The sequence below is a fragment of the Phyllobates terribilis genome, unplaced genomic scaffold (genome assembly GCF_046119375.1).
Source record: "Phyllobates terribilis strain yellow unplaced genomic scaffold, ASM4611937v1 Scaffold_8__6_contigs__length_399053987, whole genome shotgun sequence".
Lineage (NCBI taxonomy): Eukaryota > Metazoa > Chordata > Amphibia > Anura > Dendrobatidae > Phyllobates > Phyllobates terribilis.
In genome coordinates this window covers 89,613,395-89,757,573 of record NW_027362768.1, presented here as the reverse complement: position 1 = coordinate 89,757,573, position 144,179 = coordinate 89,613,395, and the positions used below count along the sequence as shown (strand labels likewise).

Genomic DNA, 144,179 nt, shown 5'->3' with positions numbered 1-144,179 from the left:
CCATCACATGACAACTCAGACCACTGATTGACTGCAGAGTCAGCTAACCGATGGATGGAAAGACATAACTTCTAGCAGAGCTGGAATAGCATTGGTTCACATGGATATGTAAGATTTCATTATTTTTTTTAACGATTGCTTCCCCCCGCTAGATTTGAAAGAGGGGAGCAATACCCTTACATCTCCAACTAATCCTATGATAATGTTATGCTAAGGCTATGTGCCCACGATGCAGAAATGCTCCAGATTTTTTCTGCATCTCCCTGGCAGGAAAAACGCATGCGGATTTTACATGCGTTTTTCCTGCCAGGTAGAAGCGGATGTGAAGCGTTCTTCAAATGCATTTCCACATGCGGGTTGTCAAGCGCTTTCCAAGCGATTTTAGCATCACTTGGAAAGTGGTTGACAACTTGGTCACACAATATAAATCCATGCAACCGGCATGGATTTATATAGTGTGACCAAGTATTGATGCTACAAATGCAGCATCAATACTAAAAAAAAGAATAAAATGTTGAAAAATAAAAATAAAACATTATACTCACCTTCTGATGGCCCCCGGTCTTCTCCGGTGTCTTCGATGGCTCGCGGTGGTGTAAAAGGACCTTCGATGATGTCATTTAGTCATGTGACAGGTCACGCGACCGCTGACGTCAATGAGGCACGGCCAGTACAATTTAAATGTCTCTTTGAGCAACAGGCTCCAGTAACAACAGTACAATCTCCTTTGCAGCACAGTATTACACAGTCTATCCAGTAGCATAGTACAGCACAATTTTAATGCATAGACAACCACAAGCTTTTCCTTCACAAGGACTCAATAGTACACAGCATTCTTTATCCTGCATGGAGAAGGAGGGGGGGAGAGTTTGATGAGGGAGATGATCCCCATGACAGCATTCCTTCCAGTCCTTATCTTTCTGCCCAATAATACTCCACACTGTTAGCTCAGGGAGTCTATCTGACCTGTGTTTAGCTTCCCTCCTGACCTGAATTCTGTTCCCTTGCCTTCTGTGAGATACAGATCATACACCACCTTTCTCTTCGGCTCTAGCCAGACTGTAAACAACTTTCCCACAATCCCCCTGGGGCTCTGCTAAAACACTCCCTGTCTCCTGTGACTGTGTTAACCCCTCTAGTTGCTGGATGCTTCTGGAGCACAACACTTCCTGTCTCATGTGCTTGTGTTACTTCTAATAGTTGCTGGATGCTTTTGAAGCAATAGCACTACTTCTGCATGTCACATTAGTAACAATGAAAGGAAGACTCCGGGTAATACTGATATACTGTGTTATGCCAACTGCTGATTTACAGAACATCTATCATGTAGAAGTCATGTAGCGACCTTCAGTCCTGCACCAGTCATAACACAGTATTACAGATTCTATAAGGTTACGTTCCCCCGATGAGCTTTTGGGGAGTTTTTTACATTGCCTATTTTTTGAAAGAATGCAAATAACCTATTTTACCTAATGGGTGCAGAAATGATCCAGAAAATCTGCAATGTCAAAAACTCACCATAAGCTCATTGTGGGAACATAGCCTTAGTGTATATTTAAGGAATGGCATTCCATTGTAAAACTGGGGCTTCTCAATTTTTTTCTAATGGTGCCACAACAGTAGTCTAGTCCCATGCTAAAATTGTAAATATTGCTCAATTTATATTTAGTTTGTCTCCTAAAATCAATGTTACATTCAAATATTACAGGCAAACAAATAAAAACAGTCAATATGTAGCTAAACAGAAGATTGTAAGTGACAATGTAATTGATGAATTTTCCACCCTCAAAATTTTTTTTCTCCCTCAAAAAACAGCTTAGGATGTTTTTAATTTTTTTTTAATCGGTGGCTTGAAAAGCTTTAGAACCAGGGCACCAGAGCCATTGGAGATTAATAAGGCAAGCATGACTTTTTTTTTGTTAATAACATTGTAAGCTGTTTACAACATTTTTATCCTAAGGCTGGACATGGACAATCTATTTAGGATTTGAATCAATGAGGAAGAACATTTTTCACGAATAACTCAACTTTAATACTAAGCTTGTAATTGTTGAAAATATTAGAAAACGGAATCCAGTTATTGGTGTCTCCAATCCTAAAGTAACTTTAGGACAGGTATAGTAAATACGTAGTCTCGTTTTAAAGAAAAGGGACCATAAAGGTCAATTACAGTTTAATCCATGCTAAAATATTACAAATGTTTCTTAAAATGAAAAAAGGCCTTAATAAAAAAAAATATTGATATATAAAAAAAAAATCCAAAATATTCATATAAACTCCCACTCAAAGCAGTTTGCTTTCTGCTACTACTATTATTAATAATTCCCAATGATATCTCAGGCTTTTAGTAACTTAACTCCTGCTTTGCTCTGTCAACAACCTCAGAACAGGCTGTTTTCATGATGATTTAGCTTTCTTGAGAGCAGCAAACTCCCAAACAGCAAGAGGCTGCAATACGAGCTGGCTCCAGCCATGGTGTCACTCCACAGTTCAGACACGGGAGTCTGGAAGATTCCTGTCATTTTATCTATGCCCCTTTTTTTTGTCACGCCTCCACACCATCCCTCATCCATCCTCAGTGTATAAAGGAGATGTTGAGGTGAGATTCCCAATACACAACAGCTTGAAATAGTTTAACTTAGTTTAGAGCAGCAGGTCTTCATTGGGATATTTTTCTCCGAGTCTGAACTTCTTTTCTTTTGGAAACTTACTTTTACCATTTCTGAGCACCTCTGCAGGACACAGTGCTGCACAATGGGGCGTCTTATCCTTCCTATTTTGATATCACTTCTGTTTAGTGTGGCCCAAGGAAGTCCCCAACTTCGAAGAGCGAATGATCGTCAAGGACAATGCACCTACACGTTCACGGTCCCTAGCCCAAGGGAAGGCACCTGTACAGAACCTGGAGAAGCAATGACTGCAATTAGGGAACTGCAACGTGAAAATGCAGCTGTCAAACAAGATACTGATGCTTTGAAAATTAGGCTGAACTTATTGGAGAAGGTGGTGAACCGGTTATTGGGAGGTAAAGGAACTGGACTGTCTTCTTCACCCCAATCTTTTACAGATGCTCAAGTAGAAGTACAAAGGCTGACGCTGGAAAAGGATGAATGGGAAAGTCAGAGGGGCAGTCTGGAGATGGCTTATTCAGACCTCCTGAAGGAGAAGTCTTCTTTGGAAGAAGAAAAACAGAGGCTGACCGAGAGGCTGGAAAAGGTGCAGCAGAGACAGTGTCCTCAAGTAGCTGAGACATCTAGGAATAGAGATCAGCCAATATCTCCGAGACAAGGTGAGTCTTAAGAGTCATGCAGAAATTGCTATAAGGCCACGGCTCCACTATCAGTATTTGGTTAGTATTCGGTCAGTATTTTTTCTCAGGATTGGGAGCTAAAACCAGGTGAGGAACAATCAGAGAAAAGGTATAATAGAAACAAGTCACCAATTCTGCATTTATCACCCACTCCTGGTTTTGGCTCCCACTCCAGAGAAAAAATACTGACCGAATACTGACCAAATATTGATAGTAGGGCCGTGGCCTTAGATTAAGTTCACACAAGCATATTTCCGGTATGAGTGCTGTTCGTAAAAAATAACTGACAGCACTCGGACTAATGTTATTCAATTGGGCTGTTCAGATGACTGATTTTTTTAATGGACCAAATGTCCATGTGAAAATAAAAAAAGATCACAGCATGCACTCGTCTCTTCCATTTTTTGGATAAGACTCACTTACTCAATGGGTGCCCCAAAAAAGTCTATCCCACATGAATCAACCCTATAGTACCCAAGTTTTACAGATACATTGCAATTCTTTAACATAGGAAACTGTATTTGGTCTTGGAAATTTTAATTATTGCTGATGTATAAAAATGAGATGAAAAATATCTGCTTTATCTGGATGTAAAATGAACAATTATTTACATGCTTGTGTGAACTTAGGCTTAGAGCAGGTGCACATGACTGTTTTCCTCTCCATCTGAGAAAAAACATCCTATTATGCTGATCAAACTCTTGTCAGAGTTTGATAAGTGGGATAAGTTTTTTCACAGAGATGGAGAGAAAAAAAAAAGTTTTTCCACCTTCTCCATTCTCCAAATCGGACCACGCTTGGACGTCATCTGATTGTCGTCTAATGTTTTCCAAGACTTTTCATAGACTTGCATTGCCGACACAAGGATCAAAATTGGACATGTCACCAATTTATTCCTTGGACCACTCTGTCTGAACAAAAAATCAGAGATGTGCATGGCCCCATAGAATAACATGGGTATGAGTGCTGTCTGTGAAAAACACGGATAGAACTCGTCCGATATAAACAATCATGTGCACCAAACCTAATCATGATTTGGGATATGATTTAAGACTTAATAATACTGCACACACATAAGTGCTGGGATCAAACAAATAACACATAATCCGTAATACCACAAGTGGGCACTATAAAATGCAATTATCTTATTAGCATTCAGTATTTCATCTGCCAAATCAGTAGACATCTGGATCATATTTAGCTACTGACATATGCAATGCTCTCAGTTGGATGAAGAGGAGATGACATCTTCCTTCTTTATTGTACGCTCTATTCTTAGTAAAATCAGATTTTCCTACTATCTTCCACATTCCGATCAATTCTAATATGATTTATTAACTGACATGAACGATTTTCTGACTACAACAGGTATAGGTTTCTCCCCTGGGAACAGCACCACTTCTATCCATAGGCTGTGTCTCGTATTGCAGCTCAGTCCAATTCAAGTGAAAGGGAGCGAACTTGTTACCATTCAATGCCTACATACAATAGGGGAGCGGATTTTCAGAAAGTCAATTTTTTAATCCAGTGAAACATTGCTTAAAGGGATTTTCTCAAGTTTGAACCTTATCTTCGATCCAAAGTAAAGTGGATAACTTTCCAATCTCTGAGGGTTTGAATGCCATGATCCCCACCGATCCTGAGAGATGGGGCTCAGAAGAGGTCGACCATGTGCATTGCCTCTCCATTAATTCTAATAGGAGCCCTGAATATCACCCGAGCGCCACACTCGGCAATCTCATGGCACTCCCACTAAGAATGAATGGAGCTGTAGTGCACATAAATGACCTCTGCTCCTTTCAGCCGCTGCTCTTCCGAGACCCATTTCTCATGGTCGATGTAGACCACGGCCAGCGATCAGAAATGTATCCCTTTCCCTTATCCTTTGGATAGGGGATAGCTTTTAAACTTAAGAACATCCCTTTATACTGGCAATGCTTACCACTTAGGCTGAGTTCAAACTGCCATATTAAAAATTGGGCCTGTCACGACCACAAAAGTCAGTCTTGCTTGGCTTTGTGTCCAGCTCCATGTGCTTGTCTTCGTTGTGGATGATACATAGTAGTGCAGAGAACTTGAAGTTCACCAGGCTTTTAGTCTCAGCCATACCATCCTGTTTGTTCATATTACCCCATTCATTACCCTTTCAGGTTACGGGGAAAAGATCATGACCTGCTCTTCAATCTTATTCAAGTGACAACATATTCATTTGGTTGCAAGGACTGGTAACATGAAACAGGACGAGCCTAAAGAGAAAATCAGATCTAGTGTCAGCAAAGAATTTATAGTCTCTGGTGATAGCTGGCCAAGTCCGCAACCGAGCAGAGCGTCAGCGGCTCATTCAAAACCCTAGTTATAAAAATTTCAGGGGATTAGGACGGCCATCTGACTGCTGCCCAATATATCTTGTTTATGCCAAACATCTTACCAAGAATGTAACAGCTTTTTTTCTAATATAACATCTTCCATTTCTGTTTGTGTTTCTTTGTTATGTAATATATTGTCTAGAATATGAGTTACTGAAAGATGACCTTAAAGTTTAACTATATTGAAGTAGTTGCATAACAAGTCCATAATCATCATTAGGGCTCATTCAGACATCCTTTTTATTTATAAATACCGCCCAAAGACAAGATAGGTGCATATAGTCTCTAAAAGTTCATAAATTTTATTGAAAATTACAGGGAAAATATATATCTTTGTACCGTGTTAGCCAGTAGATAGAAAAATATTAAGATTTGAGAGTCCTCAGTGGTTGATACCATCTTTTCAGTTAGCCATTAAAAGGTAACAAATTGCAAGCTTTCGAGACTCCTTAGGCTTCTTCATCAGGCTAGTATAACACAAAATCTGAAGAATCACATATTTATACACAATAGGACACAGAAATAATGCAATAGTTGAGACAAGTGACGTGAAGCAGAACTTTGAGTATGGGAGAGGGATAAAGAGTTGTCTCATCTATTGCATTATTTCTGTGTCCTATTGTGTATAAATATGTGATTCTTCAGATTTTGTGTTATACTAGCCTGATGAAGAAGCCTGAGGAGTCTCGAAAGCTTGCAATTTGTTACCATCTTTTCACTTAGCCATTAAAAGGTATCAACCACTGAGGATTCTCAAATGTAAATATTTTTTATTGAAAATTAATAATTAAAAAACATACATATTCAACAGAGAAACGCAATGGAGATCCACATAATACATCAACATAATTATGTATTACAGTGCTACATAGCTTTAAGAAAGATGTATACCTCACCCAAGTGTCTGCACTTTCACTGACTATCTTACAGTATATGTATCTGCATGGTGCAAAAAAAGTGTTTCCTTATTTGAGCTGATGGTACTAATTACTTTAAATGATAGACAATAAAAAATAAATAATTTACATATTTGTGTAGGCTAAAGTGGTGTGTGATCCTGGTGCCCCAATTCATGTTTCACCCTTTGCTTCAACAGGGGGCATTTTGTTATGTAATATATTGTCTAGATGATGAGTTACTGAAGCATAACCTTAAAGTTTAACCATATTGAAGCAGTCTATAATCATCATTAGGGCTCATTCAGACATCCTTTTTTATGTAGGAGAAAAACAGTCCACTTTTCATTTGTGATTTTGTTCAGAGTTTTATCAGATTTTCAATAGAGTGTTATTAGAGTTCCATCCGGGTTTAGTCTGAGTTTTATCAGTTTTTCCCGGATCAGAAAAAAAAAAGTTTCTCTACTTTCTGCTATCTAGCAGTGCGTGATAAATGGACAGCACAGGGATGGGATCCGGTTGCTGTCCGATTTCTATGCTGACCCATAGACTTGCCTTGCCAATTTTCAGCCAACAGTCGGATCTATATCAGACGTGTGTCCTCGATTTTGTGCTGAACACTTGGTCCACACAAAAAAATCGGACATGTGAATGGCCCCATTGGCTGTACTAGGTACAAGTTCTGTCTGTGAAAAATACGGATAGAACTCATGCGTGAAAAAATGGGTGTCTCAATGAGCTCTTAGGGTCTATGTGCATGGTTCTTTGAAGTTCTAAAAGAGAATATCTCCCATTCTTGTATGGCATAAAATGCAGCATGCCAAAATCGTGTCTTTATGACCTATAGGAGTAATCTCACCAAACACGTTCTGTTCATTTCTCTGGTGGCCTTTATCCTATACATGGATGACCACATTTGTCCTCTCAAGCAAGTATGTCCAAAGTCCTCTTTCAAGTTCAAATGATGATAGAGAATGGGATCCCAGAAGATGGAGCGATTGGGTGCATACACACCAACTAGACGGATGTCCTACAAGGGCATCACATCCTGAAGAGTCCTTGTAATAGATCTGTTGCCAGCAAACACACATTGCCACGATAAAGATGCGAAGCATAAATACCAACTAGACATCCGGATAGAAAAAAAGTCTCATATTAATCTAATCAGAAGATTGGGCTTATATAGAGGAGTGGGCTAGATTGTGTGAAGGTGAAGTGTGTGCAATCAGCCAATCTAAGTGGGGTTCCCACAATGGAGAGCCCACTTTTTTGCATATTTGACATGACTCTTACCCTAGTATACCAATAATACTATGACATTACCAATGCCCAGAGTGTATAATAGTATCTACAGCAACCAACAGCTAGGAAGCCACATGTAGGGAATATGGGGGAGGGGCGCAAAAAGTTTCAGGAAAAACTGCCTTAGAATTACTTGCGGACTGTCTCTGTTCTGCTACTTATACAACTCACTAAATAAACCGTTTTATTGTGTTATTCAGTCATTGTGCTAATTCTTTGTAATTGTTTAATTTTTCAGCACCATATGTCACTGATGGTCATGGAGGAGCTGCCAGGACATCCTCAGCACAAGGCAAAGGAGGACCCTCTGAATGTAAGAAAATCAAGATGTTGATTGCCATCAATAAGGCATAGTGGACACCGTGTCTGCACTAGACTGAATGGAAAAATGCAGTGAGTGGTGGTGCGGCAGCGGTCACCATGTTGTGTGCAGCCGGACACTGCCTGAGTCACACATAGTGACTGTAAAACTCCCTGGCTCCCTGCTGCCATTGCCTCTAAGACACTCCGATGATTGACCAATCACGACAAAGCAGAAAGAGAGAGCAAGCATCAGCCAATCAGAGCCCAGTACATGAGAGCCAATCAGAAGAGCTGTTAGTGTAGCGCTGGCTGCTGAGTGGATGAGCATGGAAACTGAAAACAGAATCTTCTTCATAGAGAGCCATGAGGCTTCAGAGCCAGGAGGGCAGGGGCAGAGCTACTCTCATCCCCCATAGATGGGGAGAGTCGATGTGGGGTGAATAATGTCACCTTCTAATGAGCAATTTATGTAAGAAACCTGACTTATTTGTAACTTCATCACCAATGGAGAAAACAGAGAGGTGAGAAGGTTGCAGTCTGTATATAAAGAGGGGCTTAGAATCCTTCTGTCTATATATAAAGAGGAGGTGAGAAGCCTGCTGTCTGTATATAAGGAGGGAGTGACAAGCCTGCTGTCTGTATATAAGGAGGGGATTAGAAGCCTGCTGTCTGTATATAAGGAGTGAGTGAGAAGCCTGCTGTCTGTATATAAGGAGGGGATTAGAAGCCTGCTGTCTGTATATAAGGAGTGAGTGAGAAGCCTGCTGTCTGTATATAAGGAGGGAGTGAGAAGCCTGCTGTCTGTATATAAGGAGGGAGTGAGAAGCCTGCTGTCTGTATATAAGGAGGGGATTATAAGCCTGCTGTCTGTATATATGGAGGGGATTATAAACCTGCTGTCTGTATATAAGGAGGGGATTATAAGCCTGCTGTCTGTATATAAGGAGGGGATTATAAGCCTGCTGTCTGTATATAAGGAGGGGATTATAAGCCTGCTGTCTGTATAAGGAGGTGGTGAGAAGCCTGCTGTCTGTATATAAGGAGGGAGTGAGAAGCCTGGTGTCTGTATATAAGGAGGGAGTGAGAAGCCTGGTGTCTGTATATAAGGAGGTGAGAAGCCTGCTGTCTGTATATAAGGAGGTGGTGAGAAGCCTGCTGTCTGTATATAAGGAGTGAGTGAGAAGCCTGCTGTCTGTATATAAGGAGTGAGTGAGAAGCCTGCTGTCTGTATATAAGGAGGGAGTGAGAAGCCTGCTGTCTGTATATAAGGAGGGAGTGAGAAGCCTGCTGTCTGTATATATGGAGGTGGTGAGAAGCCTGCTGTCTGTATATAAGGAGGGGATTATAAGCCTGCTGTCTGTATATATGGAGGTGGTGAGAAGCCTGCTGTCTGTATAAGGAGGTGGTGAGAAGCCTGCTGTCTGTATATAGGGAGGGAGTGAGAAGCCTGGTGCCTGTATATAAGGAGATGAGAAGCCTGCTGTCTGTATATAAGGAGGTGGTGAGAAGCCTGCTGTCTGTATATAAGGAGTGAGTGAGAAGCCTGCTGTCTGTATATAAGGAGGGAGTGAGAAGCCTGCTGTCTGTATATAAGGAGGGAGTGAGAAGCCTGCTGTCTGTATATAAGGAGGTGGTGAGAAGCCTGCTGTCTGTATATAAGGAGGGGATGAGAAGCCTGCTGTCTGTATATAAGGAGGGAGTGAGAAGCCTGCTGTCTGTATATAAGGAGGGAGTGAGAAGCCTGCTGTCTGTATATAAGGAGGCGGTGAGAAGCCTGCTGTCTGTATATAAGGAGGAGGTGAGAAGCCTGCTGTCTGTATATAAGGAGGGAGTGAGAAGCCTGCTGTCTGTATATAAGGAGGTGGTGAGAAGCCTGCTGTCTGTATATAAGGAGGGGATGAGAAGCCTGCTGTCTGTATATAAGGAGGGAGTGAGAAGCCTGCTGTCTGTATATAAGGAGGGAGTGAGAAGCCTGCTGTCTGTATATAAGGAGGCGGTGAGAAGCCTGCTGTCTGTATATAAGGAGGAGGTGAGAAGCCTGCTGTCTGTATATAAGGAGGCGGTGAGAAGCCTGGTGTCTGTATATAAGGAGGCGGTGAGAAGCCTGCTGTCTGTATATAAGGAGGGAGTGAGAAGCCTGCTGTCTGTATATAAGGAGGCGGTGAGAAGCCTGCTGTCTGTATATAAGGAGGAGGTGAGAAGCCTGCTGTCTGTATATAAGGAGGGAGTGAGAAGCCTGCTGTCTGTATATAAGGAGGTGGTGAGAAGCCTGCTGTCTGTATATAAGGAGGGGATGAGAAGCCTGCTGTCTGTATATAAGGAGGGAGTGAGAAGCCTGCTGTCTGTATATAAGGAGGGAGTGAGAAGCCTGCTGTCTGTATATAAGGAGGTGGTGAGAAGCCTGCTGTCTGTATATAAGGAGGGGATGAGAAGCCTGCTGTCTGTATATAAGGAGGGAGTGAGAAGCCTGCTGTCTGTATATAAGGAGGGAGTGAGAAGCCTGCTGTCTGTATATAAGGAGGTGGTGAGAAGCCTGCTGTCTGTATATAAGGAGGCGGTGAGAAGCCTGCTGTCTGTATATAAGGAGGCGGTGAGAAGCCTGGTGTCTGTATATAAGGAGGCGGTGAGAAGCATGCTGTCTGTATATAAGGAGGCGGTGAGAAGCCTGCTGTCTGTATATAAGGAGGCGGTGAGAAGCCTGCTGTCTGTATATAAGGAGGTGGTGAGAAACCTGCTGTCTGTATATAAGGAGGTGGTGAGAAACCTGCTGTCTGTATATAAGGAGGTGGTGAGAAGCCTACTGTCTGTATATAAGGAGGTGGTGAGAAGCCTGCTGTCTGTATATAAGGAGGTGGTGAGAAGCCTGCTGTCTGTATATAAGGAGGTGGTGAGAAGCCTGCTGTCTGTATATAAGGAGGTGATGAGAAGCCTGCTGTCTGTATATAAGGAGGTGGTGAGAAGCCTGCTGTCTGTATATAAGGAGGTGGTGAGAAGCCTGCTGTCTGTATATAAGGAGGTGGTGAGAAGCCTGCTGTCTGTATATAAGGAGGTGGTGAGAAGCCTGCTGTCTGTATATAAGGAGGTGGTGAGAAGCCTGCTGTCTGTATATAAGGAGGGGGTGAGAAGCCTGCTGTCTGTATATAAGGAGGTGGTGAGAAGCCTGCTGTCTGTATATAAGGAGGTGGTGAGAAGCCTGCTGTCTGTATATAAGGAGGTGGTGAGAAGCCTGCTGTCTGTATATAAGGAGGGAGTGAGAAGCCTGCTGTCTGTATATAAGGAGGTGGTGAGAAACCTGCTGTCTGTATATAAGGAGGGAGTGAGAAGCCTGCTGTCTGTATATAAGGAGGGGATTATAAGCCTGCTGTCTGTATAAGGAGGTGGTGAGAAGCCTGCTGTCTGTATATAAGGAGGGAGTGAGAAGCCTGCTGTCTGTATATAAGGAGGGGATTAGACGCCTGTTTGTGAAAATTTAGCACAAGGACAGTTTCACACAAGATGGAATAGTTGTACATCTTATGGCTGGAACTCCTAGCCCCGTCACAGGCCTAAAATTCAAAAAAAAGTCAATGTGATAACTAAATTTTCTAAAGTAAACCTAAACTAGTCTCATTAGATGTATTATACAGTTTTTACATAAAATGTTCCATTTTAAATGTATTTTTACAGTCTTCTAATGGTATGTTTTTAATATTTTAGTGTCTCCCTGGGGAGCAGATGGGGTGGGGTACCAAGAATTGAAATCAGAGCTTACAGCACTTCCTGCGTCTCGAATGTTTCCAGAAAGTCATTCAACGGGTCAAGGCTCAGAGACCATGGGGACACCTGGTACAAATATTTTTTTCCTCATTTAATATTTGTGAGACATGCTTGGACACCTAATTGCACCACCCTAATATTGCATTACACCAACCATACATGAAATGTTCCATTAGCATTTTCCAAGAAGACCATTAAAATGTTGGCCTTCGCTAATTAATGCTACTGCACGCATGAGGAATTCGGTTTAATTTCTGTTGGCAGACGCTATGAAGTAGTTATGTTTATTATGTCTAGGCAACAGGTCAGTCTGGCAGTCATCATAATGAAGGACGGCTCATCAAAGTTATTTCTCTGCAAATCTCATAACTAAAAGCCGATTTACAATTCAGAACTAATAAAAAATAAGAGATTTTTTTGTAATTACAAGATTTGAAATTAACAAAAAAAAGTTGATTTCCAAGATATGTTCTCTTTATTGCATCATTTAAAATATTCCAACCGTGATAAATATGGCATGGCGCCGTTTGTCTTTCAGCTTGAAAAAGGCCAAAAGTTAAAATAACTCAACAGCAGATTGGAAAATTAATAAACATATATCTCTCTTCCAGGGTGTGGTGAACTTACATGGGTCGGAGAACCTACTACTTATCGAAAGGCAGATAACATCGCTGGTAAATATGGAGTTTGGATGAAAGACCCAGAACCAGTATCCCCATTTACATTGGACACCATTTGGAGAATCAATACTGTCGGAGCAGATATACGCCAAGTTTTTGAGTATGAGAATCTTGACCAATTAGTAAAAGGTTATCCTACCAAAGTATATGTTGTGCCTCGTTCCATGGAGAGCAACGGGGCTGTGGTATACAAGGGTTCTCTATACTATATACGCAAAAAATCTAAAATAGTAGTAAAATATGACTTCAGGACAGAAACGGTTGCAATCCAGAAGGAACTTGTTGACGCTGGATATCATGGTAAATACCCTTATTCTTGGGGAGGCTATACAGATATTGATCTGGCGGTTGATGAGATGGGTTTGTGGGCAATCTATAGCACAGAGAACGCTAAAGGGTCTATAGTTATATCTCAGTTAGACCCCAAAACCTTGGAAGTGAAGCAGAGCTGGAACACTACAATTCGAAAGCAGTCAATGGCTAATGCATTCATGGTGTGCGGCACTCTGTACACCATCGCAAGCTATTCCTCTCCAACCACCACAGTCAGTTTTGCTTTCGATACTCACACAGGTGTCCAGAAGCAATTGAGCATCCCATTTCAGAATCAGTACGGCTACGCTAGCATGGTAGATTACAACCCAACTGAGAAAAAAATTTATGGCTGGGACAATTTTACCATGGTGGCCTATGATGTCAGGCTTTCCAAAATGTGAGGAGAGATGGAAGTGGAGGATTACACATGAAATGGGCAGGGTGGGAAGACTGCCAGTTGGCATGGGGTACATTAGGAGGGAGGGGTAAGCTTTGCAGACGTAGAAAGAACTAAGAGGAACTACCTCTCATGCACTGTCTCCCATTTATCTGTGCTTTAGCCACTGGAAAATGTTCTTTCTTGCAGTTAAGTACCATTTACTCACATAAGATAATGGGAAACAAATAATGCTTTGCATGGTTAGTGGCCTTATGAGATACTGGCAGAATGCGGAATCTAGAGAGAATGTTTGCATTCCTAATTTGAAATTCTTTTCCCATGGGTTAGTCATGTTAGCGCTGTAATTCATGTATACGCATAGAGTACTGGAGCAGCAGACTACCAGGACCGGTTACAAATATGTACTTACAGGTTGAGATGGAAAATGCTGTCCACTCCGAATAATCAGGGTATACGTATACGGTTTTTTGCAATTGCACTTACGATTAATTGGATGTCAAGACAGTCTCAGGTTCTCTTATTAACAAAATACTTGGGCTGGGTTTCCACACTGTGACACGTGGCTGCATGGTTTAGGAAGTAACAGCCTCACTTACTCTGAACATGGTTTCAGCTGCATTTAGTAATATGAAAATCCATCCTAAGTGGTCGAAGTCTCTCTTACACATCCGGTTTTTGGTACATGTGCCATTTTATTTTTGTGGATTGATCACAGACATTACAATGAATGTGCCTTTTCACATTTTTATTATTTTTTGCTTGCCGAAAACTCCCCACCTCCCAAAAAAACGAAGAGGCCCTTTGATCCGTGTTGTGGCTTAAACTTTCATGTACAAATCAATTGCCCAGTGATGAAAATAAAATCAAATAGCTCACAAATGTCATCCCTGGGCTGTCCCTATTATACTGTTTTTTGACTAGGAAAGGCTAAAAAAAAGTTTTCTTTATTCGAGAAGAGAAAATCGGATGGTGAAAATGAACTTGGAACAAAAATGAAGTTGGTGCAGTGAAAAAACAAAACACAGCACACCGGCTGTTCTTCCCATGTGAGGAAACAAATCCTGATGTGTGAAACTTTTCTTAAAGAGAATCTGTCCTTAGGATTACCCATGTTAAACTAAAGGTATGGTCATAATGGCGCTGTCATACTGATTTAATAGATACCTTCAGTGAACAAATCTGCAGCCCGGTATTTGTTAAATCACCATTAGAAGTTTCGGTTTCCTAATCTTTTCGTGCATTGAGACGGGACTGTGGGTAGGGTCTTCGGCTATGCCACAGCCTCTCCGCTGCCTCTGGTGTATTTATCTTCTACCTCATTTAAATTTCATGCTGGCACCGTCCTAGCTGTTGGAGGCACTTGCGCAGATCAATATGGTGGTGGCTTCAGGAAAATGGAGCTGGTGGCGGCGCATGCACAGATTGACTTTCCTGCGGTCTTCATTAAAATGGGTCGGTAGCGGCGTATGCGCAGAATGAGATCTCCGCTCGTTATTAGGCAGAGATCTAAATCTGCGCATGCACTGCCACCAGCACCATTTTCCTGAAGTCCGCCACGAAATTCATCTGTGCAAGCGCCACCCACTTGTAGGACGGCTCCAGCACCAAATTTAAACGAGGAAGATGATAAACACACCAAAGTTAGTGGAAGGGCTGTGGAAGAGTCAAAGACCCTACCCACAGTCATGACCTGATGCATGAAGAGATAAGGACAGAAACTTACAATGATGATTTAACAAAAACTGTAGATTTCTACACTGAAGGTATCTATTAAATCATTGTAACAGCGCCATTATGCCCATACCTTTAGTTTAAAATGGATAATCCTGATGACAGGTTCTTTTTTTTTTTTTAAATAGGAACCTGTCACCAGTTTTACACCTTCTAAACTATGCCATCACCTTTTACATTATATAAATGGGATTACTACAACCCCTTAGTTCCCTCATAGGTGCTCTTATATACCTTCAAAAGGTGTTTTATTCATGTCCCACTCTGTACGCAAATTGCGTGGTCCAGTCCGATGGGAGGTCTCCAGTTTGTGCTCAGTGGCACCCCAGGCTTTTCAAATGCTGCCTCTTTGATCATTATGGAAGTGGATGACATCTTGTACATCTTCCATACTGTGCCCGAAGTCTGTCACCTGCACAGGCGCTCCTCACTCTGCCCTATCGAACAGCCAAAAGTTTTGAGAATGACACCAAAATTATATTTTCACATGATCTGCTGGCCTCTGGTTTTTATTAGTGTTTGTCTGATGTTTATATCACATACAAAGATATAATTGCAATCATATTATGAGTACCAATAGGTTATATTGACAGTTAGAATGAGTTAATGCAGCAAGTCAATATTTGCAGTGTTGCCCCTTCTTCTTCAAGACCTCCTGTAATTCTTCCTGGCATGCTCTCAATCAACTTTTGGACCAAATCCTGACTGATAGCAGTCCATTCTTGCATAATCAATGCTTGCATTTTGCCAGAATTTGTTGGTTTTTGTTTGTCCACCCGTCTCTTGATGATTGACCACAAGTTCTCAATGGGATTAAGATCTGGGGAGTTTCCAGGCCATGGACCCAAAATCTCTATGTTTTGTTCCATGAGCCATTTAGTTATCACCTTTGCTTTATGGCAAGGTGCTCCATCATGCTGGAAAAGGCATTGCTGGGCGCCAAACTGCTCTTGGACGGTTGGGAGAAGTTGCTCTTGGAGGACATTCTGGTACCATTCTTTATTCATGGCTGTGTTTTTAGGCAAGACTGTAAGTGAGCCGATTCCCTTGGCTGAGAAGCAACCCCATACATGAATGGTTTCAGGATGCTTTACAGTTGGCATGAGACAAGACTGGTGGTAGCGCTCACCTCTTCTTCTCCGAATAAGCTGTTTTCCAGATGTCCCAAACAATCGAAAAGGGGATTCATCAGAGAAAATGACTGCCCCAGTCCTCAGCAGTCCACTCCCTGTACCTTTTGCAGAATATCAGTCGGTCCCTGATGTTTTTTCTGGAGAGAAGTGGCTTCTTTGCTGCCCTCCTTGAAACCAGCCCTTGCTCAAAGAGTCTCCGCCTCACAGTGCGTGCAGAAGCACTCACACCAGCCTGCTGCCATTCCTGAGCAAGCTCGGCACTGCTGGTAGTCCGATCCCGCAGCTGAAACAGTTTTAAGATACGGTCCTGGCGCTTGCTGGTCTTTCTTGGGCGCCCTGGAGCCTTTTTGACAAGAATGGAAGCTCTCTCCTTGAAGTTCTTGATGATGCGATAGATTGTTGACTGAGGTGCAATCTTTGTAGCTGCGATACTCTTCCCTGTTAGGCCATTTTTGTGCAGTGCAATGATGGCTGCACGTGTTTCTTTAGAGATAACCATGGTTAACTGAAGAGAAACAATGATACCAAGAACCAGCCTCCTTTTAAAGTGTCCAGTGATGTCATTCTTACTTAATCATGACTGATTGATCCATTAACACAGGTGTGGGTGTTGATGAGGACAGGGCTGGCGATCAATCACTAAAACGATGTTAGCTGCTCCTTTTAAGGCAGGACTGCAATGATGTTGAAATGTGTTTTGGGGGTTAAAGTTCATTTTCTGGGCAAATATTGACTTTGCAAGTACAGTAATTGCTGTTAAGCTGATCACTCTTTGACATTCAGGAGTATATGCAAATTGCCATTACAAAAAATGAAGCAGTAAACTTTGGAAAAATTACTATTTGTCTCATTCTCAATACTTTTGGCCATGACTGTAGGTGCAAGACATTGACGTAGGAGATGTCATCCACTTCCATCAAGGTGCAAGAGTTGGTGTTTGAGGGAACTGATGCCGGCGCTGGACTGAACCATGCATACATCTTCGGCAGTATGCAAGGGCACTTATTAGGGTATAAAGGGGTTGTTAGACCCCAATCTTCCTGCTTTAAAAGATGAGGGGCATTATTTATATGGTATAATACTGGTGACCGATTTCACTTTAAAAGGAGATGTAGAAGGTTTGAAAAACAATGGTTGTTGCACACTTTTTGAAAGATCTTAAAAACAAACAAAAAAAAAAACAAAACTTTTTTTTTAAGGGGTTGTCCAGCATTAGAAAAGCAGCACTATCAGTTTTCCCCATTGTGTTCAGTAGATCAATCATTGCTAATTTTGGAAGCAGTAGTGCAGTGTATATTGATAAAAGCAACCGTCTGATGGTCTCTCTGAATTTTATAGCCATTTCAGTCAGTGGCTCCAAGTAGATTCATTATTTTATAATCAGACCACTTCTGTTTTGATGCGCCAGCTAAAATCTATTTCAAGCAATGTTTCCCACCATTGCAACTAGTTACCGGATGGCGAAGTACATAAAGAGGAAAAAGCAATTCTGCATTTTTTCACTAGTGTTTTTAGCCCTGCAAAATTTAACACTGCAGGACATCTGTATAATAGAGGATTTAGAATACACATCGGGAAGCACATGCCAATACACACACGTATATATATATATATACAAAGTGCACTTTCAATGTACGACTCTCAGAATGTAAACTGTATATTGTTCTAACATGTCCCTAAGACAAGCTAGCGAATATCTATAGGACATGATCTTACATTACACTTAGGCCTGGATTTAATCGATTTCACTGTATGACTTAAATCCATTTTTCTTGTTTTTATCATACAGGGAAAAGCCGTAATCTTACATTCCAATGTAATGTTATACGATGCAGATATTTTCCTTACACTTGTTTTTGATAAATATATAAGAATATTGTTCTATTGTCAAAATGTACAAAAAAAAATGCAATTGTCACTCTTAATCTTTGTATGTTATAAAAGTAATAAAATATTTTCTACAGTTTACCTTGAAAATTGGTGTTTGTTGTAGTGGCGTTCTAGTTTAGCTATCCATTACTTATATAGCACCAAGATGTTACGAAGCATGGTACTGAGATTGAGATCCATTGGGGGGTGGGAGTGGAGGAGACAGGTAGCGGCGTGTGGATGATGACAATTTACTTGATTTTTAGTAATTTATAAAATGCCAAATTACCTTAAATAAAAAAAAGGGGTTAATCTTCAGTAACTCCACCCCCCCTACACACCCTCTTGTCAATTCACATGCAGGTAATTGGGGCTAATAGTTTTGCAGTTGGGTTTCATTAAAAACGTTGCACAGTTTGTCTATTGCTGACTACAGGAGGAGTTAACCAAGAATCATCAGGGAGCTAGTTCTGCTAAGGAATTTGTAACTCTAAGGACTCGCACACACCACCATATTTACCGTCTGAGTGCAATCCAATAAAACATCGGATTGCACTTGGAACTATGCTATTTTATAAGGCCGTGCACATGTCAGATTTTTTTTCCTTGGACCAAGAACAAAAAAAAAAATTTAAATGCACATGACCAAGTTTGAACTGATATTCAGATAGCACTTGGCCACGCAAGTCAGAGTGGGTAGAAACCATCGGATTGCACTCGGATGACATGAGTGCAGTCTGATGATTTCTGCGGACTCTGAATGGAGATTACCCCCCACATTCTTTTCATCATCCGAGAAAATCAGATCACACTATGATCATACTCTGATCAGCGTTTGACCCCTTTAACCCCGAGGATGGTTTGCATGTTAATGACCAGGCCAATTTTTACAATTCTGACCACTGTCACTTTGAGGTAATAACTTTGAAACGCTTCAACAGATCCCACCGATTCTGAGATTCTCTTTTTTCGGGACATTGTACTTCTTGATAGTGGTACAATTTCCTCAATATGACTTCTGTTTATTTGTGAAAAAAAAAAACAGAAATTTGGTGAAAATTTTGCAATTTTCAAACTTAGAATTTTCATGCCCTTAAACCAGAGAGATATGTCACACAAAATAGTTAATAAGTAACATTTCCCACATGTCTACTTTACATCAGCACAATTTTGGAACCAAATTTTTTTTTTTGTTAGGAAGTTAAGGGTTAAAAGTTGATCAGCGATTTCTCACTTTTACAACAAAATTTACAAGACCATTTTTATTTTTAGGGACCACATCACATTTGAAGTCACTTTGAGGGGCCTTTATGACAGAAAATATACAAGTGACACCATTCTAAAAACTGCACCCCTCAAGATACTCAAAACCACATTCAAGAAGTTTATTAACCCTTCAGTTGCTTCACAGGAGTTTTTGGAACGTGGAAGAAAAAAAAAAAAAAAAAAAATGAACATTAACTTTTTTTCACAAATGTTACTTTAGACCCCAATTTATTTTTGCAAGGGTAACAGGAAAAAATGGACCCCAAAATTTGTTGTGCAATTTCTCCTGAGAGTGCCAATATGTGGGGGCAAACCACTGTTTGGGTGCACGGCAGGGCTCGGAAGGGAAGGAGCGCCATTCGACTTTTTGAAAGTAAAATTTGCTTGAATAATTAGCAGACGCCATATTGCGTTTGGAGAGCCCCTGATGTGCCTAAACTGTGGAATCCTCCCACAAGTGACACCATTTTGGAAACTAGACCCCTTAGGGAACTTATCTAGATGTGTGGTGAGCACCCTGAACCCCCAGGTGCTTCACAGAAGTTTATAATATGGAGCCGTGAAAAAAACAAAAAAAAAAAAAAACTTTCCACAAAAAAGATGTTTTAGCCCCAAATTAATTATTTTCACAAAAGGTAAGAGGAGAAAATGGACCCCAAAAACTGTTGTGCAGTTTCTCCTGAGTACGCAGATACCCCACATGTGGGGAAAATAGAGTGTTTGGGCTCACGGCAGAGTTCAGAAGGGAAGGAGCACTGACTTTTTGAGCGCAAAATTGGCTGAAATTGAGAGCAGACGCCATGTCACATTTGGAGAGCCCCTGATGTGTCTAAATAGTGGAAACCCCCCCACAAGTGACCCCATTTGGAAACTAGACCCCTCAAGGATTTTATCAAGGGGTATAGTGAACATTTTGAATCCAGAGGTACGACAAATTGCTAATGTTAGGTCATCATATTGAATAAGTTGTCATTAGTCTTGAGCACAAATGCTCGCTACTTGAGTTTGCATCGGGTACTTGGGTATGCACCATGTATCGCGGGTACTCGAGTGACATGCTATAATCCCTGCCTCGCATGTTTCACAGTTGTTAGACACCCAAAAAAAACATGCAGGGATCGCTCGTGCATGGCAGGCAATCCTTGCCAGGTTTTTTGGCCGTGAGGCATATGGGACGGAGACTCGAGCACCCGCGCTTAATCGCCATTTCCCCCTGACCCTTTTCTTTACTTTTGAAAAAAAATCCCAACCCTAATGCTAGCACAACCCCAACCCTAGAGTTTTTCACGCCATTTCTAGTGCGGTATAAGTGCTTAGACTTTATTCTTGGGGTCAATGTGATTACAGCAATGCCTGAATCTAATCAGGTTTTTATGATTGACAGCTGTCACACACTAAGACGCTTTTTTTTTTTTTTTCTTTTGCAAAGACTAGTTTTTGCATCTCCATATTTTGAGAGCTATAATTTTTCCATATTTCGACAATCATGTGACTGCTTGTTTTTTGCGGGACGGAGTTGACGTTTTTATTGGTACCATTTTCAGACACTACACTTTTGATCGCTTTCTATTCCGATTTTTGGGAGGCAGAATAAACAAAAACCAACAACTCAGGAATTGTGGTTTTGTTTTTTTATGCCATTCCGCATAAGGTAAAATTAATGAGGCAGCTTTATTCTTCGGGTCAGTACGTTTACAGGGATATCACATTTATATAGTTTATGTTTTGGCACTTTTACAATAAACTATTTTATAGAAAAAATATTTTTTTTGTATTGCTTTATTCTGAGAGCTATAACTTGTCTTTTTAGAGGGCATTTTTTTCCCCCCATATTTTCCCCAAAAAATTTTCCCCCAGTTTGACACTCTTTTACACTTTGCCCCACTATGGGACTTTCACTTTTTGCAGGCTGATTGCCTGTATAGCATAGTGATGAAGCAGCTCCCTATGCTGTATAGCCTGTCAGCGCTGCACAGGGAGAAGTTACTTTGATCGCGCACTGCACATGACCAAAGTAACTTCCTGCTGTCTGGTGACCTGGATGTAGTCATGAGAACATCAGGTCACCATGACAACCACCGGGACCCAGCAGAGACAGCGCGGGACGCCAGAGAGGAGGCAAGTAATGGCGCTTACCTCCCCTTGCTCCCGGAAATGCTGCGATTGACTTAGAGGGTAGCATTTTTGGGGTTAATGTGCTGGGAGCGGTGCGGGACCACTCCTAGCACATTGTCACAGCTGACACCCGGCGGCAATCACGCCTGCACAGCCTGTGTGCGGGCGCATCGTTACGTATCTGGCCCAAAAGGCCCAGATCCGTATTAATACGCCCCATGTCAGAAAGGGGTTAATCAGTGTGATTTGCATAATCGGTCCAATTCTTTCAGAGGAGAGAATCTACAGCCGTCTGCACCTGCCCTTAGGCCAAGTTCCCACACAGATTTGTTGTAATTTTTTTTTTTTTTTCCTCTTTATACGCTGTATATTTTCACTGCTGAAAAAAAATGCAGCAAAGTGGATGGAATTTATATAAAGCTCATGCCCACTATTATTTTAATGCCGTACAAATGGACCTTCAGTAAATTTTTTAAAAATATGCAATATTTTAATTTCCCTTGCAGTAATGTTTATTTGTGGATTTTCCCCATAGACTAAGAAAATCCGCAAATAAAAAAAATAAAATTTCTGCATTTGTTTTATTAAAAATGTTTCATCATTTAGATTTTACAGGATTTGTTTCCCTGCACATTTACAGTAACTCTAATATGGGCTGTGGCTGAGATGAGTTCGGAAAAGATCCAATAGCTATCAACTCCCCAGTCAGATTAGAGGCTAGAGTTCACTAACAGATTGTCAGTTAGCTCATTCTGTGACCAGTAATACAGTGCAATGCAGATGTTATAGAAACCAAGTGTTGGAAAGTTTGTAATTGTCCACTTTTGTTGTTGGGTTCTATTATAAATAATTAAGCATGGCTTCTCTCCGTAAAAAAAAAAAAAAAAAAATTTTGCAGCCAACTTTTTTTTGTGTTGAAAATAATTGTATAGGCATTTATACTGATGGTTATGCAAATAAGCCTTCAAGTTAATAGGTCATGTGACTTCAGAAACCTTGTGCCTGTTCATTGGGTCATTAAAAACAACAACATTTTGTATTAAACATTTATTAAGTGAGAATTGCTAACAAAAACAGATTAAAAAAAAACAAACAAAAAAAGAAAAAACAAAAACAAACATCTTGGACAACAGTCATTCATGCAGCAGGATAGGTTCTTGTATTTTCCATGGTGGTCACGTCAGCAGGAGATGGGGGAGGAGGAGGAGGGAGGAACGTAATTGGAGATGGAAGACTAGGAGATAAAGTAACTTCCAAGCGACTGACATACAATGGCTTGATACGATCCAACCAGCAGGGCCGATTCTCAAAGTCTCCATTTTTGCCACTGTATGTCATAATCCTTAAAAAAAATAAAAATAAATAAATTTAGGACTAAATGTTGCAACCATATTGAATACAAGCTCTCTATAATATGAGTTTAGAGTGGAAACTAATTAAAAACAGGACAATTCATCTTCTAGTTCTCTCCATATTTAATTGAAAACCCTTCAATGGTTCAGAAGAGCACTTTCACTTGCTTGGTCATCTTGCCACAAGAGAAGTTGCTGTGACGGTTTCAGATGCAGAAAGAAACCTTCCACCTAAAGATTACGCAACTAAAACATTAAGGTATTCAGTGACACAATCTGATTGTACAACTGACATAGCCATCCCCAAAATTGATAGGTAGCAGCAGAATTTACGCCTTTTTTTTTATCCCATAGAACCTTGCAAATGAAACCCCCTTTTCACATCTAGTGAGTTCCAAAGTCACACTACTACACTAAAAGTATCCTCTACCATTTCAGTGATCTTTCATGAATATATAGTATTCCCTAACTTTTTTTTTAGGTTAGAAATGCTCCAGATTTTTCCTGAGCATTTCTGCATCTCCCTGGCAGAAAAAAGCCCTAGTTACTTACCGGTAACGGGATTTTTCGGAGCCCATGACAGCACCACGTGAGAGAGGATCCGCCCATCAAGGACAGGAAACCTACAGGTTAAAAAAGGGCGGCCCTCTCTTCCCACCTCAGTTTAGTTAACAGAGCATGAGAGTACCGCCAAGGTTAGTTATAACAAAACATAAATCACATTAAGTACATTACTTTTCATCAATTTCCTGCAAGGGTGCACAAAAAGAAATCAACTCTACGGGAGTGCACAACACCAGTGAAGGGAGGGAATATAAAGGTGCTGTCATGGGCTCCGAAAAATCCCATTACCGGTAAGTAACTAAGGCTTTATTCGGTCTTCCATGACAGCACCACGTGAGAGAATTACAGAGACGAAGGAAATTAGGGAGGGACCACAGCTTGAAGCACCCTTCTCCCGAAAGTGAGATCTGCAGAGCCACCCAGATCCAATCTATAGTGCCTATAGAAAGTAGAGGGAGAAGACCAAGTGGCAGCCTTACAGATTTCCTCAATGGAAAGCCCTATCTTCTCCGCCCAGGAGGTTGATACCGCTCTGGTAGAATGCGCCCTCAATCCCTCCGGTATCTCTTTATCCCCTGAGGAGTATGCGAGGGAAATGGCCTCCCTGATCCATCTAGCGATTGTAGCCTTTGAGGCCTTACAACCCTTTCTAGCCCCCTGATAGCATATAAATAGGGACTTATCCTTTCTAAAGCCATGTGATACCTCTAAGTACTTTAGTACGCACCTCCTAACGTCTAAAGTGTGAAGCCTCTCCTCCTTTTGATTTTTGGGAGGGAAGCAAAAAGTCGGGAGAACTATCTCCTGGGTTCTATGGAATCGAGTGGCCACTTTAGGAAGAAAGGCTGGATCAGGTTTTAATATAATCCTATCGTCCAGAATTTGCGTAAATGGAGGGCATATTGAAAGGGCCTGTAGGTCACTGACTCTCCTGGCTGAAGTTAGGGCTACTAACAGGACTGTCTTTAGGAAAACAACTTGGGGGGGGGGGGGGGGGGGGGGGGGAGACCAAATCTAGTGGCTCAAAAGGAGGACTGGTCAAGGCATCCAAGACAAAATTCAAATCCCAGGGAGACATCTTTACTTTGGTAATGGGTCTACACCTAAAGGAAGCTTTTATAAAACGGGCTATCCTATAGTTATCTGCAATATTGGGAGAAAATAAAGCTCCCAATGCAGACACCTGTACTTTCAAAGTACTGGTAGTGAGACCCAATTCTAAGCCCCGCTGCAGAAATTCCAGAATTTTCCCAATAGGGGGCCCCTCCTCCACCTTAACTTCTGCAAAGGACAGAAACTTCCTCCAGGTCTTGGCATAAATACGGGTGGTAACAGGTTTTCTGCTAGCCAGGAGAGTATTCACTACATTTGCGGGGAATCCTTTGTTGGTCAATAACACCCTCTCAAATTCCACGCCGTCAAATGTAGACTCGGGGCTGGAGGATGGGAAAGTGGCCCCTGAGTGAGGAGGTCCGGAATCTCCGGAAGAACCCAGGGATCTGATATGGACTTCTTCCGGAGACAAGGGAACCACGGTCTTTTGGGCCAAAAGGGGCATATGAGTATCACTCTGCCCCGGTCTGCCCTGATCTTTCTTATCACTGCTGGGAGCAGGATTATGGGAGGGAAGGCATATGCCAGAGGAAATCTCCAGGGAACCATGAAGGCATCCACTGCCAGGGGTCCTTCTCTGGGGTCTAAGGAACAAAAATTTTCCACTTTCCGATTGGCCCTTGTTGCGAATAAGTCCACAGTCGGAAGGCCCCACGTTTCTACGATTCTGGAGAATATTTGCGTATTTAGGGACCACTCTCCCTCTTTTACAAAAGTACGGCTGAGGAAATCCGCTGTGATATTTTCCTTCCCTTTTAGATGAGTAGCCGAAAGAGAGGGACAATGATCTTCGGCTTTCAGCAAAAGTGTGTTCGCTACCCTCATCAAGTTTCTTGAGCGGGTTCCCCCTTGGTGGTTTATGTAAGCTACAGTGACTTGATTGTCCGAGTATATGGACATGCTGGCCCTGTAAATATATAAGGAACTCGTTGAACGCATGCTGCACTGCCAGAAGCTCCTTAACATTTGATGACAACTGTCGCTCACTGCTTGACCAGGTTCCCTGCACTAATTTCCCTTCAAAGTGAGCTCCCTAACCTGTAGCACTTGCATCAGTGGACAAGATTGCAGTTGGACTACATTCCCAGGGAACCCCTTTAGCAAGATTGTCTTGTCGTAACCACCAACGAAGGGACCGTATGGCACGAGGACCTAGCGTAAACTCACGGTCTAGATGCCCCTCTAAAGCTGCGTTATTGTACAACACATCCCACTGAAAAGCTCTTGAATGTAATTGTGACCAACGAACCACGGGAAAAGTGGAGGTGAAGGTTCCCAATAGTGACATGGCCTTACGGAGTGACATAGAAGGTTTACGTATACACTGTGCTACCAGTCCCCGGTTTCTATCAATTTTCTCTTCTGGAAGATAACATAGCTGTTTCCTAGAATCTAATATGACCCCTAGATATTGTTGTACCTTGAGTGGAGATAGTCTAGACTTTTCTAAATTTAGAAACCACCCCAAGCTCTTTAAGACCGACATGGCCTCCCGCAGGTGGGTCTCGCACTAAACAAACGAGTTCCCCACTATCAGGAGATCATCCAGGTAAGGGATAATTAGAATGTCCCTTTCTCTTACATGGGCCATAACTTCCACCATTACTTTAGTAAAAACTCGCGGGGCTATAGCTAAACCAAAGGGGAGTGCAGTGTATTGAAAGTGTTTAACCGCCCTGTCAATTTCAATGGCCAGCCTCAAGTATTTCTGATAGTCACTATGAATTGGGATATGGTAATACGCATCTTTGAGATCGAGCACTACCATATAGCAGTGGGGAAAAAGTAACTTTATTACGGATTTTAAAGACTCCATTTTAAAGGTATGCATTTTAAAGGAAATTATTCAGGGATTTCAGATTTATGATTGTCCTGAAACTTCCATCCGGTTTCAGAACCAAGAAGAGCGGGTAGTAGAAACAGAGACCCTTTTCCACCTCCGGAACCTCAATCAGGACGTGCTTTCTTATTAGGGCTTGTATTTCCCAAACGAGGGCAGCCTGGTGTTCTGGGGAAGAACTGGAGGGAACAATCATGAATCTTTTGTGAGGCAATGCTTTAAATTGAAATTTAAGACCATACTTAAAATCCAATTACTATGAGAAATCTGTTCCCAAGCTGGGACAAAAAAAAAAAAAAAAAAAAAAAAAAGACAATCTCCCTCCCACCTGGGCTGATTGTGTATCCCCTGGCTTCTGCTCAATTTTTGGAGACGGACCAAAGAGTAGACCTCTACCTTTTCGACCCCTTTCGTCAGACTTGTCTTGCTCCCTGAAATATCTTTTCCGGAAAAATTTCCTCTTCCGGAACGATCTCTTAAAGGAGGGTAGAGGTACTGATGGAAACCCCTTCTTAGGGTCCCCAGCTTTCTCCAATAAGTCATCCATGGTCTGACCAAAGAGGTATTCTCCTTTGCACGGGATTGTGCACAGTCTTGATTTAGTCTGTAAATCCCCTGGCCAGCATTTAATCCACAAGGCTCGCCGAGCCGCATTTGACAGTGCTGCTGATTTTGCTGCCAACCTTACTGAGTCCACAGATGCATCAGCAAGAAAAGCTGCCACCCCCTGAACCAGTGGAAGGGAAGAAATAATGTCTTTCCTAGAAGTCCCATTCTTCAACTGACTGTCTAGCTGTTCAAGCCAAACCATCAGGGCTCTGGACGTACAGGTGGCTGCTACTGTTGGCCTCAGTGCGCCCGCAGCTGTCTCCCATGCCCCTTTCAAGAAAGTATCAGCCCGTCTGTCTAGGGGGTCTCTCAATTCACCCATATCATCGAACGGGAGGGAAGTTCTTCTCGCTGCTTTGGCAACAGCAACATCCAGTTTGGGTGCTTTTAACCAGGAGGAACACATAGCATCCTCAAATGGATATCTCCTTTTAAAGGATGGAGGAACACTACCCTTCTTGTCAGGCTGTCTCCACTCCTTATCAATGAGGTCTTTCACCTTTGAATTTACCGGAAAGCACCTTCTTTTCTTTAGTCCCAGACCACCAAACATAACATCCTCAGCTGACTTCTCTGCCCTCGTGTCCACTATCCCCATTGTAGATCGGACAGCTTTTACTAGGGCATCGACCTCCTTCAGGGGAAAGCACTGTCTATCTGGCTCACTGTTAGAGGAAGAGAAGGCGGAGGAGGAAGCGACCGATAGTTCAGAGTCTGAACCCGGCTGGGTTTCTTGAGGAATATGCCCAGACTCTGAACCCTGCAAGGCTTTGCCCATTTCTTCCCTTATTAAAGGCCTAGGGAAAAATCTGGGGTTTCCTCTGACATCATCTTGCTAATACAAAGCTGGCATAACGTCTTGGTATATGAATCAGGGAGTGGACAGCTACATAAGGCACATTCTCTGTGTTTGGATTTTGAGGAACATTTCTTGCTCTAAAAGAAAGTTATAGATAGAAAGAAGGAGGAAACATTAGTAGAACTTTCACGAAGATTCCACTCACCCCACAGAGCCTTCGGTACCGTAGAAGCAGAAGAATCCAACATGCATGGCGAGGAATTACGCCGCACCGGACCGTCCTTCCTGCTCTTAGTGGCAGCTCTTCTAGCTGAACGACCAGACCCTAGCCGGGAATGACGCTGCGCCACTAGTTGTGAGGGCTCCCCAGAGGGCTGCTCCTGCAGCAGATGTTGTTGCCTAGGTGACAGTTCTTGTGAATCTTCCATAACTTACAGTGTAAGAATGGGCTGGGAAGCACCTCTGTATGTTACCAGACCCTTTATATACCGGCCATACCGGTATCATGTGTGGGTGTGTGTGTCTCTTTTTTTTTTTTTCCCCAGGAGGGCGTTACCTGCTCCTTGGTCTTCCTCCCCAGGTGGCCAGGTGGGTTCATCGCCCCAGGTGGGCTCCTCGCCGCCAGGTCCTTTAATCACCCGGCGTTCAGCTGCTCGCGCGCAAAATTCAAATCCCAGGGCTCCGGCCCCTTCCGGTGACGTCACGGGCACTTCCTGCCCGGCGCACCGGAAGTCACGTCACTAGGTCGCGCCTGTCACGTGCCCCGCCGGCGCGACCTGGATCTCCTGCGATTTGTAGCGGGGGGAGGAAGCCCGCTAGCGGCTCCATACCTGGCGGACATCTACCTCCCCGTGAGGCGATGTCGCGCCCGCCGCAACGCTCACGGAGGCGCCCCACTGAGCCCTACCGTGGCGTCTCCAGAGGACCAGGACAGACCAGCTCCAACCACCTGCTGTGGCCCTCTCTGGGACAGGAGTCCAACTTCTGCAGGTAAACCTGCGAGGTCTCCCATCATGGACAGGAAACCTAAACTGAGGCGGGAAGAGAGGGCCGCCCTTTTTAACCTGTAGGTTTCCGGTCCTTGATGGGCAGATCCTCTCTCACGTGGTGCTGTCATGGGAGACCGAATAAAAACGCATGTGGATTGTACATGCGTTTTTCCTGCCAGGGACATGTGGATGTGAAGCGTTTTGCACATGCGATTTCACATGCGGGTTGTCAAGCGCTCTCCAAGCGATTTTAGCATCACTTGGAAAGTGCTGACAACTTGGTCACACTATATAAATCCATGCGACCGCCAGGACGCATCACTAAGGAGACCGGGGGCCATCAGAAGGAGAGTATAATGTATTTTTTTATTTATTTTTTTTTTTTACAGGTTCTATGGTACCTGGGTCCGGAGGAGAGTCTCCTCTTCTCCAGACCTGGGTACCATCCGCACATTGAATCGCTTAATAGCTGCATGTGCACATGTAGTCATGCGGATATTAAGCAATTCAATGGCAGCGAAAACGCCACGATTATGCAAAATAATTGGTAGTGCTGCGGATTTTTCCTCAATGATAATCCGCAGCGGAAATTTCCACAGCATGTGCACAGCACATGCGGATTATCATTGGAGACCTTCTACCAAGCGTTTAAGCGTTTCTGCAGTGGAATTGCTGCTGCAGAAACGCTTAAAAAATGCATAGTGGGCACACAGCCTTATGGGTAGGGTACTGTTGTCTACCAATAATTCTGCAGAATTGCTTAAAATTGTACAGTATATTGCAAGTCCGAGTAGGGATGTGCAAGTATAACTCCTATTTATCAGGTTAAGCCTTTATTCTGGTGCTACATGGTGATTTTGACCAGGACATAGGATGCACGACCTGGGGGGGTCGTGCATCTCATTACTGCCAAGCCAACGGCAGTCTGCCTACATTCTGCAGGGAGATGGCAGCTGCCAGCCCCAGGGTCCACATCAAGAATTTCTAAACATGTGATGTGGGCACTACTGGAAGATGGACATTATAAAGGATGTAGTCTTGCTGGAAGGTTTAATTAAAGATCTAAGCCTTGAATGATAAACCATTGATCAGAGATTAGAATTTCCACATCTGCAGTTACCTCTGGCACATTGTAGAGCGTCGGCCCAGCATAGTCATGACAGTGTCTCTATAGGATAGGGCATTTCTAGTATTGCCCGTTATATCCTGCACCCTCTCCTGCAGTGCAGCCACACTTCTGAAAATGCCGAGGTCCTGAGCCATAGCATGGAAGGCAGTGTAATCTAGATCAGAAAAGAAAAAAGTGATACAACATTTTTTCTAAACATAATTTTAGATTCTATGAGAAAAGAATAAATAAAAAACAGATCCATAGATCACTGAAGAGTTCTTCTATAGTATGGGATTTCAGCAAATTATCTCTTTTCTTTTCATGTTGTATTCAGTATAAATCTGATTTTTGCCACCTCCAAAACTTCTCGGATGACTGTTGTAGTCTGCTGCATTAGGGAGGATGGGGTGAGGAGGAATATGAGGGTGGTGTCTGATGTTATGGATTGGTTTACAACTAAACAAAGAAAACCCAAGTTGCTGGTGGTGAAATATAGCAGGAGTAAGATGGACTGTTCACCTGCTACTATTGCTGGTCAGGTAGTGGAGCAAGTCGAGAGTTATAAATATTTGAGGATCCACTTGGACAGCAAACTGGAGTGGAGTTGCCATATGGAGAAGATTTACAAGAAGGGGGATGAGCAAACTGTACTTCCTACGGAAACTAAGGTCGTTCAGTGTTTGCAGCAAAATGTTAGAAGTGTTCTACCAGTCCACAGTGACAAGTGCCATCTTTCTTGCAATCATATGCTAGGGAGGTAGTGTGTGGATGACTGATGCTAATAAGCTTATCAAGAAGGCAAGCTCCACTGTTAGCCGTCACCTTGCCACTTTTAAAGGAGTTAGTGGAGGAAAGAATTCAGAAGTGTTTGGCGATAATGAACAATAACGCACACCCGTTATATGAGCTGTTCGTGAGGCAGCACCATCAGTAACAGTCTGAGCCTACTAAGGTGCAAGAAGGAAAGATTCAGGAAATCATTTGTTCCGACTGCTACGGGAATGTACAACTATCTAAGTGTGAAATTCTCCAAGTGACTGGTGTATTATCGCCGTTCTAATTGTATAGCGTACTGACCGATCATGAATAGGAATGTATGAGATTATACCTGAAAAATTCTACTGTTACGTTGTAATTCATGTCTATGTTCTGCTGCTGTGATACTGTAATCTCCCCCAGTATCAATAAAGTGTATCGTATCTTATACCCAGTTATGAAAGAAGGATGTAAAGGACATACCTATTTCTCCATTGCTGGCAGGGTCATGTCTCAGGAATGCACCTGTAGGGACAATAATGAATATTAGCCTCAGCAAAAGAACCAATTACACCCAGTGAGTTCCTACTATGCACTGCACATACTCTACAGAACCAGCCCAGGCAGCACATTCTCCATACAAAGGATAGGAAACAAGCCTAGTTCTCATAGGCAACATCAGTCCAAGTCAGCTTCTGAGAAATCAGTGTGTACAGAAGCATGCTATTGACCGATGACTGGTAATCCCCATCTGTCAAAAGATTTATGCATTTTCAGGAGAACCAACAGGAATAAAGCAGTCTATTCTTGCCCTGCACATCTGCTGCCTAGGCATTTCTTCCTAGTTATCGACAAGCATGAACCCTTGGCAGAAGTCAACCTCAAATGGCCAATTGTACCTTTACCCATAGATTTGCCATAGTTTATTCCACTTGACCGCTCCTTTTATAGCAACCAACTTTTGTCTAATGTGTAAGGCCAGCTTTCCAAAATAAGCCTCAACTTTATCATTTCATAAGAAATATTTTGTCCCACAAATTGAAGGGAGACCAGAGAGATCCATAAGAGTCACATAAATGAGGCATATGCCATGTGAATTTTGTTTCTTTTACCAAAACACAAGGGAAGTTCTTCAGTGCAGCTTGAAAAACAATGCTGTATTTATAAATTTAGTCTAACAAAGAAAGCAGTCTATCAGCACAAAATGACTTTTCAAACCAAGCACAGACTCTCGAATCTCTCGATGCACTCTTGGCACCTACTTTTTATGCCTTTCCATCTACACCCACCTTTGGGTTCTGTAAAGCCAAGTCAGTGAATCAAGAAAGGAGGCCAGATAAAGATAGAAAACAGGTAACAAGTAGGTGGAGAGGTGCACTGCACTATTAGGCAATGCCAAAAAGCGCACCATCTCCCTGTGTTTAATGTGACCAGTCATTTTATGCTGGGACTCCTTTAAAAGGGAATGTCAGCAAAGAATGACTGTTCAAACTAAGTACTGCCGCTCGGTGCTTCACGAAGGGGTCAATCATTTATATACACCTTCCACCATCTCCACCCCCTTTTTGACAGCTCTGACTTCATAGAGCAAGGAAAGGGTGGAGATATATGGAAATCAAGCAGGTGGGAAGGTGAAGTTAAAAGTTTGGCCCCACCGTGCCAGGGCAGGAGAGGAAACAAAAGAGTATACAGACAAGACAGTACGGGATCTCAGCTTATTATTTGGAGGTAAAACATTCCACTGCCTGTTCAAAACAGATAATCAGCTGAAATCCCAGGCTGCCCTGTCTGTATACTCTTGTTTCCTCCCCAATGTTTTTAAAAGAGCACGCACTGCAAACGCAAGTTCAATAGAGTAGCACATGAGAAACATTCACTAGCTTATCATATTGTGACCCGCACTGCAATCAGGTATAACATTACACACAAAGCAGATACTCACTTTTCAATTTCTCTAGTTTGACATCCAGGTTTGAAATGTCTCGAAACGGTCCATCTTCTAGATACTCCTGGTTTGGAAAAGAAACGACTCAGTTTCATGTCATCTTATCAAGTCAAATCCTATAATTTGTTATAAGTGTATTGTTTAATTTATGACATGGTGCCCACAGGGTGGGCACCCATTGGTATGTAGAGTGGCAACTGAGAAGCCATTACGTGAATAGTGTCACCATTCCCAGGTTAGTTGATACTTCAGGACAAGGAAGCGTCAGTCAGGGAACATTCACTAGGTGCCTTACGCTTGACCTGGGACAAATATTTTGCCACAATAGTAATAAAGAAAAACTCAGGCAACAAGTGCCCTATTGCCTGCAAATACAGAACACCTTTCCCTGTGCACAGTTCTGGTGGGGGGATATCGACACATTAATTATGAATGAATTAGGCTATTACTATAGCAGTTTGCACTGTCACAACCATTGTAACTGCATATAACGACTAATGACAGCATAATAGTATACACAAATATTGCAAAATAAATAAAGGTTACTAGTATGCCTTATAACCTGACAATACTTTACTGTCTAGACATTGAAGGTAGTGTCAATATCGGCTCAGATCGTATCAGGACTGCCCATGAATAGTGAGGAGGCCAGTGACTGATCCATTTTGGATAGGCCACATGTTAAGACTAATGAATGTGTCCACCTAGTCGAGGCATGAAAAATCTACACATCAGACACCATGTTTAACACAACTGCAAGCAGTTTCTGGACAAGTGAACATTAGCAGAAATAGCCAATCCTCATTGACCCCATGTTAATAGCTCACCCCTCTTCCTTAGGCCTCCTTCACACGTCCTGGCGATTCCTGTACAGGAAAAACCAGTACTAGTGAGATCCGTGGTCCATGTCCCATCTGTATGTACCCAGAAGAGGGCCCCTGTGCAAGAACAGTATGTGAACACTTTGCAGTCCAATAGCTGATGATAAATGTACAATTCCACCTGCTTTAGAGGTATAAGTGGTCCCCTTCCTCTCAGGCCCCTGTGCAGCTGCACAGGGTGAGCCAATGACATGTTCGCCCCCACGTGTGACAGAGAAAAGCAGTACAGTTCGCGTTGACCCCAGGTGCCGGCTGCGGAAGACAGCTCTCATCATTGAGGCCTGGTCGCACTGAGATTAGGATACAATGATGGGAGTTGTATTCAGCACTCCTTGTGGAGTGCATTATGCTATACTAGCAGCCCGAGTTCTGAAACAAATAAGTTTCGGAAGCTAGAAAAGTGTGCTCTACATAATAAAAACCAACTCAAATTACCCATGTCTGTTTACACGATAAACAAAGTTGTCATAATTAATAAATAGCATTATGGAAAACAAAAATAAAATGTAGAATATTACAAAGACGTTCGCCAATTCAAAAAGTGAATTGCCCACAGCAGATCGCATGGAAATCTCTGTATGCTGCTCCTCTGGCTTACTGAAATAGACATATGCATGGTTCCCCCCCCCCCACACTCTTCCCCAATCCTGGTATGCATGGTCCACGCCCACACACACACACATTCTTCCCAAATCCTGTTATGCATGGTTCCCCCCCTCCTCCACACTCTTCCCAAATCCTGGTATGCATGGTCCACGCCCCCCCCTCCACACACTTCCCCAATCCTGGTATGCATGGTCCACGCCCCCCCCCCCTCCACACTCTTCCCCAATCCTGGTATGCATGGTCCACGCCCCCCCCTCCACACTCTTCCCCAATCCTGGTATGCATGGTCCACGCCCCCCCCTCCACACTCTTCCCCAATCCTGGTATGCATGGTTTCCCACCCCCCTCCACACTCTTCCCCAATCCTGGTATGCATGGTCCACGCCCACACACACACACACACACACACACACACACACACACACACACACACACACACACACACACACACACACACACACACATTCTTCCCAAATCCTGTTATGCATGGTTCCCCCCCTCCTCCACACTCTTCCCAAATCCTGGTATGCATGGTCCACGCCCCCCCTCCTCCACACTCTTCCCCAATCCTGGTATGCATGGTCCACGCCCCCCCCCTCCACACTCTTCCCCAATCCTGGTATGCATGGTCCACGCCCCCCCCCCCTCCACACTCTTCCCCAATCCTGGTATGCATGGTCCACGCCCCCCCCCCCCTCCACACTCTTCCCCAATCCTGGTATGCATGGTCCACGCCCCCCCCCTCCACACTCTTCCCCAATCCTGGTATGCATGGTCCACGCCCCCCCCCTCCACACTCTTCCCCAATCCTGGTATGCATGGTTTCCCACCCCCCTCCACACTTCCCCAATCCTGGTATGCATGGTTTCCCACCCACACACACACTTCCCCAATCCTGGTATGCATGGTTTCCCACCCACACACACACTTCCCCAATCCTGGTATGCATGGTTTCCCACCCCCCTCCACACTTCCCCAATCCTGGTATGCATGGTTTCCCACCCACACACACACACTTCCCCAATCCTGGTATGCATGGTTTCCCACCCCCCTCCACACTTCCCCAATCCTGGTATGCATGGTTTCCCACCCACACACACACTTCCCCAATCCTGGTATGCATGGTCCACGCCCCCCCTCCACACACACACACACTCTTCCCCAATCCTGGTATGCATGGTCCACGCCCCCCCTCCACACACACTCTTCCCCAATCCTGGTATGCAGGGTCCACGCCCCCACACACACACTCTTCCCCAATCCTGGTATGCATGGTCCACGCCCCCCCCCCACACACACACACACACACACACTTCCCCAATCCTGGTATGCAGGGTCCACGCACACACACACACACACTCTTCCCCAATCCTGGTATGCATGGTCCACGCCCCCCCCCACACACACACACACACACTTCCCCAATCCTGGTATGCAGGGTCCACGCGCACACACACTCTTCCCCAATCCTGGTATGCATGGTCCACGCCCCCCCTCCACACACACACACACTCTTCCCCAATCCTGGTATGCATTTTCCACGCCCCCACACACACACACACTCTTCCCCAATCCTGGTATGCATTTTCCACGCCCCCACACACACACACACTCTTCCCCAATCCTGGTATGCATTTTCCACGCCCCCACACACACACACACTCTTCCCCAATCCTGGTATGCATTTTCCACGCCCCCACACACACACACACACTCTTCCCCAATCCTGGTATGCATTTTCCACGCCCCCACACACACACACACTTCCCCAATCCTGGTATGCATGGTCCACGCCCCCACACACACACACACACTTCCCCAATCCTGGTATGCAGGGTCCACGCACACACACACACACACACACACACACACACACACACACACACACACACTTCCCCAATCCTGGTATGCAGGGTCCACGCACACACACACTCTTCCCCAATCCTGGTATGCATGGTCCACGCCCCCACACACACTCTTCCCCAATCCTGGTATGCATGGTCCACGCCCCCCCTCCACACACACACACACACACACACACTCTTCCCCAATCCTGGTATGCATGGTCCACGCTCCCCCCTCCTCCACACTCTTCCCCAACCCTGGTATGCAGGGTCCACGCCCCCCCCTCCACACACACTCTTCCCCAATCCTGGTATGCAGGGTCCACGCTCCCCCCTCCACACACACACACACACACTCTTCCCCAATCCTGGTATGCATGGTCCACGCCCCCCCTCCACACACACACACACACACACACACTCTTCCCCAATCCTGGTATGCATGGTCCACGCTCCCCCCTCCTCCACACTCTTCCCCAACCCTGGTATGCAGGGTCCACGCCCCCCCCTCCACACACACTCTTCCCCAATCCTGGTATGCAGGGTCCACGCTCCCCCCTCCACACACACACACACACACACACACACACACTCTTCCCCAACCCTGGTATGCATGGTCCACGCTCCCCCCTCCACACACACACACACACACACACACACTCTCTTCCCCAACCCTGGTATGCAGGGTCCACGCCCCCCCTCCTCCACACTCTTCCCCAACCCTGGTATGCAGGGTCCATGCCCCCCCTCCTCCACACTCTTCCCAACCCTGGTATGCAGGGTCCACGCCCCCCCTCCTCCACAACCCTGGTATGCAGGGTCCACGCTCCCCCTCCTCCACACTCTTCCCCAACCCTGGTATGCAGGGTTTCCAACACACACACACACTGTATGCATGGTTCCCCCCCTCCCCATCACTGCACACATTAAAAATAAATTAACACGTACTCACCTTCCTTCGTCACCTCTGCTCCAGCGCTGCATCCTGTCTGCCAGCAGCTCATGTCAGCATCTGAGCAGCGCATGACATCACTGCCATGCTCCCTCAGACGCTGAGGTGAGCTGCAGGGATATTCACTTTTCCACGCCGGGACTATATACGAGTGGAGAGGAGTGAATGTGCATTTTCTTTAATAGCGGGCACTGTCAATCAAAGCTGCAGCTCAGCACTCCTCAAGCTATTAAAGAAAAAGCATATTCACTCTTCACTCCCATGGGCATGGAGAAGAGTGAATATTCGTTTACCTTTAGCAGCAGGCACACGTGGTAGCTGAAGCAGCGGCTACTGCGTGTGCATCGCTCCTCCACTGCAAGCCCCCCACCCCACCACCGGAATGTATATACCCGAGTATAAGCCGAGGGGGCTTTTTCATCACAAGAAATGTGCTGAAAAAGTCGACTTATACGGTACAATGTCAGCTGATGCTTTTCTCTGACTCACATCAACATTAAGCTCTATATGTAGCAAGATGGAGGGTTATGGGGGTGGGCACATTATACTATATGGAAGGTTATATGGAGCCATTATAATATGTGGGGGGGATATTATGCTGTTTGGAGGCCAAGTGCGCGCCATTATACTGCATGGAGAGCTGTATGGGGGATCATACTGTGTTGGAGTCACCATACTTTGCCTTGGGAGTTGGTGGGGTACAGTAGGGTCATTATACTGTGCATGTGGAGGAATTCACCATGGGGGTATGATACTGTATTTGGGGGGCACTTGTTTGCATAATACTTTATGGGGGCAATGAGAGGAATCTGGGTCTTCAGCAGGAGGAAAATTACTATGTAAAGGCTTGAAATTTGTGAGATCTGCTTTTCTTTGACCCCGACTATTATCTATTTGGGAAGCCCAATTAGAACTTCTGCTATTGTGCCCCATGATTTCTATGTACCCTGCTCAGCTCCCATTCACTTCAGTAGGAACCGAGCTGCAGGACAACAGAACAGCCGCTGCACGCGGTACAGAGCCAGGCTGCTTCAGTTCTGTTCACCAAGTCCGGCCACAGAAGGAGTCACAAACAGCTGACCCGTGTGGGTGCCAGGCGTCTTGCTAGTGTAGTGCCACAGTTTGCCTAAAGGCATGACATCTCTTCCATTATGTGCCCCAATAGGGTAAAAGTAGAAGTGGTAAAGTGGAGAAACCCATCTGAAACAAAGTTACAAACATAATATCTAAAATGAGTCTTAGTTTCAGAAATGGTTGTACTATGCAGAGGCCCAGCGATGAAAGGCTGGCATGCAGCCTTGGTGTTGGGAGTAAAAGTTGCACCGCTGACAAGAGCAGCAAGTTATTAATAATGCTGTAATAATAATGGGGGGGGGGGGGGGTATTATATTTTTGACAATAGTGGAAATCAAGTCTGCCACCCCGCAGTAGTGCCAGGGAAATGAATGCTACTGGGCTGCCAAATTAGAAATCTAGATATCTTCGGCAGCAATGCAAGTAGTGTACGGCTTTACCCGCAACTTTTATTTTTGTAAACAGCCAAATTGCACAATGTTTCTCTGTGCATCAATAATGACAGTGCAGCCATAGACTAGCATGCACTGAACGCGGCTCCAACGATTTAGTTTTGGTTTGATAGGAAAGCACAGTTGTATGTTCACACCAGGCATTTTTTCAGCATTTTTTTTTCTGCAGCAAAACCTGATCTCTTGGCAGTAAAATTTCTGCCTCCAAAAAAAAATCAAGTTTTGCAGTGTTTTTTTCACTGTCCATTTGTCTCTTTATGCATACAAATAAAGTTCAGTGACAAAAAAAAAAAAACACATACATTTTTACCTATTCAACTTCATCAGGCTTTGGCACAAAATAAAAAAAAAACAAAAACAAATAACTGCGCTTTTTTCTGCGCTTGTCACTGCCCATTACTTTCAATGGGACAGACTTTGCTGGTACTGTAAAACAGCTGAAAATTTGCATTAAAAAAAAAATTACAGATATTGGCATTAAGAATCACCAAGTGTCACATTAGCTTCTCCATTTTCTAAAGTTTATTAAGTGACTCAATTACAGAAGCACAGAGTGTAATACAGCCGTGCCATGTGATACTGACCTTGTTTGTATGATCGATATGAAATAGTAGTTTAGCTCGTCTTTGTATCTGTTCCCCTAAAGAAAATACAAAAGTAAACAACTGTAAAATACCAAGTAGCAGAATTAGAACCTGGTTAGGAAACGGAAAATATTCCAAAACGTAAAGATCATTTATCCAATCAGGACAAGCTCCGTGCACTCAACTCCGCCAAGTATATGAGGGGACCTTAAAGCGGAATTAAATCACATTACCAATTCCTACAAGAAAGGCGGTATCCAGGCACAAACCTATCAAAATACAACATTAGGCCTCATTCAGACATCAGTGTTACATGTACGTGTTCTATCCGTTTTTTTTTTTTTTTTCACGGATACAACATGTCCTCACTATAATCTATGGTGGCATCTATGCAAATGTCCGTTTTTCTCAGGCATCACAGATGAAAAGGGCCAATATAAGCCTATGGGTCTGTGAAAAACACGGATAGCATCAGTGTACAGTCCGTATTTAACATTGTAAAGTATAGGGGAAGATTTGTAATTTATTATGAGGACACTAGTACCATTCTCATGTACGTGTTTAAGCACTGACGTGTGAATGAAGCCTTATACAAATTTCTTCATAAGCTCTGTGGCGTAAACGATACGAGAACAACATCTTGGGATCAGATCAGACTTACAATCACGTAGTTTTTGTATACAAAACTAGAAATTCATCCAGGACATGGACGATCAAATTTCAGTTATACGTCTCCTTCATGTGCACCCACCAACTTATGGCAAAAAAAGACATGTACTTAAAAGATATAAATAAAAATCCACCATGTAGACATTAATGTTTCTCATCTGTGAGAAACCTAGAAATGATGTGTCCCTTTACAGACTATGGGCTGTTCACATATTCGTGTTATTTTTGTGTGCAGACAGCTTTTGATCTGCAGTACGAATCATACTCACCCATTCAAAATCAATGGGTCAATTATTGATTTAATTTATAAAACAAACAAACAAGTCAGGGCATTGACCATTGATTACTGTTTAGTGGGTAGGAAAATCATGGATTTTTTTTTTTTTTTTTTTTTTTTGGCATAAAAAAAAAGAACAAAACTGTATGCTGATACCAAAAGTGGACACGTGAACAATAGTCTTCACAATGATGGAAGAAAAAAAAAATAAAATAAGAAAAATAATAATATGACATCTGAATGAGGTCTTAGGATGAAATCAATTTTTGAATACATTGAGCCAAAATCAGGGGAAATAAAGGCGACTGGAAAACAAAGGAAGTCTAAAAGAAGGATTTATACTTCATCTTGCTGGATCCACATCTGACTTTGGCTTAAAAAACAAAAGAAGCGCGTGCGAGTTTCCAGCCTAAATCTGCAAAGACGATACTGCGCATCTTAATGGCTTATGGAAAAAGCTCCTTTTAACTTCACTCCCTGATTGAAAGTCAAGACTAATCCACACGCCGCACTCAGAACACTACATACTAATAGCAGAATTATGTCACAAGTGATAACACCAAACCCTGGAATCTGTAGAAACACTTGGTGAAAAGCTTCCATTGTAGAAGTGCTGAACACCTCTCACCCAAATTCATTGTGATCCCTCTGTTCTGTGAGCTACGACCCCACCGGTATTTAAGTAATGAGTTACACCTACTAAAGGAGGAAGTAATTAAGACCACGTTCACACGTTCAGTATTTGGTCGGTATTTTACATCAGTATTTGTAAGCCAAAACCAGGAGTGGGTGAGAAATACAGAAGTGGTGACGTGTTTCTATTATACTTTTCCTCTGATTGTTCCCCTCCTGATTATATCTCACAAATAATGGGGTGAAAAACTCACCAAATAGTCATTATGTGCACATGGCTTTAGCTTTCACTAACTAGCTGGGCGACACATGGGTTTAGACAATTCCAAAATGAGCGGTATATTCACACTTTATGGTCAAATCAACGTTTTATAAGGCCACATTGAGTATTTGGTCAGTATTTTAACTCTGTATTGGTAAGGAATTAATTAAGGCCACGTTCACACGTTCAGTATATGGTCAGTATTTTACCTCAGTATTTGTAAGGAATTAATTAAGGCCACGTTCACACGTTCAGTATATGGTCAGTATTTTACCTCAGTATTTGTATGGAATTAATTAAGGCCACGTTCACATGTTCAGTATTTGGTCAGTATTTTACCTCAGTATTTGTAAGCCAAAACCAGGAGTGGGTGATAAATACAGAAGTGGTGATGTGTTTCTATTATACTTTTCCTCTGATTGTTCCTCTACTGGTTTTGGCTTCCGAATACTGAGGTAAAAAACTGACCAAATACTGAGGGTGTGAATGTGGCCTTAGGCAAATGTTAGCCATTATTATTATCTGTTGTTAAAAAAAGGCAAATATAATGGGCCCAATTCATTATTCTATTGGCACCTGTTTTTTGCGCCTTCTGTTTGCGACAAATTAATCTCTAAATTTGTGCCTTTTTTGAAGTCTATTTCATTTATATTTTCGCCTCTTTTATTTTTGGTGGAGTTTAGGGTTTCCAGATATTTTTACCTGATTCATCAATTGCGACTTTTTGAAAAGTCGACAAATCTGTCACAAATGTCATAAAGACCATTTTTTTGTACTTTGTGCAAAATTCATGAACAGTGCGTGCCATTTTGAAGAATAGATGTCTCCTGTAGCGATTTCAGTAAGGCCACGTTCACACATTCAGTATTAGGTCAGTATTTTACCTCAGTATTTGTAAGCCAAAACCAGGAGTGGGTGATAAATACAGAAGCTGTGACGTGTTTCTATTATACTTTTCCTCGGATTGTTCCACTCCTGATTTTGACTTACAAATACTGATGTAAAAAACTGACCAAATACTGAATGTGTGAACGTGGCCTAAGAGAGTAACACTCTTGAGTCTCTTAAAGGGAACCTGTCACGTGAAAAACACTATTAACCTGCAGACATGGGATTAATCTGCTGGTTAACCGTGCTTTGAACATTCCCAGCGCCTGCACTTAGAGCCCCACTGCTGGGAGGAAATGAACTTTATTCCTCATGGCAGCGTTCGGGTTTCACTCATGGAGGTTGCGCCAGTTGCAGGTTCAGTCACCATGCTGCGTATAGAGCGCGGCGGCTGTAACCGCACTCCCCGGCACTGACTGACAGCAGCTCAGCATTAGGGCCGACTGTCAGTCAGTGCCGGGGGTGCGGTTACAGCCGCAGCTCTCTATACGCAGAGCGGTGCCTGAACCCGTGCCGGCCCCATCCCCCTGATTGAAACCCGAACCATTCCGGGAAGAATAAAGTTAATTTACTCCTGGCAGCGGGGCTCTAAGTGCCGGCGCAGGGCAAGTTGAAAACGCTATTAACCTGCAGATTAACCCCACATCAGCAGGTTAATGGTGTTTTTTCACGTGGCATGTTCCTTTTAAACAGGTCACTAGAACAGAGATAGGTCCACATGCGGCCATCCAGCTCACACCTATTATTAGTTTTTATTTGATACATTTATTCTATTGCTGATCAGCTATTCACTTATGTATTGTGCTGCAATATATTTGTTAGGAATCTGTCAGCAGGTTGATGCTATCTAATCTGAGCGCAGCATAATGTAGGGGCAGAGTCCCTGATTCCAGCGATACATCACTTAGTTTGTTGGGTTCAGCAGTTGTGATACAATCAGAGTTTTAGATGTAGCAGAGCTCAGAGAGCTAACCCACTCCATACCGCAGCTTTCTGTGTACATTGTTTAGTGACAGTTAGCTGCTTATCGATGCTGGGAGCGTGGTCAGACCAGGATGCACGAGAGCTGTTGTCCTGGCGGTAATATTCTCCTGGTGATAAAACACTTATTGTATGGAAACAACAGCACACAGCCTAATAAGTGACACAGCGCTGAAATCGGTGTCTCAGCTGCTATCTCATGCTGCCCTCAGATTACATAACAAAAAACCTGCTGACAGATTATTTTTTAAATAAAATCAGTGTTTTATCAGCAGTAAAATAGGAGTCTCATGCCTCTTGGTCCAACCCCACCACCACCACCACTGATTAGCAGCTTTCGGTCAATGCACAGCGTACACAGACAGCAGCCAATCAGGGGTGTGGGCAGGGTTATACACAGCTTAGCATTCAGAGCTCTGCTAGATCTGCAGCAGAGAAAACAGTGATTATATTGCTCCTGCTGCACTCAGTAAACTAAGTGACGTGTCGCTGGAATCAGGGTCTCTGCCCCTACATCATGCTGCTCTTAGATTACATAGTAAACACCTGCTGACAGATTCCCTTTATAGTATATACTTATTTCTATTGTGTCCATCCATATTTGCAGATCTTCTAATAATTATGCTCATTTCTATATACGCTGTTCACACAGAGAACCTTCTATATAGTGCGATGATGCAAGCGGAGATCATTTGATGGGTAGATGTATTGTATTTTTCACACTCTTTTATTGGGAAGTTTTGCTCTGTGCCTTCCTAATGGAAACTATTAGTATAATACTTGCATTACTCATCTCTAGTCTTAATTTTAATCTTGATTCAATGTGCAGCTCACACTTAGGCTTCGTGCCCACAAAGGGCCCAGATTCAGCTTTTGGGATTTTTTGAGGTTACTTTTTTTTCCCCCTTTTCTGTTATTCACATGTGGTTCATGAATTTGGCGCAAAATAAAAATTACAGTTTATTTTTGTCCTTAACCAGTTTCTTCGACTTCTTAGCACTTAAAGTCACAAATCCTTTAATCCCTTTACGCCATGGTCAATTTCTGTTTTTTTCATTTTTGTTTTTTCCTTCCCTTCTTCCAAGAGTCCATAACTTTTTTCATTTTTCTCTCCACATAGCTGTATGAGAGCTTGTTTTTTTGCGGGATGAATTGTACTTCTGAATAAAACCATCCTTGTTATCATGTGATGCTCTGGAAAGGAGGACAAAGAAATCTGAGTACACAGATACTAAACATGTATAGATTTTTTTTGTATTTAAGTGTTGAAAAAAAATCTGCAATTTGTAAAAAAAAATAATAAAAAAAAAAAAAAAAAAAAAAATGTTGCTTGTGCCACCATTTCCCAAGACCCATAACGTTTCAATTTTTCAGAATCTGGGGCTGGGTGAGGGCTTATTTTTTGCGCCCTGAACTGCCGTTTTTACTGATATCATTTTGGGGTATATATAATGTTTTGATCGCCTGTTATTGCATTTTATTGCAATGTTGGAGCAGCAAAAAAAGTAATTCTGATTTTTCTTCACATTACACCGTTTACTGATTGGATAAATTTATTTTATATTTTCAGAGGTTGGACTTTTACGAATGCAGCGATACCAAATATGTGTATTTTTTAATTGCGTTATTTTTAATGGGGCAAGAGGCGAGTGATTTGAACTTTTATATTTTTTTCATACTTTTAAAAAGATTTTTTTCACATTTTACCGTATTTGTTAGTCCCCTTAGGGGACTTGAAGCTGTGATTATCCGATCGTTTGTACAATACATGGCAGTGCATCAGTGATTGACAGCAGCATTTAACAGGTTAACAGCCACGGACGGAGCCCCATCCAGGGTAGAGGCAGAAGATCAGATGATGGCTGAATAATTCAGACATCATCTCCTGGGAAAAATACGGGCTTGATTGTATGACATATATTGCGAATGGGTTAAAAAGTTGCAAAAGTGCGCTGTACAGGAAACTCCTCGGGAACCCGTACTCCAGACAGGGAAGGGAGTGAGATGCGAAAAAAAAGGGGGTGGCATTTGGTAAAACATCTGGATAAGCAAGTTGTCAAGGAAAAATAGACAAAATAGACAACTTAAAAAGTGGCATAAAATGTACAGAGAATAAGGAGCAAATACTGAAGTCATAAAAGAGGAGCAAATTACTCCAGAAAACTGAAGAACACCAATAATGAATGGGGGCCTACGTTTTTTTTTTTTGAGGTGTCAAAAATGACGTGTTTTCTAGTGTTAACCACTTCATGAAACAATGTTTTTCAGTTCCTGAAGCATTTTTTTTCCATGCACTCTGTGTGGACACTGATGAATTAGGAGCCGATTCCATCAGCAGCCACTTCAAAGAAGAACTTTTTTTTATCCTCAAGGTATTTTTCAAAATCTAAAGCTAAAAAAAACACTCCAAAGACTGAAGATCCAAACAGCAAAGTGGTTTCGTAAATGAAGTAAAAAGGAAAAGCCTTTCATGAGTTTTTTTTAAGCAGACCAGCTCCAAAATACTCCTCAAAAACCTGTGTGCATATGCCCTTAGCATCTAAGCAATTAGACAATCAGTGAACCTTTGCTGAATATACTTACTGTATTTGACAATAATCTTTATCCTATTGGAGCTATTTGCGCTGTTTCGTTTTGTAAGAATAATATGACAATTTATTTTTGTGTTTACATGAAGCGTGAGTCAATACCACTTTTATACCACTAGATGGTACTGTTGCATTGCATTTTGCCCTTTACATTCACTCCTGTCTCTCCAGGCTTCTGTGCAGCATTAGCCCCATGCTGATTATCAGAGCTTGTTTATTGGTACTTCCAGCTCCTGTGCACACAGGCTGTATACTATCTATTAGATGAACACTGTGTTCCCTGAGGAGGCCACTGCTGTTGGCGTAACATTTGGGTGGTGTGCACCATCCACTCCTCACCTAGAGATCCCCATGGCCTGTTGGAATTATATTGATTTCGTTCAGTGGCTTGCGGTCATGACTTTGCCTTGGGTACACGTGTACTCTCATTCTAGCGATCTTATTGGGTATTCATCTTTAGGCAGGTTCCAGGCATTTTAATATTGAAAAGGGTTGTTTTCTACTTGAACAGCATCTTAAATGAACTGTGAACCTCCCCTCTTCTTTGATTGATAGTTCTGGCTTCATAGAGACATAGAAGGGCAGCGATAGAGGGAGAACAAGCAGGTGGGAAGATGTATTTAATTGTTTGGCCCCCTCCATATTGCACCGAGCACCTGTGCTTGGTTTGTACAGTCATTCTGTGCTGATAAGAGTCTCTTTAAAGAGACTCTGTTACCAGATTTTACTACCCCATTTATGAGCAGCATGATGTAGAGACAGAGACCCTGATTCCAGCCATGTATCACTTACTAGGCTGCTTGCTGCAGATCTACCAGTTTTCTGAATGCTGAGCGCTGCATAACTCCATCTACATTGCTGATTTGCAGCTTTATGTGTACACTGCATAAGCGGAAAGCTTATAGTGGTCGGGGCAAGATTAGACTACCTGTCTCTAGTAGTGCTGAGCATTCCGATACTGAAATATCTGGTATCGACCGATATTCGCGGTATCGGAGTTCCGATACTGAGTTCCGATACTTTTAGAATATCGAATACCGGAATCGGAAGTTCCCATAATGCAATGAGCCAGTTTGATTTTGTTCAGCCAGTGAGGATCCTAAGAAGTGTGGGCACATCCTGTTAGGCATGTTAACTAATGGCATGGCTGTGATTGGCTGCTGAAATGATGTCATGATGCACTATAAAAGCCGCCGCCGCCATTTTGAGCTCACTCTGCTGTGAATTCAGTTAGGGATAGGACGCTGCTGTTCTGAGGGACAGTTTTAGCTACCTATTTGCTTTATTGTGCTTTACCCAGGCTACTTTATAAAGCTTTCTTTTGCCTTGCAGCGCTAGTGCACAGTTCTCTGCATCTGTACTGTTCACGGCTGTCTGCAAGGTCTGGTGTGTGAGTGCAGCTCATGCTGTAGTGTGTTCTGCAGCCACGTCCGGTTGTAGTGCACTCAGTGTGTGTCACTGCCTCATACATTGTGCTTTTTTGCATTAGTGCTGCTCATTTTTCCTGATTTCTCCTATTAGTGTGGTGGTTCCAAACACACTATATAGGAGTAGTTAGAGGAGCCTTTATGCAGCCTTGTGCCCTGCAGCCCCAGCCAGATTAGTATTAGCCTATTTTTTGTAGCCTCATCTATTGCATTGTAGGTTACCTTCCTGCATTGTAATAGCTACAAAAAGTCTGTGATACTATCGGTTTTACATCTTTGGGCACATCCAGTGTCTTTTTGTGAAAAAAAAAAAATAAATAAAGTTCACCAAACACTCCACTTTACAGTTGTGTAGGCCACATTAGCTCATATTAAAGTCTAGTCCACACTTTATAAAATTAGTGTTTCTTATACCTGTTAGAAGCTGTTCAGGAATAAGCACACTAAGCCCTTAGTACTTTTTTGCCTATCTTTATCAGTCTACCAAGATGAAGAAGTCAGGGAGTAAGGCATGTGGTCGTGGGCGTGGAGTTTCTGCAGGGAGAGGACGTGGGGATTTTGTGCCTGCAGGGAGAAGACATGGGGATTCTGTGCTTGCTGCGGGCACCAGTGACTCAGCATCCCCCAGTTTTACCAGGGAACAGTCCTTTATGCGCAGCTTTGTAGGAGCTCGCCATACCCCACTGTTGCGGGAGGACCAAATTAAAGCCGTTGTCGGATGGATGGCAGCTAACGCATCGACTTCAATTAGTTTCAGATCCTCTCAGGTCCTGAGTACTGAAGAGCACCCATCTGTCTCTTCACCACCTGCCAAATTTCCCAGGCAGTCAGAGAGCCCTGGACAAGAGCCATCTCTACTTCTGTTCTCTGAATCTCTTGGCTTGGAAAGAGGGGGCCAGCCAAGCAGAATCCTAGAATTTGAAGAAGAGGTAGTATGCAGTGATGCGCAACTGCTTTGTCTCTCTGAATCTGAAGAGGCTTGTGGGCCAGTGCCTATGGTCAACACACCTCAGTACGCATCTGATGAGGAGACTCGGGTGCCACTTTCTGGTGCGTACTGTGCTCTCGAGACTACCCAGGAGAAGCAGTTGTTTGAAGAGGGTAGTGTAGATGATGAGGTCCTTGACCCATCATGGCGTGAGGTACAGAAAGGTAGTGGGAGCAGCTCTGAGGAAGAGATTCCCTGAACGGCCGAAAAAGGAGGGAGAGGGAGGGGGCAGACTTGGTTGCCTGTAGCCTCCACTTCGGCACCCATTAGGAGCATGCCTCTTCCAAAACGCAAAACGGGCGCTCCCAAGACTTGCAGTGCCTGGTCCTTTTTTGACACAGTTGTAGATGACATTTGCTTTGTCAAATGCAAGCTGTGTAATTAGAAAGTGAAAAGAGGGAAAAGTGTCAGCAACCTCAATACCACAAATATGTGGAAACATGTGCGGACCAAGCACGTGGTGGAGTTACAAAGACACACTGAAGACCTAGGCCAACCTACAGCGCCACCTACCACCTCTTCAGCTCGTGTTGTAGCCTCTTCCTCCAGCTCACACACAACTGGTTCGGCTTCCTCACAGGATCGCCATGGAAGAACCTCTGGCACTGTTGTACAGAGACACAGTGTCATTCCACCCATAGCACCACGTTCCCTGTCATCCTCACACTCCCAGGCCTGTCTACAGCCATCGTTAGCACAGACATGGGAGAAAAGGCGCCCATACTCGGCAAACCACTCCCGAGCACAGGCTCTGAATGCTGGCATTGCAAAACTACTGGCCCTTGAAATGCTATCATTCAGGCTGGTGGAGACTGACACTTTCTGTAACTTGATGGCATTGGCAGTCCCACAATACAACGTGCCCAGCCGCTTTTATTTCAGCAGGCAAGTCGTCCCTGCCCTGCAACAGCATGTGGAGGGAAAAATTAAACATGCGCTACAAAACGCCATCAGTAGCAAGGTCCACCTGACCACCGATGCGTGGACCAGTAAGCATGGACAGGGACGATACCTTTCCCTCACTGCCCATTGGGTAAATGTTGTGGAGCCGGGTACAGATCTTGAGAGTGGCGCTGTACATGTTCTGCCAACTCCAAGGATTGAAGGAATCCAGTCTGTACACATTGACTCCTCTTTATACTCCAGTTCCTCTGAATCAGCGCTGCAGGAGCCGTCACGGTCTACCTCCACATCGACCCGTGAACGGTTGGTTACCTGTTACGATCGATATGAGCACAGCCGTGGCCAAACGTCAACAGGCCGTATTAAATTAATTTATTTGGGGAATCGAAGCCACACAGCGCAGGAGCTCTGGAATGCCATCAAGCAGCAGAGCGATGTGTGGTTTGTGCCAGCGAATCTCCAGCCAGGCATGGTAGTGTGTGACAATGGCCGAAATCTGGTGGCAGCTCTGGGCCTAGGCAACCTCACTCACATCCCATGTCTGGCACATGTGCTCAACTTGGTCGTGCAGAGTTTTTTGAGGGACTATCCAGATCTTGATGCACTGCTGCACAAGGTCCGCATAGAGTGCGCTCACTTGCGGCGTTCCAGCATCGCAAGATCGCGCATTGCAGCTCTGCAGCGCCGATTACGTCTTCCGGAACATCACATCATATGTGACCTACCCACCAGGTGGAATTCAACGTTACATATGTTGGAGAGGTTGTGTGAGCAGCAGTAATGGAGTACCAGCTGCAGCAGGCGCAAACAAGTCGCACTGCGCGCCGTTCACACTTCACCACCACTGAGTGGGCCTCTATGAAGGACATCATTTTGCGTGCCTTTGATTATTCCACGCGGATGGCGAGTGCAGATGATGCACTAGTCAGCATGACTATCCCCCTTATCTGCCTGCTTGAAAAAACACTGCAAGCACTAAGGGAGGAGGTTTTGGAAGAGGTGGAGGATGAGGAGTCACAAATGCCATCTGCTTCTGTACAGTCTGCGCAATGTGGTTCCTCACAAAGGCCTAGGCAGGGGACACTTTGTGAGGAGGATGAGGAGGAGTCAATGGAGGAGGAAGACATCTGTCCAGAGAAGGGAGGTACACAATGCTCTAGTAGTCAGTATCTAGAGCGAGGGTGGGGTGATGCAGAGCAGGCAGAGATCACGCCTCAAGCAGGGGACAGCGTTTCTTGGCCAGTTGGCAGTCTGCAGCACATGGTTGATTTCATGCTGCAGTGCCTGAGAAACGACCGCCGCATCGTCCACATTCTCAACATGGCTGATTATTGGGTGTCCACCCTCCTAGATCCTCCCTACCGGGACAACTTACAAAGCCTCATAACACCGTTGAACTGGGAGCGTAAAATGCGGGAGTACCAAGACACATTGGTGCATTCCATCATGTTCTCCATTCCACCCGAGAGCAGTGCTGCTAGTGCTTTACAAAGCAGCTCAGTGCGTCGAGGCAGTGGAGGAAGCTCTGCACATTGAGGGAGCAGAAGCAGCGCCTCAGCACAAGGCAAGACCAGTATGGCCCAAATGTGGCAAAGTTTTGTGTCCCCGCCACAAATGTCTACACCATCACAGACGGCTCCAGTCAGCAGGAGGCAACGTTTCCGTCAGATGGTGACAAACTACATGTCTTGCCCTGTCAGTGTACTCCCAGACGGCTCTTCCCCCTTCAAGTTTTGGGTCTCTAAGCTGGATACATGGCCAGATCTTAGCCAGTATGCATTGGAGGTGCTGGCTTGCCCTGCTGCTAGTGTATTATCAGAACGCGTCTTTAGTGCCGCAGGTGGTGTACTAACAGACCGTCGCATCCGACTATCCTCCGATAACGTTGACCGGCTTACTTTTTTGAAAATGAACAAGGCCTGGATCTCGCATGAATTTGCCAGTCCTCTTCCACATTAAATAATTGGTTGGCAACAGTATCCATGTCTCCTGTTGTGTTCATGTTTCTACCACCTGAACTGTAATCCCTGGGCTCCAACACCGCCAGTTGCTGCTCAGAAGTGCCGTCTGCATAGTCAACACTTGCTCCAGTGTTATTGGGGTTCAGTAACATCAGCTGATCCCCTGCTGTGTGCCCGGCAATTTCTCCTGCTCTGTCCACATTCACACTACTACTGATTTTATACGTGCTCCAATTAGGCCTCTGGCTCCTCTCTGTTTTCACTATTTACCCTGGGCTCCAACACCGCCAGTTGCTGCTCAGAAGTGCCGTCTGCACAGTCAACAATTGCTCCAGTGTAATTGGGGTTCAGTAACGTCAGCTGTTCCCCTGCTGTGTGTCTGGCGATTTATCCTGCTCTGTCCACATTCACACTACTACTGATTTTAAACGTGCTCCAATTAGGCCTCTGGCTCCTCTCTGTTTTCACTATTTACCCTGGGCTCCAACACTGCCAGTTGCGGCTCAGAAGTGCCGTCTGCACAGTCAGCACTTGGTTCAGTAACGTCAGCTGTTCCCCTGCTGTGTGTCCGGCAATTTCTCCTGCTCTGTCCACATTCACACTACTATTGATTTTAAACTTGCTCCAAACTCTGTTTTTAGTATTTACCCTGGGTTCCAGCACCGCCAGCTGTTTCCCAGCAGTGTCTTTGGCATGGGTACTCCCTCCTGCCCAGCCTGGTTCCAGCACACCAGCTGTTTCCGGGTAGTGTCAACGTCACTTTGCCTCCAATGCGTTGTCCTGTCGTGTTGCGGTCGGGTTAGCCGACTCTATGGTGCCTCCTATGTGGGCTGCGGGATCTGGCAATGAAGGCTGGTTCCATAGTGCCAATAGGACAAGCACCCCCTGTAGGACTGTGGGTTTCGGTAACTCCGGCCGGCTCGCGGCCTTGCAACTTTTTTTTTCATGTGTACCTTCTGCTACCCATCCGGGTTCCAGTACCGTCAGCTGGTTCTCGGCAGTGCCTTTGGTGCCTCCTTCTCAGTATCAGAGTTCCACCAACGTCTGCTGGTCCTTGGTAGTGCTTTCTAGAACAGGTACCTCCTGCTTAGTAACCGGGTTCCAGTACCATCAGCTGGTCCTCGGTAGTTCCATTGGCTCTTGTACCTTCTGCTACCCATCCGGGTTCCAGCACCGCCAGCTGTTTCCCGGCAATGTCTTTGGCATGGGTACTCCCTCCTGCCCAGCCTGGTTCCAGCACGCCAGCTGTTTCCGGGTAGTGTCAACGTCACTTTGCCTCCAATACGTTGTCCCGTCGTGTTAGCCGACTCTATGGTGCCTGCAGTTTAGGTGACTCCTATGTGGGCTGCGGGATCTGGCAATGAAGGCTGGTTCCATAGTGCCAATAGGACAAGCACCCCCTGTAGGACTGTGGGTTTCGGTAACACCGGCCGGCTCGCGGCCTTGCAACTTTTTTTTCATGTGTACCTTCTGCTACCCATCCGGGTTCCAGTACCGTCAGCTGGTTCTCGGCAGTTCCTCAGCCTTATTGTACCTTCTGCTACATTTCCAAGTTCAAGCTTTTTGAAATGGTTTTTGGTAATCACTCTGGATCTCCCTGACGACGACCCTGAAGACGAGGACCCCGAAGACGACAACCCTGAAGACGACCCCGAAGACGACTACCCCGAAGACGACCCTGAAGACCACCCCGAAGAAGACGACGACCCTGAAGACCACCCCAAAGAAGACCAAGAAGATGACCCTGAAGATGACCAAGACAACCACCAAGATACAGAAGAACAAGAGACAGAAGACGATGAAGCAGAAGAACAAGAAGCTGCAGAACAAAAAGCAGAAGAACATTAAGCATAAGACTAAAAATCAGAGCAAAAGATATTATCTAAATTATAAGCAGAAGAAGACTAAGCAGTGTATGGGGGTGAGTCCGTTCCTCCTCGTGGTGCCCCTGGAAAAAACCTGCTACTGCAGGCCAAACTGAACGCGGACAAATCCTGTTGTAAATCTTTTTTGACGGGCAGAACGGAAGGTGTAATCTTCAAACTTTTATAGATAACAACTACAGGAATGCCTGTCACAAATAAGAATATGATGAAGAAGAAGATGAAGAAGTAGAATATGAAAAAGAATAATAGTTGAATAAGAAGAATATGAAGAATGTAAAAAAAAAAGAATAATAGGAAGAAGGTGAAGAAGAAGATGAATAAGGTGAAGAAGAAGTTGATGAAAAAGATGCTGCTGCTGAGGATGGAGAAAGTGTGGGAGAAGTAAAAAAGAAGGTGAAGAGCATGGAAGTAGTGAAACATAAATATCTGACAAAATATAAAAAAGCTTAACATAGTCAATATCTTTGTAACTCCAAACGTCTTAAAAAATATATGAATTCCTGCTATTCCATTTGATTGGGCTAAACCTCTATGCCTTTGTCTCCTCCACCTCCCCCAATACATTCTACATTATTCTTAGTTGTTTTCCTTCATGTAGAATTAACCTACAAGAAAGAAAGGGTTTATTTTCATTCCAATATTTGTGTCCCATTGACTTGCATTGGTTTCCAGTATCGGAATCGGCGATATCCGATACTTTTTCGGTATCGGTCCGATCCAATCCGATCTGATATTTCCCGATATCGGAAGGTATCGCTCAACACTAGTCTCTAGTGATAATCTGTTAATAAAAGAGGGATTTTATTAATACTGCACCAAGCAGTTAAATAAGTGACAAATCACTCGAATCAGGGTCTCTACATTTACATCATGCAGCTCTCCGATTAGGTAGCCGATCATGTACAATTTAAAAAAAACAAAAAACTTATTTTGTGCCAGTGGTCAGATCTGCTGGCACTCGTGACACAGTTATGCCACATTAGCACACAGCAGCCCATCAGCGTTCATATGAAAATGTCAAGTAGGTGCGGGCAGAACCAGCGTTGCCATCATTGGATTACTGCCTCTGCGGGAGGTTAGCATAAGGGTTATTTTCTTATTATTTTACACAGGGGAACTACAGCATTTAAGAAGGAGCTGCCCAAGTAGTCACCAACACATTTTTTGGAGTGTGTGCGACTGGGCGTGTGTACTCACTTAGTATCATCATCTGTGATTCTATACTGTCAAAGCAGTGATATTTTGGTACTCTTTGCTGTATGTTGTAAGGAGTTCAAAAGTTTATGCAGGACCTGGATGCCTTTTTTTTTTAAAAGTACACTGCTCAAAAAAATAAAGACAACACTCAAATAACACATCCTAGATCTGAATGAATGAAATATTCTCATTGAATACTTTGTTCTGTACAAAGTTGAATGTGCTGACAACAAAATCACACAAAAATCATCAATGGAAATCAAATTTATTAACCAATGGAGGCCTGGATTTGGAGTCACCCCCAAAATTAAAGTGGAAAAACACACTACAGACTGATCCAACTTTGATGTAATGTCCTTAAAACAAGTCAAAATGAGGCTCAGTATTGTGTGTGGCCTCCACGTGCCTGTATGACCTCCCTACAAAGCCTGGGCATGTTCCTGATGAGGTTGCCGATGGTCTCCTGTGGGATCTCCTCCCAGACCTGGACTAAAGCATCCGCCAACTCCTGGACAATCTGTAGTGCAACGTGACGTTGGTGGATGGAGCGAGACATGATGTCCCAGATGTGCTCAATCGGATTCAGGTCTGGGGAGCGGGCGGGCCAGTCCATAGCTTCAATGCCTTCATCTTGCAGGAACTGCTGACACCCTCCAGCCACATGAGGTCTTGCATTGTCCTGCATTAGGAGGAACCCAGTGCCAACCGCACCAGCATATGGTCTCACAAGGGGTCTGAGGATCTCATCTCGGCACCTAATGGCAGTCAGGCTACCTCTGACGAGCACATGGAGGGCTGTGCGGCCCTCCAAAGAAATGCCACCCCACACCATTACTGACCCACTGCCAAACCGGTCATGCTGAAGGATGTTGCAGGCAGCAGATCACTCTCCACGGTGTCTCCAGACTCTGTCACGTCTGTCATATGTGCTCAGTGTGAACCTGCTTTCATCTGTGAAGAGCTCAGGGCGCCAGTGGCGGCTTTGCCAATCCTGGTGTTCTGTGGCAAATGCCAAGCGTCCTGCACGGTGTTGGGCTGTGAGCACAACCCCCATCTGTAGACGTCGGGCCCTCATACCACCCTCATGGAGTCGGTTTCTAACAGTTTGTGCAGACACATGCACATTTGTGGACTGCTGGAGGTCATTTTGCAGGGCTCTGGCAGTGCTCCTCCTGTTCCTCCTTGCACAAAGACGGAGGTAGCGGTCCTACAGCTGGGTTGTTGCCCTCTTACAGGCCCCTCCACGTCTCCTGGTAACTCCTCCAGCCTCTGAACACTACGCTGACACACAGCAAACCACCTTGTCACAGCTCGTAATGATGTGCCATCCTGGATGAGCTGCACTACCTGAGCAACTTCTGTGGGTTGTAGAGTCCGTTTCATGCTACCAGGAGTGTGAAAGCACAACCAACATTCAAAAGTGACCAAAACATCAGCCAGAAAGCATTGGTACTGAGATGTGGTCTGTGGTCCCCACCTGCAGAACCACTCCTTTATTGAGGGTGTCTTGATAATTGCCAATAATTTCCATCTATTGTCTATTCCATTTGCACAACAGCATGTGAAATTGATTGTCAATCAGTGTTGCTTCCTAAGTGGACAGTTTGATTTCACAGAAGTTTGATTTACTTGGAGTTATATTCTGTTGTTTAAGTGTTCCCTTTATTTTTTTGAGCAGTGTATATTACAGGTTATGGGTACTAGATTCTATGAGATGTTCATTTAAGGAACTACTCTGAATGCCGTGTGTGGAGTCGGGAAGGATTTTTTTTCCCCCAATATGGAGTCATCCGCAATTGCCTGTTTTTTTTTTTTTTTTTTTTTAATCTTCCTCTGGCTCAACGTTAGGTTATAGGTTGAACTCAATGGATTTGTCTTCTTTCAACTTTAAAACTGACACTTATGGTGCAGCTACATTGGTATCACTGGAGCTTAGGAACTGTGTTTTTAACGGTTTGATTCAATATATGTTTTAAATAAACCTTATTTCTTTTGCATTGTTTTTGTAGTGTGTACTCTTTTTACTTGTGCCCTTACATCCTTTTTTCCCTCAACTCTTTATGCAGTACAGGTGGGGCACTTACTTGTATTGGCATTGTATTGGCATTTCAGCTATCCATGTTTAGCTTGGAGAATTTCTCATCATTTTCTATTCAGCATAGGGAGAACTATTACCTCCTTTTACCCATGGAAGCAGTAACCTATCTGAATTGATTTATTGCATAAATTCAAAACAGGTGCCAGCAGACTTTCCCTTTCTTTGCTTATCTTAAGGACCATATGCATATATGAATTTTTGGAGCGAAAAAAAAAAAAGGATAAAAATTCTTCCAAAACCCTTCAGGAAACGCTCTTAGGTTGTATAAAATTGGGTAGAGATCAGATTGCAGGACAAGGACTGATCGGCAGCTCTGACCTGAGCGTGACAGATGCATATAAATACATGACGCTGTCACGCTCTGGACAGGAGAGCCGCCAGCCAGTCCGTGCACTGCGATCAGATATCGGCCCGATGTATAAGCCCTAAAAGCATTTCCTGAAGCAGTTTCCACTAGAAAACTCAGATTTTGACAGCCTCACAAAACCTGTGTGCGCACAGACTAATTATAACAAGCAGATCTTGTTAAAGTGTTCAGCACGACTTCTAAACTACTTGGACAACCCTCTCTTAAATGCTGTACACCATCACGTAAAATAAAAGCTTTATACTCACCTCATGCACCGGCGACGTTCCAGCGATGTCAGCACTAGATCGAGCTTTTGCCTAACAGGAGAGCCGAAAGGGAACCTGACAGCTGATACATGCTACCCCGTGGATATGTCTGACTGTGAACTTTTAGTGAAAAAACACGCTTTAATAGCCACAGACGATGCTATAGACCAGTCGGACAAGCGGCTTCCTGGCCTGCATTGACAGTTTGCAATAAGGTAGACACCTGACAATCCAGGGCAACGATTGGGGAGAAGCCACCAGCAGCTATGAAGTGTTTTTTTTTTCTTCTTTAATTTGCACCACCTTTTTCCTACTCTGCACCTAATTACTGTAAGAGCAGAGTTCAGCAGTCTGTAAATGAATTTCTGGCTTGGCATTTACCCCTAAGCCTCATATTTGGGATCAGACTCCTTACTCCACTGATCTCTTTAGGGAGAGACAGTACGCCACCACCTTTTCCCCAAGGAGTATTGCCTGCCTTATAAATTTCATATGAGCTTACTGCAGCCTGTGCAAGGAGAATGTAGACTTCCATCAACGACCTCTCGCCCAACGAGCATCCTGCTCTGCCCTTATGATAGGAGAGCGTTTCCTATCGGTAAATGCATACTTCCTTCTAAACTACAATCTTGAGTCGTTATTCGCCATCAGATAATGGAGGTTTCTCAAAAGAAAATCGAACGCATGAAGGGAATTTTTTTCCCCTCAATTATACAGGGTGTCCCTAAAGTCTGGACACACAGGCAAAATACATATTTTCAAGAAATGAAATTAACATTTTATTCAATTGGAATATTAAATAACTTCAATACGATTTCCATCATTTGCAATGCAAACGCGCTTTGCAAAATTCATGTGAACTCAGTGTAATGAATCCACATTGCTGTCAATTTTAGCACATTCATTCTATTAATGAGAATTCCTGTGTGTCCAGACTTTAGGGGCACCCTGTACCATGACCTCTATGGTAAAACCTATATATTCACTGGCGCTGATCAGAGGACCACTACACGCCATTATTTCTACTAGATAAAAAATCAACATTCATTCATGACAAGCAGCAATATATTTAGAGAATACTTTATTAGTTCCTGTAATCAAACCTGGATAAAGTAAAGACCTCACATATTTTCATACAACAGATTTCGCTTTCTTTCTCTCAACACAGCAGGGCTAAGAGTGGCTGTCAATTCTGTACAAAGCCAAAAAGATGGGTGGGAAACCTGCACTATCCCCATTGCAAAAAGATGACAAAACAGCTAAAAAGAAAAAAAAACAAAACAAAAAATAGTATTTATATATTTATATATATTTATATTAAAAAAAAGAAAAAAGAAAAAAAAAGAAAGAAACATACAACTAAACTGCAGCTCGTTCTCGGTCTACGACTCTTCTGTACAGCAGGGCAAGTAGAAAATTCACCTGTAACTTTTACTTAACATTTCGGTTAGAGATGGTCAAATAACTAAACGGAAATGACTGGCCGTAGAAGTAGTAACAGTCCGAACTAGTGGATAAATACAGTCAATAATTCTTTAAAAAGGGCCGTACCTCCTTAATGACTGGCCCACAATTAGTGTATAACATCCCTTTAATCTGAATTCCTTCCTTATACACTTATATCATTTTGTCTTTTCGGGTTCTTGATAGCTCTGACAAAACAAAAAAACAAAACAAAAAGCAAAACCCTTATATTGGGCAAAATATTTTTTTCTTTAAGTTTAATAAGAACACCTTTACCACAACATAGCTGCATTTACAAGATATCTTATAATGTACAGTTGTCTTGTCCAGTACAGAAGTAAAACTCCTGCGTCCCTATTTATACAAAAAGGTTTGCTGTATATGATCTCACTTTAACAGGAAAAAAAAGTCACAGAAGTTAGATCTTAAAGGTACAGTATAGACTGATATTGTTGAAACGACAGCAGCGACATTGGCATGGTTTCCATTCTTCTACCATGGCTTGGTTAGGGGAAAATAAAATGAAGCTAGGCCTCTTTTCTACACAACTGACCATATATTAATGACCTTAGAGGAGCCTGATTGTACAATGTCAAACTCTGCTTGCAACTTTTTAGACCGCATGCACCCTTTTTCTCTAGAGTCAAGTCTGTGCGAAACCCTAAAGCATTTAAGGAAAATGTCTTGTAATCAAGGGCACAACACAGAAGAGCCAAATATTAGGAGAGCGAAGAGCGGGCGAGAGATGAAGCCGGCTATGTAACCCTAAACAAGACCATAAAGCGTGTTTGGGTGTACATATATGAGAAAGTTGCACTTCAGCTCGCTCTGGTTTATTGGGGGGTATTGAGAAGAACTGCCAGGTAGTGTTTCTAATGAATCATATACAGTGTGAGCTTTCCCATATATTACACTGAAAATACTAAATGCCAGCATTATGCCGCAATCGGTAGTCACAGACAAATCTAGTAGAAAGCAGAAGACTCCGAGCCAACTGTGCCCAGAGTCATCTACGTTTCATGTCTTGAAATGCTGAAAGGATGGATTCACCGGTCGCATCAGCTAACTATACCCGCTGACTTCACTCCTGCGTTCTTCAGTAAACCATGAAAACCTTATCCATACACCTAAGTGTAGTGCTTAGAAGGTAACCAGCCGCCGGGCCATCTCTAGGATTTGGTGTCTTCCGTTTTGATGGCTTGAGGTTTTATTGGTCCAGTTCTGATGGGTTTTGTGGTGGTCGGTACCGTAGCTTGCGACATGGCAACAGAGACGGTAGAATTGTCTTCTGCCTTCTCCGGAGAGATCATTGAAGGCTCTGCTATGATGTCTGAAGGCTTGGAGGAGCCTGGCGCCGTTTTCGGAGGTTTAGGGATCACGGGTTTGCTCTGTTGATGTTGCTGCTGCTGTTCAAAGAAGCGATGCGTCGACTGCAAGACCTCAGCTCTCTGTTTTGCCTTAAGGGAAAGGAGAAAAAAAAGGGGGAAAAAAAGACGTGTCCCATAAATTAAGATGTGCCAAGGTATATTCATGCATATGTTTCATTAGACCGCTTTTCTGCAAAGCTGAAAGTGAAAATATTATTAACCGAAGCATTGAGATCAGAAACACAGCGTTACATACCGGCAGCCATTCAGGTGATGGCCGTCATTGTAACGAATCGATGAGCTGAAACCACTCAGAGGATCCCCATGTTCGGGACTCAACTCTGACATCCGTTAGACAACCCCTTTAAAGGAAATCTGTCACCAGGTTTTTGCTACCCCATCAGAGACACCAATTCTTGAAATGTGTCACTTACTCGTCTGCTTGCTGCAGTTTTGATAAAATCACTGTTATATGTGCCACAGGTGTACTAGTTCTCTGTATAACCCCGCCCACACCACTGACTGGCAGCGTTCTGTGTACACTGTGCATAGGCAGAAAGCTGACAGTCACTGGTCGGTCATGGTTGGACTACATGACAGCAGATTTACAAGTCCTCAAATGATAATCTCCTGCTAATAAAACAGTGATTGAATCAAAACTACAGCAAGCAGCCAAATAAGTGACATTGCTAAAATCTGGGTCTCTGTCGCTACATTATGTTGCTCAGATTAGGTGGCAAAAAACCTGGTGACATTACTTTTAAGACATAAGGCAGCATATATAGGAGGAGTGAGAGTTCAGCTGTATACAGAAATCAAGTCTACTAATCCCGGATACATTTTAATACTAAGTGGCGCATGAAATCTCATCCCAGAGACCAAACTGACCTTTAGATCCTGCTCCGCCCTTATTGCTGCATTAACTCGCACACCAGAAGGTGGAATAGGAGGGGCTCGGGACACATGATGAAGGCGAGGATGGTTCATTAGGCCTGTGGGCATCTGAGGGGGCATCTGGCTGGTCAGTGGGATAGGTGGACGCTGAACAGGGGGCTGGAACGTGTTTGGATGCGGTCCTCGGACCATTGGTGGAACAAGATTAGGTTGCGACAATATCTGAAAGGGAGAAAGGTAAGAGAAATTCCTATTTTATAGGCAGGTAATAGTGTAAAAATAGAAACGATACCCAGACAACGGCAAACTTGGTCTCAGAAGATAATCTTTTCCCATATACCTCATAAGGTGATGTGATAAAGAGGAGACCCTCCTAGTGACCCCTCTATAAGCCGGAGTGGGCAGCATAAAGGTAATCGGTTTCTCTAACACGAGAAGGAATAGTGGACTCACACATCTGTAGGTCATAGTATGGGCCGTGGCTCTCCTATGATGCTGCCGAGTTCAGGATGGGGATAAGCAGCCGGTTCATGACACACTGATGTGTGAAGGTAGTGGTGACTATCTATTGTCTATGGGGATGCCCCCCAATCTCCACTGATTGCATAAAATGGTGGAAGCAATGGTCATACATGTTGGATTTAAAGATGTTGTTCACTGCTTAGACATCCCCCTTCTCAATCACTTTATTCCATCATGTGAAATAATAACATCCTATTCTCACCTATGGTGCAGGTGCCATTCTAGAGTTGACGGCACTGGCTCTCCCGATGCTCTCATGATATTATGTCAAGTCAGCCCTGCAGCCAATCTGGCTGTTTCACGCTCACTTCCTTTAGACAAAACTGGAGGAAGAAGTGAGCTGCTGCTGTCTGACTTCCTCCGGATGTCAGTTTTGTCTGAAGGTAATGAGAGAATAGCGACTGCTGATTGGCGGCAGGGCTTGCGGGAAACCCGGTGCCACCACTGTCGAAATGGCGCCCGCACCGGAGGAGAGTATCAGCTATTATTTTACACGGGTGAGATATAGTGATTGAAAAATTTAGTTGGTCGGGAAGTGGACAACCCCTTTAATTTAGGTCATGATTAATTATCCAAAATGCAATTTTTCAGATGTAATAATTTCTCAAGGATATAATCAGGGTTGCCTGGAGACTGTACCACACATGAAAGCTTTCCCAAGTGTGTCTTACTATTGGGTGGTATAAGATTTGACTAGACAGTAACACACCCACAGCATGGCCACTGGTCTGTGAAATTCTGCAGATTTTCACCCGTTAATAGAGTGAAATAGGTGGCAAATCTAATACAAAACCTGCAAACGACACACAAAGTGAATGTTCGAGGGGACAAAAAGAAATATTTTCGATTTTTATTACCTGAGGAGGGAACTGTGGTGTGGCGAACGGTGGCTGACCCATTCTTACACTGGCTGCTGATGAAGGAAATTGATGTTTCTGGTAAATCAAGCTGCTCATTTTACTTGACTGGCTATTGGGGCTAGTTGAACTTGTCCTAGAGAGAGAGACAAATGATGGATTATAATGCAGGCTATACAAGTAATGCAATGTATCTACAAGGAATCTGTCACCACTTAATCTGAGCACAGCATAATGTAGAGGGCATAGACCCGGATTCCAGTGATGTGTCCCTTATTGGGTTGCTTGCAGTAGTTTGATACAGTTTTATCAGCAGGAGATTATCTTAAGAGGACTAGTAAACCAGATGCCAGGTAGTCAAGCATATTCAGGAGCTCTGCATAACACCGCTCCTACCATTGATTGGCATCTTCCTGCCTATGCAGTGCATACAGAAACAGTGTACACAGAAAGCTGTCAATCATTGGTGGGGAGGGGTTATACAGAGCTCAGCATTCCAAGAGTTTTATCAGCCCAGTAAGTGATACATCACTGGAATCAGGGTCTCTGTTGCTATATCATTTTGTTGTCAGAAGGGGTAGGAAAAAAACCTAGTGACAGATTCCCTTTCAAGAGTTACATTGTTATGTAAATTACATCAATGTGCAAACCGCTCAAGGCTAATGCAGCTATTATAGGACAAAATGGGACTAAGCTTACCGAAAAGGACTGGAAGTAGGTGTAGTGCTCCTTCCTACAGGTGGGGTACCAGGCTTGCCATGGTCCAAACCACTGACATAAGGCTTAAGATCTATCTCAGTCACCTATACGAAAGGAGATATAGTCATGATAATAATCAACAGCAACAGATAACAGACATGACGGGACGATCTGAGAGGACGTGTGACTACTTCTGGTGACATTTCAGCACATGTATTTCTACACTCTTATACTATTGATTCCCAGTATACAGTAATAGAAATCACGGAGTTAGTGCAACCAAGTGAGCAAGGCTGGAAGAGCCGGCCAGAAGAAGAAAACTACATGTGACAAAGAAGTCCAAGTGCTCAATACTAATACAAATTGACAATTAAAGAGGCACTACAAGATTAGATTAGAAACAAGAGATCAGTTTTTCCAGAATATGTTGTAGGTGTAATATTAGCAATTACCTCCAATTAGAAATGTAGTATAGTTCTCCTGATTCGCTATGTCACTTACCCCACGTACAGGGCATTGCAGTAGCTTAGGGATCCATGGTTATAACCAATGATATAGTGAGTTAGTTACTAGTGGTCATAACCATTTCTAATTGGAGGTATTTGCTAATATTATTATTACTCCTACTACATATAATAGGATCCTGGAGATGGGAATACCCCTTTAAAGATACATTTGTGATTGCAAATGTCTAAAGTTGCTGCTGTGAGGACATTCAATTTACAGAGTAACTACATTTTTTTTTCCCATAAATCAGTTAGTACAAATTAACAGAACTTTGTAATATAGTAGGAAAAATCTACTTCCTTCTTAGCGTATCACTTTCTGTCTCCTGCACTGATCATTTGTTCTCTAGTACTGCTTAAATCGGTCTACAAATCTGTCTGCAGTGAGGGATCAAATTACATCTCCTGCCAATTGAAGTCTATGGAGAGGGGAGGAGTTGGAGGGAGACGAGATCAGAGAGAAACAATGGAAACTGCTGATGCACAGGGTAAAAACTGCAAAAAAAATGCAGGTGTGCATATGACCGCTTAGTTTAAAAAGTGACCTGAAAGTGCAGTTACTCTTTAATAATATTAAAAGACAAAATGTATAATTTCAAGCTACACTACTGAACGCCACACAGTGGGATACAGGGATCCCGACCCATCCAGAGACTGGGATTGTGAAATGCTCTGCAGGGCCATGCATGTGCACCACCGCTTTACTATCTATGGGCCTGGCAGAAACAGGTGAGCTCCATTTCAGCAAGGCATGTCAGGATTGGTAAGGGACCCAGCAGTCAGACCCTCAGCGATCATCAAATTGTCACTTATTCTGTGAATGGGAGACAATTTGCCGAGCTGGGACAAGCCCTTTAAGCATCAGTTCCGTTTAGCTATACGGATCATTTCTAATACTTTCATTGCTTCTTATCCCACGACCAAAGCAGGCAAACAATCCAGTACAGGCGGCCCCATGCTTATTATGTTAACATATGGTATTTCAATATGCAGTACCAAAATAAAAGCACCAAATGTTTTTTTTTAATCCAAGTAATACACCAGTTTCCATTGAAGCGAAGCTGTCACAAAGAACACGTAGTCTGATCTGCTGCCATGTTATAGAGCAGGAGGAGCTCTGTACAATAATATACAGGTTTTTAGGAGTCCAGGGGGTGGTCCTGCTCAATGATTGACAGGACCCCCTGTTGGAAGACTAAGTGCAGACTACATCAGACTAGCTCTGTGAAACTGATGTGATATTTAGATATTTTCCTAACACAGTTGGGGGGTAGACATGAAGACAAAAAGCCTCTCTTCTCTGTAGCAGAGTTCTAGAGGAATAAGCCGATGCCACCAAATACAACTGAACGGTGCTTCATGCAAATCTCATACATATAAATCTTAAATCATCCAAAGGCAGAGAATAATTGTAGTTGTCACCTTGCCGGGGGCAGCGATCATTCCATGCTGGCTGCCAGAAGGTATCAGGCCACGGTAAGCCTGGCTCACTTGGCTGGCCCTAGAGAGACTCTGATGTTGCGCTTGAGGTGCAGGCGGCATAGTCTGAGATAAAGCAATGAGGGGCTGCCCCCCAGTAGAACCAAAGTTTGGCAATGACAGCTGCGATCCTTGCAAAGGTACCGTCATCTGGAAGTACAAGGTTAAGATAATCTCACTAATACAGAATACAAGTTAACAGAAAATTAGTGTGAAAATTGCCCCTTCAGAGAGGGAGAAGACTTGCGCCACCTATTTTGGAAGTAACAATCCTATTAAGTCACTATCGAGCCTTGCCACAAGACTTGGGATAAAGTCATATTGTAAGGCTTGTTAAAAGGTCGATATTGACTTGTAGGATTGCTGCTTCCAATAGGTGGCACTAGAGATCAAGTCCTCTCCCTCTCTGAAAAGGCAATTTGCATATTTAAGTTCCCAGAGGAGTATTGCAAGGCTTATTAGACTCCTCACATTGGCATGCCAGACCAGGCATGTCACTCTACAATGAAAAAAAGTTACCCCTTAGATACCAGAACATTTGTGAAAACTGCTAAAAGTTTAAGACCTTATACTGGATTTTTTTTAATTTAAATGGAGTTCCTCTGACAATTTGCATTACCCCGCCGATTCGTTTTTTTTTTTGTGTGCTCGTCTGTTTCAAGTAATCTCCCACTATTAATAAAAATACAATGTCCCTTCAACCAACTTGGCATAGACCAGAGAACTGTGCGTTTTCCTTTTCTCTTCTGACCCTGAACAATCAAACCATGGCTGCGGAATAGAGGAGAAAAAGCAAACGCCTGCAGAGCAGGTCCCCACTGCCGCCTGCCTCAGTGTGTTCTCCTACCGCAGTCTTCCTGCTACTGGAGCACAGCAGCAAAGGTAAGCGGCAGTGTTGAAGAGTCAGAGCGCTGGAGAATAGCAGAACAGCGCATCTCCTATAACACAGTCAGGTTCAGAGCTCTGGGTCTCCAGCGCTTATGCTTTCCTGTGCTCCGGCACACCTCATAAAAAGAAAAGGACATGCAGTTTTCAGCGTTCAAGTGAAACAAAGCTCCTTCTAAGGAGAACATACTGAGCCAGGCTGCAGCCGACCAGTGTGTAGTTTTGTGGTATACGCTGAAAAGAAAATTTACATTCTAAGCACTATCACTGGGTAGTATAACTTTCAAAAGTAGAGGCACAAAAAAATATAAACAGAGGAGGATGTACTTAAGGGTTTATGTTTAAGAGAAAGGTAGAGTTTTTTTTCTTAAAAACAAGCTATGTAGCAGTGAGACAAGCCTAATAACCCCATGGTCCCCGTATTGCCCAAAAGATTAGAAAATCAATGCAAATGTAGTAATTTCTATAGTAGTCCATAGTGGGATATTAGTAGGATCCTTGTACATGCTTTATTCACTACAAGGCATCAGTGTGAGAGTGCATTATACAAAGGAGAACTCACACATCGCTCAAAACACAGATTGCTTCAAACAGATCACTAATGAATCCCTTTGCATAGTGGTTCAGAGAGTCGTGAAAGATTTAAATCGATTTGTCATTTCCTTTAAAACATCACATCTTTGCTTATGCAGTGTACCTGGTATGGCAGCTCAGCCACATTTACTTCAATGGGGCTGAGCTACAAGACCGGTTAGAAGCCATGAACAAAAGGTGGTGCTGATGCTGACCTGCTGAAGAGCTGTCGGAGACTGAGCCGTGTTGTAGAAGCTGGTCTGACTAGGCTGCTGTCCAGAATACAGATTAGACGGCTGTCCGAGCCCCTGTCGTGTCTGTGGAGATCAAGTGAAAATGAGTTGTGTGTTTTAAAGTAGCCCCCCAAAAAATAATTGTATAAAGCAAATCACTGTTCTGCTGAAATTCATTTTTTACCTGAAGAATATGTGTATCGATAAGTTGAGATCCTCCCAAACCAGACTGACCGAGCTGATGTTCATACAAGATAGAAATGGGCTGAGTGTTGGTGGTCTGCTGATACGCCAAGCTAGACTGAGCTTTAGCAAGGTCCTGGTGTTGTACTCCAGGGAAATTGTGTAAGGCAGCGCCAGACAAGACAACCGGGGAAGGCTGAGACAAATTGCTCTGTAGATATGCCTGCTGAGACCTACAGAAAAGGTTGGCTGATGTAAGGATATTGCAGTCATATACTGAGTTTCTATTCACTTCTCATTTCCATGCTCCCCATTAGATGAGCCAGTAAGTAAGAAGCTGGACTGGATGGACCTACCTGTAAGGCTGGAGAGAGGGTGTAAACAGTTCTTGGGCTTGGGATACAGGGGGAGCAGGTGCTAAGCCGAGCTGAGCCTGGTGTTGACTTTGAAGGGGAGCGTAGATGGGGATTGGAATCTAACAAAAAAGAGCAAAGGAAAAAAAAAAAAAAAAGATTTGGAAATTAACAAAAGCAATCAGATGACGAAAATGATTAGTAGACCCAGCGTCATGCATGCGTGGAGAAGGAATAAAGACATCATGCTGGTCTACTAGTTAGATGAGGTGGCTGTTAATCTCTTTGATCATCTCTACTGGGCCAGCAAGAGATGAGAGGTAGCCCTGTGGTCAAATGAGCCTGTGTGCTCATATACAAGAATATTACATTACTCGTGGCACCACGTATCAGGCATCTGGTTTGGCGATTCAGGGCATGTTTGTAAATGAAGATACATTGGTGTGTTCCTATTATGACATTAATGCAAACAATTTGTACACTCTGGATAACCTATTTCATTTTTCTATTTCTTTATAGCAACAATAAACACAAAAACATCCCCACAAACTCACTTGGGAGAGACCCGGTTGGAATCCTTGCTGTTGGGTTAGGGTTGGAGGAGCCAATCGTGCATGCTGAGTATTAAATAAGTGACTTGTGTCCATATAGAAAGCAGGTATCTGTGCAGCCGGCCCTGTGTCAAGAAATAGCATAAAAAGAAACATTAACCAAGGTTAAAAAAAACATCTGGTAATCAAGTCTGAGAACACAGGAGTAGAGGTGGCGAACCCGAACTTCCACCAGTCCACTCATCCCTACACAGGAGGCGCTGAGGCGGCATTTTCTCTTGCTGCAGCAGAAACCCTTTTCTCATTCTACATAAGAGAAATAAAATCTAAGCTATAAAAAAAAAAATGTCAAAATAAAGAAACATTGTCTACCTGCTGCCGACTGGGAGACGTAGACCTGTGGGCTCTGCTGCTGTGCCATTAATGAGGGCATGCAGCTAAGCTGGGAGAAGTGGCTGGCAGACGGCATGCTACTGCTTTGGAGCTGTTGAGGCTTTACTTTGCAGATATTAGGGGGATCGGAAGTCGTGGTTGTTTTGGTGCTGAGAGAGGACGTTGTGTATGTTCCACCACCTAGATGGAGAAAGCATCAGTACATGATATCTACCAGATCCATACAAGAAAACTAAACACCAGTTGAAAATTCCCATTACCTGATAAGGAAGTAGTTGGCGTCACTGAGGCTACTGGGATAGGCGGCATGGATGCACTGGAGAAAGAATTGTAGGGAACACTACTGGGCGGAGGCGGCCCGGCATTTCCACTGTTAGCAGATATACTACCAACACCAGTGCTGGGATTGGAGGAAGCCCCTACGCCTGATGTGCTGGTAGGGGGGGCGGCAGAGGTGATTGGGGATCCTTTCTCAGCAACACTTGGGGAGTTCTCCCAGGCCTTGCGAGCAGACTCCATCTGCAGAAAACAACACATAAAATAGAATAAAATTCAGCATGCATGTTGGATTACTTTTGACACTAAGTAGACAAAATCACATGGAAAAAGACATCGCATAAATATCAGATTCTGAAACATCTAAGTGCAAATTTCATTGACAAACAGCATGAAGGTGGGCACTCACACTGCAGATTTGTTGTAGACACTCTGCAGTCACTCAGCAAGTATCCACAGAAAACATTCTCCAAGCCTCCAACATCTAGTAGAGGTGTGCTTACACAAGCACAGAGGTGTAACTACCGTGGTCGCAGAGATCACCACCATGACCGGGTCTGCCAAGTGGGGGCCCACCGACGCTAGCAAATGCTTCAGCTGGATGCACATGCAGCTGAAGTGTATTGCGGCGCAGAGACCCATCTCGTGTGTGAGCGGCAATAGGCAATACATGCTACGGGCCAATCAGAGGTCAGCAGCTGATGTCGGCATGCATGTGACGTCATGCCCTCCCGTCACTTGCACGCTGGAGTCAGCTACCAGCTTCAGAAGAGGACACGGCGAGGGAGAGGAGGAAAAGGAGAGTATAATGGTTTATGTTTTTCTATACATTAAGAACAGCGGTAGAATGAGGGACATATACACCACAATGGGGCCCAGGATGAGTGATATATATACCAGAATGGGAGATATATATACCAGGATGGGGCCCAGAATAAGGGACATCTATACCAGGCGGGGCTCAAGATAAGGAACATACATACCAGGATGGGGCCCAGTATAAGAGACATATACCAGGATGGGTGATATATATACAAGAATGGGAGATATATATACCAGGATGGGGCCCAGAATAAGGGACATCTATACCAGGCGGGGCTCAAGATAAGGAACATACATACCAGGATGGGGCCCAGTATAAGAGACATATACCAGGATGGGTGATATATATACAAGAATGGGGGATATATATACCAGGATGGGGCCCAGAATAAGGGACATATACCAGGATGGGTCCCAGGATAAGGGACATTCATACCAGGATAAGGAATATATATACAAGGATGGGGTCAGAATGAGGGACCTGTATACCAGGATGGTGAGGGGGAGTGGTCCAAATCTTGCACTGGGGCCAAATCAGACTATAGTTACCACACTGCACAAGTGGATAGCCTGCGGACTCCTGGCATTGATAATAAAGCCCTTAGACCTGTAGTAATACATGTAACTTTATGTCTATATGCTCCGTACCTTCAGAGTCAGGTCAACAGTGGCAGGGGAGACAGGAGTTAGGCTTGAACTCTGCTGAAGAGTCTCTCTCCGAGATAATGGTAGACTGTGAGGGAGGGGTACCTGTAATGACAGTGTTCGGTTAGAGAGAGTTTTCAGATGTCGAATCAAAAACTGGAGGAGACAGCAGCCAAACTTACATTAGGAACCAAAGTAGCCTCCATTTTGGAGCTGCCAGCAGATGCAGTGTTAGGCAGGACATTAGGCAGGGCGTTGGGCAGGACATTAGGCAGGGCGTTGGGCAGGACATTAGGCAGGGCGTTGGGCAGGGCGCTGGATAGGCTGCCGTAGTCTGTTACAGTTTCCTTACAAATAAAAAAAAATGATTAGTCAGATTTAGTCCCATCTGATAGACACAAATACATGTGTGTGATTCCCACACATGGTGGGCTCCTTAGTACCTTCGTGCTTGTGCCAAATTCAGGTGCCGACACGGACAACCGACTGGTGATTTCAGTAGCCACCTCGGTGATCACTTTACTGTCCTTTGTCGTGACAGGTTCGGCTGTGTGAACGGTATTTGGAATCTGCTTTTCTGAAGTCTCGGGCTCAGACTGCACTTCTTTTACTTTGCGGTTCTTTAAGGAACGCTCCTTTCCAATAGGGCCTGGCTGATATTCTTTGCTCTGAATTACATTGAGATCCTGTATCTAGGAAAAAAAATTACAAAACATATTACTAAACGTTGTATAAAATATGTAACAGTATTGTGGCAACTAGCACCAGGTAACAATATAGTGGGATGGCGGATTGCACATGCACCTGCCGCTCCATTCCAAGCATTGCCCATACGAGTGACAATGGGAGCCGAGAGCAAATAACTGGAAAGTCAAAAGTGCTAATATTAAGTGTTCTTAAAAACAAAATATAGAAACTGAAATTACCTTCTGGGACTTGATTGGGCCAGCCCTAGGCTGCTTTTGTCTTTGCTCCTTTGGCTCAGGTAGCGATTCTGTTTTTTCAGAGAGGGACGAAGCCCCTTCATTGTCACTGTTACTGGACGCAGGGGCACCAAACTGGATAGCTTCTATTGTCAAGTCAACTGTAACATCTTGGCCATTTTTGGAAGTCTGTAAGGAAATCCCCCCCCCCCAATTTAAAAGTGAGCGACATAATCTATACACCCCATCTTCATCGTGTATGGTAGCATTACAGCGTGGGCTGATTGTACCTCAGAACTGGTGGCGGACACAAAACCTGTTAGAGGTTTATTCCAGGCACTGGAAGATGGCGGCTGTGGAGGATTTATAGGTCCCACTGAAAAGCAAGATAGAAAGTATGACTATATCATGTAATTTGTGATACAATTCCTCAATTTTTACAAAAACATTAATACTAAAGTATCAGATCTCTAGTCAAGCTCAGCAGGATGAGAGAAGCGGGGGGTGAGCTGTCTAGCGGACCCTTATCCCCTTTGCCTGGCCCTTCCTAAACTGGAATTTCCTAATTTCCTCTTAAATGAAAAGGAGACACCCTGTGGGTATTAATGCTACTAGTAGTTAGAAAGCAATAAACAGCTGACAGGATAGCTGACATTCACAGGATGCCACATTCATTTGTATAACTTGTTTTCACCGAGGAAACCCGGTTTTCACCCACCCACATGTTAGGCTATACCCCACTGATCAGCAGAACGTGAGTATTTATCCCCCCATTAGTAAGGAGTGGCAGCACGCATGTTTAACAGTGGCTCCATTCATTCTCTATAGAGAGATGGAAAAAGCTGACAGCAGAGCTCTCACGCACCATCAAAAACGGAGCCGTGGTTAAGCATGGAGCTGTAGTCGTATCCCTTCTGATCAATAACATATCACCTAACCTAGCCTTCCACCGGACACCCCATTAAATGAGAAATCTCAGTATTCGGTCAGGCTTTAAGCACAAAGTGGCACTTAAATTTTGACAGAATTAACAGTGTGAACATGGTCTTACAAAGCAGCTGAGAAGTGGATTCAACGGCATCCAGTCCAGCAGTATCTGCACACACTGCTCTAGTGGTTTGCAACAATGTATCAGAAAGAAGTTCAGGCTGTTTAGCAAATTGCCTACATCTGACAACTGCATCCATGTCTCAGCTTAGAGCAAGACTAGCTATTGTAGCCTGTAAATGTAAAGACTGCTGTCATCCACCTACAGTTATTAAGCGCTTATATAAAACGGTCTTGTATACTGTATTAAATACTTGCATTAAAATGCCTTAAAGGGCATCTGTCAGTAGGATAGACCCTCCTAAACCGTTTACATGGGCATGAAGGTCATAGGAAGCTGAATAAAATGATTCCTTAAAGAGGACCCATCACCTCCACACATATTATGGTATATTGCAGTAAGGAGACTATAGATATAAATAAACATGAAATAAATTACCTTTGGAAGAATTACTTGCGTTATGAAATAAGAGAGCGGCCATCTTGGGATTGGCAGCTCAGCGTGCTGTGCTCTGAGACACGCCCCCAGAGGATGGTTGCTAGGCAGCACCTCTGCTCAGCAGCAGTGTAGTGACCCTAGGAGCTCATTTAATTAAATGATCGCAATAGAAAGGGAGATAATCTATATAAAGGGGGCTTCTGTCTATATATACTATGTGTAGAGTCAGAGAGAAGGCGACAGAGTAACCACAGCCTGTATCACCCATATCTGCTAATAACAATCCATATTTACATCTCCTGGCTAAAAATGGAGCAAGTTGAATAATAGAGATGAAGCAGCGCTCCAGTGGAAATGCGTGAAAAAGGCCGAATTCATCCAGATCAGATGGGGGAATAAAGTCTATCACTTATTTTCAGTGAAGTGCTGCTTCCATTCTGCTTTTTCCTAATTTGAAGGTTTTCGGCTGGTTGTAGATAGGTTTCCATATATCTCTCTATATCTATAGAAAAAAAAATGGCAGCTGCACTCCAAAAGGTCTTTGAAAAAATATGGACTTTATTAGCCCGGTGTGGAGACGTTTCGGTTGCGGACAACCTTCATCACCGCATAGCAACCGAAACGTCGCCACACCGGGCTAATAAAGTCCATATTTTTTCAAAGACCTTTTGGAGTGTTGCCTGCCATTTTTTTGCTATAATGTCTATAGTCTGTTTGGGAGAATTGAACCCGATATTTTGAATATATGGTGCTGTTCCAATTTTGACTCTCTCTATAAATTTATATATAGCGCAACTTTATGTAACTGCTAGTGTTGAGCATTCCGATACTGAAATATCAGGTATCGGCCGATATTCGCGGTATTGGAATTCCGATACTTAATTCCGATACTTTTGCAATATCGTATACCGGAATCGGAAGTTCCCATAATGCAATGAGCCATTTTCATTTTATTCAGCCAATGAGGATCCTAAGAAGTGTGGGCACATCCTGTTAGGCATGTAGGCATCTTAACTAATGGCATGGCTGTGATTGGCTGCTGAAATGATGTCATGATGCACTATAAAAGCCGCCGCCGCCATTTTGAGCTCACTCTTCTGTGAATTCAGTTAGGGATAGGACGCTGTTGTTCGGAGGGACAGTTTTAGCTACCTATTTGGTCTATTCTGCTTTACCCAAGCTACTTTATAAATCGCTGTGCCTTGCAGCGCTAGTGCACAGTTCTCTGTGCTGTTCACCGCTTTCTGCAAGGTCTCTGTGTGTGAGTGCAGCTCACCCTGTAGTGTGTGCTTCAACCCCGTCTGGTTGTAGTGCACTCAGTGTGTGTCACTGCCTCATACATTGTCCTTTTTTGCCAATTCATAATTTTTCCTGATTTCTCCTATTAGTGTGGTGGTTCCATCCGTATTCAGCTAAATTGGTTCCAAACACACTATATAGGAGTAGATAGAGGAGCCTTTCTGCAGCATAGTGCCCTGCAGCCCCAGCCAGATTAGTATTAGCCTATTTTTTGCAGCCTCATCTATTGCATTGTAGGTTACCTTCCTACATTGTAATAGCTACAAAAAGTTTGTGATACTATCGGTATTACATCTTTGGGCACATCCAGTGTCTTTTTGTGACAAAAAAAACCTAAATAAAGTTCACCAAACACTCCACTTTACAGTTGTGTAGGCCACATTAGCTCATATTAAAGTCTAGTCCACACTTTATAAAATTAAGTGTTTCTTATACCTGTTAGCAGCTGTTCAGGAATAAGCACACTAAGCCCTTAGTACTTTTCTGCCTATCTTTATCAGTCTACCAAAATGAAGAAGGCAGGGAGTAAGGCATGTGGTCGTGGGCGTGGAGTTTCTGCAGGGAGAGGACGTGAGGATTCTGTGCCTGCAGGGAGAGGACGTGGGGATTCTGTGCCTGCTGCGGGCACCAGTGACTCAGCATCCCCCAGTTTTACCAGGGAACAGTCCTTTCTGCGCAGCTTTGTAGGAGCTAGCCGTACCCCACTGCTGCGGGAGGACCAAATTGAAGCCGTTGTCGGATGGATGGCAGCTAACGCATCGACTTCAATTAGTTCCAGATCCTCTCAGGTCCTGAGCACTGAAGAGCACCCATCTGTCTCTTCACCACCTGCCAAATTGCCCAGGCAGTCAGAGAGCCCTGGACAGGAGCCATCTCTACTTCTGTTCTCTGAATCTCTTGGCTTGGAAAGAGGGGGCCAGCCAAGCAGAATTCGAGAATTTGAAGAAGAGGTAGTATGCAGTGATGCGCAACCGTTTTGTCTCTCTGAATCTGAAGAGGAGGGTGGGCCAGTGCCTATGGTCAGCAGCACACCTCAGTACGCATCTGATGATGAGACTCAGGTGCCACTTTCTGGTGCGTACTGTGCTCTCGAGACTACCCAGGAGAAGCAGTTGTTTGAAGAGGGTGGTGTAGATGATGAGGTCCTTGACCCATCATGGCGTGAGGGACAGGAAGGTGGTGGGAGCAGCTCTGAGGAAGAGATTCCCCGAACAGCCCAAAAAGGAGGGAGAGGGAGGGGGCAGACTTGGTTGCCTGTAGCCTCCACTTCGGCACCCATTAGGAGCATGGCTCTTCCAAAATCCAAAGCGGGCGCTCCCAAGACTTGCAGTGCCTGGTCCTTTTTTGACACAGTTGCAGATGACATTTGCTTTGTCAAATGCAAGCTGTGTAATCAGAAGGTTAAAAGAGGGAAAAGTGTCAGCAACCTCAATACCACAAATATGTGGAAACATGTGCGGACCAAGCACGTGGTGGAGTTACAAAAACACACTGAAGACCTAGGCCAACCTACAGCGCCACCTACCACCTCTTCAGCTTGTGTTGTAGCCTCTTCCTCCAGCTCACACACAGCTGGTTCGGCTTCCTCACAGGATCGCCATGGAAGAATCTCTGGCACTGTTGTACAGAGACACAGTGTAATTCCACCCACAGCACCACTTTCCCAGTCATCCTCACACTCCCAGGCCAGTCTACAGCCATAATTAGCACAGGCATGGGAGAAAAGGCGCCCATACTCGGCAAACCACCCCCGAGCACAGGCTCTGAATGCTGGCATTGCTAAACTACTGGCCCTTGAAATGCTATCATTCAGGCTGGTGGAGACTGACACATTCCATAACTTTATGGCATTGGCAGTCCCACAATACAATGTGCCCAGCCGATTTTATTTCAGCAGGCAAGCCGTCCCTGCCCTGCAACATCATGTGGAGGGAAAAATTAAACATGCGCTACAAAACGCCGTCAGTAGCAAGGTCCACCTGACCACCGATGCGTGGACCAGTAAGCATGGACAGGGACGATACCTTTCCCTCACTGCCCATTGGGTAAATGTTGTGGAGCCGGGTACAGATCTTGAGAGTGGCGCTGTACGTGTTCTGCCAACTCCAAAGATTGCAGGAATCCAGTCTGTACACATTGACTCCTCCTCATACTCCAGTTCCTCTGAATCAGCGCTGCAGGAGCCGTCACGGTCTACCTCCACATCGACCCGTGAACGGTTTGTTATGGTGACCAATATGAGCACAGCCGTGGCCAAACGTCAACAGGCCGTATTAAAATTAATTTCTTTGGGGAATCGAAGCCACACAGCGCAGGAGCGCTGGAATGCCATCAAGCAGCAGAGCGACATGTGGTTTGTGCCAGCGAATCTCCAGCCTGGCATGGTAGTGTGTGACAATGGCCGAAATCTGGTGGCAGCTCTGGGCCTAGGCAACCTCACTCACATCCCATGTCTGGCACATGTGCTCCACTTGGTCGTGCAGAGTTTTTTGAGGGACTATCCGGATCTTGATGCACTGCTTCACAAGGTCCGCATAGAGTGCGCTCACTTGCGGAGTTCCAGCAATGCAAGATCACGCATTGCAGCTCTGCAGGGCCGATTACGTCTTCCGGAACATCGCATCATATGTGACCTACCCACCAGGTGGAATTCAACGTTACATATGTTGGAGAGGTTGTGTGAGCAGCAGGCAGCAGTAATGGAGTACCAGCTGCAGCAGGCGCAAACAAGTCGCACTGCGCGCCGTTCACACTTCACCACCACTGAGTGGGCCTCTATGAAGGACATTTGCCACGTTTTGCGTGCCTTCGATTATTCCACGCGGATGGCGAGTGCAGATGATGCACTAGTCAGCATGACTATCCCCCTTATCTGCCTGCTTGAAAAAACACTGCAAGCACTAAGGGACGAGGTTTTGGAAGAGGTGGAGGATGAGGAGTCACAAATGACATCTGCTTCTCTACAGTCTGCGCAACGTGGTTCCTCACAAAGGCCTAGGCAGGGGACACTTTGTGAGGAGGATGAGGAGGAGTCAATGGATGAGGAAGACATCTGTCCAGAGGAGGGAGGTACACAATGCTCTAGTAGTCAGTATCTAGAGCGAGGGTGGGGTGATGCAGAGCAGGCAGAGATCACGCCTCAAGCAGGGGACAGCGTTTCTTGGCCAGTTGGCAGTCTGCAGCACATGGTTGATTTCATGCTGCAGTGCCTGAGAAACGACCGCCGCATCGCCCACATTCTCAACACGGCTGATTATTGGGTGTCCACCCTCCTAGATCCTCGCTACCGGGACAACTTACAAAGCCTCATAACACCGTTGAACCGGGAGCGTAAAATGCAGGAGTACCAAGATGCACTGGTGCATTCCATCATGTTCTCCATTCCAACCGAGAGCAGTGCTGCTAGTGCTTTACAAAGCAGCTCAGTGCGTCGAGGCAGTGGAGGAAGCTCTGCACAAAGAAGGAGCAGAAGCAGCGCCTCAGCACAAGGCAAGACCAGTATGGCCGAAATGTGGCAAAGTTTTGTGTCCCCGCCGCCACAAATGTCTACACCATCACAGACGGCTCCAGTCAGCAGGAGGCAACGTTTCCGTCAGATGGTGACAAACTACATGTCTTGCCCTCTTAGTGTACTCCCAGACGGCTCTTCTCCCTTCAAGTTTTGGGTCTGTAAGCTAGATACATGGCCAGAGCTAAGTCAGTATGCATTGGAGGTGCTAGCTTGCCCTGCTGCTAGTGTATTATCGGAATGCGTCTTTAGTGCCACAGGTGGTGTACTAACAGACCGTCGCATGCGACTATCCTCCGATAACGTTGACCGGCTTACTTTTCTCAAAATGAACAAGGCCTGGATCTCTCATGAATTTGCCAGTCCTCTTCCAGAATAAATAATTGTTGGCAAAAGTATCCAGGTCTCCTGTTCTGTTCATGTTTCTACCACCTGAACTGTAATCCCTGAGCTCCAACACCGCCAGTTGGCGCTCGGAAGTGCCGTCTGCACAGTCAACACTTGCTGCCGTGTCATTGGGGTTCAGTAACGTCAGCTGTTCCCCTGCTGTGCGGACGGCAATTTCTCCTGCTTTGTCCACATCCACTGTACTACTGATTTAAAACCTCCTCCAAATACACCTCTGGCTCCTTTGTTTTTAGTATTTACCCTGGGCTCCAATACCGCTAGTTGCTGCTCAGAAGTGCCGTCTGCACAGTCAACGCTTGCTCCAGTGTTATTGGGGTTCAGTAACGACAGCTGTTCCCCTGCTGTGTGTCTGGCAAATTCTCCTGTTTTGTCCACATCCACTGTACTACTGATTTAAAACTTGCTCCAATTACACCTCTGGCTCCACTCTGTTTTTAGTATGCACCCTGGGTTCCAGTACCGTCAGCTGGTTCTCGGCAGTGCCTTTGGATTAGGTGCCTCCTTCTCGGTATCCAAGTTCCACCAACGTCTGCTGGTTCTTGGTAGTGCTTTCTGGCACAGGTACCTCCTGCTTAGTAACCGAGTTCCAGTACCGTCAGCTGGTCCTCGGTAGTTCCATTGGCTCTTGTACCTTCTACTACCCATCCGGGTTCCAGTACCGTCAGCTGGTTCTCGGCAGTGTCTTTGGCACGGGTACTCCCTCCTGCCCAGCCTGGTTCCAGCACGCCAGCTGTTTCCGGGTAGTGTCAACGTCACTTTGCCTCCAATGCGTTGTCCTGTCGTGTTGCGGTCGGGTTAGCCGACTCTATGGTGCCTGCAGTTTAGGTGACTCCTATGTGGGCTGCGGGATCAGGCAATGAAGGCTGGTTCCATAGTGCCAATAGGACAAGCACCCCCTGTAGGACTGTGGGTTTTGGTAACTGCGGCCGGCTTGCGGCCTTGAACTTTTTTTTACATGGGTACCTTCTGCTACCCATCCGGGTTCCAGTACAGTCAGCTGGTTCTCGGCAGTGCCTTTGGATTAGGTGCCTCCTTCTCGGTATCCAAGTTCCACCAACGTCTGCTGGTCCTTGGTAGTGCTTTCTGGCACAGGTACCTCCTGCTTAGTAACCGAGTTCCAGTACCGTCAGCTGGTCTTCGGCAGTTCCATTGGCTCTTGTACCTTTTGCTACCCATCCGGGTTCCAGTACCGTCAGCTGGTTCTCGGTAGTTCCTCAGCTTTCTTGTACCTTCTGCTACATTTCCAAGTTCAAGCTTTTTGAAATGGTTATTGGTAATCACTCTGGATCTCCCTGACGAGGACCCTGAAGACCAACCCTAAGAAGACGAGGACCCTGAAGACCACCCCGAAGAAGACGAGGACCCTGAAGACCACCCCGAAGAAGACGAGGACCCTGAAGACCACCCCGAAGAAGACGAGGACCCTGAAGACCACCCCGAAGAAGACGAGGACCCTGAAGACCACCCCGAAGAAGACGAGGACCCCGAAGACGAGGACCCAGAAGACCAACCCGAAGAAGACGAGGACCCCCGAAGACGAGGACCCCCGAAGACGAGGACCCCCGAAGACGAGGACCCCCGAAGACGAGGACCCCCGAAGACGAGGACCCCCGAAGACGAGGACCCCCGAAGACGAGGACCCCCGAAGACGAGGACCCCCGAAGACGAGGACCCCCGAAGACGAGGACCCCCGAAGACGAGGACCCCCGAAGACGAGGACCCCCGAAGACGAGGACCCCCGAAGACGAGGACCCCCGAAGACGAGGACCCCCGAAGACGAGGACCCCCGAAGACGAGGACCCCCGAAGACGAGGACCCCCGAAGACGACGACCCCCGAAGACGACGACCCCCGAAGACGACGACCCCCGAAGACGACGACCCCCGAAGACGACGACCCCCGAAGACGACGACCCCCGAAGACGACGACCCCCGAAGACGACGACCCCCGAAGACGACGACCCCCGAAGACGACGACCCCCGAAGACGACGACCCCCGAAGACGACGACCCCCGAAGACGACGACCCCCGAAGACGACGACCCCCGAAGACGACGACCCCCGAAGACGACGACCCCCGAAGACGACGACCCCCGAAGACGACGACCCCCGAAGACGACGACCCCCGAAGACCACCCCGAAGAAGACCAAGAAGATGACCCTGAAGAAGTTGACCAAGAGGACAAAGAAGAGATGACAAGCACCAAGATACAGAAGAACAAGAGACAGAAAACCAAGAAGTAGAAATAGAAGAAGCTGCAGAACAAAAAGCGGAAGAACATTAAGCATAAGACTAAAAATCAGAGCAAAAGATAATATCTAAATTATAAGCAGAAGACGACTAAGCAGTGTATGGGGGTTAGTCCGTTCCTCCTCGTGGTGCCCCTGGAAAAGACCTGCTGCTGCAGGCCAAACTGAACGCGGACAAATCCTGTTGTAAATCTTTTGTGACGGGCAGAACGAAAGGTGTAATGTCCAACCTTTTATAGATAACAACTACAGGAATGCCTGCCACAAATAAAAATATGATGAAGAAGAAGAATATGAAGAAGATGAAGAAGTAGAATATGAAGAATGTAAAAAAAAAAGAATAATACGAAGAAGGTGAAGAAGAAGAAGAAGCTGAAGAAGAAGAGGATGAAAAAGATGCTGAGGATGATGAAGGAGAAAGTGTGGGAGAAGTAAAAACGAAGGTGAAGAGCATGGAAGTAGTGAAACATAAATATCTGACAAAATATAAAAATACTTAACATAGTTAATATTTCCGTAACTCAGAACGTCTTAAAAAAAATATTAATTCCTGCTATTCCATTTGATTGGGCTAAACCTCTGCCTTTATTGTCTCCCCCACCTCCCCCAATACATTCTACATTATTCTTAGTTGTTTTCCTTCATGTAGAATTAACCTACAAGGAAAGAAAGGGTTTATTTTCATTCCGATATTTCTGTCCCATTGACTTGCATTGGTTTCTGGTATCGGAATCGGCGATATCCGATACTTTTTCGGTATCGGTCCGATCCAATATTTCCCGATATCGGAAGGTATCGCTCAACACTAGTAACTGCACATTATGGTTGAGCCCCTCTGTCTATATAACACATGTATCCTTATATATGTAGCACTCTCTCTCAAGAGAGTGCTACATATACAGTAGACAGAGACCCAACCATATTGTGCAGATACATTATAGACGACCGCTATCTCTAGCTCTCTCTCATGCATGCACTTTTCACATATATGTAGACCCAGCACACAAGTATACACACAATTACACATACACTGACTATATGAAGTAAATAACACCCCTCCATTTCTGGCACATATCTTCCTCAGATTTTAGTTTCAGTTGCTGGTAACATCTTTCTCCTGTCAGCCTGCTTGTGGTGGCAGTGGGGGAGGGGCACAATCACTACTCCAGCAGGCTTCAATGCTTGATAGTGTGAGCATGGGAAACAGGAGAGCAGCCTCCAGCTCACTGCCTGGTGAGTTATGGAGCACAGCACATACCCAGAGCTGCACTGGACTGATCACATCCAACTCACTCACTGTGCCTGCGCTCTGACCTGCAGACTGCATTCACTTTCCTTGATGCACTGCATCATGGGAGAGTGACATCAGCACAGCAGAGAAGGGAGAAGTCGCCTGGCTGCACTTCAGCTGAAGTCGGCCCAGTTGAATCAGAGGCTCCTGCCAAGAAAGGGAGTTTTTCTCCCACTTGGTATATGCCTTGTTTATAATGTTTGGGTCAAATTCAAAATGTTATTACATCTGCATTTAATTTAAATAAAAAAATAGTGATAGGTGCGCTTTAAGCTCAAAGATATGAGGATTTAGTCCAGAGAAATCAACCTTTTTCTTAATGTGTAAATGAGCTCTTAAGATCTATGGGCCGGACATAGACCTCCCTAAGAATTTGACTTCAGAGCCCATTTAAAATGAAGGGCGGGTTACCAGAGTGAGACACACAGAGCAGACTGTCAGTCATTACATGTCTCAAACTGGTAACGTGTATAGTCTCTGGAGGTAGATTCTCAGGGAGATCTATGTCCGGCTCATAGGTCTTAACAGCTCATTTACATATTGAGCAAAAGATTGATTTCTCTGGAATAAAATATTGGATCACAGATATAAAGGTAGCATTTTATTCAGCTTCCTATGACCTACATATCCATATAAACAGCTTAAAAGGTAGATCCTACTGAGAAGATTCCCTTTCATTATTCGGAATACAGTAAACATTACTTACATTTCTTGGACAGGTCGTTCAGAACATTGGGGGCTGTTATCTTGTTTTCCCATAGCTCTGTTCCCAGAGCACTAGGTGGCTGTGATGGTGGTTGCGGTTTTACAGGTGCAGAAAACTCGGACCCATTTGTGGCCGGCTGTGTCTGAGCAGAAGCAGGAGGTGGATTAGAAGCCATTGCGGGGGGTACGGTTGGGGTTATACTTTGTGGAGCAGTAAGCCCAGAGGATTGGGCCTGTAGCGCTGCTGCTTGCTGCTGCTGTTTCTTCACAAAACGGGGTGGAAGCTTCGAATTTTGGCCTCGTCCCTTCTCACCAGAACCTTTTTTATTCCAAACCTAGAAGTATTTCAAGAGAACAAGTCTAATCATTTCACTGAACCACAACTACAAAAATGTTATGCACTTTGTGTAGTAATACATTTACAGCCTTTCGGTGCCCCATGTCTCTGATAAGTATTGGATATTTGATTGTCTGTGCATAAGGAATATGTTATAAAGAATAAATGCTTCCTAAAATAAATGACTAATATATGCCATAATGCTCAATGACAGACATCTTCAGTCTCTAATGTAGAGGAGCATATCACTTCTGATTCTTCATATACAATTATTGTTATCACTTCCGCACAGTGGTCAGAAGAGCAAGGACTCACATGTATCCTTCCTATTATGTATCCTACAATCACAGCTGACAACAGTAGACCAGTGGACTGTGCTGCTGTTCTGCAACAAAGGGCAATTTTCAGCACAGTGGATAGCACTCCATGTTTAAGGCATTAAATCACCACTCCAGCATTATTATTATTATTTTTTTTTAATTGCAGTTCCCTTAACCGGTCTTATACTTACCAACCGCAGTTGTCTTCTGTTATCGGCGCCGCTCCGGTCGGTCTCCAGCAGTTTGTTGCCTGCCAGATTGCTCCAGTGATTGCTGGGCAATAGAGAAGTCACTGCACAATGCAAGTATATGAGGGCCAGAACGAGGATCTCATAGACTTACACAGAGCTTGTGACTGTTGCCTATGACTTCCGTCAGTCAGAAGAAGGCGGCGCAGGATCGGAGAGAGGCTGGGAACAGGTGAAGACGGCGACTGGTAAGTATAATTCTAGGGACCGGGAACTTTGATTAGTGGCGTCACTTCAGCGCTAAACAAAAACATGCTGGAGTGGTGCTTTTTTTTAAAAAAAAAAAAATCAAGGAAATGTGCTAATAAATGATGACTGCTCATCTCACAAGAAAAAAAAATTATGGTGCTATTTAAAACTGGAAAGATGATCCCCATTTCAAAGGTGCAACAGGATTAACACCATCAGGGCGTCCCCTCCATAATAGTTGGTGCTACAGAAAGAGTAAAGAGCATCTGTGCTATACCGCTTTCTTGGCTAGCTCTTCATTTCCATGGATGTTATGAAAACATATCCCAATGCCATGATTGAGTAATTCCCATCTCAGCCATAAAAGGCTGAGACGGAATAACCCTATAAAGCAAGTTGTATGAATGAGTCTCCCTGAAACCTCACTGCCTATCGGTCAGCACTATATTGTGCAGCAAGACCTCACACTTGTAAGCAGAGCAGCAGATACTACGTGAGAAAAACTGCAGCGTGTCCACAAGTGTTCAGCCGTCACAAGATTATACAGGTACCGTTTGCTCTTCTTTCTTTCTGCGCTCTTCATCCTGCAGACGTTTCTGTTGCTTTTTGGAGACCACTTCGGTGAAGCCATCATTGAGGTTGGACTGAGAGTCTTCTAGAGTTGTTACTTCAGGATGATCATCTATTATTACAACACCTACAACACATTAAAGTGGAGCACAGGTAAAAGAAGCACTATGTGCAATGGCTTAAAGAAGTTGTCCACTACCTGGACATCCCCTTAAGTCCCTCAAGTAAAGTAAAAATAACATCCTCAACCCTTGTATTGGCGTAGCTCCAGTGATGTTGGCTCCAGTGACATTGTTATGCCATGTCAGCCCTGCAGCCGCTATTAGGGTGCTGCATTCTCACTTCCACTTTGTCTATTGTTCATTTGAAGTGAGAATGAAGAAGACCGAGCGGCCACGCATTGGGCTTTAGCACTCATGTGGCATGTCACGCAAGCCTTGGTGCGAATATCACTGAAACAGTACCAGTGTGGGAGGTATCTGTTATTTTTATTATAAAAGAGGAGTCAACTTCCATTAAAAAAGGAGTTGTTGAGTTAGTGGACAACCCCTTAAACGCAAACTTTGTATAAGGGTTATTTCAGGTACCGGTTACAGTAATTAACCTGCAGATGTCATATGAAGTAATTTCCATATAATTCTATAGGTTCTGACGTAGAAGACAAGAAACAGTCAAAAACAGGAAATTAAATTATAAAAAAAAAACCTCACTTATTTAGTACCCTAAATACAAAGAAATGTTCTAAATTTGTACCTGCCATTCTTTGCAAAAAAAAAAATAATAAATCTTTTATTATGCATGTTAAGAAAGCTAAAACAGGAAACATACTTGCATAGTTGTTCAGATCAAACTGTGACAAGGCATCTACTTTTTCTTTAGATTTCTTGACAACTAGCTTGGTCTCGTCTTTCTTCTTGCCAGGAGCATCCTTGGAAGATTTTGATTGGGATGAGGTGCTCCCATCTTCAGGATGAGGGTGATAGTTGTGATAGTGATGATGAGCATTGCCGCTGCCACTTGATGGATCTACTGGCCCGAATCCTGAAGTCTGTTCATCGCCTGTCCTGGTGGTTCAATAAGAAAAAAGTTCTTAAGTGACTGAACTTAAGACTAATTACAAAGAGAAGTCATCAAAAAAACTTTTTGCATCACGTGATGCATCCATCAACATGACAACATGATGTAACAGGTTTCTCACCCTCGTTTTCCCCTCTGCAATGATGTTCCGCTTCGCCTTTCACCCCTGGGACCAGAGTAATGCCTGCCAGGTTTTGGAGCACCTGTATTGCCACGTCGATTTTGACGATCCATGCCTGGCCTTTGACTGGAGAAACTTCTTTTTGCGCTTTCCCTTTTGGGTGGCGATTGTGCCAAGCCGTCAGTTGTTTTGCTAGGGGCTGGTGATTGGACGTTGGCTGAAGTTGCTGCTTTCCGCTCGTCCCTTTCCCTTCGTTCGTTAAAGTCGCTACTTTCGGAAGCCGTTTCCCATTCCTCATTGGCCTGGTCTGAAGAGTTATGATTAGACAAATCTGGAGTCTTGTTACCAGAAAAATCTGATGGGAATTCATGGACACTATTTGAGGCTGGTACTCCTTGATTAGAAGATCCACTGACTTCTACTGGTTTGCCAGCATCTTCTCTCTCTCGCTCTTTTAATCGTCTAAATCGTGGAGGCTTATCCTGTCTGGGTGGTCGTGTAGGTCTTTGCCTCCTTGGCCTATCTCTTGAGGGGTCAAACTTGCGTTCAAACTTAACAGGTGGTCTCTTATCACCAGCTGGTAATATATGGTGATCTTGATGTCTGTGTTCACCATCATCCATACGTGGAGGTGGTGGTGGTCTTAAATCCTGCTGCCGTGGAATCCAGTGATTGTCTCTATAATTAGATCTTCTAGGTGGGGGAGGACGCGTTGGACGCATGCCAGGTTCCCTGCCACCACGGCGAAAACTTCCAGCTCCTCTCCCTCTACGAGAAGGCTCCCCTTTTGGCAAAAAGCCAGGTCTTATTCGAGTGTCATCTTCTCTGGAGTAGTGCCTTTCGGGTGGTCTGATTTCTGCCCTTGAAGTTCCAGCTTCGGCCTTCAAAGCAGAAACAGACTTGGGTGCTCTTTTGATATCGGGGCGATCATCTCTACGAGATTTGTTCCTGCTGGAAGTGTCCTTATCCGAAAGAGGAGTGTCACTTGCACTTTCACGAGCTTCACTATCAGAGTCTGTTTCAGAGCCATGCTGTCTTCTTCTTTTGGGCATCACCTCAAAATCTGAGCTTTCACTACGCGTTTCGCTTTCATCCCTGCGCCTTAAAGCTCCAGGAGGAGCTGGATCAGAACGCACCTTAGAATCTCTGTAATGTGGATACTCCCTATTATGTCCTCTGCCTCCGCGTCCTCTACCTCCATACGAACCTCTATAGCTTCTACCTCTGGAATAATACTCTCCCCGGCCTCGACCTCTGTAGCCCTGATCAGGAAACCAGTCTCGGTCTCTAGCCTCTTTTCTGTAAGCCCTTGGAGGAAGCATTTGATCTCTTCGATGTGGCACCATTGCATAAGGAGGCTGAGATGCTAATGGAGGTTTAGTATCCGATTTGGGCTTTTCAGAAGGCAGATCTTTATTTTCCTTGCTCACCACACGCCCTACTTTATCCTCCTTATTTGGCTGAGTGGTTGGAGTTGGTTGGGTGACAGGTTTGGGTATCGAATCTGAAGCATTATCCAATGACTTTTCTGAATGCGATGTGCTAGTATTTGACACTTTAGGGGGAGTAGCAGTATCAAGTGAAGGCTTATCTTGCTCAGCTTTACTTATTGCTGACACTGAACTTGGCACTGGCTGCTGTGGCGGCGTTCTCTTTTCAACTTTCTCTTGTTTCACAGGTTTTTCATGCCCAAACTTTTCGTCCTCCTTTTCTTTTCGCATTTCACGCTCCTCTTTCATGTCACGAAGAATAGGTTTTTTAATGGGGCCAGATCGTCTTACTGGTCTATCCATACCTTCTTCTCGGCTTCGAGATCCTGGTTTTGGGCCCCACCTTGTTTCAGACTTGGGTTTGAAAGGCTTTTCTGTCTTTACTATATCTAGTGGCTTAGAAAAGTTTTCTTTCCTTGGTTTTTCATCTATGGTTTCTTTTGTAGGCTCCAGGGGCCTAACAGATACTTTTGCATTCACCTGTATGGGATCTACCCTCCTCTCTTCTTGCTTCTGAGTGTGCGCTGACTCACTGGATAAAGTCCTAGTTAACACAGGCTGAATTTCAATGTGAGACGGTTCTTCAGTCGGTGCTGGCTTCTCTGATGGTTCATATGTGGACATTCCTGGGTCTTTTTCTTCTGCTTGAGGTAGTTGAACAGGCTCTGCATGTCTAGTAGGTGATCTGTGAACATCTGGCTCTCGCGTTCTTGAGAAGAAATCAGTTTTGTGCTGGGACTCAAATGGACTGTGGTCCAACGAGTAGTTTTCAGTGATAACATCTTGGTCCAGTGGGGTTTCAGGCCTAAATAAAAAAATAAACATGTTTAAGATTAATATTTGCAAATGCCAAAATCTGAATATACCAAATTCAAAAATCAAATATGCATAAAGCTTCAGAACTGTACAACTGCATGAAAGTAACTGCATTTTTTAACTTATTAGTTATATTTAGCAGGCACTTGAACTGCCTGCAGATCGGTGGTGGTCTGGGGCCCTGAGACCCCCACTGACTGAACAGACCCCTGAAAAGTGAGAAGCTTAGCAGACAGGAATGCACACACAGGTTGGACTCAATAGAAAGCATAGACTTTTTAGCAGGCACTCGAACAGGCACAAGAGTTGCCTGCAGATTTGAGGGGTCCAGGTCCTGAGCAAGCACACAGATCGGGTTCAATAGAAAAACATAGGCTTTGTAACCTGTGCTTTCTATTGAATCCATACCCCGCTCTGTGTGCGCGTTTCTATCTGCTGAGCATGTAGAGGGTCTACTGGGGATGGGGCGCAGGACCCAGATCTTCATCGATCTGTAGGCAATTGAAGTGCCTGACCAGTATGCAGAAAGGAGGTAGAAAGTTTATTCACTGTAAGTTTTAACTTTATTGCCTCTATTTGGTAGAAAACTGTGCAAACCCCAAATACAGTGCACTGTGAAAGTATTTGGCCCCCTTGAACTTTTCTACCTTTTCCCACATTTCTGGCTTCAAACAAAGATATAAAATTCTAATTTTTGGGGGAAGAATCAACAAGTGGGACACCATTGTGAAGTGGAACAACATTTATTGGATATTTTAAACTTATTAAAAAAAATAAAAAATGAAAAGTGGGGCATGAAATATTATTCGGCCCCCATGAGTTAATACTTTGTAGCGCCACCTTTTGCTGCGATTACAGCTGCAAGTCGCTTGGGGTATGTCTCTATCAGTTTTGCACATTGAGAGGCTGAAATTCTTGCCCATTCTTCCTTGCAAAACAGCTCGAGCTCATTGAGGTTGGATGGAGGGCGTTTGTGAACAGCAGTTTTCAGCTCTTTCCACAAATTCTTGATTGGATTCAGGTCTGGACTTTGACTTGGCCATTCTAACACCTGGATACATTTATTTTTGAACCATTCCATTGTAGCTTTTGCTTTATGTTTGGGATCATTGTCTTGTTGGAAGATAAATCTCCGTCCCAATCTCAGGTCTTTTGCAGACTCCAACAGGTTTTCTTCCAGAATGGTCCTATATTTGGCTCCGTCCATCTTCCCATCAATTTTAACCATCTTCCCTGTCCCTGCTTTAGAAAAGCAGGCCCAAACCATGATGCTGCCACCACCATGTTTGACAGTGTGGATGGTGTTTGGAGAGTGATGAGATGTTGCTTTTACACCAAACATATCATTTTGCATTGTGGCCAAAATGTTCGATTTTGGTTTCATCTGACCAGAGCACCTTATTCCACATGTTTGGTGTGTCTGCCAGGTGGCTTGTGGCAAACTTCAAACAAGACTTTTTATGGATATCTTTGAGAAATTGCTTTTTTCTTGCCACTCTTCCATAAAGGCCAGATTTGTGCAGTGTACGACTGATTGTTGTCCTATGGACAGACTCTCCCACCTCAGCTGTAGATCTCTGCAGTTCATCCAGAGTGATCATGGGCCTTTTGGCTGCATCTCTGATCGGTCTTCTCCTTGTTCGAGATGAAAGTTTAGAGGGACGGCCGGGTCTTGGTAGATTTGCAGTGGTCTGATACTCCTTCCATTTCAATATGATCGCTTGCACAGTGCTCCTTGAGATGTTTTAAACTTGGGAAATCTTTTTGTATCCAAATCCGGCTTTAAACTTCACCACAACAGTATCTCGGACCTGCCTGGTGTGTTCCTTGGTCTTCATGATGCTCTCTGCACTTGTAACAGAACCCTGAGACTATCACAGAGCAGGTGCATTTATATGGAGACTTGATTACACACAGTTAGATTTTATTTATCATTACCAGTCATTTAGGACAACATTGGATCATTCAGAGATCGTCACTAATCTTCTGGAGTGAGTTTGCTGCACTGAAAGTAAGGGGGCCGAATAATATTGCACGCCCCACTTTTCAGCTTTTATTTTTTTTAAAAAGTTTAAAATATCCAATAAATTTTGTTCCACATCACGATTGTGCCCCACTTGTTGTTGAATCTTCCAAAAAAAAAATTAGAATTTTATATCTTTATGCTTGAAGCCAGAAATGTGGCAAAAGGTAGAAAAGTTCAAGGGGGCCAAATACTTTCACAATGCACTGTATGTACTAGTGCCCAATATATGGCTCCCACTACTTGCACAATGTAGAAAAAAATCATGCAAGGCTAAAGTGCTAAACACCATCTACTACTACTTACATGATTTCTTCATAAATTTAACCTATGAATAACTTACTTTGCAAGCTAATACATTCTGCTTAAAATATAAGTCAGTTAAGAACAGGATTTTAAAGGTCCAAATCGATGTCTGCAGTCACTGTGTAAAGTCACTTAAAAAAATAAATACATCTAAAACTGATCTTCTACAAACATGAGATATTCCCATTGCCCACTCTGTGTGAGTCAGGACTTTATCCAATGAGTCTACAAATTAGTTCCCATCCAAGAGGCAGAAAGCCGGCTCTCTAGTGCCACCTATTGGAGGTAGATAGCCCTAACAACTATGTCAAACTCCTATCTGCCGCTGAAATTTTTCCTTTTTAACACTTAGGGAGGGAAAAAAACTTTTTAAAAAAAAAAAAAAAAATTTTCAGCAGACAACTTTATGAGTGCTTTGTTTTTTTGCAGGACGAGTTGTAGTTTTGAATGACACCATTCATTTTACCACAATGTATTTTGAAAAGTAAAAAAAATCCAAGTGCAGTGAAACTGCGAATAAAATGCAATTCCACCATTAGGTTTGAGTTTTGTTTATACTACTACCTTCATTGTGTAGTAAAAATATTTCGATAACTTGATTATTCTGCAGGTTACCTATGAAGCCCAGCCACAGGCTGTCAGTCATGGAGACCTTCAGCAGGCACCCAGCTGCCATTACAACCCATCGGCTCCCCACAATCGCATAGGGGAAAATGTGGGGAAGGGAGGTGATGGGGGCCCAGAATCGGGTAAAAGCACCATTTAAGGAGTCAACAGCATAGTTTGGAGCATAGCTCTAATGGTTACTGGTACATACACAGCCGGCATCTAAGCTCCATATCCAGCATCTGACATGCGCCATACTGATATGGTAGATGTTGGCAAGGTGTTAACAAGCCTGGCATGTGGTATATAGATTTCAGAATCACTATCATGTATGGCTTTACACTGACTGCATAAATCTTTGCTTTGACATAAAACCATACCCGTCTCTGTTCCCTATCTAACCTCTCTAACTCACCTCTCCCTCTCTCTGACCACAACCTACTCACATTCTCTTCTCTCTCCTCCCCGGGGCAACAATCCCCACTCCACAAACTTGCATACCCTCGTAGAAACCTCAAACACCTTGACCTACACTCTCTCTCTGAATCCCTCCTCCCTCTTACAGACATTAGTTCCTTACATGATGCAGATGCTGCTGCCACTTTATACAACACCACAACAGCTGCAGCTCTCGATTCGGTGGCCCCCCTCACGCATACCAAGGCTCGCACAATCAACAGACAACCCTGGCACACCAGCCTAACTAAAGAACTGTGACGGGCCTCCAGGGTTGCTGAACGTAGATGGAAAAGGTCCCACTCCCATGAGCACTTCATCGCATTCAAACAGTCCCTCACTACCTTCAAGTCCACACTCACTGCAGCAAAACAAACACACTTTGCATCTCTCATATCCTCCCTGTCTCAACCCCAAACAACTATTCAACACCTTCAATTCTCTCCTCCGTCCCCTCTTAATTCAGCCGAAGACTTTGCCTCATTCTTCAAGCAGAAAATTGACACCATCAGACAAAGCTTTTGCCTAAAGCCCCCACCGCCCCTCCCCACACCTACTCAACCCTCCTCCTCCAAAACTACATTCTCCACCATTTCTGAAGATCAACTTTCCTCCTTACTCTCCAAATCACACCTCACCACCTGTAAACTTGACCCAATCCCGTCCCACCTCATCCCAAACCTTACCACTATCTTCATCCCAGCCCTAGTCCACCTCTTCAACCTGTCATTAACTGGTGTTTTCCCCTCATGCTTCAAACATGCCTCAATCACACCCATCCTCAAAAAGCCCTCCCTTAACCCATCCTCTGTGTCTAGCTATCGCCCCATATCACTTCTCCCCTATGCCTCAAAACTACTGGAACAACATGTCCATTCTGAGCTGTCCTCCCACCTCTCCTCCTGCTCCCTCTTTGACCGCCTACAATCTGGTTTCAGATCGCACCATTCTACTGAAACTGCACTGACTAAAGTCACAAACGACCTACTAACCGCCAAATCTAAGCGACACTACTCTGTCCTCCTCCTCCTAGACCTGTCATCTGCCTTTGACACAGTAGACCAGTCCCTCTTACTACAGACTCTCATCATCACAGACCTGGCCCTATCCTGGATCTCCTCATACCTAACAGACCGGACATTCAGTGTCTCCCACTCACACACCACCTCTTCATCTCGCCTCCTATCTGTCGGTGTCCCCCAAGGTACAGTTCTAGGACCCCTGCTCTTCTCCATCTACACCTTAGGCCTGGGACAGTTCAGAGTCTCATGGGTTTCATTATCACCTCTATGCTGATGACACACAGATCTACCTCTCTGGACCCGATAGCACCTCCTTATTAACCAAAATCCCACAATGTCTGTCCGCTATTTCATCCTTCTTCTCTGCCAGATTTCTAAAACTTAACATGGACAAAACAGAATTCATCATCTTTCCGCCATCTCATTCAACCCTCCCAACTGACCTATCTATCAACATCAATGGCTGCCCACTCTCCCCAGTCCCTCAAGCTCGCTGCCTTGGGGTAACCCTGGACTCGGAACTCTCCTTCAAACCACATATCCAAGCCCTTTCCACTTCTTGCCGACTCCAACTCAAAAATATCTCCCGGATCCGCACATTCCTAAACCATGAATCTGCAAAAACACTAGTGCACGCCCTCATCATCTCCCGCCTTAACTACTGCAACCTCCTGCTCTGTGGCCTCCCCTCTAACACTCTCGCACCCCTCCAATCTATCATAAACTCTGCTGCTCGACTAATCAACCTGTCCCCCCGCTATTCCCCGGCCTCTCCTCTCTGTCAATCTCTTCACTGGCTCCCCATTGCTCAGAGACTCCAGTACAAAACCCTAACCATGACATACAAAGCCATTCACAACCTGTCTCCTCCATATATCTCCAACCTAGTCTCCCGTTACATACCTGCACGCAACCTCCGATCCTCACAAGATCTCCTGCTCTACTCCCCTCTTATCTCCTCCTCCCACAACCGTATACAAGATTTCTCCCGTGCTTCCGCCCTATTCTGGAACTCTCTACCCCAAATTATCAGACTCTCGCCTACCGTGGAAACCTTCAAAAGGAACCTGAAGACCCACCTCTTCCGACAAGCCTACAACCTGCAGTAACCACCGCTCCATGACCAGCTCTACCCTCACCTGCTGTATCCTCACCCATCCCTCGTAGATTGTGAGCCCTCGCGGGCAGGGTCCTCGCTCCTCCTGTACCAGTCGCTGTCACATTGTGTTCAAGATTATTGTAATTGTTCTTGTATTATACCCCTTTTTCACATGTAAAGCGCCATGGAATAAATAGCGCTATAATAAATAATAATAAATACCTGTAATCTTCAGGCTCGTCAGGCTCTTTAGCAGAAGAAGAAACCTGTGCGCCGTCTGGGTGCGAGTAAGGCTCAGCTCCCCACATCATGCGAGGCTCAGATATTGGGACACCATGGTCTCGAACAGATCGAGCCATGTGTTCATAGGGTTCAGAAGCAGATGTTGAGGGTTCAATTTGATCACGCCTCATTAGAGGTTTGGTTGGTATCATTCCTGTAGAAATAAGAATATATGGAGTCCATACAATTTGTTAAAAATACATTGCAACAAGGAGATAATAGACAAATTTCTTTAGAAGCATTAAGAGAGAAGGTACAAAAACCTGTGATAATCCTACCAGGATGCATTGGTGGAATGTCCATTGTTGGCCTTCCAGACATCATTCGAGGATCCATGTAAGGTTGCATCATTAGCCAGCGAGGATCAAAGGCCATGGAAGCCAAATGTTGCGGATGTGGTCCTAAGGGCTGGTAAAGAGGCCTGTGTTGTGGTGGAGGGACAGGGCTGCTGGAAGGTTGGGACTGGGCTGGCTGGGATAGTACACCCTGCTGCTGTTGCTGCCACTGCTGCTGTTTCATCTGTTCCTAAAAAAAATCAAAATAAGCAGCAAATATTTGCACTGTTAAATGACTCCTCCACTCAAAAACATAAGGGTACAATCACGTGCACATATTTTCTACTATGGATTTTGCTGCAAAAGTTAAGCAAATCTGAATCGTAAATGTGTTGTATGTAGATTTGTTACACGGGGTAAAACTGCAGGTGCAAATCCCCAGCACACAAATATGCAGTGGATTTAAAATCCACGCTCAAGGCCAATTTCACAGACTCTGTCATATGGATAAAATTTGGTAAAATGTCATTCATTCTGCTGCTGCTACTCTAAGAATTTGCAGATTTCACATGCAGAAAAATCTGCACGGCGTCCACCAAGGGGAAAAATACCCTTAAAGTTAATGCTAGACTGAAAGCGATCTAGTGTGTTTATTGCTTTTACTTATGGCTGTTCGGAGTAATTAAGTGCCCACTCATATTAGATGGCTTGAGGAAATCTAATATGCAGACACCATATGACGTCTGTGTATTGTGGACCCATTCGAGTACGAAGGAGATGGAATGAGATTTAATTGAATTCTGTCATTAATTTTGAGGGATAAAAGTTGGTGTGTTTTTAAGGAACCTCTAAGGGCTCTACAAGCCTTTTAGCTACCTATGTATGCAAGTAATTCAGTTGGTGGGGCACAGCTTTTTCGTCATCACAATCGGTGGGATAAGTGCACGATTTCACAACTTCTACAAGAAGAGTAATGTCACAAAACCAGCAAGAGAAGTTTACTGAATTGTACCTGCTGTCTCTGGAATCTTGGAGGTAACGATTTCTGAAACTGTTTTGAGTATCCAGAAGAAAGCGAAGGGCGCGTTTGTGTGCCACTGTCAGATTCAATCTCATGTGGCATCACAGGCCCTGAAACCGGTGACGGAGAAGGTGGCAGACTGGATACTGAAGATGGAACTGAAGGCGGCTGAACGATAGGTGCTGGAAGCTGAATAGGCATGGCTGGAGGGGAGTCCCCTCTGTCACTTGAAATGCTATCCTTTCTAGCAAAAGGTGGTTCTTCTGCTACTACTAGAAAAAAAAAATCATATTAAAATTGTGAATAATTGTTTCAATATGTATCCACAAGTTTGTCCAATTTCAAAGAAGCAGTATTAAAAAATAACCTGAAAAAACATCACAGCAATTGCTGCCCATACAAATTCTTTTTTATTTTGTCTCATATTACAATAATAGCTAAGAAATATATAACAATATTTCCTATATGCTGAAAGATTAGTCATGCCCCATTCTCTCCACAATCCTATGTCTTGGCTTTAAGACGACCGACTGCAGCAGAAGCCTCCCCCCTATGTCTAGCTCTGCCCAGTCCCCACAAGCTGGACATGGAACTTATCAGTACAATATCTGTTTGCTTCAAAAAACGCAGAAAATAATGCCAAACCATCAACGGTTTCTATTTTCTTGACAGCCATTTCTAGGATTAGTTTTCCTCCCACACGGCACTGATAATCCATTTCCATATCATATCAGTATAAAAGGGAATCTGTCAACAGGTTTTTGCTACCTTATATGAAAGCAGCCGGATGTAGGCAAAGAGACCCTGAATCCAACGATGTATCACTTAGATTACTGGGTGCCGCAGATCTGACACAATCAGAGCTTTTATATTTAGAATGAAGCAGAGCTGTGAATCCTAACCCCGCCCACACCAGGCTCTGTATGTACAATGTCCATAGACAGTGAGCTGCTTATCACATGAGAGGGCATTGCCCGGACTAAATAATGCTAATATCTTTGTGATAAAATGTTCACAGTTCGTAAACTACAGCTCGTACTTTGATAAGTGACACATCCCTGAATTCTGTGTTTTAGCCTCTATCTCCTTCTATCTTCAGATTACATGGCAAAAACCTGCTGACAGATTCCCTTTAACACTAAAGCATTTGTATGAGAAAATAAAAGTGCACACACAGGTCTGCAACAGAGTTGTACCTAGCTCAGACGATTTCTCTTCCACAACACTGACACTTGCACTTTCTTCTGGTGGTTCCAGATCAGGCTGAGGGATCACATCTTCCTTTTCTTCATGTTGTATAGGCGTCTCAGGCCTCTCTGGTTCGTTTTCCGTCACATGATGTTCAATGCGAGTGACATCATCTTCCTCCTGAGGGATGGGGGACTCTTGAGGGGACGGCTCAGTGACTGGCTTCTCATCCAGGGCTTTTTCAGATGCAGGCTTCTCAGAAGAGGGGATGGCGGCAGCGGCTGCAAACTTCTCATTTAAACGCTTCAGCTTTTCTGCACAGGCAGCTTTCCTTTGCTCTTCCATCCGCCTTTCCTCATCCTCCCGTCTCTTACGAGCTCGTTCCACAGCGGCAGACAGTTCTGCTTGCTGTCTACGTCTTTGCTTCCATATCTCATCCTCACTGGGCCGAGACTGTAAAGGTGCCGATCTAGACGGTGCCCCAGGGCGGCTTTGTGGCGGATGCTATAACACGTAAAGAAATTTACACATAGTTATGCTTTTTATTTTAATTGAAAAAGTTTTTTTTTCTTAAAATAAAAAAAATTATAATTTCAATTAATTTAAAAATGACGTAGTAAATAGAGAAGATTATTCTTTAAGTCAGAGAATCTATGACCTAAGTTTTTATTTAAGATATATTATATTTGAAGCAGATCTGCCACCAGAAAACCTGTGATCTAAAGTCATTGTCAAGCTCATTAGCCCTAACAGTGCTTTTAAAAATTACTGTTTTGGGTGGAAAAATAAGTAAATCCTGTTTAGAGCGTGGTTCAGCAGGCTAGTGCTTTATCAAAATTCAGTGCCGTCTCCTTCCTAGCATCCCCAGCATTGTGATAGAGTCCAGACCTGCCAATATTAGTCATATGCACTACTGCCCCCAGCACTTTGGTACAGGAGAGGAGTCAATAGCAATTCATGGCTCTGGTCTATACAGCTGCCAGTGCTGCAGGACTGTAGTTGCACACGTGACACGTGTAGTAAGGTCCAAGGAGCAGTCGCTTATGGGCTCGATCAGAGTACCAGCTCACGGAGCACAGCTTCCTTCCTACACCGGTCACTCCCTTCTGATGGTTCTGCACAAAGATGGGCTTATTCTTAGTGCCGTGCTATGGAGACTGCAGCGCCTGTGAGCATCTACAAGATTTCAGCAGGACCGTGACAAGAGCTGTCAATCAAGTTAGGTGGGTAGAGATAACAGGTTGCAGCCTGAATGTGCTTGGACTCAATAAGGATATACCGTATATAGCTGAACTCATAAAATGCCAATGTTCAGAAAGGATTAGTAATTCTTGCAATATAAGAACTCAATCCTTATCAGGGCTAGGTAAATCTATGTTATAATAATAATAAAAAAAAAAGAGCAATCCTTTTTACCAAATTGTCATTCAATTAGAAAAGACCGTAACACATACCTGTTGCGCAGCACTTTTTGGTTGCAGTAGAGGTGGAATATTCTTATCAAGAGATAATAGGGATGGAGGCATTTGTCGTCTATCCTGAAACACGGCAATGTAAATGATTTAAACATTGAAAAAAAAATACAAAGTGCACACAGTAATACACTATATTAAATAAAAGGTAAAGAGAAATTGTACCCCCACCCAAGGGACTCACCTGCACTTGTTGAGTAGCAGTTAAAGGGAATCTGTCATGTAAAATAACGCTATTAATCTGCAGGCTAGTAGCATTATGACAGTGCGGCGCCAGCGCCGAGAGCTGCGCTGCTGGGAGGAAATGAACTTTATTCCCCCCTCCCAGTGAGCGTTCGGCTTCTAGTCATATGGGTGGCGCCAATCTGTGCATAGTGAGCGGTGACTAACTGCGTCCCCAGCACTGACTGACAGCCAGTCCTAATGCTGATCCTGTCAGTGTCGGGGGCGCCGTTACAGCTGCCACACTATGCAGTGAGTGATGACTGAAAAGGCACCGGTGCCACCCCCATGACTGAACGCCAAATGCTGCCGGGGGTGATAAAATTAACTTCTTACCGACAACGGGGCTCTCAGTGCAGGTACCGCACAATGTCCGAACGCTATTAACCTGCAGACTGACCCCGTATCTGCAGGTTATTAGCGGTATTTTTACATGACAGGTTTTCTTTAAACTGTGAGCATTTTTTTCATTTTTCCCATATTATGAACATCTACTTTGGGGTCCAACCCACATGACTAAGGTATGTTCTGAGCGGACCTTGAGTCTTGTGACCCTAATTAACAGAATCACTGCTATACACGATGCCGACAATTCAGGTATAGTTCCTGTAAAATGGAGGACAAAACAAGGCAAATTTATGGGCTTAAAGCAGAAGGTACCTGCCCCAACCGATACGCCATTACCCACTTCCTGACCTGGCGATTTTCTGTTTTTTTTTTTTTTTTTCTGCGCTATTGTTATTTCCTCCTATTATTCCAATAGCAACAACTTTTTCTATTTTGCTGTCGATATAGCCATGTGCGGGCTTGTTTTTTGCAGGACAAGTTGGTTTTTTGAATGACAATATTCATTTTAATTAGGAGATGTATTGGCTAGCAGGACAAAGAATTTCAAGCGCAACAAAAAGTGCAGTTTCACAATTTAAAAAAATATTTACAGCATTATATGGCAAAAAATGACCTGACAATATGATTCTCTAGGTCGATATGATTACGGTGACACCAAACATGCACATTTGTTTTTAAGTGGTGAAAAAATAAAAATTGGAAAATTTGTTTTAAAAAAATTTATTTTTGCTTGTGTCACAATTTTCCGAGAGCCATAATGTTTTCAATGTTCTCCAATGGGGCTGTGTAAGGGTTTGTTTTTTGCACTTTGAGTCAATGCTTTTGATACCATTGTGGTATAAATACGATGGTTTGATCGACTCATTGCTTTTTTTTTTTTCACATGCTGCCATTTACCGCTCGTTTTAACTTATTTTACATTCTGATAGATCGGATTCTTAAGAAAGTGAAGCTGCCACATGAGTATTTTTTTAATTATTTTATACACGGTTGAAATAAAGCAGTAAAAAAAAAAAAATGTGAAAAATGCAAAGATATGGTGCAGAGGATCCGTGAGCATGGGTTACAACATTACAGACCATAAATAACCTTTATAAAAAGCATGACCCACAGGATCAGATTTTATAAAAGTTCATAAAAGTAACTAATACTCCTCACACACAAATGTATATGCAAAAGCAGAATCTGTTCTACCTGTATATCAGGAGGTGGACCTTTTCCAAGGAGAGATTTCTGCCCGGTCGGTGCTTGTGAAATGTTGGAGGACCGATCTTCTAATTCTTTGCAGATTTCTGAATTATCACTGGATTTTGATTGAACCTGCTCTGTTTTTAAGATGCGATCATCCCTAAGTACAAAAGTTGCACACATGCTTTAATATAAGCATTTTATTAACTATTACTGACATTACAAGTACACTAAACCACGTCAGACATTCAGTTCCCATCTCCGCCATACAGAACTGATTGCTGCGGCTTTCATTGCTTAACCTGCAGTTTTATTTGTTCACACAACCTCTATATGTATTTACTTAGTATTTATGTCTCTGAGAAAGTTATGGATTCAGACCACCGTCCATATTAATGCTAAGACGTATATAAGCATGACTGTCAAGCCGTGGAAAGCTGAACGTGTACAAGAAGCACAACTGAAGGCAAATGTGGGGTTAGTTATAAGTTTTTGTAAGAAAGATGTTTTGAGAATTTGGATATGCAAATAGTCTCTCCAGAGAGGAAGTGGACTGGAACTCTAGTGCCACCTATTTGGCTTTTATCCTAAGTCATATTTACAAAGCTCGATATTGACTTTTAGGATGGTTTCTTCCAATAGGTGGCGCTAGAGTTCAAGTCCTCTTCCTCTCTGAAGAGACAATTTGTATATTTAGTTTCCCAGAGGAGCATGCAAGGCATTTAAGTCTTCTTACACTGGCATGCCAGACCAGGCATGTCACTCTCCATAAGGAGAAAACTTACCCCTTGAGAATTTGGAGACATTTTTAAAAGAACATTAAATAACGATATCACTTGTATTATAAGAACTTTTGGCACAATATTATGCCATAACAGTGCATTCTTATGTATATTATTACCATTACGTCTGCATCATTAGCACATTGCAAATATTTTCTGCATTTACTACAAATCGCAGCTTTGGTAAAACATTTTTTGGAAAATTGATTCAAGGTTTTGCATTTAAAAGCTCAATCTAAGTGTGCACTGCTTTTTTTAAATTCCATATTGTACAGATATTTTATTTAATAAGGGTATATAATGAAAACATGGAAGAGCTTTCAATGGTGGAAAAAGCAGGGTTATGGTGATTCAGCACTATATAAGACGATGACTTTGCATGCATGTGTTTTTTTAAGGGGAATCTGTCATCAGGTTTTTACAACCCCATATGAGAGCAGCATAATGTAGGGGCAGAGATCCTGATTCCAGCGCTGTGTGACTTACTGGGCTGTGTGCTGTCATTGTGATAAAATGCAGATCTACCAGATATCTGTATAACCCCGCCCACATTAATGATTGGTAGTTTTCTGTGTACTCTGCATAGGCAGAAAGAGTCCAATCAGTGGTGCGGGTGGGGTTGTACAGAGCTCATGAACATGGAGGACTACATGGCAACAAGTTTACTAGTCCTCTAGTGATAATCTCCTGCGGATAAAACAGTGCTTTTATGAAAACTGCAGCAAGCAGCTAAGTAAGTGACATCACTGTAATCAAGAGTGTGTCTACATTATGCTGTGCTCAGATTATGTGGAAAAAAAACCTGGCAGTGGATTCCCTTTAAGGGGACTGTCAGCACAGAATGACTGTTCAAACTAAGTCCCGCCACTCCGTGCTTCACAGCGGGGCCAATCATTTAAATACACCTTCCCACCTACTTGTTTTCCATCTGGCTTCATGGAGCCCGAGAAGGGTAGAGATAGAGGGAAAACAAGCAGATGGGAAGCGTAGAAAAAGGTTTGGCCCCGCCGTGAAGCACCGAGCACCGGTGCTTGGTTTGAACAGTCATTCTGTGCTGAGAGAGTCCCTTTAACTAGCAGCAAGAGACTTCAGAGAGGTAAAACAAAGGAATGACTTAATAAAAGTGAAACTTTATTAGGTCTGTATTAGAAAAGAATAATAGATCTAAGGAGCAACCAGAGAAACTACCAGAAAGACAGTGAGTAAAGTAGGCCTTATTTAAAAGGAGTGCATTATACCTATTAATTTACTGCCCTTACATGGGATGTAGCTGTGGGGGGCCGTAGTTTACATCTGAACAGTTATGGTGACAGTACGTCTAATCACCTAGGGCTTAAAAGGGGTTGTCTGTTGAAAACTAGTCACCAACTATCCACAAGATAGATGATAACTTATAGATGATCGATGGGGGTTCAACCGCAGTGACCTGCACAGATGTGCAGAATAGGGAATTTTTGTCCCTGACAAGGCAGTATTATCCCCATTAGGATGGAGAAGCAGCGGGCATGCTCCACTGTGGCTCCATTTGTTCCTTATGGGTCTGGCGAGGGCTTCGCTTGTATATTTCCAGCAGCCCCATAGAGCCTAATGACTGGAGAGGAAGTAGGGCATGCACATTGCCGCTCCTTTCTAACAGATATAAAAGTTCCCCATTGCGGATAAAAATTCCTCATTCTGACGATCGATGTGGCTCACAGTGGTCGGACCCCCACAGATTAAGAAGTTATCACCTATCCTGACATCACACAAACTAAAGGGAAGTTAGCCTGTTGATTTGTCAAATATTTCTGGCCAAGTAAAGAAAATTGCAACATTGAAGCCCCTTCAAAGAAGCTCAAGATGCTGTATGAAAACAGACAGAGGTACATTCAATTTTGCCCTTCAATTATGAAATATACGCAACATTCATGTGTACTATCCTCCGAGTGCAAACGTCCATTTAATATTTTTTATCATTTCTAATTTATTCCAGCATAAAGGTTTCATTTCATATTATGTAAAATCTTTCCACTCAGCGGGGAATCCTAAAATATCCTAAAGGTGCTTACACAACAGAACAGTCTTTATGAGAGCATGCCCATATACCCAAGGTCCAATGGAAAAGTAGATCCACTGAAACTGTAGGGTTTGGAGTTACTTCGGATATTTTATGTTGCGCCTCTTTTTAGCACTATATCATTTAGCTTCACACTGAACCCATTACATTTTCAGAGGTAAAATATGTTCACCCTTCCTCTAAACCCCTATATACTAGATAAGGTCATTATTTTAACCAATAGTTGGACCTTTAAAGGGAATCTATCAACAGGTTTTTGCCATTTAATCTGAGAGCAGCATGATGTAGGGGCCGAGAACCTGATTCCAGCATTGTATCACTTGCTGGGCTGCTTGTTGTAGCTTCAATAAAACCAGTCTTATCAGCAGATCATCACTAGAGGACTAGTAGTCTCATGCCATGTAGTCCTCCTGCTCTGTATAACCCCGCCCCCACCAATGATTGGTAGAAAGCTGCCAATCAGATGTGTGCGAGGGGTTATACAGGGTTCAGAGAACTGCTTGATTGGCAGCACATAAAACAGTGATCTTATCAACTGCAGCAAGAAGCCTAGTAAGTGATACATTGTTGGGATCAAGGTATCTACCCCTACATCATGCTGCTCTTGCGTAACATGGCAAACACGTGGTGACACATTCCCTTTAGATTAGCTGAAATTAATGACAACTCCCTCCAGCATGAAGCAGTTTCTGCTGATTACATGAATGTTACTTTGAAGTGTTAGCAAATTATATTTTACACAACTCTTGATTGCGACTTAGAGATGGAGCTGGGATCTGTCATATGGTTGGAAATGTCTGGTTCAAAGTGTAGTATTAATAACAGAATATTCAACCCATGTGTTGTTCAAGTCACAAAACAAAACTCGGGGGAGAACACTTGAAGAGTAAAAAAAAGCCATATTTTAATTCAAAGTACAAAATGGGATAATTACATACAGTGGAAAAAAAATTGCAACTCATAACTACATTACATATAACTTCACCGTGGATACATAGATAAATCATAAAAAACAAAAAGTGGGTAGATTACCAGCTCTCTGATTTTTCTTTCTGACAAGGAGATTGCTCATCGTCATCACTGAAGTTCAGCTGCTCCGTATAATCCACTTCACTTTGTGCACCTGCAAGTGAGAAACAAACCTGTGTCAGGCTGCAATTTTAAGAATTGGAGTAGGGACATAGCGTTGCTTGAGACCCGAGCTTTAGGGCTACGGCAACCAGCTGCAGCCAAAGCTCTGCCTACCCGTGGCAGGCGAATAGCTGCACGACTGTGAAACAAAATCACGCAGTAATTGGCCACCGCAGTAAACAAAGTTTTGGCTACATGTTGCAAGTTACAGCATATAGTCTCACACATCTGACATATACAGTCCGAGTGTGAACTCATCTTAGGTCTCCGGACCCAAATCTGAGCATACTTATACACGCCTCTTGATGAAGTATTAAAGAAACGCGCGTTGGGGACACTACAACTAGCAGCTGCTCACTAATGTAAGTACACTACTGGTTCTCAAAATCACTCCTGTTGAAATTTATTGGGAAAATTAACACTTGCTACTAGAGCATATCAGGACTGTTTTGAAGTACATGTGCAGTGTACGTTGTTCATTTGCTGCTTATATTGTATCGTTGCTCCCTACATCCTTGGTCAGCAGCCTCTTTATTACTATTTAATTTATGTACTGATATGTTCAAAATTGTGCAATAATTTGGTACACCTTAAACCAAAAATAAGCAGTGGTATAAAGAGACTATCTAATGATGCGTTTCTTTATGAATCAAGAGAATCAGACAGATTATGCAAATGTCACACTGATCAGAGTATCAGCATAGTGAGATCTGATTCTCTCAGAGGAGAAGATGGAGAGAAAAAATAATTCTTTATCTTCTCCATTCTGTCAGTCCATGGAAATTGGGACTGCAGTCATATGTCATCCGAGTGCAGTCCGATGGATTTCACAGACTCACTGACTTGCATGGCTGAGTGCGATCCGAATATCGGATCAAACTTGGGCATGCAGCACGTTCTTCCCCAGCCAGACTCACGGCCCCATAGCATAACATTGGTCTGGGTCCAATCCATTGTTTTGTCGGATCGCACTCAGACTGATAATACGGTCGTGTGCAGGAGTCCCCAGTCTGCACTGTCCTAACGTTAGAAAGCTAAATTGGCCACATTGACTATACTGTGGAGCTTTGCCAGTTTCCCTCCCTTTCCAGGTCCATCAGAATATGCAGCCATCAGAGCGGTGACAAGCAGGGGCTTCTGTTTGTGAGCCATGACTACTACACACGTGTACAGAACACCTTACAAATTCAGACAAATGTTAGCCACTTGCAAATGACTAACCATGGCATAATTTGCAAAGCACCACCAAGTCCTCTGGACACACACAAGCATGCTTTGCAGACATACAACTTACAATATCTTCACTTGCTGTCATTTATTAGGAATCTTTGTTGATTTCTTTCACTGGATAAAAACCTGTCCTGGTCGTATAATGATCACAGAGGTACAATTATTAGAGATGTGTCTTGTAACCTGCAGGGCATTAAAGTGTCCATCACATGACAGGACAGATTTTTCTTTTACAATGGAAGAAAACAATGAAGATTCCTATTGAATGAAGCAAGTGGAGATTTGGAATAAATATCATGAGGAACTAAGTCAGAAATTACAAGAAAAATTAAAAGTACATTTTTTTTTTGCTGTAGTTGAAACTAAACTGTACATTTAAGATACACCAAAGCGTTTGATTAACTAGAGGTTCATACTGATTTACTCGAAAAGCAAGTGAGATTTACCTGCCCAGCCTTCATCTGCTTCAGTGTCCAGATTGTCCAGCTCTTTCAGTTCAGTAGCACTAATGATGGAGGGACGATCGATGCCCTCAGCAGCCCACGCTTGTTGTCGTCGAGGCGGTCTGAAATTAAACAATCATTTAACGAGAACAATCTTTGGAATCCTCAGTGATATGTTGTATTTGGTCTACAAAGAAGGGTGCATTTAGGTTATTATTAAAGGGGTTTTACGATGATAGTAAATGCATCCTGTGCAAAACGAACTTTGAAAAACAAATTCTTTCCCAAACAGTTTGTTTTCAGAATTGCATTTTTCCCTATTAAAAAGCAGCTACAGATACAGAATAAAGCTCGGCCATTAGCAGGCTTCTCCTGGTCTGGTTCAGCATGCACAGATGGTGTTTCTGTAGCAAATGGGTTAAGTGTGCAAAGACCAAAGATCACACAACCCACTGTGGATAACGTTCATAGCACTGCTCAGATAGGAAATCAGCAGGCAGCGCTGTTATATCCAGTAATCTGCCTGTACTATCATTAACAACCGATAATGCAGAAAATAGGGATACACCTTAAATAACCATAAATTTATTGATCAAATAGACAACAGAAAAAAACCAGTTAAAAACCCAATAATGGGAATCAAAGAACATTGAATTTCTCAAAATAGAGCTAGTGTCAAACCTCCAATACCCTGGTATGGACGGTATCGCCTGGTAGGGTTCCCCCACCTTCATCCCTTTTCTTGATCTGGTTTGGACAACCTAATACTCTTTTCAATTATAGGACCACTTGAACCCTCTTGCATGGTGCTGGCAGTGTGTATTTCCCTAAGACCTCTAACAATTGCTTTTTATCACCTCTGTGATTTCGTTTAGTACAGGGTTCCCCAACTCCAGTCCTCAAGGCCCACCAACCGTTCATAATTCCATCACCTGCACAGGCCATACTAAGGAAATCCTGAAAACATGACCTATTGGTGGGCCTTGAGACTGGAGTTGGGGGGGAACACTGGTTTAGTAGGTCTTCATTTAATACTTTTCTATTAGGCTGCGTGCCCACTATGCGTTTAAGCGTTTCCACAGTGTAATTTTCACCGTGGCAACGCTTAAAAACGCATGGTAATAGGTCTGCAATGGTCCCCAATGATAATCCGCATGTGCTGTGCACATGCTGCGGAAATTTCCACTGAGGATTATCATTGCGGAAAAATCCACAGCACGTCCATTAATTTTGCGGAATCACGGCTTTTTAGCCGCCATTGACTTGCATTGGACCGCATAACATCCGCATGACTACAAGTACACATGATGATATTATGCGATTCAGTGCGCGGATGGTACTCGGGTCTGTAGAAGAGGAGACTCTCCTCCAGACCCGGGTACCATAGTACCAGTAGTTAAAAAAAAGAAAGAATTAAAATAAAAAATAAAACATATACTTATTTTCTGATGGCCCCTTGTCTGCTCCCGGCGGTCCTGCTGGCTCTTCGGCTGCTCATGGTGGTAAAAGGACCTTCCATGACGTCATTTAGTCATGCGACAGGTCACGCGACCGCTGACGTCGGCTGTCACATGATTAAATGACGTCATGGAAGGTCCTTTTACACCACCGCGAGCCGCCGAAGACACCGGAGGAGACCGGGGGCCATCGGAAGGTGATTTTTTTTTTTTTTTTTTTTTACTATTGATGCTGCATCTTATCTTGCCGGTTGCACGGATTTATATAGTGTGACCAAGTTGTCAAGCACTTTTCCAAGTGATGCTAAAATCACTTGGAAAAGCGCTCGACAACCCGCATGCGAAATCGCATGTTCAAAACGCTTCTACCTGGCAGAAAAACCGCATGTAAAATCCGCAGCATTTCTGCATTGTGGGCACTTAGCCTTATCTTCTAGTTGCATATTTTGTGCCTGCCTTTTGTTAAGTCCTTTTGGATATTACTATAGTGTTTGTTGGCTATAACTGTGTAACCCTGCACTGCACTTTTAATATTGGGCTCCCTGACATCCTTTTGATATATGTGATACCGTCCAAACCAGGTTATTGGAGGTTTGACACTAGCTATATTTTGAGCAAGTCAAGGTTCTTTGATTCCCATTATTGGGTGTTTAACTGGTTTTAATAGTATGTTTTTGTCTGTTCTTTTTTTCTATTTGATCAATAAATTTGTGCTTATTTAGGGTGTATCCCCATTTTCTGCATGTCTCTTCCTTGCTCTGTTTTGTCTTTACATGCTTGGGGTTGATGCCTTTTTGTATATTATTGTAGTGGTGCCCCCCATACCTCTTTTACAAGGAAAGATAATGAGCGCTTCATCCAAGACTGCTGGCCTGTGCTGCGCATGCTCCAGTCAGACAGCCCTGTTCTGTATAGTAGTCTGGCTGAACAGTACAAACGTCAGCAGTCACAGAAGAAGTGCTCGATATAGGTTCTCAGCAATATACCGCCGGCAGAAAACAAAGCTGTCTGCTCAGAAAGCAAAATCTGACCAGTCATGTGAGGCAGACAGCAATGTGGTATGCAGTGGACAACCTGCACCATCACTGAGAATTGATAAGCAGTTCTTCTGCCCCAGACACACAACGTTGTTCTATCACTGGAGCATGCACAGCACAGGCCAGCAGTCACAGAGCGGCTCATTATCGGTTTTCGGTGATATATGCAGATGCCTGCCCCAACAGTGCTGCCTGCCTCATATGAACATGGTATGAGTGCTACCCACAGTGGGTGGTGTGCGCCTCGGTCTCCGCACACATAACCCATTTACTACAGAAAAACCATCTGCGCATGCTGGACCAGATCAAGAAAACCTTGCTACTAGCTGAGTTATATCCTTAGCAGCTTGTGATAGGAAAAGGATGCAATTCTGAAAATGAATTAAAGTTTGAAAAGTTTGCTAATCAAAGATATTTTACACAGAAAGCATTTACTATCATTCTAAAAACCCCTTTACGTTTGATAATCTTAGAAATAAAACACAAAAACCATCATTTCATAAAAAAATCTGCACACCCTCAAAATATTTCCATAGGTATATAAAGATTACCTGTTGGCCTCTGCTTGAGCCGGATATCTTGTTTGTCCCTGGACAGGAGGAAACGGAAGTCGAGGATAAGAAGGGAACATCTGAGGAGGGGGGAAAAAAAAGTAGCTTTAAGAAATCAGTGTTCAAAATAGTGTTTTTTTTTTTTTTTTTTTTTTTTTTTATAATTTGCCAGCAGGTTCATCTGTCATGAAGGTATTAGCCCGAGCCCTGACCTCATACTTTATGCAAAGATCAGCTACACAAAATGCAAATTGAGCTCCTTGCCCTGGAATACAACTGAACTAATATCCAACTGGCTGCACAACAGCCTGAATGGCTGCACATACAAATCAATTTTATTGTAATGAACCAAAATACTTACATTTCCAGCAAATTGAGGCATCATGCCTCTGTACTGAGGAGGTAGGCCTGGTTGCTGTCCATTCACTTTAAGCTGTGTGGTGGCAGGTCGTTTATCAGCAATCTTGCTCTGATCTGCAGCACTAGGGACAGCGGGATGGGACGATCCTTCTTCTCCAAGCGAAACAGCATTTTCTTGGTCAGGGGGTGCCAGCGGAACACCAAGGTTCCTCCCTCCACCTTCCCGCCAACTGGCCACATCAGCTGTGAACACACATTAAGAGAGGGAGCGTTTGATTGGACTAAATTATTTTTTAACACATTGAAAACTATTAAAGTTACAGCCATAAAACTGACATATACCAAAAATGGCTGGTACACTCTTAAGTGCCCAAAAAGGCCAGGCTTTAAGTGGTTAACAGATCAATTCAGGCATTATGGCCAACAGTAACAGAAAACTAAAAATTATTAAGCAGTTATAGATCAGAAGATCACTGTATACACCCCAAGATACAGAAAAATTACAATTCAAATTCTTTCACACCCTGTAAAATATATTTAAAGGGAATCTGTCATCAGGCTTTTAATATCCCATTTGAAAGCAGCATAATGTAGGGGCTTAGACCCAATTCCAGTGTTGTCACTGCGTCACAGTGTTGGCACTTACTAGGCTGAAGTTTTGATTAAATCCTTGCTTTATCTGCTGTAGCTCTAGCAGTTCTCTGAATGCTGAGCCCTGTAGAACATCGCCCACATCACTGATTGGCAGCTTTCTGGGTACACTGTGCATAGGCAGAAAGCTGCCAATGAGAGGTGGGGCATGTTAGATGTACTACCTCACAGCAGATTTACTAGTCCTCTAGTGATAATTTCCTGCTAATAATACTGATTAAATAAAGACTAGAGCAAGCAGCCCAGTAATTGACACATCGTCAGAATCATGGTCTCTACCCTTATATCATGCTTAGATTAGGTAGCAACAACCCGGTGACAAATTCCCTTTAAAAATTATGTAACTTGCTTCTATTTGCAGAATTCAAGCTCTTCCGCTAAAGGTGAAAAAAAAATAAATAAATATATAATTAAATAAAAAAAATATAATATAATATATACACACAGTACAGACCAAAAGTTTGGACACACCTTCTCATTTAAAGATTTTTCTGTATTTTCATGACTATGAAAATTGTACATTCACACTGAAGGCATCAAAACTATGAATTAACACATGTGGAATTATATACTTAACAAAAAAGTGTGAAACAACTGAAAATATGTCTTATATTCTAGGTTCTTCAAAGTAGCCACCTTTTGCTTTGATGACTGCTTTGCACACTCTTGGCATTTTCTTGAGCTTCAAGCGGTAGAAAATACAGAAAAATCTTTAAAGTGTCCAAACTTTTGGTCTGTACTATAATATATTGCTTATTAATATCTTTTTACAGTGTGTAATATATATATATATATATATATATATATATATATATATATATATATATATATATATATATATATATACACACACACATATATATATACATATACATACAGTGCCTACAAGTAGTATTCAACCCCCTGCAGATTTAGCTGGTTGACACATGCGGAATTAACTTGGCATTGTGACATTTGTACTGTAGATCAGCCTGGAAGTCGGAAATGCACTGCAGCAAATTTTTTTTTTTTTTTTTTTAAAACGTTAAAAGTTAATTCAGAGTGTCATTTATTAATCAACCCCTCAAACCACAAGAATTCTGTTTGGTCCCCCTAAAGTATTAAGAAGTAGTTCAGGCACCAAGAATAATGAGCTTCACATGTGTGGATTAAAGATCTCTTTTGCCAGCCTTTTCGGACTATTTAAGACCCTCCCCAAACTTGTGAACAGCACTCAGACATGGTCAACATGGGAAAGACAAAGGAGCATTCCAAGGCCATCAGAGACAAGATCGTGGAGGGTCACAAGGCTGGCAAGGGGTACAAAACCCTTTCCAAGGAGTTGGGCCTACCTGTCTCCACTGTTGGGAGCATCATCCGTAAGTGGAAGGCTTATGGAACTACTGTTAGCCTTCCACGGCCTGGACAGCCTTTGAAAGTGTCCTCCCGTGCCGAGGCCAGGCTTGTCCGAAGAGTCAAGGCTAACCCAAGGACAACAAGGAAGGAGCTCCGGGAAGATCTCATAGCAGTGGGGACATTGGTTTCAGTCAATACCATAAGTAACGTACTCCACCGCAATGGTCTCCGTTCCAGACGAGCCCGTAAGGTACCTTTACTATCAAAGAGTCATGTCAAGGCTCGTCTACAGTTTGCTCATGATCACTTGGAGGACTCAGACAGACTGGTTCAAGGTTCTATGGTCTGATGAGACCAAGATCGAGATCTTTGGTGCCAACCACACACGTGACGTTTGGAGACTGGATGGCACTGCATACGACCCCAAGAATACCATCCCTACAGTCAAGCATGGTGGTGGCAGCATCATGCTGTGGGGCTGTTTCTCAGCCAAGGGGCCTGGCCATCTGGTCCGCATCCATGGGAAGATGGATAGCACGGCCTACCTGAAGATTTTGGCCAAGAACCTCCGCTCCTCCATCAAGGATCTTAAGATGGGTCGTAATTTCATCTTCCAACAAGACAACGACCCAAAGCACACAGCCAAGAAAACCAAGGCCTGGTTCAAGAGGGAAAAAGTCAAGGTGTTGGAGTGGCCTAGTCAGTCTCCTGACCTTAACCCAATTGAAAACTTGTGGAAGGAGCTCAAGAATAAAGTCCACATGAGACACCCAAAGATCCTAGATAACTTGGAGAAGATCTGCATGGAGGAGTGGGCCAAGATAACTCCACAGACCTGTGCCGGCCTGATCAGGTCTTATAAAAGACGATTATTAGCTGTAATTGCAAACAAGGGTTATTCCACAAAATATTAAACATAGGGGTTGTATAATAATTGACCCACACTTTTATGTTTAAAATTTAATAAAATTCAACTGAGCAACATAACTTTTTGGTTTGTAAGATTTATGCTTCTGTTCACAAAACCTACTCTCGTTTGCAGTTTGAAGGCTCTAACTAAATCTGCAGGGGGTTGAATACTACTTGTAGGCATTGTATATGTATATATATATATATATATATATATATATATATATATATATATATATATATATATATATATATATATATATATATATATACATACACACACACACACACACACACATACATACATACATACAAATAATGTAAAAAGATATGAATAAATATCTTATTTATAATACCTCATATTAAAACACACACAAGACAAAATAAAGATATATGCATTACTTTGTGGCCGCAAACTAGGGCCAGGCCCATAATTATCATCGGCTGCATCTTTTTCTTTCTTTTCTGGATCCCCAGCTGCCTGCAGACTGGGGAATTCTTGTTGGAAATAACTGTTCACCGGAACACCTGGAAGGAAAACACAATCTGTACTTTAAAAGCAGATATAATACCCACCGACATCTTATTACAATGAACACATGACTATGTAACATAGGTGTCTAAAACAAACTGTATAGGGTAACCCCCCCCGCCCAAAAAAAAATAAATAAATAAGCGTGATACACTAAAAACTAGCCAAAGAAAACAAGCAGAAAAGCAATAATCAACTGGGCCCCATTAAAAAAAGGAAAGGATCTTCCCCAAACCTTGCTACAAAAGTTTAACTAGGCAACTACCAGAAAAGGTCCAGTATGTTTCCCCCACCAATTAAACAGGCACTATGTAAGAAGCCTGCTCCAAGCATCCACTGACTATGCAGTTGTCTAGATGCTACCACTTCCCAATAGCAGCATATAGAGAAAAATGGGGCAGATCACAAACTGTATTGGGGCAATAGGGCATCTTAGAATAGGGTCAATGAGCCCTTCACTATAACATACTATTAATCTACAGAACTAGAACTTTATATTAGGCACCTATTTTTATTTTTGTAGAGGGTGAGGCTTAAACACCTGTACTCTGTATTTAGGAGAGATTCTACATACTTTAGACCATATAGTAACGTTCACAAACGTAATGAGCTATGAAGCCATAAAGCTCAATCAGGCGAGTAGCAAACCGCACTGACATTCAGAAACAGGGTATTGCCCCAATCAATGTCCTGAAGGAGGAAAACCTGAGGCTCGGCTGTGGTAGATCTGATCGCACTACAATGGTGCTATGAATTGTCACATTACTGAAGACTAGGGTAAGAGTCAGATCACTCAAATCATATCTGATACAGGTCACAATCAAGGAGATAAAAATAAAGAAAGCCTGTGGTCTTCAGTCCTAGAACAATGCACAATGGCTGAAACTTTTAACAAAACAAATGTAATTCATTAATTTCTTTAAAACTGATCTTACCATCTCCTTGCCCACCTGGCTTGGTATTGGCCCAAGATTTGGTAACCACAGGAACCTCAGTTGGTGGCGGTGGAACTGGCTTTGGAGGTGGAGGAGGCACTTCTGGTGTTCTAGAAAAGAAAAAAAAAAAAAAGTTAAAATTTAGTCCAAGTTGCTTTTAAAGTTATTGTGAAGCATAACTAGGTGGGTGGGACTCACTTATCCTCGTCGGACTGCTCTTGTTTGGATGCCCAGCCGCTGCCATCTTTGGGAACAATGTTCACATTTGGGTCATTGCCTTTATTCTCTGCCTTCAGACTTGGTAAATTTGCAGGTGGTGGCATGCGCCGAGACACAGCAACTTTTCCTAGGCTTTGAAGACCATGGCGTGCAGCAACTTTGAACATTTAAAAAAAAAAAAAAAAAGTTTGTTATATTCCAATGGCAAATTCCATCGAAAACGGGTTAATAGGATGTAGTGTAACTCAAAACCACACAACTTTCAATACTGCAGATAGATGTAAATGAGCTAATCACACCGGGGCTGAGCAGAGCCTCTGTGCAGGCTACACAATACTGAGGATAGCGCCACTCTCTACTTGTTCAGCATCTACACCACTTTCCTGGACTTTTGATTTGAAAAAAAAAGGTGCAAAATTTAAGTTTTATATCATTTTTTTAAACTTTTTGCAGGTTTTTTACTTTATTTTTCTAGTCCTTTTAGGGGGACATGACCCTTCAATCGTATGATAGCTTGTTCTATATGCTGTCTATTGTAAAAGTGCCGTTCTCCACAGGAGCCCTGACTACTCATCAGCATCTTATAAACACATCACAAAGGGCATGAGACATGAGGTGGTGCGCAAAACAGCAATTGGGATATAAATGCCACTTTCATCAGTGATTGACAGTGGAATTAGAATCAGCAGCAAGCTCCCGCCTCTACTGTTCCAGCTACATGATGGCAGTGTAATACTGCCGGCATCAGCCTGGTGTGGTGCAGGTTCAGCTCCTGAGCCTGCACCATACTTGGGAACCTGACGTAAGCTGTACCATTATGTCCTACCACAGTAACAGGTAACTTTGGACCAAACAACTTTAGATTATATGGTATGTTGTGGTGTTTAGATTTCTAAACTGCATATATCTGAACTGGGTCAGACTTCATGGTCACCCAACTTTTTTGGAATTATTCACAGTGGGTTTTTTTGGTTTGCAAAAGTGACAGAAAATGTAGAAAGCATGATGGCTATTATCAAACTGATAGAAACAGATTTTTATTTTCTGTCATTCATCTGAGCAGAATATAACTTTACTGGTAACCAGGGCTGTGGAGTCAGTAAGCCGAACCTCTGACTCCTCAATTTCCATGACTCCGACTCCCTCATACATGGCTCATGTTTAAGTGATAAATTTACTGTAGCACAGATTCATCTCAGCTAAAAGTCTAGACCCTTAGATCAGGAATAGGACAGACATTTATAGAACATTTCATAACTTTCCCAAATTCTTATGAAAAAAAATATTCCCCACAAACTGCATTGAAATACTGTACCCAGTTTATTATATATTTTAGGAGTTGGAGTCGGTCCATTTTATACCGACTCCACCAAAATGGACACCGACTCCACCGCACTGCTGGTAACTCAATTTAAAGGGTTTGTCCACTTTCAAAAACAAAAATCAAAAAGAGATGGAAAGATAGATCTATCTATACATAGATATAAAAGCAAGAACAACAAAAAAAAAACAAATAAGCTGCACTTTACTCACTATCTTCGGGTCCAGTGCGGAGGCTCTGACACTGTTTTTATTGGCCGTAGCTCTGACATCACGTCGACAGTGCTGAAGCCAATCAGTAAGCTCAACCGCTCTGAGCGGAGTGTTCCGTCTACACAAGCAGAGCCGCTGAACGTTACGTCAGTGCTGCAGCCAATACTAGAAGCCAGGAGCAGCATCAAAGACTCAGAGCTGGACCAAGTAATGGTGGGTAAAGCAATTTTTTTTTTTTAAATAAACTGTGCCCAGGGACCAGGATTTTCTGAAAGAGGACAACCCCTTTAACATGGGTAAGATCCCATCGAGATGAGGGAAACTGCATGATTAAATGTAAATAAGTGCACATTAGCACAGTGAAATCATGAAAATACAGAGGGTGATCCCGTCTGCTCGCGAATGTTAATCACTATACAAATGAATGCATTGCAAATGAGGAGAAAATATGACTTTCAGTCCATTTCAGGGATGGTAGAGCTGGCAGCCACATACAGGTCTCATTCATTATTCTACAGCTGCAGATCGATGGCTTTCAAAAATACGTCAGCAAAACAGTACCATACCGCTGGAATCATTTTTATTTTACTTTCAATTTAGTTTTTTTCTCCCTCACATTCCAGGAGCCACAAACATTTTTTTTTTTCCAGGGACATTGTTGGTTGCATGGGGGCTTGATTTTTATAGGACAAGCTGCATTTTAATGCCACCATTTAATTTATAGCCCAAAAGGAGCCAGATTGCATTGAAACATAGGAAGTTCAAATGGGCTTTTATTGCATCAGTGTCCAATCTTAATAGAGGCGCAAGAACGTGGAGGTGTTCGATATTTGTGCCTTAGGCTATGTTCACATATTATGGGTTTTTATTGCGTCACAAATCTGCAGCAAAACCTGATCTCTTAAGGGAAGCTTGCTGCAGATTTTTCTTGCAGTTTTGGTGCGTTTTTTCACTGTCCTTCTGTCTTTTTATGCATATACATAAAGTTCTGTGAAATAAAAAGAACCCCATTCTATTTTGCCATCAAAAATGTTGAAAAAAATGGTACCTGAGTTTTTCAGTGTTTTTTTTCACCACCCATTACTTCCTATGGAGGGGGGGGGGACGACGATGACGACGCTGAAAGTGATGCTCTATTTTCCAAAAACCCAACCAAGGCACAAAATACTTAAAAAAAAAAAACAAGATGTGTGAACAGATAATTCTGGTTTCTCATAGACTTTGCTGGTACTGCAAAACGCAGCAGAAAATTTGCATAAAATCTGCAGCAAAAAAAACTGAAAAAAACCATGACGTGTGAACATAGCCTTAAAATGATTTACACCACTGCAATAATGAACTAAGTCCATTTGAACTCTGCATCATTGTAACCCATGGCTTTAAGTCAGTATGAGAAACACAGAAAAGCTTTGTTCACCCCCCCCCCCCCCACACACACACACTTTTTGGGTGTTTTTGGATTTCTGGTGTTAATATTTCCCAAAGGAATCATGCTCTGGCCGCGTTCACACATTCAGTGTTTGGTCAGTATTTTACATCAGTATGTGTAAGACAAAACCAGGAGTGGGTGATAAATATAGAAGCGGTGACGTGTTTATTATACTTTTCCTCTGATTGTTCCTCTCCTGGTTTTGGCTTACAAATACTGATGTAAAATACTGACGAAATACTGAAGGTATCCTCTAGGTGTAATGTTTCACATGAATTTTTCCACTAGGCGTCTTCATAGTGAAAAATAAGGTGTACATTAAAAAAGCCTCCAAAAACAATAGCTTTAAAAAGTTGCAATTTTTTTTGCGCAAGGGGGAGCTGACAGTTTTGCCCAGCTCCATCAAAATGGGCGGAAGCATGATGCCACCGCGCGTCTAATTCATGACGAGTTGTGGCGCACCTTAGGCCATAAACATTACTCCAGTTTCTGACTGGAGTAAGATTTGTGGTGTGGCGCAGGCCACTTGTCAGATGCGCCTTGTTCATTAAGAGATGTACGCCTTTTAATGAAACAGGACTATGACTCCAACATGTCTCATCAAGACTGGTGTGAGCAATGCTGGTCTTGATGAATGGGGGCCAATGTGTAAAAGAAGCCTAAGGCTTGTATCACATGTCCAGACTGCTGTGGATCTCCGGACCGGAAATCAACTGCCTCATATATTGCATATATCCAGGTCCGTACTAGGGAAGTAAATATCAGACGTTCGAAGGTGGCATAAAACTGTTTAATGCCTCGTCTAGACATCCCTAGCAAAGACAGGCAAAAATACTGTCATCACCATAATAACAAGTGAGTGCAGGTTACAGTGTCCAACATGTCAGTAAAATCCTATACAAAATTACTTTTTAGCTATACGAGCCAAATTTTCAACAGTGAGATCAACTTTGTAAAAGTGCTTCTATGATCAGCTGGAATATGAATCCTTACAAGGGAGTCTGCCACCCCCAAAATGCATGTTATATGGACTACACAATGTTGTAGGGGACATTTCCCTATAACAACTATACTAGCACTGTACTTGTTATTTGTACAGCGCCCGAGAAAACAAGTTTTAATTCCTATGCAAATGAGGCGGCTTCGGTGCACCCTTAGCATGGCCAAGAGTTTGATACACAGTTATGCCTCCTTATTTGCATAAAGCATCCCATCCTTTGCCTCTGACTGACAGTGCTCGCTTCCCTGAGTAAGCACTTTCTGAATGTTGCTGGCATGTGTGGGTCCATGCATGTCCTTCTCCCTGTCTCCGTTCTTCTGACCCCCCTCGTTACACCAATACACCTAAAAGTCTAGTGAACGGCGTCAGAATAAAGAGAGAATGCAAGCGGCCTCACATATGCTAGCAGCAGACGGTGCTCGCTCAAGGAAGTAAGCACTGTCAACTAAAAGCAGGGGGCAGCCCAATATGTAAATGAGGAGGCATAACAGTAGATCAAACTCTTGGCCACACCAAGGGTGCACTGAACCCTCATTTGTTTAGGAATTAAAAAATAATTCCTCAGGCGCTGTACCAGTAGCAGGTACAGTGCTAGTATGGTTGTTATAGGGCCAAGTGCCCTATAACACTTTATAGCCCATTTAAAATGCATTTTGGAGGTTACAGATTCCCTTTAAAGTATCATTCAGAGTACGTGCAGCTTAAAGCACCACTCCAACATTTTTTTTTAATTTACCGCTGGAAAGATGTCTCCAATCTAAGCTCCTTGACCCTAGTATTATACTTATACTTTTCTTCATCTGTTATCCACGCTGCTTTTCCGCAGATTCTGACCTGCCGAATCTCTCCAGTGTTTGCTGAAGCAACCCTGAAGTTACATCTCAATGTAAGTAGATGAGAGCCACAAAAAGACTCATATACTTGCATTGCGTTACCTCTGATTTCCAGTCAGTCAGAAGTTGTGGTCACAAAAAGGAGGCGCGGGACGGAGCTGCGACCAGGAACAGGTGAAGATGGCCACCGGTAAGTATAATACTAAGGTCATGGACCTTACACACAAAAACCTGCAAATAGACAGTCTACAAGAAAAAAATATATATAGGGAACAATAATGCTCAAACTCACTCACCTGTAGTTTTCTGAGTTTCTAGCGACTTTCCTTTGTACGTGTTAAAAAGGCTGAGAGTGGCGTACTTTTTCCCATCCTTTGCTTTTGTGCTCTGGCCTGACTTCTCCGACATGACGAAAGAAACTCATCGAGTCTGATACAGCCTCTGCCTCACTTTTATGCCCAGCTGTCACCTACACAAGAGGAGATGGATACCGATGATTAAGAATCACAACCACCCAAATACCAATTAGAACAATTCACGTCGCAAATCAAATGAACTTAAAGAAGAAACACAAATTGGCTTTTGATGTTTGTTCTTTTATGGCTATAAAAATGCAATGTGTAGGAAAATACACTGGTGTCAGAACTGGGTGACAAAAAAGGATCTGAGCTGTCCAGTAATGCCTTGAAGACCAGGCCGGAGTGGGCGCTATTTACCAGCCAATTTTTTTTTCATTTTTGCCTCTCCACTTTTCAGGAGCCTTTTTTTTTTTTTTTTTATCCCATTAACATGGTTGTATAAGACTGTTTTATACAGGACAAATTGTATTATTTTTTTTGTTATATCTCTGTTTTTAGATAGATTTTTTTTTTGCATAAAAACATAAGACTTTTTCTATATTTTTTAATATTATCTGGTGTGGAATGTTAATGTCACATACATTCTCCAGGTTATTACTGTTGTGTACATACCCAATATGTGTAGGGTTTATATTTCTATATACATAATAAAAATATAATTATTCTGGGGTGGGGGGATGGGAACTGATTTTTTTCTGGTGCGGCATTTTAGATGTTTTGTAATTTTTGTTTTACGTAATTTGTACCCCAAGAGATCATAAAATATATTTTTTCTTCCTTGTCCATTCCATCCACTACAACTGTGACATCTTTGGCATGCCCAAGTTACAAGGGAAAACACCCCACTACAGTGACAAGTCACTGGCAGGGCTGATCTGGGTCTCCAAGGACCACCCAGCAGCTCTGCTATGACAGGCAGACACCTGGAGATCATGTGATCACTAAGCTGCTATGTATTCCACAAAAAAGACAGAAGCGGTATTAAACCACTTCCGCCTTCTCTCCAGCGTTCCTGCCAGTGTCTGAGAGATGGAGACCTGACCTGCCCCTGCTTGAACGTGAGGCTTTAAACCCTGTGCTGTAAATTTACAATGGAGCAGGAATAAAGCCCAGGACCAAGCGCTGTATACTGACGCCACTTGGTCGTTACCCAGTTAAAGTGTGATGACCAGGAGATGTTTTGCAGTACAGCAAGTGTGTACAATACATCAGTATTAATCATTTAAAAAACAATTGATGTAGAAATACATGCTGTCACGCTCTGGTCAGGAGAACCGACGGACAGTCCGAGGATTGCAATGAGATCCTCGTGCGAAGAATATGGCCGTCTGTCTGTGCCGTAACTGTCACAATTTACACTGGCATAGTAACTTGTTAAAAATATAGACAATTATCAGGGACAATTTTACTTAAATATCTGTATTTTTTTGGCTTGCATTTAAAAAAAAAAAAAAAATAAACATTTTTGGACCCATAGCTTCTATTTGTAAGCCTTCTAGGTAACTGAGATCTAGTCAGTGAGCTCATTCTGACACGAGTTTAACACTTTTAGGCCCTGTCGATACTGCTTTTGTGCATTGCGATCGGTTGATTTCGTCTGAAGTCCTTTTTTCTTTTTTAACCTAGACTGGCACAGAAGCACGTCAGACTGAAAAGAAAACAAAAAACATTTGAACTCCATTCATGCCACTGACATCTATGGCTCCTTATGGGCTCATCTGAATCCAGTTTTAAAGGGGAATTGAGGTGAAACCTCTAGACGCTCTGCAGAAATCAGTGTGAAAACTATGACTGTAGCGTTATCTTCCTTCCTCAGACCTCCTCTCCGCTGATTTATAACCACAGCTATACACTCTCCTGTGAAAAAGAGCTCACCAGCAGAATCACAGTGAACTCATTCTGCAGCCAGCACCAGACAGTGCAACACAGACTACAAGAAGAGCATTTTTTTTTTTTTAATAAAACCTAGTTGCAACAATGTTGAAAAAAAAAAACCCTGAAAAAAGTCCATACTCTGTAACCCTACCATGTACATTAGAATATGAGTGCATATGGATAGACCGGGCTTTGGAGATGAGCCTGCTCCATACAGAGTAGTTGCTGTCCATTTTATACAGCCGGCACCTGCCTCTAACAGCAACGATTAAAACTGTATCTCTGATTGCAGCTAATTAACTACTTAGTTACAGCTTGGAGAAGCTGCATGTCCTCTCCCATTGCGGATGTTCACGTGTAGAAAATCTACTGGGTATTAGCGTACCAGCATTTTCAATTAAATTTGACAACGCCAAAAAAAACCCAAAACACTGCTCTGGCCATTGGCAGACCAGACTTGAGGAGAACAGACCTGCAGTGAATGGAAGCTGAGTTTACACTAGTGCATTATCATGAACTAGAGTTCCTATGAAATCTTAAGGCCCCGTCACACTTAGCGATGCTGCAACGATCCCGACAACGATACGACCTGCCAGGGATCGTTGCTGCGTCACTATGTGGTCACTGGTGAGATGTCAAACAGGCAGGCTCACCAACGATGAGGGGAGCAGCGACATCGTGGAAAGAATCTTTCCACGATGTCCTGCTCCTGGTTACCAGCCTGCTGAAGCAGGAGCAGGCTGGTAACCATGATAAACATCGGGTTACTAGGGGCACACGCACACCTAGTAACCCGTTGTTTATCATGGTTACCAGTCTGCTACGGTGAGCGGGAGGTTACCGCTCACTTTAGCAGGCTCGTAACCATGATAAACAACGGGTTACTAGGGGCACGTGTGCCCCTAGTAACCCGATGTTTATCATGGTTACCAGCCTGATCGCTGCTCCCACACAGCGATGTGTGCTGACCAGCGGGAGGGCAACGACCAAAAAATGGTCCAGGACACTTTGCAGCGATCAGCGACCTCACAGCAGGGGCCTGATCGCAGCAAAGTGTCACACATAGCGACATCGCTGGTGAGGTCGCTGTTGCGTCACCAAAACAGTGACACAGCAGCGATCTCGCTATGTGAGACGGGGGCTTTAGTTTCCTCATAAATGGCCAGTGTAAAACCCCTACCAATCACCCGTCAAACAAAGAAAACCCTTGCTCATCGGGTGAAATGATTTTAAGGCTATGTGCCCACGTTGCGTAAATGAAGCAGAAAATTTCTGCTTCATTTCCGCATGTCCTCTCCCGGAAAAACGCATGCGGAATTCCGCACGCGTTTATGGCGCGTTTTTCACGCGTTTTCGACATGCGCAATTGCCTTGCGTTTTTTCATGCATTGAATAAGGCAATTCCGCATGCGGAAACGCAAAATTAATGAACATGCTGCGGATTTTTGAACGCAGCATAAACGCTGCGGAAAAATCCGCAGCATGGGCATAGACCTTGCGGATTCTCATTGGGGACCATGGGGTGCGGATTAATAAGCGTTTTACAAGCGTTTACGCTGCGGAAAATCCGCATCAAAAACGCTTGTAATCCGCAACGTGGGCACGCAGCCTTAAGCTTGGTTAAAAATCATTGTTCTAGGCAGCACATCGTTCTGTGTAAACCGGACCTGTGGTGCGGAGAACAATAGCAGTATATGCACACTGACCCATCTATTACAGATCATCCAGCACACAACTGAAGCACAGTCTGCCTGTGTAATCAGACCAGTAGAGGACCGCTGGTGGGCACGCCAGTCAGGTGGTATAAACTTGCCCTTAGGAAGCAGGATGGAGGAGTATCAGGAGATCAGTACTCAAGTATGAGCTTTTTATCATTTCTAAAGCACATATGGGGATCTTTTGAATAATAAATAGAAACGGTATAGCCGATCCCTCTGATTGGTATTTTCTGCAGTGGGGGTAGCAGCCCCTGTACCGTTATTGCATTGAGGTTTCATATTATTTTGACTCGTTTTGGGATCCTTATCACGCGGGCTCTCGGCAGCATGTTTATGACTGGAGCTTGGAGACCTTCCTATATAAATAGATCTCCTCTGTGCAATGGTAATGAGTGAGTTTACCCAGTCTCAGGCAAATGACTGCCCAGGAGAAACTTCAATCTCACAGCTCATCCCAGAGCACCAAATGTATGGCTGGTGTTTACCTGCTCCAGAACATTACATGGAAATATCAGCATTTGCAGTATACTTTTCCCCTTTATATTTTCCAAACTGCTTCGAATTGAAGTCGCGTTTTTACAAAAAAAAAAACAAACAGAACGCCCTGTAGGAAATTATGCCATCAAGAACTGTTCTAAATTTTATATACTATCATTTTTTAAAGTAATATTGCTGAGAGTCTGGAAGAGCCCCAAAACGATCCCAACCAACCATCAGAACAGGTGATCCCCCCCCCCCCATTAGAATGACATTGGCTTGTGTGACGGCTGAGCATAGACCCTTTCCACTGAACTGAAAGTCTATGGCACAGATAGTGACAGCTGAGCAAAGTCCTCCAATATAATACATAGCACTGGGATGACAGCTATTGAAATCTTCTCTGGGATCCTCATCAGACACTAAACTACAGCACAGATATAAGTAATCTGTCAGTGATCCAAGAGGACCCTGACAGCTGAAGCCTGTGATTGGCTGCAGCGGTCTGGTAACTGGAATAGGACATCATGGGATGTGCCTCAAATGACGTCACATTCCAATCCCGACTGCTGCACCACAGGCCTCAAGACGGAAGAAACAGCATTTACACCGAGTGGCGGCACTAGACAACCACCGATCAACTACTTGTATGCTGATGAGCGGTCATTTAAAAGGGACTGTCAGCACAGAATGCCTGTTCACACCAAGTACAGGCGATCGGTGCTTCATGACAGGGCCAATCATTTATATACACCTTCCCAACTGCTTGTTTTTCTTCCATCACCACCCTTCCCTAGCTATATGAAGCCAAAGCTGTCAAATAAGAGGGTGGAGATTGAGAGAAAACAAGTAGGTGGGCAGGTGTATATAAATGATTGGTCCCATCATGAAGCACTGAGCGGCAGTACTTAGTTTGAACAGTCATCCTGTGCTGACTGTCCCTTTAAGTGCACCTTCCCACCTGCTTGTTTTCCATCTCTCTTGCCTCTATAAAGCCAGAGCTGTGTATCAAAGAAGGGTGGGGGTGGGAAGGTGCACTAAAAGGGACAGTCAGCGCAGGATGACTGTTCAAACTAAGTACCGCGGCTCGATGCTTCATGGCGTGGCCAATCATTTCAATACAACTTCCCATCTGCTTGTTCTCCCTCAATCTCCACCTCCCCACTTCTTTGCTTGAGATTAGCCCCAAGAATCCAGAGAAGGGCAAAGAGAGATGGAAACCAATCAGGTGGGAAAGTGAATTTAAATGATTGGCCCTACCATGAAGCCCCGGTCGCCTGTACTTGGTTTGAACAGTCGTGTGCTGACAGATTGCGCCCCAGATGCACACCGAATGATATGTAATAGATTGTGCTCGGCAGCACGAATCCTGTTTTGCCAAAAACGATAATCTTTTGTGCTAAACAAGTTTGTTTCACTCGATAATCGGGTGTTTTGCTCGTTCATCAGGGGCTCGGCAGCCTGTTTAGGATACACAATTATCGGGCAACGAGTGTTTCTAGTTTTGCACATTAGTGATAACTTTACACTCCTTTATTGTAACTTAAACCACCCCGTGCCTTTTAACAATTTTTTTCAGGGATGGAAAACCTCCGCAAAACAAATGAGCATTCAGTTTTGACTTTATTCCAATGTTCAATGAGTAACCAGTGACTATCTGCTGCCGGATTTTCAGGAGCGTGCACAGATCACTGCTCTTCCTGCTAAGTGCTTCTCCATCATTACTCAGGAGCGATAATCTATCCAGGTATTTACTGAGGACAGGGCTACAGATGATAGGGTTAGGACCTGAAGAGAACACAGGTAAAAGGAAACCTCTAATAGGAGTTTAGTGCATAAAAAATGCAGCAGGTCTTTAAACCACAATGAAAACCTGAGTGAAGAGATAAACTTGCATCCACTGGAAGAAACAGGATGGCGCGGTATGTAGTGAAAAGCTGCAGAGCCACAAGACGGGACAAAATTCAATATGGATAATGTAAATGATGAGCCCCATGGATGATCAGGGTCCTGCAATATCAGTAGCTGCTTGAATGGAATCTCCAAAATTCACCACTAGTGGAATACAAACTGAATGGCTTTCCCACAGTGGCACATTAGTGCAAGATCCAGAGGTCATCAAAAACCCATTTGTGTCGTGGAGAAACCTGTTTTTGGTGCCCAATGAATCTTTTAATGGGGCTGTCACTTCCAAGAGTGTTTGCAAAATACATATAAAGAGCTTTCTAATACACTTCTTTATAGAGGTGTTTGGGGCTTCCGCTATTGGTGGTAGATTTCAGCATTGGCAAATGACCAGCGATAAACCAGCCACCTCTTTGCATAAGCATTAGCTGTTACACAGAAGGGTGGTTGCTTAGCAAATGACATGAGCCGGCCCGTCCCCTTCACAGACCACTGATGATGTGCCGACACGGGAACATTACATCAAACCCAAGCTGTGACTGCACCGGCATCTGAAGATCAGGGCAACTTAGAAAATAAAAGCATATTAATAAGTTCAATATGTTTATGTTAATTCTGGAAGTGGGCAACCCCATAACAACTGCAGCACATTCCAATGTACCCATTGATACAATGAGAAAAAAAAAAATTTATTATAAGAATATTTATAGGCATCTGACAGAGTGACAAACTGGCAACATATCTCACAACATGCTTCTACTGATGCAGTGGTGGCGAAGCCGTGAGCCCCTCATGTGTACACACACCCTTAGGATGCTACAGAACTAAAACGAAGAAGTAAGCGCTCAGATTCTGATTTTTTTTCTGCTGACTTTGAACGGGGTTTCTGAAGCACCATTTAGGCTCTGAAGCTAGCTGGGATCAGGAGCTAACAATAAGCTCCAGCAAACCTGGCCAGCTTCAGACCCGTGATCACAATCACTACTGGAAAAAGTTTGTAACCACTACACAAGTCTACCCAGCACTGATGGATTACAGTGGTGGCTAGTAACCTAGGCAACAAGCCAGGTAGCTAGAGATTAATATATATATATATACATATATATAAATAAATGTACTTCATTCTTGAGAAAGGAGGGCATTTTAAATAGTTAAATTACAAAATAGCTTGTTTTTACTAGTACCTCTTCATTTTTACCTATAAACAAACATGGGAATAATCCTATAAAAAGGTTGTTCCGTGAGAACAAGTCATCACCTATTAACAGAGCAGATAACTTGATAGGTGGGGTCCTACCACTGGGACCTGCACCGATCGGCAGAACGGGGCACATTTATCGCCGATAGGCTTTATTCACACGTCAGTATTTTTGATCAGTATTTTCTATGCTAAAACAAAGAACAGGTATCAATCTTTCAATTATAGTTTTTCTTTGTCAGTTCCACTCCTAGTTTTGGCATGGAAACACTGAGGTGTGAATAAGCCTGTAGGATGCAGCGGCAGTGCACACTCCACCCTCGCTGCACCAATTCCTTATGATTTTTCTGGCAGCCTCATAGAGACGAATGGTGCGACAGTCACAAATATGCAGTACTGCTCTAATATAACAAGACTAAAGGTTCCCTAGTCTCTATTCTGCTGATCGGTGCGAGTCCAAGTGGTTGTACTCCAACCTACCAGTTACCACCTATGTTGACTAGAGGTGATAACATGTTATCACTGGAGAACCACTTTACGGCTTCTTAAAATGGAACCTGTCACATCTAAAAGCGCTATTAACCTGCAGATATGGGGTTGATCTGCAGGTTAATAGTGTTACAAAGCTGCCAGGTCGCTGCACTGAAAACCCCCAACAAGCATGTGGGGAGGTGTATATAAATGACTGGCCCCGCCATGATGCACAGAGCGGAGGGACTTAGTTTGAACATCAACCTGTGCGGACAAGAGCCCCTTTAACTTAATTCCTCTCAGCAGCCTCCGGCTTTCAATCATGGAGGTGCGGCTTCTGTCACCGATCAGTACATGGTCAGTGGTGTCTGTAACCACAGCCTGGCACTGACCAGCAGCCGACTCTGTACTGATGCAACTCTGAGCCGGCTATCAGTTCCGGGGTGTGGTTACTATGAACTGAGTGGTGACAGAAGCCGCACCTCCATGACTGAAAGCCGGAGGCAGCCAGAAAGAATAAAGTTAACTTCCTCCAGGTAGCCGGATTTTCAGTGCAACAGCTGAGGAGCTTTGTAACACTATTAACCTGCAGATTAATAGAGTTTTGGGACATGACAGGTTCTCTTTAAAACACAAGTCTGTAAAAACTACAAATACTCTGTCCTCCTTCTCCTGCCCTCTGCTTTGTCACAGTGGACCGTTCGCTAAACTCTAGGCATCATAGACTTGGCCCTAGCTTGGAGCTCGTCATACCTAACAGACCGGACATTCAGCATCTCCCACTCACACCACCTCCTCATCCCCCCCCCCCTATCTGTCAGTGTCCCCCAAGGCTCAGTCTTAGTACCCCCCTGCTCTTCTGCATTTACACCTTCGGCCTTGTACAGCGCATAAGAGTCACATGGCTTTCAGTATCAATTCTATGCTATTGACACACAGATCTACCTCTCTGGACCTGATATCTCCTCTCTACTAACCAGAATCCCACAATGTGTGTCTGCTATTTCATCTTTCTTCTCTGCTAGATTTGTAAAACTTAACATGGATAAAACAGAATTCATTATCTTTCCCCCATCTCATACAACCCCCAAAACTGACCTATCAATTTTAATGTAAATGGCTGTTCACTCTCCCCAGTCCTGCAAGCTCGCTGCCTTGGGGTAGCCCTGGGCTCTAATTTCTTCTTCAAATCATATATCCAAGCCCTTTCCTCTTCCTGCCGAGTCCAACTCAAAAATATCTCCCGGATTCGCACATTCCTTACTCAAGAATCTGCAAAAACACTAGTGCATGCCCTCATCTCCCGCCTTGACTACTGCAACCTCTGATCTGTGGCCTGCCTTCTAACACTCTCGCACCCCTCCAATCTATCCTAAACTCTGCTGCCCGACTAATCCACTAGTCCCCCCGCTATTCCCCGGCCTCTCCCCTCTGTCAATCCCTTCACTGGCTCCCAATTGCCCAGACACTCAAGTTCAAAACCCTAACCTTAGCATACAAAACCATCCACAACCTGTCTCCTCCATACATCTGTGACTTAGTCTCCTTGTACTTACCTGCACACAACCTCCAATCCTCATAAGATCTCCTCTACTCCCTTCTTATCTCCTCTTCCGACAATCACATATAAGATTTCTCTTGAGCATCCCCCTACTCTGGAATTCTCTACCCCAATACATCAGACTCTTGCCTAACGTGAAAACCTTCAAAAAAGGAACCTGAAGACTCATCTCTTCCAACAAGCGTACAACCTGCAGTAACCATTGCTCCACCATTCCGCTGCACGACCAGCTCTACCCTTAACTACTGTATCCTCACTCACTGTATCCTCACCCATGCCTTGTAGACTGAGTCCTCGCGGACAAGGTCCTCTCTCCTCCTGTACCAGTCAGCAACTTCTATTGTCTAAGATTATTGTACTTGTTTTTAGTATGTATACCCCTTTTACATATACTGTGAGATAGAGTTTTTCGGACAATTTCCCGTTCCTTATATCTGCTATTTTCGGCACACACACTAAGCAGAAATCATAAAAGTAATCTGAACCCAGCCCTGTACAGCAGATTTCTGTAAAGTAACAGATTTAAAGGAAACCCACTAACACATGAGAACTTGCTTCATACAGTTGCTGCTACAGATTTGTCGGCAAATCCCCAGTGTGGAGGTAATAGCGCTGACTATGGATACATCAATAATTCCTACTAATGGTTTCCGGTTAGGCTCTGTTCACGAGACAATTGGCCTGCCTGTCAGAGGTACGGATAAGTCACCAATACATGCTGCTGTGATTTGCCACTGCACAATATGCAGTACCATATGCTGGCTACAATAAAAATATATTACATAGTTTTTTTTCTTGTGGTTGCCCACTGCATAAGGAAAGTGCAGCCAGCTGCAATTTCCCATACACAAAATGAAAAAAATAAATAAATACTGGCTCCTACCATCCCAACTGAGGCTGAAGTGGGTTAATGCCAGCCAAAGACTAACTGCGACGCATGCACTACACACTGGAGACTAATATTGAACGCTGGTGTAAGTTTGAAGGGCTCAGAAATCAGCAGTTCATGAATAATAGATTAAGAAAACAGTTTTACAATTCCACATGAAAATATTCTGATATAAAACAAAGAAATAGTGTTCAGTGGAAACAATCCATTAGGAATTGGGTAGTAGTTAACCTAATCATATAAGTGTTAGATAACCTGACACATGATAATAGCGGAGGGCACATTGTGTATTAGTCTGGCAGGTGATTGGTTAAATGATGCACAGGGGACCCTACTTATTGGTTCACACCACAAAGGGAGGTCCAGGCAGCAGTGATTAGCTCACTTCCTGATTTCATTGTCAAGATAATGAGCTGAAACCTTTTGTTTATGGATGGTCTCAACTCCCAAGGCCGTCGTGGGACAAAGATGACAACGTCCTGTCCCATCTGCTAGTCTTACGGGGCCTCATCACCTCTGATATGCAGGGACAGAAGGGTATAATATAATGCTACTCTCCTCTCCAGATGATGGCCACATTGTAAATAACCAAAGACCCCCACCCTATCCCAATCATGGCAGATGGGCCATAAAGACGCTGGTGCTATACATCTAATAAAAGGAGGAAATACATCATATATCTGATGACAAGTCAGAAAGGAAAAACTAGGGGTGGAGGTGAATACATTTATATAGATCTAGGTGTAATCGAATCCATCCCAATACCCAGTGCTGCAGAGGAAATCCATAGAGCAGATGCTGATCCATCACATCAGCATCAATCAATGGTGGATCCCAGGAAAGTGCTGGGCTGTCTGCACAGACTCCACACTGCCCATAGGGGCCAGGACTTCTGCTTTGATTACATTGTGATCACAGTATATTTAGATCCATTGATTGTTACAACCTGATCGGTTATATATCATAAAATCTTGGATTTGTGGGTTTAATACATCACAGATCATTGGGCAGCTGAATTGTGGGAGCAGGGATCGCTAACCAGATCAATTAGGTGGTGATCGCAGCACATCGATCCCAAATCGATCGTACGAACAAGGCTCCGATCCAGAAGAAGGTGCAGAGCCCCCTCCATCCACTGATCGGGGCAGGATGTAGGACCCTGAGGCCTGCACGTCGCCGGCCACCTCACACAGAGCACGTTACCCAGGCAGCACAGAATGGCGACAGTGAGCCGTAAAGCAGGCGGCGGAGTCTCACCTGGGTGTTCCGGCGTCCTCCCCGCGGAGAATGAGCACACAGCGGTGTGTTCCCGGCAGCGGAGTGAATGGCGGTGCTGGTGGCGCGGAGTTATGACGCTTAAGGAAAGGGTCGGTGCGGATGCTGCTTCTGCTTAGTTACCCTCCCCAAACGGCCGAACCTGTTACCTTACACTACACCCCTCGGAGTCACACAGGCCGCAAGCACTTACTCGCAGCCCGGACTCCCGTTATCTTCCCCTCCGCACACACCACAGAGCGAGACCCCCGGCGCCAGAAAAGATGGCCGACCGCCAACGGACAACGTCAGCACGCAGGCGTACAAGCGTGGTCAAGCGACGTTTTGCGGAAGTTGCCAGAAACAAAGATGGCGCCCGCTATAGCTAGCGTATGACGATGGTCGTTCTGGGAACAGTAGCTAATTGTTCGTCGGCCATGATTAGTCTGGGCAGCGGTGCACAATAGACAACACGGGAATCGGCGTTTTTGGCTTATGGCTTTGTACGTTAAATCAGGATTTATGGTGGTTACAATAATGCCTAGCGGCCTGATCTGTGGTAAAGAATAATGTTTTATGTACACCACAAATATTGGGAGATGGAATAGAAGGGCTGCAGTAATTGTATGTTACCAGTAGCAACCAATCAGAATTCAGCTTTCAGTGTTCCATTGGTATGAAAATGGAAGACATAATCTAGTTGGATGCTGTGGAAAGCAACATTTTCATACAATTATGTCATATACCGACCTCTGGGCCCGGTCACTGCCTTTATTGACCAATGCTCCTCCTGGCTTCTTTACTTTCTCTCTGCTGACATTCCCCAATCATCATGGGCGATTTCAACATCCCCACTGACACTCGCCAGACAGCAACATCCAAACTCCTGCTGCTTACTTCATCCTTTGACCTTACAGGTCTGTGGAGTCAGAGTCGTGGAGTCGGAGCCCATTTTGGTGGAGTCGGTATAAAATGGACCAATTCCGACTCCTAAAATATATAATAAATTGGGTACAGTAGTTCAATGTAGTTTGTGGGGAATATTTTTTTCATAAGAATTTGGGAAAGTTATGAAATGTCCTATAAATGTCTGTCCTATTCCTGATCTAAGGGTCTAGACTTTTAGCTGAGATGAATCTGTGCTACAGTAAATTTATCACTTAAACATGAGCCATGTATGAGGGAGTCGGAGTCATGGAAATTGAGGAATTGGAGTCAGAGGTTTGGCTTACTGACTCCACAGCCCTGCTTACTCAGTGGTCCTCCTCAGCCACCCACACAGACGGACACACACTAGACCTCATCTTCACCCGACTCTGCTCCCTATCTAACCTCACAACCTTACCCTTATCTGACCACTATCTACTCACTTTCTCATCCCTGTCCTCGTCACCTGTCACCCAAGTCCAGCAACTAGCACACCCCCGCAGAAACCTTGCACATCTAGACACTCACACACTCTCTGACTCTATTCTACCACTCACATCCATATCCTCACCCCATGACACAGCGCCACTGCTTTCTACAATGCCACTCTCATATCCCTCTTGTGCATGGCGAAGCGCGACTAGTCAATAGACAACCCTGGCACAACAACCTCACTAAACAGCTTCGGCAAGCGTCCAGGGTTGCGGAGCGGCGTTGGAAGAAAACACATTCACAAGATGACGTCACTGCATTCAAACAAGCAACACTCGCATTCAAATCAGCCGTCACCTCTGTTAAACAGGCCTACTTCACAACCCTTTTAGCTTCCTTATTCTACAACCCCAAACAGTTATTCAACACTTTTAACTCTCTCCTCCGCCCTCCACTGCCCCCTCTGACCTCCGTCATCTCTGCTGAGGAGTGGGCCACACACTTCAAAAACAAGATTGACCAAACAAGGCAAGTCTTCACTGTCCACCACAACCCCTTTGTTTTCCTGACCATTGTCCTTCCCCCAAAAGCTCCCTTTCCAACATCATGGAAGGAGACCTTACTCGTTTCCTCTCCAAATCACACCTCACCACTTGTGCACTCGACCCCATCCCACCTCCTCCCCAACCTCACCCCCACACGCATCCCATCCCTAACCCATCTCTTCAACCTATCACTAACTTATGGTACCTTCCCCTCTGCCTTCAAACATGCCAAAATTACGCCCATCCTCAAAAAGCCATTCCTTGACCCAACCGCCTTGTCCAGCTACCGCCCCATATCGCTGCTCCCATTTGCCTCCAAACTTCTTGAGCAGCATGTTCACACTGAACTTTCCTCTCACTTCTCATCTAACTCTCTCTTCGACAACCAACAATCTCGCTTCCGCCCCCACCAGTCTACAGAATCGAATCTGCCCTTACCAAAATTACTAATGACTTACAGCCAAACCTAACAGACAATTCTCTGTACTCCTTCTTGACCTGTCCTCTGCGTTCAACACAGTTGACCACTGCCTCCTACTACAGATCCTCTCTTCCTTTGGCGTCAAATACCTTGCCTTATCTTGGATCTCCTCATACCTTTCTAACCGAACATTTAGCGTCTCCCACTCCCACACTACCTCCTCATCCCACCCCCTCTGTGTTGGAGTCTCTCAAGGCTCTGTCCTAGGACCCCTACTCTTCTCAATCTATACCTTTGGCCTGGGACAGCTTATAAAATCCCATGGTTTCCAGTACCATTTGTATACTGATGACACCCAGATCTACCTCTCTGGCCCAGATGTCACCTGTCTGCTGTCCAGAATAACAGCATGTCTATCAGCCATATCCTCCTACTTCTCCTCTCGCTTCCTCAAGCTCAATGTGGACAAAACTGAACTCATCATCTTTCCCCCATCTCACATATCTTCCCCACCTGATCTTTCTATCACAATATATGACATTACACTTTCCCCTGTACCCGCAATCCGCTGCCTCGGAGTAACCCTTGACTCTGCAATGTCCTTCAAACCCCACATCCAAGCTCTCGCCACCTCCTGTTGCCTCCAGCTCAAAAATATTTCCAGAATCCGTTCTTTCTTCAACCCTCAATCTACTTAACTGCTTGTGCATGCCCTCATCATCTCCCACCTCGACTACTGCAACACCCTCCTCTGTGGCCTACCTGCTAACACTCTCGCACCCCTTCAGTCCATCCTTAACTCTGCTGCGTGACTAGTTCATCTCTCGCCTCGCTACTCCTCTGCTACCCCCCTTTTCAAATCCCTTCACTGGCTCCCATTTACCCAGCGTATCCAGTTCAAACTACTAACACCTAAAAAGCCATCCATAACCTTTCTCCTCTTTACAACTCTGAACTAATCTCCCGATACATTCCCTTATGTAATCTCCGGTCCTCCCAAGACCTCCTTCTCTCCTCCACACTTATTTGTTCCTCACCCAATCGCCTCCAAGATTTCTCCCGAATATCCCCCATCCAGTGGCGTACCGCCAATGGTGGCAGACCACGCCACTGCTATGGGGCCTGTGGCCGGAGGGGGCCCGTGAGGGCCCCAAGCAGCGTGGGAACGAGGAGGATAGGTGAGTAGGAGGTTGCGGCGGCAGAGGAGCGGGTTGCGGCAGTGGAGGAGCGGGGCACATGCTGTAGCCGCTGCTGCAGCTATCACGTGTGCCCGCTGCTAAAGGGACATGAATATTCCCTCTTCTCCACTCCCATGGGCTTGGAGAAGACAGAATATTCATTCTCTTTAGTAGCGGGCACGGAGGAGCGCTGAGCCCCCGCTCCTGCTGTAAGTGCCCGCCGCTAAAGAGAAAGCATATTCACGCTTCTCCCTGCCCATAGTCCCGGCGTGGAGAGGAGTGAATGTGCCGGCAGCAGCTCACCTCGGCTTCTGAGAGCGCTCGCTGCTGAGATGCCGACATGAGCTGCTGCAGACAGGACTCAGCGCTGGAGCAGAGGTGAGGAAGGAAGGTGAGTATAAGTGTTTATTGTTTTATGTGCAGTGATTGGGGGATGAGGGGGCCACACATACCAGGATACTTGGATTGAGGAGGCCACACATACCAGGAATGGGGGATTGAGGAGGCCACACATACCAGGATTTGGGGATTGAGGAGGCCACACATACCAGGATTTGGGGATTGAGGAGGCCACACATACCAGTATTTGGGGATTGAGGAGGCCACACATACCAGGAATGGGGGATTGAGGAGGCCACACATACCAGGAATGGGGGATTGAGGAGGCCACACATACCAGGAATGGGGGATTGAGGAAGCCACACATACCAGGGATTGTGGGATTGAGGGGGCCACATATACCAGGGATTGTGGGATTGAGGGGGCCACACATACCAGGGATTGTGGGATTTAGGGGGTCACACATACCAGGGATTGTGGGATTGAGGGGGCCACACATACCAGGGATTGGGGGATTGAGGAGGCTACACATACCAGGGATTGTGGGGGCCACAAATACCAGCGATTGTGGGATTGAGGGGGCCACACATACGAGGATGGGGAAATTTACCAGTAGCTGCTGCATTTCCCACCCTAGGCTTATACTCAAGTCAATAGGTTTTCCCATTTTTATGTGGTAAAATTAGGGGCCTCGGCTTATATTCGGGTCGGCTTATTTAAAATATACGGTATTTTAAAATCAGTGAGTACGTGGTGCCCATAATACTGCAGGACTGTGGCGTGCATTATACTATATGGGGGCTGCATTTTACCCTATGGGGTGTGTAATATACTGTATGGAGGACTATGGGGAATGCATTATATTCTATGGAGGACCATGGGAAGTTCATTATACTATATGGAGGATTATGGGGGGCGCATTTTACTATATGGAGGTTTATGGGGGGAGCATTATACTATATGGAGGATTATGGTGGCGCATTATACTATATGGAAGATTATTGGTGGTGCATTATACTATATGGAAGGCTATGTGGGGCCATTATAATATTTTGAGGGCTATGTGGGGGCCATTATACTGTATGAAAGCAATTATACAGTGTGAACGTTTGTGTGGGGTCATTATACTGTTTGGAGGGCTGTGTGGGGGCCATTATACTGTTTGGAGGGCTGTGTGGGGCCATGAGAGTGTATGGAAGGCTCTGTGGGGGGATTATACTGTGTTAGGGTCACCATACTTTGCCGTGGGAGTTGAAGTGGGGCACAATAGGGTCATTATACTGTGCATGTGGAGGAATGCACCATAGGGGTATCATACTGTTTGGGGGGCACTTTTGTTGGCATCATACTTTATGGGGGCAATGAAGGAGGAATCTACGACTTCAGAAGGAGGTAAATTACTAAGTAAAGGCTGGAAAGTTATGAGATCTGCTCTTCTGTGACACAGACAAATATTTATTTTTTGTAGGGGGGGCCCAATTAAAGCTTCTGCTATGGGGCCCCATGACTTCTATGTACGCCCCTGCCCCCATCCTATGGAATTCTGTGCCTCAACACGTCCGATTAGCCTCCACACTTGGATCCTTCAGACGGAACCTGAAAACCCATCTCTTCAAACAAGCTTACAGCCTGCCATGACCTTGCTGCCTCCTCAACAACACTGGAGCTACTGCAACCCCTCAACCTACTGTCTCCTTCCCCATCATCCTGTAGAATGTAAGCCCGCAGGGGCAGGGTCCTCTTCCCTCTGTACCAGTCTAGCCTTGTTAGTTTGTTTACTGTAAGTGATATCTGTATTTTGTATGTAACCCCTTCTCATGTACAGCACCATGGAATCAATAGCGCTATATAAATAAATAATAATAATTCCTTATAAAGCCGCGTTCACACGGTCAGTATTTCATCACTATATTACCTCAGTATTTGTAAGCCAAAACCAGGAGCGGGTGATAAATACAGAGGTGGTGACGTGTTTCTATTATACTTTTCCTCGGATTGTTCCACTCCTGGTTTTGGCTTCCAAATACTGAGGTAAAATAGTGACCAAATACTGAATGTGTGAGCATAGCCTAAAAAGCTGTTTTGGTTGACGGCATATAATTTGGAAAGGCCATCTGTTTGGGATATATGGGGGTCTTGTAAACAGAATGAAAGGGTGTATGCAGCCCCTATATAAGGCCAGGGCGACATGGGGTCATGGGCAAATTCAAGCCTCACATAAAAATTAAAAAAACTACACATTGCAAGAAAGTCACAGTCACATAAGCAGGTTTGATGGGAAAGTCACATGCGAACTGCAGCCAAAAATGCAGCCGTCCTAAGGTGTCCATACACCGTATAAGTCTCAGGGAGGGGTCACACGAGCGTATTAAAAAACGGGTCAGAGTTTCACCCAGAAAAATGGGAGGATTTTTTTCTCACTTGTCATCTGTATACAATCCGTTTTTTTTTTCTGCAGCAGCTATTAATCATTTACAGGACTAATTATATTTTCCAATGTTACGGAATTGCAATGTATCCATAAATAGCAGATCCTATACTGTGGCATCCGTTTATTTTTGTTCACCCACAGACGTGAATAGGCGAGTCTCATCCGATCTACGGAGGAAACTAGCGCAGGCTGCGATTTTTCTCATGCAGATTCGGTCATTGTATAGAATGGTTCATCTGCACGCCCTATTGAATATCATGGGTCTGATTCTTAGACAAGTTCTCGTTTGGCCAACAGCCACCTCCCTTGACCCCATACACTTGCACGCTTTGTTTGGCTCAGGGCTCATTTATTTTCAATGGGAAAATGGTGGTAAGATGCTGACCGACCCCTGGTATCGGGGAGCATCAGGTGCTGAAACTTAATGTCTCATATCTATTTTTACTCGGACATCATGTGTCAGGAGACCTCAATACACATTAGATGGCCATCAGACTTTTATATTTAGGCCACGGCCCCACTATCAGTACTTGGTCAGTATTTTTTCTCAGGAGTGGTAGCCAAAACCAGGAGTGGGTGATAAATGCAGAATTGGTGCATTTGTTTCTGTTATACCTTTTCTCTGATTGTTCCTCATCTGGTTTTGGCTTCACCGTTGCAGTCAAACAACTGTGACCGGGGTATTGGCGGTGATACCATGCCTGACCCCGGGAAAGTAAGTAAAACACAGTTTGCAGTTTTACAAGAGACTGTGAAAATAGGGAAACGTTTTCTAAAAGGGGAAAACCATTTTAATAAAACAATCTGTTAGCCTCCATTGCTTCAGTGACGCCTCTCTACCGCTACTCTGGTCTTTCTTTACTAGCTGCAGCTGGAACGTCATGATTACACACCTGACCGCTGCAGCCAATCACTGAGTTCTGTGGCTCAATTGATGTAGATGGCACAAGCTGCTGAATTCAGTGATTATATAACCTGCAAAAACACTTGGAGCTATGCATTCAATAAAATTATTTGCTTTATTCAGAATTACAATACAATTTAAAAATTACATAGAATACTTAGATACAGAGGTGGGATCATGAATAGATGAAAAATGCAGTACCTGGATTTATGCAGCACTAATTTATAATAATACAACATACATGTATTTTAGACTTATTTTACTTTTATATTTTTTTTTAGACTTATCAGCTCAGGTCTCTAGATGTTTATTGGTGTGGCTTTATCTGGTACTGGGTGACTCTGTGGACATGCTTCAGTATGCTGACAATGACAATGTGTTATGTTTGTCCCTTCATCACCATGCCGGAAATATGCCTGCCATAATGGTAGGACCCTTGCTGGAAACAAAGGAACCCACATCAGTCTGTTTGCAGTTCTGTGACATAGAGATGGAAGGGTCATAAATCTCTCACCTCCCACATTCTTCTGCAAGCTGGGTACAGAATTTGTGTCTCCAATCCATCAGATGACCAACTTTAATTACCTGTTTGCAGCAGGGGGGTCCCGCTGACTAAGGGTCATGTGGAGGTGATAGAGTGCCAGCTTTGCTTCAGTGTTCATTTTTAAGAATATAAGATGCCTTTATAGATTTTACAATTACATATATGCCATCCTCCAACACAATATCTCAGGGGAGAGGCATGCATCTGTCTGTCTGCTCTTTACATTACATACATACATTCTATGCTTTTCTAGAAGTCTGGTGTTCTCCAGCCTCTCGTATGGCAAGCAGCAGCTTTAGGTGTGAGCCACAGGATGCATCGCTTAGGATAGGAGAATTTTCTCTCTTTCCATCAATAAATGTTGTTCGTCTTCATTATAGGCACATTGTTGTAGCATCGGCGTCTCTGCCCTCTGCCAGGCAGAGACGCCGTCCCCCTTACTGCCGCAGTCCTGCTCCGGCGTCTTCCGGCCTCCCTGCTGCTGCTGGTGCACGCTGCTTCCCTGGCTCTGTGCCTAGGGCGCGCCCGCGCTCCCTCCCTCTTAAAGGGGCCACGCGCTCCATCCTAAAAAGTCCCTGGCCAATGGCCGGAGGACTTCCCCCTTTAAAAGGCACCTCCTCCAATATGGAGGTGCCCGTGCAAGGTTGTTGCTTTGTGATACTTACTTTGCTTCAGCCCTCTTGTCCTCTGCAAGTCAGTCCTGTCCGCCAGTCTGATCTTCAGTCCAGTCCGCCAGCCTGACTACTCTCCAGCCTGACAGTCTGTCTACAGTCCAGTCCGCCAGCCTGTCTACGGGCTCTGCCCACCTGCTTACCTGGAAGCACCCGCCTGTTACCTACCATGCCCGCCAGCCTGCATTACCTGGAAGCACCTGCCTGTTACCTGCCGTGCCCGCCAGCCTGCATTACCTGGAAGCACCTGCCTGTTACCTGCTGTGCCTGCCTGCCTGCTTACCTGGAGGCACCTGCCAGCTATCTGTTGTGCCCACCTGCCTGCTTACCTGGAAGCACCTGCCAGCTACCTGTTGTGCCCGCCAGCTTGCCTACCCGGAACACTCGCCTAACTATCTGCCTTATCAGCCTGCTTGTTTACCCGGACCACCCATCAGTCTGCCTGCCGAAGCTCATAGGCTGTACCGGTCAGTTCCTGCCTTCTGACCCGTGGGAGTCACCTGCTCTCATACTAGGTCGGTCCCAGAGCGGCACCTGGTCCCTCTGCTCGGTTCTTCCCTGGTTCACGGAGTCGACTGAGCCGCTGTGCGACCTTGGTCGGGCCGAGTAGATACTTAGTCACGCCCCTCTGGCCCCTCCTTGCACCGCAGCACAGAGGTTCCATCACCTGGATCCGTAACAATTGTACTGGTACATAGAGATGCATCTCTATATACCAGTAAATCTGTACATACTATATATATATATATATATATATATATATATATTTATATTTCACATTTTATTTTACAATTATCCACAGTGTTTTTTGAGATCAGTACAGAATTACCATGTATTTATTTTATATATATATGAGAGAGGGAGATCGATAGAGCGATAGAGAAAGAGAGAGAGCAAGAGGGGGAGCGAGATAGTACAAATGTATCCATCTCAAAATGGAGATGAAAGAGAATGTGAAATAAAAAAAAAGTACCCACACATAAAAAATAACACAAATAAGATTTTGTTTCTTAGAAATATATTTCATTGTATATTAACCCGTTCACCTCCGGACAATTTTCAGTTTTTCCTCTCCTTCTTCCAAGAGCCATAACTTTTTTATTTTTCCATCCACATAGCCATATGAGGGCTTGTTTTTTGCAGGATGACTTTTACTTTTAAATGACATCATTTATTTTATCAGATGATGCACTGGAAAGGAGGAACAAAATTCTAAGTGTGTTGAAATTGCAAAAGAAAGTGTAATTTCACCCCCCAAAAAATTTAATTGATGTTCATTGTATGATAAAACTGACCTGGCAATATGATTCTTCAGGTCAGTACAATTACGCAGATACCAACATTTTTTTTAGTTTTTTTTATTTAAGTGGTGAAAAAAATTCGGAAATTTGTAAAATAAAAAAAGACTTTGCTTGTGGTGCCATTTTCCGAGACCTGCATTGCTTTCAATTTTCGGGATATGGGGCTGTGTGATGGCTTATTTTTTTAGCCCTGAGCTGACATTTTACTGATACCATTTTGAGGTAGACATAATGTTTTGATCGCCTTTTATTGCAATGATGCGGTGGGCAAAAAACAGTAATTCTATCGATCTGATTTTTTTCTCGTTACACTATTTACCGATTGGATTATTTACTTTATATTTTGATAGATTGGACTTTTACGAACGCAGCAATTCCAAAGATGTGTATTATGTATTTTTTTTAAATTGTTTTATTGGTAATGGGACAAAAAAGGAGTGATTTGAACTTTGGTGTTTTTTTTATTTTTTTCATAGTTTTAAAAACTTTTTTTTAAAAAACTTATTTTGGTCTTTAACCCCTTAACAACATCTGACGTACTAATACGCGTCTGTGCCCTGGGACTTAAGAGCCAGACCCGTATTAGTACGTCATGACGATCGCACGCGCACACAGGCTGTGCGGGCGCGATCGCCGCCGGGTGTCAGCTGATTGTCACAGCTGACACCCGATACTATGTGCAGGGAGCAGTCCTGCACCGCTCCCAGCACATTAACCCCCGTGATGCTGCGATCGAAGTCGATTGCAGCATTGCGGGGGCAAGGGGAGGTGATCGCAGATACTCACCTCCTCTTCCGGCTTCCAGCGCTGTCTGCAAAGGCTTCCCGGGTGTTGCCATGACGACCCGATGTCATCATGACAACATCCGGGTCACCAGACAGCAGGAAGATTGTTTGGACATGCGCAGTACATCTCCAAACAATCTTCTCCCTGTCCGGCGCTGACAGCCTGCATGGCACAGGGATGGTGCTGCCTTCTTGTGCCATGCAGGCGATCAGAGAAAAAAAAGTGAAAGTCCCAGAATGGGACAAAGTAATAAACTATATAAGCTTCCAGAAAGTGAAAAAAAAATAAAAAAAAATTGCAAAAATATAAAAAAAAATAAAAAAAATAATCCACCAAAAATAAAAATATAATGTACCCATCAATAAATATTATTATAAAAAAAAAAAAAACTATAAAAGTACACATATTTGGTATCGCCGCGTCCGGAACAACCTGCCCTATAAAACTATCCCACTAGTTAACCCCTTCAGTGAACACGGTAAAAAAAAAAAAAAAAAAAAAGTGAAGCAAAAAACAATGCTTTATCACCATACTGCCAAACAAAAAATGGAATAACACGCGATCAAAAAGACAAATATAAATAAAAATGGTACCGCTGAAAACGTCATCTCGTTCCGCAAAAATCAAGCCGCCATACAGCTCCATCATCCGAAAAATAAAAAAGTTATATCTCTCAGAATAAAGCGATGCTAAAAAATATTTTTTTCTATAAAATTGCTTTTATTATGTAAAAGTGCAAAACATAGAAAAACGATATAAATGTGGTACCGCTGTAAACGTACTGAGCCAAAGAATAAAGCTGCCTTATCAATTTTACCACACGCGGAACAGAATAATAAAAAAAAAAAAAAGCAATTCCTGAATTGTTGGTTTTTGTTTATTCTGCCTCCCAAAAATCGGAATAGAAAGCGATCAAAAAATGTCACGTGCCTGAAAATGGCACCAATAACAACGACAAGTCATCCCAGAAAAAACGAGCCGTCACATGACTGTCTGCCAAAATCTGGAAAAATTATAGCTCTCAAAATATGGTGATGCAAAAACTAGATTTTACAAAAAATGCGTCTTTTAGTGTGTGACAGCTGTCAGTCATAAAAACCCCATATGATTCTGGTATTGCTGTAATCACACTGACCCGAAGAAAAAAGACGTCTAATCACTTATACCGCACAAGGAACGGCGTAAAAAATAAACTCTTGGGATAGGATTGGGCTAGGGTTAGGGCTGGGTTTGGGGCTAGGGTTGTGCTAGGGCTAGGGTTGTGCTAGGGTTAGGGTTGTGCTACTTTTAGGGTTGTGCTAGGGTTAGGGCTGGGGTTGGGGTTAGGGTTGGGGTTAGGGTTGTGATGGGGTTGGGATTTTTTTCAAAAGTAAGAAAAAAGATGACGATATGGCGGCTAGTGTTGAGCGCAAGTGCTCGCTACTCGAGTTTGCATCGGGTGCTCTGGTATGCATTGAGTATCGTGGGTATTTGAGTGACATGCTCGAGTCTCTGCCCCATATGCTTCGCGGCCAAAAAACTTTACGGGGATTGCCTGCCATGCACGAGCGATCCCCGCATGTTTTTTTTTGGGTGTCTAATAACCGTGAAACATGCGGAGCAGGGACTCGAGCATGTCACTCGAGCACACGCTGTACATGGTGCATACCTGAGTACCCAATGCAAACTCAAGTAGCGAGCACTTGCGCTCAAGACTAATGACAACTTATTCAATATGATGACCTAATGTAAACAAATTCTGTGTCGTACCTCTGGGTTCAAAATGTTCACTATACACCTTAATAAAATCCTTGGGGGGTATAGTTTCCAAAATGGGGTCACTTGTGGTGGAGCTCCACTGTTTAGGCACATCACGGGCTCTCCAAACGCGACATGGTGTCCGCTAACAAATTGAATGGAAAATCGTCTCAAATTGTTAGTGGACGCCAGGTTGCGTTTGGAGAGCCCCTGCGTGCCCAAACATTGGAGCTCCCCCACAAGTGACCCCATTTTGGAAACTAGACCCCCAAGGCACCTATCTAGATGCATAGTGAGCACTTGGAACCCCAGGTGCTTCACAAATTGATTCATAAAAATGAAAAAGTGTTTTTTTTTCACTTTTTCATTTTTACGAATCAATTTGTGAAGCACCTGGGGGTTCCAAGTGCTCACTATGCATCTAGATAGGTGCCTTGGGGGGTCTAGTTTCCAAAATGGGGTCACTTGTGGGGGAGCTCCAATGTTTGGGCACACAGGGACTCTTCAAATGCAACATGGTGTCCGCTAACAAATTGTCGGCTCAAATTGTTAGCGGACACCATGTTGCGTTTGGAGAGCCCCTGTGTGCCCAAACTTTGGAGCTCCCCCACAAGTGACCCCATTTTGGAAACTAGACCCCCCAAGGCACCTATCTAGATGCATAATGAGCACTTGGAACCCCCAGGTGCTTCACAAATTGATTCGTAAAAATGAAAAAGTGAAAAAAAAAAATTTTTTCATTTTTATGAATCAATTTGTGAAGCACCTGGGGTTCCAAGTGCTCACTATGCATCTAGATAGGTGCCTTGGGGGGTCTAGTTTCCAAAATGGGGTCACTTGTGGGGGAGCTCCAATGTTTGGGCACACAGGGGCTCTCCAAACGCAACATGGTGTCCGCTAACAATTTGAGCCGACAATTTGTTAGCGGACACCATGTTGCATTTGAAGAGTCCCTGTTTGCCCAAACATTGGAGCTCCCCCACAAATGACCCCATTTTGGAAACTAGATCCCCCAAGGCACCTATCTAGATGGATAGTGAGCACTTGGAACCCCAGGTGCTTCGCAAATTGATTCATAAAAATGAAAAAGTGTCCAAAATTGTGCTGATGTAAAGTAGACATGTGGGAAATGTTATTTATTAACTCTTTTGTGTGACATATCTCTCTGATTTAAGGGCATAAAAATTCAAATTTTGAAAATTGCTAAATTTTCAAAATTTTCGCCAAATTTCCATTTTTTTCACAAATAAACGCAAGTGATATCGAAGAAATTTTACCACAATCATGAAGTACAATATGTCACGAAAAAACAGTCTCAGAATCAGGGGGATCCGTTGAAGCGTTCCAGAGTAATTACCTCATAAAGTGACAGTGGTCAGAATTGTAAAAATTGGCCTGGTCATTAACGTGCAAACCACCCTCGGGGCTTAAGGGGTTAATAGCTTGAAGTTGTGATTGTCTGATCGCTTGTACTATACATAGCAGTGCATCAGCCCTGCTATGTATAGCTAAAATCAAGAGCTCCAGGCTGGCTTTCACATGCGAATCATCATGACAAGCATGGAGGTCTTCAGCAGACTTCCAGTTGTCATGGCAAACCATCAGAGCCACTGATCACATCACAGGCACACCAATGGGCATGTGGAATTATGTGCCCCCTGCTGGCAGGTGTTAAATGCCGCTGTCAGAGATTGACGACAGTAGCATTTATCAGGTTAACAGCAGTACAACTATGTTGATACCAAAGTTGCATGGAATATTTTTCATTTAAGATCTAAAAAAATCAGAATTATGTAAAAGAAAAAAATTTTGATTTGTGTCGCCATTTTCCGAGAATTGTTACATTTTTTTTCCATCGAGTATTGTGAAGGCTTTATATTTTGCGTGGTTGACGGATTTATTGAGCACTGATGCCAGTTATGTCAGCATGTGCCATTGACCTTAGTAATTGGTTGTCACAGTCACATGAGCTACAGACATGACGTAACCACTGCAGCCGATAAACAAAGACCAGAGCAGCAACTGAGATTATATTAATAAATGATATACAGAAGATTGAAAGGGAAAGCTCTTTATAGAGTGAACTATTAAGACAGCCCATTTTAAGATGTTCCTCTCTGCCCTCAGTTCATATCACATTGTGACGTTCAAAGATTCAACATGCCTTGGCCTAAGGGTAGAGAGGAACGCTGATGAGATGGCCTGATCATGAATTTATGAGAGCAAGAACTTAGATTCGAAATGTAATGGAAATCTTGACAGAAAGTTGATGGAGCTCATTATGGTCAGTGGGGACAGTCAGACTCCGCTGGGGTGTATTGTATGATTAATCTGTCCCCAGCGGCTTTCCATTGCTCTTTTCCTATAATGAGACAGGACATTGGAAGGGTTTAACAGTTGTACAAACACAATCATAAATAAGTTGTACATCACTTTCTAAAGGCCCCGTCACACTAAGCGACGCTACAACGATCCCGACAACGATACGACCTGTCAGGGATCGTTGCTGCGTCGCTATGTGGTCGCTGGTGAGCTGTCAAACAGGCAGGCTCACCAGCGATCAGGGGAGCAGCGACATCGTGGAAAGAATCTTTCCACAATGTCCTGCTCCTGGTTACCAGCCTGCTGAAGCAGGAGCAGGCTGGTAACCATAATAAACAGCGGGTTACTAGGGGCACACGCGCACCTAGTAACCCGCTGTTTATCATGGTTACGAGCCTGCTACGGTGAGCGGGAGGTTACCGCTCACCGTAGCAGAGTGGTAACCATGATAAACAGCGGGTTACTAAGTGCGCGTGTGCCCCTAGTAACCCGCTGTTTATCATGGTTACCAGCCTGATCGCTGCTCCCGCTGGTCACACAGCGATGTGTGCTGACCAGCGGGAGGGCAAAGACCAAAAAATGGTCCAGGACATTCTGCAGCGATCAGCGACCTCACAGCAGGGGCACTGCAAAGTGTCACACATAGCGACATCGCTGGTGAGGTCGCTGTTGCGTCACCAAAACCTTGACTTAGCAGCGATCTCGCTAGCGATCTTGCTATGTGAGATGAGGGGCTTTACATTTTCCATAAGTGGCCAGGATAAACAAAAGTGAATGTTTGTAGAGGTACTTAAGCAATACCAGATATTACTTCTACATGTACCTACAGGTAAAAGGACCGTAAGTGGGGCCAAACACCACAGGATATTCATAGATCATAAAAGGAAAAAATGTTACAATTGTTACATTTATGAGATCTTGTATCCATCAGTAGTGTGCATGTGGGCCGTCCCATCCTTGATCGCGTCCCGTCCTCCATTGCTGCCGCCCTGCACATGTGATCCGGCATTCCGCTCATGTTACCCACGTGGGTGTGGCTTCCGGGTCACATGGTTACCTTGATGCCTTCGATGATGTGTTCGGGGAGGGGCGGCAGCTTCTGCATGCACCAATACAGACTGGTGTTTCATTATATTGATATCAAAGACAGTCTGTGATTGGTCCTCAACTTATATTTAAAGCTACATCTTGCTATATGAAGCCACTCACCCCCAAAGAAGGCGAGTGCCGAAATGCGCGTAGGGGACCTCACTCTATTTATAGTTATTTGACTTTTGTTGTATTGCTACTCTGTATGTTGCCATAGGAAACAATGTACATGTTTATATATTCATATTGTGAGGATTGTTATACAACCCCTGGCAAAAATTATGGAATCACCGGGCTCGGAGGATGTTCATTTAGTTGTTTAATGTTGTTGAAAAAAAAACAGATCACAGACATGGCACAAAACTAAAGTCATTTCAAATGGCAACTTAATGGCTTTAAGAAACACTAAAAGAAATCAAGATAAAAAATGTGGTACTCAGTAAGGGTAATTTTTTTCAGACCAAGCAAAAGGAAAAAATTAAGGAATCACTCAATTCTGAGGAAAAAATTATGGAATCATGAAAAACAAACACACAAAAGAACACTACAATACATCACTAGTATTTTGTTGCACCACCTCTGGCTTTAATAACAGTTGCAGGCCCTGAGGCATGGACTTAATGAGTGACAAACAGTACTCTTCATCTTCAACTTTCTCTGATTGCTGTTGCCAGATCAGCTTTGCAGGTTGGAGCCTTGTCATGGACCATTTTCTTCAACTTCCACCAAAGATTTTCAATTGGATTGAGATCCAGACTATTTGCAGGCCATGACATTGACCTTATGTGTCTTCTTTCCAGGAATGTTTTCACAGTTTTTGCTCTATGGCAGGATGCATTATCATCTTGGAAAATGATGTCATCATCCCCAAACATCCTTTCAATTCATGGG

The 144,179-nt window shown here is 43.8% G+C and overlaps 3 protein-coding genes across 8 annotated transcripts; 1 reads left to right on the top strand and 2 right to left on the bottom strand.

The window, feature by feature from the left end:
• The first annotated feature begins 2,421 nt into the window (after positions 1–2,421).
• On the top strand, positions 2,422–15,006 carry MYOC (myocilin). Of its 2 annotated transcripts, XM_073643129.1 has the most exons (5): positions 2,422–2,599; positions 2,799–3,289; positions 8,113–8,187; positions 11,874–12,002; positions 12,545–15,006. In XM_073643129.1, exons 1-5 carry the CDS (start codon positions 2,592–2,594, stop codon positions 13,327–13,329), a joined length of 1,488 nt encoding a protein of 495 aa, XP_073499230.1. In that variant the 5' UTR covers positions 2,422–2,591; the 3' UTR covers positions 13,330–15,006. The 2 variants fall into 2 exon arrangements, with proteins under 2 accessions (XP_073499230.1, XP_073499229.1); XM_073643128.1 differs by having other exon boundaries at positions 2,423–3,289; positions 12,545–15,002.
• Positions 15,007–22,579: 7,573 nt separating this feature from the next.
• Positions 22,580–34,017, bottom strand: LOC141157690 (allograft inflammatory factor 1-like). The gene is made up of 6 exons (XM_073645238.1): positions 34,000–34,017; positions 33,837–33,842; positions 32,518–32,584; positions 31,059–31,100; positions 29,829–29,991; positions 22,580–22,784 (listed from the first exon to the last, which is right to left on the bottom strand). Exons 1-6 carry the CDS (start codon positions 34,015–34,017, stop codon positions 22,580–22,582), a joined length of 501 nt encoding a protein of 166 aa, XP_073501339.1.
• Positions 34,018–57,384: 23,367 nt separating this feature from the next.
• Positions 57,385–128,006, bottom strand: PRRC2C (proline rich coiled-coil 2C). Of its 5 annotated transcripts, none has more exons than XM_073643126.1 (35): positions 127,665–128,006; positions 116,251–116,423; positions 111,139–111,316; positions 110,941–111,050; positions 109,876–110,001; positions 106,580–106,821; positions 106,219–106,298; positions 103,177–103,295; positions 101,402–101,492; positions 97,538–97,691; positions 95,756–95,839; positions 94,310–94,805; positions 93,105–93,385; positions 92,096–92,342; positions 91,758–91,971; positions 83,718–86,012; positions 83,348–83,583; positions 82,501–82,646; positions 80,857–81,190; positions 70,202–70,287; positions 69,915–70,100; positions 69,432–69,680; positions 69,171–69,335; positions 68,992–69,093; positions 67,506–67,764; positions 67,225–67,425; positions 66,856–66,977; positions 66,305–66,423; positions 65,950–66,181; positions 65,748–65,849; positions 64,018–64,224; positions 62,090–62,193; positions 61,391–61,526; positions 60,006–60,233; positions 57,385–59,198 (listed from the first exon to the last, which is right to left on the bottom strand). In XM_073643126.1, the coding sequence occupies exons 2-35, from the start codon at positions 116,360–116,362 to the stop codon at positions 58,920–58,922; spliced, it is 8,322 nt and encodes a 2,773-aa protein (XP_073499227.1). In that variant the 5' UTR covers positions 116,363–116,423; positions 127,665–128,006; the 3' UTR covers positions 57,385–58,919. The 5 variants fall into 5 exon arrangements, with proteins under 5 accessions (XP_073499227.1, XP_073499224.1, XP_073499226.1 ...); XM_073643123.1 differs by having other exon boundaries at positions 57,386–59,207; XM_073643125.1 differs by having other exon boundaries at positions 57,386–59,207; positions 93,105–93,382.
• Between the last annotated feature and the right edge of the window lie 16,173 nt (positions 128,007–144,179).

Coding starts and splice junctions, on each gene's coding strand:
- MYOC (XM_073643128.1), top strand. CDS start 2,755: ATGGGGCGTCTTATCCTTCCTATTTTGATATCACTTCTGTTTAGTGTG. Junction 3,290..8,112: donor GCCAATATCTCCGAGACAAG/GTGAGTCTTAAG, acceptor TTAATTTTTCAG/CACCATATGTCACTGATGGT. Junction 8,188..11,873: donor CAAAGGAGGACCCTCTGAAT/GTAAGAAAATCA, acceptor TTAATATTTTAG/TGTCTCCCTGGGGAGCAGAT.
- LOC141157690 (XM_073645238.1), bottom strand. Junction 29,992..31,058: donor TGCCAGCAATGGAGAAATAG/GTATGTCCTTTA, acceptor TTTCTGATCTAG/ATTACACTGCCTTCCATGCT. Junction 22,785..29,828: donor CGCTCTACAATGTGCCAGAG/GTAACTGCAGAT, acceptor ATTTTTTTTAAG/GATTATGACATACAGTGGCA.
- PRRC2C (XM_073643123.1), bottom strand. CDS start 116,362: ATGTCGGAGAAGTCAGGCCAGAGCACAAAAGCAAAGGATGGGAAAAAG. Junction 95,840..97,537: donor GTCCACCTCCTGATATACAG/GTAGAACAGATT, acceptor GCCGTGTTTCAG/GATAGACGACAAATGCCTCC. Junction 69,681..69,914: donor GCCCAATCAAGTCCCAGAAG/GTAATTTCAGTT, acceptor TTTTTTTCCTAG/ATACAGGATCTCAATGTAAT.